Genomic DNA, 144,179 nt, shown 5'->3' on the forward strand with positions numbered 1-144,179 from the left:
GTGCAAAACTGCTACATTTCCTTTCATGAAATATCATGAAAAGTATGCAAAGTTATGTAAATTTTAGTGAAACAAAATTTTAGGGTATCTTGTGTGAAAAGTGAATATGAGGTTATACCTTGTGTTTGAAAGTCATGCGAGAAACTGACCAGTTGACAGGTTCATGAGGAAAGTGTATTGAGCCAGACATTTTCTGCCCCTACAATACATTTCAACGAAGTCTCAGTAGAGTAAAACTGGAAAACATTTGCAACTCAAAATCATGAGAATTTCATGTATGTTGCAAACTTTCTTTTTCAACCATAATACACATTTCTCACAGGCCTACGACACACCTCAGTCTAGAAAGCGAGGAGCATTGTAGATTTTCACATGAGATTCACTTTCCTCTGACCTCATAGGTACTTGTATGTCTAGGGTCAAATCAGATTTGGGCTAATCTCTGGACAAGGTCCAGCATGTCCCTGCTGCTCGCTGCTGCAGCCACAGACACGGGTCTGACCTCCTGCTGCTGGACGAAACTCCAGCAGGGGAGGCCTGGACAATAGGTTTCCTGTCACAGACAGGCTTTAGTGTATTGGGGCTGGGTGGGGGCACTCAGATAGTGCTTTTCATATAGAGTCAAGAGTCAAAAACCACTTTATTCGATTTTGATAAAAATCATAAAAGCATACTACAGCAATTAAAAATCAGTCCAAGTGCATGTTTAAAAGTATTTCATACAATACAATATAAAAACAATAAAAAGATCAGATTAAAAAGGACTCTACATGTGCAAAAAAGCTAGATATACCACGTTCGTCACACTCCACACTGTTAAGCATGTAATTTCCTCTTCCTTATTCGCACAGCAGCAACAAGGAAATTTGCTACACTAAACATTACCAAGGGCGAATCAAGCATTTGTAAAAATAGAAGAGCTGGTTTTGCTTGCATAAAGGCTTTCCCCTTTAACAAAGGTAACAGATACTTCTGCCTTGGAGCATGATAAAGGGGGCAGAACAACATAAGGTGCATATTGTCTTGAATAGAAAAATTGTCGCATTTACATACAGGTGCATCCTCAGGCTTGAACCAACCCTGTCTGTCACAGAGTACCAAATAAATCTGGTTAAATCTAAACTTAACCAGAAGCCACCTGTGAAACGGAATGGTAACTACGGCAAGATACGGTTGGATGGCTATACAGGTGATTGTCATAAAATGTGCTCTAACCATAGGTTTTAATAACTGGAGTTGTTCTCTCTCCAAAGACTTAAGCTTATAAAAGTTTTCCTTCACCCAGATTAAGTCTGCTTTTTTTAGGTCAAGCGGGGAGGAGAAAATCTCCGGGCGTCCAAGTTCTACAGAGCACTTATAAATATATGCCAACCAAGCAATATCTTTATATTTGTCAAGTTTTAAACAATCCATCAGAATTTTGTGGTTGAGACCTAGGTTATTATTAATCCAGACCCTTATCCACAAAAGAATGGGTGCCATAGAGAGGATATCAGTAATGTATCCTACTCCAAGCTCCTGGTGGACAGAAAAAGTGGGGGTTGATAAAGGAAGTCCTAATATAGAACAGAAAAACTTATTAACCTCTATTTGAATGGACGAAACTCCAGCAGGGGAGGCCTGGACAATAGGTTTCCTGTCACAGACAGGCTTTAGTGTATTGGGGCTGGGTGGGGGCACTCAGATAGTGCTTTTCATATAGCACTGGGGGCACATTTGGTGTCCCTGTGCATAGCCCAGTTCAAACCGGTTGCAGGGGTTCCAGCCCCTGCTCTGGCGCAAAACTGGACTAAGGAAATGGATGTAGCCACCCCTCTTTCCATACCCTCTCATAGGTGGGTCCCCAGAGTATGTCCAACCCCTTTTCTTAGTATAAGTAAGGGACCCATGGCAACAGGACTTTAGATTATGCCTGGACGAAACTCTGAAGCTGAATCCTGGAACTTCGACACACTACTAATGACTAGAGGACTGAAGAATCTCCCTTGGGGTCAAGGAGTGACTCCCCTGTTCAAACAGGCACCAACAAAGCATCTTGCCGTTCTGCAATTCCGAAGCTCCCACCGGACTCCGAAGTATTTGTGACACAGGACATGGACTTCCAGACTTCTCAGAGGCCCACACGAGATCCCAGCAAAGCTGAGACCCTCAACACTCACGAGTGACGTGGGACCGGAACTCCTGGACACCGTGCACATTTGCTAGTGCATCAACTTCACAAGCTTTCTTGAAGTTGTGCATTGGGTTACTTGTAGCCCAAGCCCGAGCACCATCTGCACCGAAGATGGTGGGCCTACACTCCACGAGGGTTCCTTGAGGCCGCTTCATGCATTTCAACTCGAGGCCCCTTCGCAATCCCTGGCCCGTCGACTGGTGGGTCCCCTCGGCGGTAACTCTACTTTTCCTTGGGCTTCCCCGGTTTCTCCAGACATGCCCTGACTTCCCACCCCGTGGTGAGTCCCTCAGGCCTTGCTGGTCTGCACCGAAGCCTTTCTCTGCTTTCTACATGGGTTGCTGTTGCCAAGGCTTGTTGAGTGCAATACGGAAACCGACACGTAGCATTCTACATCCTTTGTGGGACAGCTCGAATCCAGAACCTGGTTGTCGTCAACGCCTCCTGGTACTCGTGGCTGAAGAGTCAAGCTTCACCTTCTTCACTTGCAAGCACCCGACATCAGAGGGCATCCGCTCATCGCCTTCCTGGTCACTGGCAAGTGACCCAGACTCTGTCCCCTCTGCTTTCAGGTCCTTCTCATCTTTGATCCAGGCTTGGATCACAGCGGACACTTTCCACTTGGACGCCACCCGCACTTTGCAGCAGATCGCCATTGAAAACTACGACGAAACCCGAAACGAAAAGACACCTATGCACCCGGTTTCCCTGGGTGAGGTAACTCGAGTACTCCGGTGCTCCCATGGGTGTTGACTCTAGAACCTCCTAGTTCTAAAGGGGTTTGCTCCAAGTCCACTTCTAAGTGTCCTTTATCCTTAAAATTCCAACCGCGACTTTTCCCATAGAAGTTAATGGTGATTTGCGGCTGTGTTTAGACACAGCACGCATCCCCTGTGGGTCCCCTGTGTCACTACCTTGGGTGGTTCCTGGTGGCCCCTGCGGTTCTACAAGCTCTAGGCCTTGACTCTATGTCAGTCGTAGTTCTTATACCACTTTCTTAATATATGGTTTGGTGCGCCCCTAGGGCTTAACGTATATTGTGCTAATTTACTGTGTGCTATTAAGTTTACTGTGTGTACTTTTGCCTCTAGCCTCATAAAGAGACTAGAGGTATGTGTTTATAATAAATACATATATTTTATATATATATACCTGGTGTGGTTCTCCTTTCATTTGGTCATACACGAGATTATAGACTGGTAAAACAAGCTGCTTTACATTCCTTCAAGACTTAGCCTGAAGGTTGCTCTCCACAGCTACCACAAGGATAGCTTTCTATAAAGGTTGTCTTTAACCTACCATCAATAAGAGTCGTTTGGACTGGTGCAAGGTGGCCACTAGAATAGTGGACACCATATGCCAGGCCAACTTCTCACATTGGTGGCAGCATCAATAAGGGTCGTTTGGACTGGTGCAAGGTGCCCACTAGAATAGTGGACACCATATGCCAGGCCAACTTCTCACATTGGTGGCAGCATCAATAAGGGTCGTTTGGACTGGTGCAAGGTGCCCACTAGAATAGTGGACACCATATGCCAGGCCAACTTCTCACAAGTTATTCAACCGGCAATAACAGAACATTCAACCTAAAGTAGGAGCAGACAAAGGAACTGAATATGTCCCTATTCTGTTCCAGTGGCACAAGCACAAAGCTGAGATGCGCAGTGACACTTTTTGGATCTTGTCCAGTTATGTCTATGTGGCACTATAATGCAAGGAGTTGCATGCTTTTCACAATCCAGTGGTGCCTTGAACAGGGTTGGAGTTTCAGGAGCTTGATAACTATTATGTGGAGGCGTGGTTCAAGTTCCAAAATGCACAGCACCCATTCCTGAAGCAGACGGGCTCAGCGGAAGTCCAAGGGACGGGAGACACGGATCTGTAAGAGTACAAAGGAGCTTAGCAACAAGTGTCACAGTTTCAGAGCTCTGGCAGGGAGACACTTGCCATTGCCAACTAGTTAACACCTATATATTTAGCTTGGTTGAGAGTCGCGTAACTTGAATGTCTGGGGCTGAAGCAAGGGCTCTCACTGTTTGACTGCTGCAGTTGACTGACCCCGCAGCAATAGTTGTTAAGGGCTGTCCATTAAGTCTCCGAGCCTCCATAATATCAGGAAGCAGCCCCACAATTTGTAGGTTATTGATGCCAGATTGATTCAGAAAAATGTATTTATCTACCATTCATAATTTCCAAAAATGCCACAAACATGAATGAAAGATTGCGTATGATCACCCACATACCTGTTTATGAAATTACCGCAGAGACGTTTCTAGGCCCCTTTAATTTACCCAGATTGCTCTGTCTGAACAGTATGTGCAGGCGCAGACCTGATACTGCACAGGTGCAGTGGGTTCCCAGGAAAGTCATGAATTCCTCCTGTCAACATTTGTGATGTAGAAAGGAAAGGCATAGCCAAGCCTCTTCACCTTCAAGAGTGGTCTGCCACCGTTTCAAATTTCTCATAAATCTATTAGGAGTTGGGCCCAGAGGGACCCGTGAGAAATGCGTAATTTCCCCAGTAATTGCTCTTTTTGGGCCGGACATTCACATTTCATTTTCAGCTATGTTCAGCAGCCAAAAACTCCGGGTGAAGGTAAGAAAACCTATAGTTCCGATGGAGCTGGTAAGCAATGCCACTGGACCTACCAGAATTAAGAGGCCTCTCGTAATGAGGGCCTTCGGATTCCAGAACTACCACAACACTAAACGTGTACTATAATACAAGAACACTGGAGTTTAAATTGTAACCTTTATAAGCCTTTAGGAGAACAAGTGCCTGATGCCTCTAAACAAACTTTTAGGGTCATCAGTATACAAGAGTAAGTGAATGTTTATGCAAAATGTCTGGGCATCTCACAGCCATGCCATTCACTACAGGCAATAGTAAATAAGTCAGACTGAAGGGCAATATTAGTCATATTCCCAAGATACATGAATATTCAAACATACAGGACAACCGATTACATTTAAAGAATAAATGAACAGGAAACCTTGCATGTCACACAACCCAGCGTATGGTGGCCAACAGGTTCCTGAATTGAAATTATTTTCTATCTCTGCACAAAGATTACGCTGGGCAGTATAGACTCATCCATCTCAGTTATTCTAGATTCCTATTCATCAGTGTTTCTATAAAATGCACCAAAGTTCGGTGTCATCTGCGTTGCGAGAGGACTTAGGGCTGGGCGTAGTTCGCGAAGTAGCGCTACGCGTAGCTACGCGAAGTGCACTTTGCACTACGCGAGCTACGCCTAGCACTACGTGAAATGCGTAGTACCCTGTTCGCACTGTGCAAGATGCTGTTTTCAATGATTGCACAGTGTGGACAAGTATCCGGCACTGTGCAATCATTGAAAACGGCATCCTGCACAGTGCGAGCTGTAGTTTTCTTCTGCTGCTCGAGTAGATTTTTACTCTAGCGGCAGCTTTCTCAACGCGGACTGGTAGTTTCTAATCGTGAGCATACGCGACCACTCGCAATGAGAAACCTGACCTCCCTGCGTTGAGAATCTCGCCGGGAGGTTCATTTTCCACGCTCGCGATCAGAAACTTGATGTTGCTGATCGCGAACTAGGAAAAAGTCTTGCCTGGATGTCATTTTGCTTGCTCGCGGTCGCCAACTTGGCGTTGAGGACTGCGAGCAAGCAAAAAAATGACTGCTGCACTACACTACGCATGTTTGCACTGTGCTACGTGCAGTTTGCGTAGTGCGAAGTAGCGCAAACTTCGCAAACTACGCAAGCATAGCGTAGTGCTTTGCCCAGGGTACTGTTCCCCTTATGCACTCTGCCCCCTACAGGCATGTCTTGAACTCTATCCTAAGGCGGTCTAGCGTCTGAGGGGGCCCAGTAGAGCCTGCAGAATAACTCTCTAGTCCACCAAATCCTATGTCAATTTTTTGTATGTCATCACCTTTTCACATGTAGCTCCTCTGCCACCGTCCACTCCTGCATATTTGCCAACCAATGACCCACCTTGGGTTTGAAAGGTTGACGACAATGGATATCTATTTTTCGTTTTCATGGAGAATTTATGGTTAAATTTAAATTTCTTTGGTCGAAAAAGCTTACCCAGTATACATTTCTTTAAATTAAATGTGCGTATCCTGTTCATTCCTGCATCACCTTATTTTTGTGAAGGACCAGACCATATAGATGAATCCTGCTTCCGCCTCCTGGCATCTAGGGCCAAGACTGTGGCCATCGTGTTTAATTGTATTGCCATCAGCTGAGTAATGCGAAGGTAATTGAACTCTACCAATAGAAATGTGGTACTGCTGGATATTGAATTAACAAGGGGAGTCTTGTCGCATTCTTCATCTCCTAATGCTTCTGGACAGTCTGTCTTCCGCTTCTCTATAAGAATGGTTTGCATGGCCCTGAATTAGGCTGATCCCCTAAAATCAGCGCCATAACTTAGGTTTCTTTAGGTGCTGCCAGGAGTATAGTCCTAATTTCTCTGGCTGTGTTTACCAGTTTCGCATGTGGAAGACAAGGGCCCTGTCACAACCCAAAGCAGTCTTGAGATTTGTCAAATGTTATGTTTTTGTCATCATAATAAAGGTCCCTTGCTGCTGTGCAGCTAATTACAGCCATACATTGCCAAATCTTTGTGAACGACTAGAGACACCATGTTAGCATTGCTTTTTCAAATGGAGGTGTTTTTGTTACTTTCATTATGACTTGCTCCCAGACCATGCCTGGCTCTCTGAATAGGTACGACTATCAGTCAGATTCATATAACTTTTTGTTCACTCGGCCTTTTCATAATGTCCAGTTTTACTCTGCTTCATTTTCCGTCCCATTTCAATATTCTTAAGAGATGATCTGTTCATTTGAAATTCTTTGCTGGTATAGGATATGTCATATTCTTTAAGGAATAAAGGCACATAGGAAGCCCCACCATTTTTGTCATGGTAACTCTCTCCCCCACTGAGAGGGTTAGAAGACTATGGAAATCTCCATTCCCTCAATCACCCTGCCAGTGTTATATTCCACTTGTATTTGCCAGCTGTCAGCCACGTAGATAACTAGATATTGGAACCACTTCAATTCCCTCTGATGTTCTAGGGTGGGACTACATTAGTTGATCTGTAAGGCCAGTCTTCATAATGGAAAGAGTTTCAAGTTGACTCACTTAGGGCCTGATTATAAGTTTGGCGGTCTTACTGCTGTACCGCTTTGGTGGTGGTCCCAAGAAGACCGCCGGCTCAGGGGTCTCCTACCCACTGTATTACAATGTTCCCAAAGGGCTGGCAGTCTCTTGGCTGCGATGTCCCGACGGAGTGACGTTTCACAGCTACAGTGATAGGTAAGTAAAGCATGTGTATATCTGAAACACATATATATGTTGTGTATGTGTCATAATGTATATGTAGGTCATGTGTACTGTGTGTTTTGTTGCATGTTAAATATAAGGAACTGTTACAATGCACTATATAGGAGAAGTGATGGTAAAGCCTACCTTTGCATCTGGTGACAAAACGGTTACAGAGGGTCGTGATCTGGTGGCAGCATCATAGGAAGGACGTAGAAAATGGCGTCCGACAGAGATTCCGAAGTTGGACCCTAAAAATAGTGAGTTCTCATCTCTTTTTATGCCTGTCTGCTGACTTGTGCATGGCGGTGTCCCCACCAGGAAAAGCTCAAATAACAGCAGATCGTAACCTGCATGGTGAGAACCTTAGCGGGACTACCTCCTAGTCCTGCCTCCGGCTTTCCCGCTGTTGACATGGTAGCAGGAGTCTCGAAAGTGGCGGCGGTCCAGCAGTGGTCCTTAGGATGGAACAGAGTTGGCGATACAGCGGGCGCAAGGTAAATAGTTTTATTAATTTATTTACTTACTTTACTCCATTCCGCCGTAAGTCCGAGTCCATGCCCCCCAACCTGCCCCTCCCCCGCCCGCAGCACTCCCTCGGCGAGCAGCCACTGTTGGGGTCCGGTGTTGTGGAGAGATTTGTATGTGTGAGTGAGTAGCTTGAAGGTTACTCTCTTCTCAACAGGGAGCCAGTGGAGGTCTCGCAGGTGCTGGGTGATGTGCTCCTGTTGTGGGATGCCGAAGACGAGTTTGGCTGCGGAGTTCTAGATGGTCTTGAGTTTGCGGAGCAGGGATATGTTGATTCCGGCATAGAGCAAAAAACACTGGGATGCCGAAGACGAGTTTGGCTGCGGAGTTCTAGATGGTCTTGAGTTTGCGGAGCAGGGATATGTTGATTCCGGCATAGAGCAAAAAACACAGTTGATGGACAGAATGTAGAACAATGTCATACATTCATCCCAGTACAAGGATCTGGGCCTAAATCCATCGTTTTTTTGCACTCCACACCACCCTGGGTTAGACACTGGCTATATGCAAATCGGCTCTGACCCTGTGCCTCATGTGAACAGTCCAGTCCGAACTACCAAGCCATGTCTTTCCCAGACCGGAATCAAGCATCCAAGGACCGGTTTCTGGCTATCAGCCTTCATCAGCCTGGATAGCTTGACTCCAGTGGTGTGGAGAGCCTGGGACTCACGTCTGAGCATACCCAGCCCACTCGGGGTGAAAATTGCAAAAAACACAGTTGATGGACAGAATGTAGAACAATGTCATACATTCATCCCAGTACAAGGATCTGGCCCTAAATCCATCGTTTTTTTGCACTCTACACCACCCTGGGTTAGACACTGGCTATATGCAAATCAGCTCTGACCCTGTGCCTCATGGGAACAGTCCAGTCCAAACTACCTAGCCATGCCTTTCCCCGACCGGAATCAAGCATCCAAGGACCGGTTTCTGGCTATCAGCCTTCATCAGCCTGGATAGATTGACTCCAGTGGTGTGGAGAGCATGGGACTCACGTCTGAGCATACCCAGCCCACTCGGGGTGAAAATTGCAAAAAACACAGTTGATGGACAGAATGTAGAACAATGTCATACATTCATCCCAGTACAAGGATCTGGGCCTAAATCCATCGTTTTTTTGCACTCCACACCACCCTGGGTTAGACACTGGCTATATGCAAATCAGCTCAGACCCTGTGCCTCATGGGAACAGTCCAGTCCGAACTACCAAGCCATGTCTTTCCCAGACCGGAATCAAGCATCCAAGGACCGGTTTCTGGCTATCAGCCTTCATCAGCCTGGATAGCTTGACTCCAGTGGTGTGGAGAGCCTGGGACTCACGTCTGAGCATACCCAGCCCACTCGGGGTGAAAATTGCAAAAAACACAGTTGATGGACAGAATGTAGAACAATGTCATACATTCATCCCAGTACAAGGATCTGGGCCTAAATCCATCGTTTTTTTGCACTCCACACCACCCTGGGTTAGACACTGGCTATATGCAAATCAGCTCTGACCCTGTGCCTCATGGGAACAGTCCAGTCCGAACTACCAAGCCATGTCTTTCCCAGACCAGAATCAAGCATCCAAGGACCGGTTTCTGGCTACCAGCCTTCATCAGCCTGGATAGCTTGACTCCAGTGGTGTGGAGAGCCTGGGACTCACGTCTGAGCATACCCAGCCCACTCGGGGTGAAAATTGCAAAAAACACAGTTGATGGACAGAATGTAGAACAATGTCATACATTCATCCCAGTACAAGGATCTGGACCTATATCCATGGTTTTTTTGCACTCCACACCACCCTGGGTTAGACACTGGCTATATGCAAATCAGCTCTGACCCTGTGCCTCATGGGAACAGTCCAGTCCGAACTACCAAGCCATGTCTTTCCCAGACCGGAATCAAGCATCCAAGGACCGGTTTCTGGCTATCAGCCTTCATCAGCCTGGATAGCTTGACTCCAGTGGTGTGGAGAGCCTGGGACTCACGTCCGGTATAGAGGGCATTTCTGTAGTCCAGTCTGCTTGTTATGAGTGTGCGGGTGACGGTCATTCTGGATTCGGGGGATCCATTTGAAGGTCTTGCGAAGGATGTTGAAGCATGTGAAGGCGACAGCATTGATCTGTCGGGTCATGGTGAGGGAGGAGTTGAGTATGATGCCAAGGTTGCAGGTGTGGTCCGTGGGAGTGGGGGGGGTTGCCGAGGGAATGGGCCACCAGGTGTTGCCTCATGCTGAGGGGGTGGGTTTAAAGACGAGGAGTTATGTGTTCTCCATGTTGAGTTTCAGACAGCTCCTCCTCATACAGGATGCGATGTCTGTCATTCCGTCCTGGAAGCTGAGTCTGGTGGTGTGGGGATCTTTTATGGGGGAGAGGATGAGCTGGGTGTCATCAGCGTAGGATAATATGCTGAGCCCATTTTGTCTGACGATGGCGGCGAAGGGGGCTATGTAGATGTTGAAGAGCATGGGGCCGAGCGATGATCCTTGGGTTACTGCGCTGCTGGTCTCAGTGAGTTTGGAGAGGAAGGGCGGGAGCCTGATTCTTTGAGTTCGGCCGGTGAGAAGGAGCAGATCCAGTCGAGGGCGGTTCCCCCAATGCCTGCGTCGTGGAGTCTGGCGGTAACAGTGCAGTGGGAGACGGTGTAGAAGTCTGCAGAGAGGTCGAGTAGGATGAGGGCTGTGATGTGGCCCTGGTAGAGGAGAGTGCGGATGTCGTCTGTGGTGGGCGGTCTCGGTGCTGTGATTGCTGCGGAATCCGGATTGGGAAGGGTTGAGGATGGAGTTGTCTTCAATGAAGTTTGTTAGCTGGATGTTGACGATCTTCTCAGTGACTTTGGCCGCGAAGGGGAGGAGAGAGATGGGTCAGTAGTTTTTGAGGTCCGTAGGGTCTGCAGAGGGCTTCTTGAGGGGGGCTTGGCTTCTGTGCATTTCCAGTCATCGGGGAAGTGTCGGATTCGAAGGTGGCGTTGATGGTGCATCGTAATTAGGGTGCTATGGCGGCTCTGTGGAAGATGTGTGGCGGGCAGGGGTCATGGGGGCTCCTGAGTGAATGTTCTTCAAGTCCTGAGTGAATGCTCTTCATGCCTATTTTTATTAGCACTTCTTTATGCATGTATATTACCAGACAATTGTGTGGAATACTATTTCGATATCAACTGACACCAGAGTAAGGTGGCCATCCATCAGCACAGACTGATTCAATACATGTGCAAGTTGTCACTAATTAAGTGCAATATTTAATGTGTGGGATAAACCTACAATGGTCTGGATGTACAAAGACACAAATTACACTTCTGAGCCTTCTTGCAAGGACCACGATGAGTATCTTAACATCTTTACTTATGATTCTTATCGGCCTATATCATTTTGTAGGTGGGAGAGTCAATGTCTCCTGCTAGACCTCCAGTAATAGGTTGATCATTGTCTCACTGAACTGCCTGGGGTCTTAACCTTTTTGATTTCTTAAACAACTTCCAGGGGGCCATTTATTGTTATTGGGGCTTCAAGAGGGTCACAAAGTTCTTTTGCGAGTCTATGTAGTGGAATGTTAGCCAGGGCTTCTATACATATAGACGGACTCATTTGACCATAATATTGTGGTCCAAATATCATGTCTTCCAAACATATTATGGGCCAAAATATTGAGAATAAGTATGTCATTTTAAACTGTTTTACAATTACATTGAAATTTAAAATATTGTTTCCTTTAATACCATTGTCTATTATGGTGTTTTATTTTATTCTGTTATGTTTTTACTTTAATGTATATATATTTTTAATTATAATTTTTTTAATAAGTATTTTGATATGTTTTTTCAGGATGATGGGTTTACCAGGGGTTGGATAAGTAATGTTCCTTTAAATATATTTGGCAATAATTATTTTGATAATTATGTTTTATCATTTTTGTTACTTATTTCTTTAAAGGTTTAATAAACTTTGTTATTACGCATTACATTTTAATTGTGTGCTTTCTTTATTGTGGTGTCATGTGTGTAGAGCTTTCTATTAATTTGATATGAATTCATGTTAATTGATGAATTCGTTTATTATTTTATATATTTTTACAGTTCTTTATTTGTTTGTTTATTAGCTTTTGTATTTATACATTAAAGTTTAATATTGGCCTTTGGAGATTTTGAATGAATAGAGTTTATGTTACTAAGTATATATTTATTAATGTTAATTTCTTTATTAGTTGATTATTTATATAATGAATAGGTATTTATTTGTTTCATTGTTTATTAAGTGTTGTATTTTAATTTCAAATTTTAAGTTTATGTGGTTCAGTTTATTGGGTGATTGCTTAGACAACGGAAAAAGAGATGAGCAACCAGATACAAGTTTGCCAGGAGAACCATTAGGGGATCAAAAGCCTAGAGGTAATGAACTCTTCACAGACTATAGTGAACTTGTCGTTACATGTGCTTACAGATAGATGCAAGTCCTACATTTGGGCTTCTAAAATATCACAATCAAGAACTGATACTTTAAAATTTTGTAGAAAATGTATGTTACACAAGTTCTTTCCTTTCATTCCAGAGTCCACCAGAAAAGAAGAATATACCAATTTGCTAATTGGTGACACGATCATCTGACAATGTTGTATAATTTGGAACACAAATGTTTAGGTGAGACATCCACACATACAGACAGGGAGGTCCTTCCTAATTTAAGGATTGACATTAAGGTGACTAAAGGTAGCGCCTTGCTACATATGTTACTTTCTTTCATAGTATGGTGTTTGACAATGTTGATGCTATTTAATCAGTAGTGGCTAATGACTTTGGAATTTTTAGGGAACACCTTTAAATGAAAGCAATGCAGCATCAAGAGAAAGATTGGGAATAATGTAATGCATGATAAGGAAATATTGTATAGATGGACAGAGCAATGTATTTGTCAGCATCCATGTGTCAGTGAAATGATTCCAAATGTTATATAAAGATTTTGAGAAATTAGTATAGGCGAACAGTGTTCCAGCATTATACTCATCTTAAAATTTTGAGAGACAGGGGTTTGATTAAAATGCAAGAATACCAGAACTTAAGAAGTGACAATTCAATGCTTCAAACAATGTATTTATTTGCCTAAGGTACACAAGAGTCTTAGGAAGCCACTAGTCAGACCTGTTGCTTCTTCTAATAATATTTTGTTAGAATGTACTCCTAAATATATTGATTCAATTCATTGCTCCTTTTCCCAATGGTTTGCCATCATATGTTGCAATACTATCGAATTGTTTCATAAAAATGAATGATATTCCGTGGCAATACTCGATTACGTGATCACGATAGATGTTACTTCATTATGCACCTCTATCAAACACCAGCAAGGGATTGCTGCCTGGAAATACCTTTTGAATACAACGGCATTGCAGTATTTCAAACATACTAACATTCTGGTAGAAAAGCTGGAATTTTGCTTATCTGCAATATTTCTGGACTTCAGGACAGACTGTACGGGCAGTTGCAAGGCACAGCAATGGATGCCTGCTTCTCCTCCAGCTATGCACATCGTATCGTGGGCTGTTGGGGGGGAACAGGTAGTCTGTAAGAATATATTACAAAGAATACAAAACATTTGCTCTTAAAACTTAGAAACTTTGATGACCTTTTTGTGATATAGAAAGGTGATCTTAGGACTACAAAAGAATTTGTGAAAAAAAATTGAATGACAGCAATCTTAATCTAAATTTCACGTTTTAAATACACACTGAGTGAAGTATCTGAATGTTTCTGTGGAAAAATTGGTAATTGTTCATCTTTCACATTTAAGAAAACAAAATCATTGAAAGAATCATTATCACACAGCTATCTGCCACATTGAAATGAGAACATGTTTGACGAAGTTTCAGGTTACCATAGGTGCCGTGAATGCAAATAATGCAAAGATGGAGAAAATATGATGTCATATACGATGTCAGCACCTGGTGAGGTCAAAATAAGTAATGAATGTATAGTATGCACAACACCCAGTGTAGTTTATGTATTGGAATGCCCTTGTGGTAAATGGTACATAGGTAGTATTTGTATGATGTAGAAAGATATCCCTCCTGGAACCTATCAAGGTCCCTATGCGTTAAAGGGGAGTGGGGAAGCTGGGAAAACAAACGACGACTAATAATGAGGGTGGTTTCGAAACTCATAGAGCGCCCAACAGAGCTACACCTGGCTACACTTGATCGTTCAGTGATGTCCCTTAGTTAAGAAATGAGAAGGGCTAGAAGACCCTTTTGTTATTATAGCCCTCACTCACTCTAATAGTGACATGCTTCATCATTGGGCTCACCCTGGCTCCGAAAGGTCAGGGTGGACTCGACCATGTTTCAGGGAGCATTTATGAAGATATTTTGGTATGGGAGCGTAACATTAAGATAAAGTTCCTCCCCCACTCCTAAAGTATTGCTTATTATTGGAGTGGGAGGGAAGGGATACGAAGACTATGGTAGGGTGGGAGGATGCAATGGTCCTATGACCTAACTAAACACCAACATGTTTCAGCCCTAATGCTGGCCTAATGATGATCCTGGGCTTTCGTCAGGGTGGGATGCAAAGAGGTCACTTCCCCCAAAGATATGAGTGCCAAATTATCATGCAACTAACATGTGACAATTATAATATTTTATACATTGAAGGGACAAGTCTAATACCTGCATCTGTTTTCTTCGAGGTATTTCCTGAAAAAAAGGAATAAAACGTGCAGACACATAAGTAAACAATTTGTGACTTATTTGTAGGGGTGCCACAAAGTTGCCAGTTGTAATGAAGCTACATCGTTGTTGTTCCCCTGTGTGAATGCCAAGAGGTTGACTGGCATGTTATCTAAAATACCAGAAAGTGGGTTTATCTGGTGATCATTGAAAAGTAAAGGCAATACCAGTGACATTCATTCACAGATTTGTCACTTTGCCATATAGTTTATAGACAATCATGCAGGCATCACATTTATTTCATTCATGCCATACGCAATGAGTGTTACCACTACGTGTCACACACAACCTCACATATACGGAACATTACCCATATTTGTTGTTTGTTTGATTTGCAAGTCTCATAACGATTGCTAAGGGATGGTGAGTAATAGTGGGAGGAGCTAAAGTTAAGGCCCTCACCCCGGTATAACATTGCATGAGCTCCCAAAGGGGGGCTTGGAGGGGGAGGCCTTATTGTCACACTCTGCAGGCAAAAAGAAGAAAGAAGTCAGCATAGTACGTGAGTGTAACAGTTAAAAATACAGAGTACATTGGAGGGAAACCTGCGTATGTAACAATTAATTGTCATTGCATCGGTTACAAAGAATAAAGACTTAGGGGCATACTATCAAGGGGGGCGATAGGCAATTTTCACCGCTTTAGCGGCCGTTTTCGGCCGCTAAGCGGCGAAAATTCTATCGCCCTATTATCAAGCTGTCACTAACAGAAGTTAGCGACAGCTTGTAGGCGATAGCGAGCGGTTTGGGGCCCGCTTTGCATGTCAGCAATATTTATCGCTAATGACATGCAAAGTGGGCGTTCCCAACCTGTTAGTGACTGAAAGCAGTTGCTAACCTCTCTATCGCCTATTACCAACACAGGCGTAGCGTTGGAAATATTCGCGCTACGCATGAAGATCTCCAAAAACTAACACCTGCTCAGACCAGTTCTTAGCCATTATATCCAATGGGAGGTGGATATAACGGCTAAGACCCTGTTAGCGATAATGCGTGAATATCGCTGTATTCTCAGCGATATTCACGGATTTCGCCACTAACGGCAGGTATTTCATCACTTTTTAGATAAACGTTGCTAATAGCACGTTATCTCAGCGATAAAATCCGGCGATGCTTGGCGATAGAAAAATTGTCGCTAAGCCTATTTAGCGATAATTGTTGCTAGTAGTTGGTAATATGCCCCTTACTTCGTTAAAGGTCTACCCCATTAGGTGACCTACTGTGCTCCACTCCCCTGCTTGTCTCAGGAGAGAGTAAGCTGGTGTTCCTGAAATACTCGGTGAGGGGCCGAGAGCAGAGGCTGTGGTCGGCCGTGTCTACGTGTCATTAGGTGTTTGGTTAAGGAAGGGGGCTTGGCACAGTGTACACACCCACGTGGTCATGTTTACGCGCGCCTTCTTCCAAGTCCCGGTTGTCATGGTGATATTGGGGGACGCCATTCTGTTTTTTGCTACCGCAAATGCTGAGTTGAAGGTTTTGAAAGAATAAAGTTTTATTTTCCACAATGCACTAAGCAAACTGATGTGTGCATATGTGTCTATTTCTTCCTGGTGGAGAAGGTGAACTAAATATATTGTCTCTCAATAATTAAGGGAAAGTATTTATTCCAGTGTGTATGAAGAGTAGTTACCAATAAAGTTTTGTTTTTCACAGCTCGCCAGGCAATACGATGTGCGCATCTGTGTTTATTTGTACCTGGTGGAAAAGATGTAATAAAGGGGTTATCTCTCAGAAATCATTTCCTCCTGTCTATATGAGGGGCTGTTGTCAAATGAGTGGCTTCCGTCCACGATATACAGGATAGCCAAGGACGAAGTATGCTACATCTAGTTGGCTCCCAGGTCAGTGGTGGATAAAATATTATATCACAATGTTCTTCCCCATGAAAATGGTCATGTTTGTGAGTGGTAGGCATTGTTCTGGGTTGCAGAGGTGCGTTAATTGTGAGTAACCATAAAATTCTAGTGACAGAGGTAGAGGGCGGAAGGGGGTTGTGGTGTATTTTTCCACAAGTTGTGTCTCATATGATTTGTCACTGTCAAGGTGGTGTTACAATCATGGATAGTCTGACTGTGAAAGGGTAAATGTACAGACGCATTTCTGATCAGTGGAGGGGGATCAGTCATCTACCTGTTGAGGTTATTTAGATGATTCCAATGTATGTCATCGTTAAGACCTGTTTTGTATGTCTGTAAGTGGTGTACCCATGTCTGTTCTTTCAGTAGAATCGTGCTTTGGGCTCTGTTGTGTGCCGTAGTTTTTTCTATGATTGTCCATTTTAGATCATTTTCAGAGTAATTTGATTTCAAAAAGTGGGTTGTTAGTTTTGTCATTGTTTTCTTACAGCGAATAGTGCTTCTGTGTTTGCTAATCCTGGTTTATATTTTTTTCTGGGGTGCATGCCTATGTATCTAAGACCACATGGACAGGTGATCATATATGTGACATTATTGCTGTTACAGGTTGTTTGGGACTTTTGCTCCCACGGAGTTCTGAGCCCTGTGTCAATGCTGGTAGAGTGTTTTGTGAAAGGACATATAGCGCAGTTGCCACACGGGAAATGGCCCGTACCGGTGGGAGGTCCCATAGGGTGGTTTGTCTATTAGTATTGGTGGAGCAGCAATTACTGTGTACCAGTCTGTCCTGTATACTGTTGTTGTTTTTTAAGGAAAAAATAGTTTGTTCAAAATCAAGTTTGTTGGATGTGAGTATCCGCCAGTGTTTGTTGATATTTTTTTTAATCATATTCGATCCATAGTTGTAAGTTATAACACAAATGAGTTTTTGTGTTTCGGTTTTATTGGCCTTATCGAGTAGGCTCTCTCTTGAGATGTGACCTACTCTCTTCTTGGCTTTCTTTACTATTTGTGTTGGATGCATCCGGTCTTGAAGTTTCCTTGTCAATTTTGCTGCTTCTTTTGTGTAGTCTTCTTTTTTTGAACAGTTGCGCTTGATGTGCATAAATTGCCCCACTGGCCGATATTCTCTGAGGGCCCTGGGGTGTGCACTGTCAAAATGTAGGAGGCTGTTGCGGTTGGCAGGTTTAGTGTACAATGATGTCCCGAGTCTTCAGCGCTGATATTTACATCTAGGAATGACACCTGATTGTTGTTATTTGTCTTGGTGAATTTCAGGAATGGGTTCCTCTTGTTGATACAGACGTTAAATAGGTCAGTGGTGGTATAGTTACACACCATTTCCTGACCTGGTCTGCTCTTGTGTTGTGTATATGGTATTGTCATCTTGCCATATTACTGAAATATCATCTATGTATCTGATCCATAGTATTTTGTCGCCGTAGGGGTTGTTCGCCCAGATGTTATTATCCTCAAACCATCCCATGTAGAAACAGGCAATACTAGGGGCAAAGGTGCTGCCCATGGATGTTCCGTGCCATTGTAGGTAAAGGTTGTCCTCGAAGCGGAAGAAATTCTCAGTCAAGGCTATTTTAGCCAATTCCATAATCCATTTTATGGGGGCCTTCAAAGTCCACTCCTGAGTTTGTATTAGATCTTGAATCACTTTCAGGTTGTCTTCCTGGGGTATGCTTGTGTAGAGCGCCTCTTCCTCTGGACAAATGAGCATCTCATTTTGTGGGTCAAATGTTATGCCTCCAAGTATAGTAAGGAGGTGGGTGGTATCTTTGATATATGATGTTGCCCTAGTGACAAAGGGTTTTAGATACAAGTCCACAAATTGTGATAGTGGTTCCAGTACTGACCCCTATTCCTGAGACGATAGGTCTTTCTAGTAGTGGGTTGCATCCTTTATGTATTTTGGGGACCATGTAGAACCGGGGGGTTCTAGGTTCAATCGTGGTGAGGAGTTCTCTCCCTCTCTTTTGTTTATCCATTCTTTTTCATCTGCTTCCTCTAGAATTGTACATATTCGATGTTGGATCCTCGTGGTGGGGTCGAAGCCTAAAGGTTCATAATTCCTATGGTCTTGTAGCAGTGAAAGGCACGCTCTCCTATAGTCTTTCTTGTCCTGGATTACGATGGCTCTGCTCTTGTCTGCGGGTTTTATTTCAATATTCTCCTTTTTACTGAGTGAGTGGAGTGCTGTAGTTTCTCGTTTAGAGAGGCTATGGAAGGTGTTGAGTTGTGGCCTGTATAATTCGATATCTTTGATGACCGCCTCTTCGGAGGCTATTATTTCTGGAGGAACGGTGGATGGAGAAGGAGAAAATGTGGACTTTTTCATAAGGTCTATGTGGCCCTCTTCTTTTTGGGGAGGTTGGTTATTCAAGAAGAATGCTTTTATCCTGATTTTCCTAAGGAATTCTGCGAGTTCACATCGGGTTCTGAACTTGTCCATTGCGGTTGTGGGGATGAAACCTAGTCCTTTATTAAGGACTGATAGTTCATCTTAAGAGATGGGTTTGTTGGATAGGTTGACTACTATATTGTGTGGTTGCTTGGGCCTGGTTGTGTCTGCTCTCTAGTTTTTCTCCTTGTGTTGACGCCCTCCGGTATGTTGTTGTTCCATTGTACGTGTCGACCTCCTTTCCTGCCTCTGCTTCCCCGTTGGCCACCAAACCCTAAAAAATGCTGGTTAGGATGGTTAGGTTGGTAAAAAGGCATTGGTTGTGGTATGGGTGGGCCTTGGTAGGGGGCATATCCGTTTGGTCAGAACATCATTTGTTGGTGTTAGGCCGGTGGATTATTGTCGTGACTGGCAGTAGCGCAAGAACCAAGAACACCACTAACCTTTTCCTGGGGCCAAGCAGAGACGATATCTGATGCTAAATCCCTTATTTCCTCACAGCACGACCCCCAGCAGAGAATTGTAAATACTCTGCCTGACTTCGTGCCCCAAGGGAAAAAAGGGAAAGAGGATGAAGGTGTATTCACAAGACTCCTCACAGGGACGTGGTCAACACTCTGGGCTGGGTCTAGTATACCTTCAAGGCTGCAGGTAGGATGACAAAACACACAATTACTCATATAATCAAGGACCTCTGCTCACTGTATTGTGTAAGTGCCTTTCTTTCACTCACCAAGATTCCTCAATTCCCATCCTTATATAACTTCCAGAGTAGACCCAGTCTTTATATCAGTTATGCCAGAATCAGAACAAATCCCAGAATGCAGTTTCAAGAGGCTCATACAACACGAACTTCACCAGAGTACAAGTCTCAAAAAAGAAAGGAACTTCTCTTTTTCTTCTTGCTCCCTCGTGTTGTTACTGACACAACACGGGGACTTAAACATCCACAAACAGATTCCTTGCCTCCGGATAAAGAAAAGTTAAACTTAGCACTTTAACAAAAAACGTATCTCCAGGAGAAAAAGAGCAGGCGGTTTTTTCCCGTAGTTCTGTACCTGCTTGCTCTCCACAAAAACCTCTCTACAAACCATAAGCGCTTACCCTGAACACGTCCGTAACCCAGTCGCGTTACAGGATATACACGCTTTTCTTTTCTCACGGGCTGTCAGAAGCGTCTTTGTACTTCTCAACAGACGCCGCGGCTTCACTAACCAACTAGTGGAAACAAGTATTCAAATGTCAGGGATCAAGGTTCATTCAGGAAAAAGGCGAGCCCGCACTTTTCTCAAGATAATATCAGAAATAGTCACGAATACCAGCCGGTACTCCAGAACTCAAATCCAGGACAAACAGACTTCCACGAGGCTTTAATCTTCACGCTGGGATCCGGCGGGGAACACCATCCGCCCTTCCTTGATGCTCAAACAGATTAATTGACAAGCACCTTCCCCTTGCAGAGGAGGGGCTTAAGTCCAATGAGAAAACCCCAAGGCAGTCTGGGACTCGTAGTTTGAAGGACTTTTCCCGTTTTCTCTGCATAGCAGGAATTCCGTCCCCTGGATCTCAGAATCGCTACAATTATAGTAGTTTCCTCTTTCTTGTTTTCTGCATCCTCTCCTTGTTCTGTTAGATGATGATTGTCCCTGAACCATTCATCTGTGTCTGAATTAGATGTGCCTGTGTCACTCCTTCCCAATGTGTCAACATCAGATTTGTCCTTTTTTTTGTAGTCATCCCTGGTGTACGGGTAAACCTGTGTGTGGGAGAATTTCTTTAGATCCTTTTGGAGTTTGGTAATTTTCCTCAGGAGCAGGGTGTCCTTATGTTCAGGAATTTCTTTATTGCCTTCCTCCAGTTTCTTCTTGTATATGGTGATCTTGATTCATGTGCTTAGTGTATCTTCGCTGGTTTTGATTTTAATCAGCATTGTTTCCGAAATGCGTTTAGCTGTGTTAATTATAAGGATCAGCCAATCGCGGGTGCAGCGCCAGGTGATAAGCGACCATTCTTTTCTGAATAGGGAGTCCTGGAGAAAGATTTGAGGTTCATTAGTAACAATAAGTCCAGCGGGTGCTGCATTGCCCCGTAGGTACTCTGTCATGATGACACCTTGTAGTAGTGTTTTCATCTGCTCTCTTTTAAGTTCTTTCATCTCATCCCAGTTTTGTGCTTGTGCCAGACTTTGGGTGATGTTGGTGTCTGGCAACAGAGAGGGGGCCACCAGGATGAGGGAGGCCATCTCATCTGTGTATGCTACTCCATTTGTTCCACCATTCTGATATGTTTACGGGTAATAGGAAAGTATGTGGAGGCGTGCACAGAGTGTTTTTTATATATATATATATATGTGTGGGAGGACTCGCTGGTCCTGTTGATTGGGTACCCCACAGCTGTGCGCTGCACTAGTAATCCGTCTCACAAATATTGGGGCCTAGGTGGGACCTTAAAAGGGGTAGAGAGGACCTCCCTAAGGAGGTCATTCCTGTAAAGGTTATATTTTGGATCTTCGGAGTGTGATCAATAATAGAGATGGCTCCTATTCTTTAGTGAAACACTTTCATTTCATTTCAATCTTTATTCGGTTTAAAAAACCTTGTAAGATACAAACATTCAATCATAATACATCATAATATAATATAATACATAATGATACAGTAGCAGTGGGTAAAAATATCAACACATTTCCTTTGCATAAAATACCTAAAATTCAATTCATTTTTCAAGTCATCCACTTAAAATTGACTAGATCATGATTGGCCCCTCCAGTATACAGAACACTGAGTATACAAATTTGATAAAAAAATAAATTAAACATCTGTTTTTTTGTTAAAAAGAAGAATACACATCAGGACAGTGAAGCAAACAGCATTTAGCAGCTGACAATGACTCAGAAACATGGTGAAGTAGCCTATTTCATTAGGTTTTTAGGTTTTTCATCCTCCTAATCAAGGCTACACATAAGAGAAAACGACTTAGGCTGAACACAATCGGTTGTGCAGTGTCTCCCTTAAAAATTCTAAATCCAACCTTAATTTGTCTGAAGCCTAGCCTTTTACAGATTGGTTTGAGCCATTTTTTCCTGGCTCTAAGGTATGCTGGGCATATGAATAAAACATGGGACTCATCCTCTATCAGCCTCATCTCGCATAGCTCACATATATTAGAGCCGGCGGCCCCGGCCAACCCCTTATTACAGTTCCAGCTGGTTGTCCTTTCTTTTAATTGTAAATTACCATACCGGAACTTTAAGTATAGGCTTTTGGCCAGTGGAGGGTAAATTTCATCCATAAGGGGCTCTAATTGCATAGTCATTTTAATTTCGAAAAATTTCGAAGTTAGAGTCCCTGTTCTGGGGTTTGATAGCACTGAGTCTCTAATGTAATCCCAGTACCTTTGCTTCAAGATCTTTTTTGAACTATTTGTGAGGGAATCAGGATCAAACCAAAAGTCACTTAACCCTAGTTTTTCAAACCATTTTTTGACGTACTCTAACCATGGCAAATGCGTTATATTCCTTATGGCCAATATCTCTTTCAATGCTTCTCTATAATCAGTCAGCTCCTCAACGGACCATAGACGGATCCAATAAAGGAGCGGACGAAGAGAAGCATAGTCATCTGTACGTCGACGTTAAGATCCCATAATACGGGTGTCAGTGGTGTTGACCCAGGTATCCCTAAAAGTTGCCTAATGAAGGAATTTTCCCTCACTCGAAAAGTATCCTTTGAGGCATAGGCCCAAAGGTCCGCGCCATAAAGTGAAGAAGATTGTACTTTGTATTTGAATAATTCAATGGCTGGTGAGACTGCTTTAAAATGGCTATTCTTATGCCTCTTTAAAATCGGACACTGATTTTGGGTCAGCCTTAGTTTTGAGTTCTCCAATTGTGTCTTCCATGTAACGTGGCTGTCTAAAATAATGCCAAGGTATTTAAAATTGGGGACTTCTTCAATGGGTTCATTATTTATCTTAAAAACCTTATTAAAACCTTTATGAGGGTTGATTGTCATAACTTTTGTTTTTGAGGAATTAATTTCTAATTCCTTGTCGTGACAATACAAACTAAAAGTGTTTAAAAGGTTTTGGAGCCCCCTAGGTGTCTGAGAAATTAAAATCGTGTCGTCTGCAAACAACAATGCCGGAACGGCTTGCCCGCTCAATTTGGGAGAGTCATGCTCGCAGCCCAAAAGAGTATCGGGAATGTCATTGACGTACAAGGAGAATAAGGTAGGTGCCATTACACACCCCTGCCTTACCCCTTTTGCTATTTTTATTTTCTCACTGACTTCTCCATTTGGTCCCCATCTAACTCGTGCATAATTATTCTCATGGAGTCTAATTAAAATTTGAAGGATATTCACAGGGACGCCCATCTTACTTAGTGACTTCCATAGGGCTGCCCTTGGTACCATGTCAAAAGCTGCCTTCAAATCAACAAAAGCCACGTATATGTGGGAACTTCTTATAATCGTATATTTCCAGACTAAACATAAAAATCTAAAAACCTGGTCTACAGTGCTTATCTTTGATCTAAAGCCTGCCTGGTATTTTGTATAAATAGAATGTTCTTCAATCCAAGAGGAGAGCCGACCAAGAACTTGTCGGGCAAATTTTTTTTGCAACACGTCAATTAGGCTGATAGGCCGATAGTGCGAAGGATTAGACCTGTCACCCTTTTTGAACAGTGTTACAATCTCCGCCCCCTTCCAGGTTTCTGGAACAGGAGCTCCACAAGCGATTTCATTGGATAATAAATTGATATAAGGAGCCCAAATATAATTTTCATGTTTCCAAAGATCACCTGGTATTTTATCAGGGCCTGGCGCTTTCCCAGTCTTAACTGCCTTGATTGCTAGAATTGTTTCTGTCAAAGAGAAGACAAGAGGTGTATCATGGACTACGAGAGGAGCCTGCAAACTATCCCAGCTTTCAATCTCACTTGGGCTTTCGCAAGAATATAACGAGGTAAAATGCTCGACCCATGTTTTCTCCTCTAAAAATTTATCTTTGCATTCAGTCGCCCCCCTGGTGCCTCTAGCAATGAGGCTCCAGAAGGAGGTCTGGTCTTTGCACTTACATGCGTCCAGCAGATCTAACCAAACCCTTTCGTCCCACTCTTTTTTGGCCATTAGCAAGGTTCTTTTGTACTGAACTCTCTTAGTTCTCACAATATCCACTGAATCCCCCCTGACTGCTGTGATTAGGTCTGCTTTAGCTTTCCGGCATTCCTGGTTATACCAGGTAATCCCGGTTTGTTTGCTCTTTCGGGCGTTATGTGATCTTTTTACCGCCCTGGTCAGGATCTCACCAAGTTGGTTAATTAGATGTTCATGGGATTCTACCAGATGAGGATTTTGGATGACAGTACTGTTTCCTAAGAGGGCAGACATATGCCTAACAAATACATTATAGATTTGGCTAATGATTTTTGTATTGTCTAATACCACTGGCCACTTCAGGGATCTACGGTTATTTGCCACTAAAGGGTCCTGTGGCAAGGATACTGTGCTACTAACGCTTTTATCGAGGGTTTTAAAGATCTGAGTCTGGACAGATAAGATCAGGGGATAATGATCACTTTCTGTGCGGTCATCCACCATTAAGTCGATGGTCATGGGCCATAAATTCAAGGAAACCAACAAATAATCTAAATAGCTGTGGTTCACCCCTCTAGTAAATGTTGGTTTGCTGGGGGAGTCTGATGGCAACCGCCCATTGCAGGCACGTAGGCCTGATTCTAGAGTCAGATCCAATAGTTGTAAGGCACTCGCTGTACAGGGTGCTTTATAATTTGTGTCAACTAAAGGGATATTGTTGGCACTGTCCTCGTCCTTATAGATGTCTTCTAGACCTATGATAGGCTCAAAACCTCTGTTGAAGTCACCACCTATAATCATTTTTGCGTTTTGATCAAACCCTGCCACAATATTACTCAGGTGGGTTACAACTGGCGATTCTCTGCATGATCGATGTGGTCTACTATAGATATTGATCACGTATATGCTACAACCCGTAATGTTTTTTAACTCAAGTAATAACAGGTCGGGATTATTTGTATCAATTTGCTTGAAGGACAGGCCTCTTGTAATTTTTACCCAGATTGTTAGGCCCCCAGAAGGTCTTCCCCCATTTATATTTACTGCGGGGATGAAAAAGGATCTATAACCAACCTTAAAATAGTTCTCGAGCCCCCAAGTTTCCTGGAACATAATTAAATCCCCACTAGCCAGATAATCATGCCAGGCCGGATCTGAAAGGTTTTTTTTCAGACCTGCAATGTTCCAACAGATAATTGTTGTTAATTCCAAAACCCCTAGTTCCTCTGTTACCTGCTGTGGAGTCATTGATCCAATTACATCTAGATGTGGTGTTCGTGCCATTGTGTCTACAGGATGCAATAACTGTTGAGGATTTTCGACAAGTACAATCTGTTTTGGTGCAATTTTAGAAAGCAAACCAGAATATGTATGATTTGCGCCACATGACATTGTCGAAACCCCTCCATCAAGTCAATCACAATCGGCTAAACCAGCTAAGGCTTCAAATCTGTTTGAGGTGCTGACTCCCCAATTATAAGATGGGGCCCCAAAACCCCAACCATTTACAGGTACATTCCATCTAGGCGCAGGTGTGATAGGAAACAGTGGATTCAGGTGGGTACCTGGCCATCCTCCATTATAGTTGCCATTACCTATGGGTGCCGGGGTGTTAGGGTACAATAGATTCTGCTGCATACCTGGCCATCCTCCGTTATAACCAACACTACCTGAAATTCCACGGTTATTTGGTGGTATACCGAGCCCTCGTCTACCCATTACATTCAAGTTTTGTCCTGGAGTAATGTGACGAGGGGTGTTGTGTTGGTTGACTTGCCATGGGCCAGCCCTATTTTTGGAAACATGGTTCATGTCACACATTGTAGGTCCCCCACCCCATCCATTATCTCTCGCTAACCAAGCTGGTTTCGGGGGCTTATAATTATTGGCTTTTTGCAAATCATTATAAAAAAATTCCTATGTAAGGGGGATTATGGAACTACTTCTTCTTTGTGGTGGAAGGATGTTGGATAGAATATCAGGGAGAGCAGCTGGAGTAGCGAAATTTAGTATCACACAGTCGCCCTTCCATTTTTTTTGCTTATTTCCTATCCATCCGACCCTCCTTACCATTTTAATTTCATCAGCCAGACGTTGTTCTCCCCCCTGTGCTATCCGCATGTTATTTGACAGCCAGTATAATGCCTTGCTTGTTAGTGACGAGGCTGACTCAGTTTGACCCGGTGGTAGGATTGGTGTATTAGCTAGCACTAACACTAGTGGTGATGCTTCAACTACAAATTGTGTGGAATTATCTTCTAGAGTAGGGGCACTATGGCATGTGATGGATCAATTAATTGAACAATTGGAGCTTCTAATGGCAGGTCATTAATAATATGGCCAGTTTGTGGGCATTCTGGAAGAGTTGGCCCTGGTGGGGTAATGTCTGATGTTGACCCAGATTCATTGTCTTCCTTTGGGCAATCGTGGCCCTTACTGACATTACTTAAAACATTTCCTATGGCATCTGCTAATACATTTTGGGTACCTCCCAATTTCTTTATCTCTACAGAGAGTTTATCAATCTTGCTAATAAGTGGCTTGATAATTGTCTGAATTTTTATTTCTAACAGCTCCGCTATTCTTGACATTAGGTCCTCGTCCAATATTTCCCTCAGATTGTTCTCCTCATTGTTCTTGCAGGTACTTTTTGATTTTTGCGGTGATATAACCTTGCTTTTTCCTGAACGTGGCCCCCCACGTTTACTTTGTAATCTGCGGCAGGCTCTAACTGCCCTTGAAGACCGCTTTTCAGGTGCCTCATCTTCCACTTCTTCTTTATCATCATTATCAACAACCTCAATGACAACCTGTGCATCTAAGTCGTTATCCGCATGTTGCTCAATGTCCGCCACATTCGCTGTACTGGTGTCAACAATAACATTTACTGAGGGAGCTGTTTCATGGACATCGTTGTTGGAGTCTAATAGCAAAGACTCGTTTGATTGTGAGGAAGTGGGTGGGCTCAAGGAATGGAGAATAGGTGACTGGGACAGACCCAATGATTGTCTGCGCTTACTGTTTATATTATTAACCACTTGGACAAGATAGTTTTCCATGGTGTTCTTTGGTGTTTCAGATACCATATGTTGATTTCTTTTAGGCATAATTATACAAGATGTGTGATAGTCTTACACCCACAACTCAATAAAATAACAAGGTATTGTTCTCAAGAATTAAAACAAAAGTCTTACTTCAATGCCTTGTGCAGATCTCCAACGGACTTGTTTCCTGGTTCGTAGAAGTGTTTTATCTGCTATCCGCTTTACAGCAATGACCCCTTCCTTATCCGAGCTCCTGGGCGAATCGGTATCAGCTATAGGGCCGGTTTGCCGACCCCCGTCTGGATAGCTAGGATTTTGGAGGCGGTCAACCAAGAGCTTTTACACCCCCACTAGATTCAAGATTCAAAATTACTTTATTCGGTTAAAAAAGCAAGATAACCATGAAAGTAGCATGACAAATACAGTTTACAAGAGGTGAAGTAAGCTTATTTTAAGAACACAGAAAGAAAAAATCAGAATATAATTCATATATACAATAAAAAACGATCAGTCCGTTTGAATTGATTTACGGCACTTAAAAACCAGTTTTAAAAATTCTGCAATTGAAGCAACCATAAAAACAGATTCCATTTTCTGGCATTCTGTAAACGCTAGGCGGCATCTATATACATTTAGATCCTTGAGGATAGGGATGATAAGATTCTTTCGAGGAAGAGTATAAAATTTACAAAAAAATAATATGTGTATATCTGATTGATGGGATACTTCATCGCATGGACAAAGACATAAATCCTTCGACCAACAATTCATCAAGGGGAACGATAGTGTCCTAAAAACAATATTCAGTCTAAAACGGGTCAAAAGGTAACGTTCATGGTTAGGCATATACAATGAGAGATATGGCTGCAATTTTTCTCCACATAGAATGTCCTGGTGGGCAGAAACAGTCTTTTTCCTCACCTCTTCCATATATCTCATTTCCTTGAGGTGCGCCATACATAGATTTTTCAAATCCCTTCTAGATATATATTCCATGGATTGAGGGTCCTCAAAGTATTGGGGACAATTTATTTTCCCAAGAAATTCTTTGACGAAGCCTATCCATTTAAAGTTGCTAATATTGTCCAAAACCATGATGTCCTTTAAAATGGCCCGATTGACAGCACATTCCTCTTTTGTCCAGACCCTATGCCAAAGAAGGACTGGCTGAATTTTAATAGTGTCTGTAATATAAGGTATACCCAATTCAACATGGCATATCATCGTTGCAGTACTTTGGGGTACGGACAGAACGTGACATAAGAACTTGTTTTCCATAGTTTGAATCACACTAACATTTGAATACCCCCATAATCCAGCACCATAAGTGGCTACAGATATACAGGTTGCGTTATACACAGTTAAAATCTCCTTTATGGGTTTTTTTCCTATTTTTTTCATAAAGCATTTTAGGGCCATAATAGTTTTAGAGAATAGCAGAGACCTCGCATGAATTGCTGTAGTCCAAGAGCCACCTTCATGGAACAGTATCCCTAGATACGGGAAGGTAGGGGTCCTTTCTAAGGGATTAGTATTTATAAAGATTGGCTTCAAATGCTTGCTTGTTCTGGACCCACAGAACATAGATAAAGTTTTAGAACAATTAATTTTCAAATCTAAACCAAGCATAAAGGTGTTAAAGGCTGTCACCAAAGTTTGTAAAGCCATTGGTGTGCGTGCCATCAGAACGGCATCATCGGCGTACATTAATGCCGGGACAGGCCTACCTCTCACCATAGGCATGTCTCGGCCCTCCTGCACGAGATGCTTCTCCATTCCATTTATGTATAACAAAAATAAAAAGGGGGCTAAAACGCACCCTTGGCGCACACCCCGGCCAATCCCAAATTGTCTGCTACATTCACCACTATTTCCGTATCTTACACTAGCAGTGGCCCCAGAATAAAGCTCTCTCAGAAAACATATAATGGCATTGTCTACCCCCAACTCGGCCATAATTGACCATAGTTTGGTGTGTGACACACAGTCAAAGGCTGATGTTAAATCAACAAAAGTGAGGTATAGACGTTGTTTTTTAACCTTTATATATTTTTGTTGCAAGGTGAAGAGATTCAAACCTTGCTCTATGGTCCCCAGACCCTTTTGGAACCCAAATTGGAAATCACTTAGCACCCCATTATCCTCAGCCCAGCTCTGTAGTTTTGCTAAAATCACTCTCCCCAAAATTTTTATAGAGGAGTCCAATAAGGAAATTGGCCTATAGCAAGTGCAACTAAGCCTGTCCCCTTTCTTGAAAATTGGGACTATTACCGATGTAAACCAGGTAGGAATTGGGCTATTTACCAAGGCGGCATTAAAAAGCTGAACCAGCAGTGGCCCCCATAGTTCAATGTTAGCTTTATAGAGGTCAGCTGGTATGCCGTCTGGCCCTGCTGCCTTGCCCCCCTTAGTCGCCTTCAAACTGGCTATAACTTCTGGAAGGGTTATAGTCAAGGTACTGGTAGTAACTAACCTTGACAGCCCCGCATCCTGACCTATGTCAGGAGTTGGTTCCACAGCCTTATAGAGGGAAGAAAAATGATCCACCCACTCATCTTCTGTGATAGCGATTTCTAGGCGTGCTTTTTGTTCATATAAGAGGGGGGTATTAATAACCCTCCAGAAAGCTGTCGGATCATTTGATTTTGAGGCAGCGCATAGATTATCCCAGGCCTCCCTTTTTATCGAGGCCTTCCTATCCTTCAGGGCTAAGTTATAGTCCTTTATAGCAATTCTAATTGAGATTACGTCCCGTGGTCTTTTATGAATTGCAAGTCTAAGCTTTGTTAAGGCTCGAGTGCAGTTCCTATCGAACCATTTCCTATTGGACTTTAAGAAGTTTTTCCTTACAACCCACAAAGCTTCCTTTATTGTACTAGAGATGGTATTAAAATGGGTTATTATATCACCGTACTCTGCGTATTCGTCTAAACAAACCAAGAAACTACTCATGCATTTCCTCAATATTTTGTACAGAAAGTCATCCGGGACCAATCTGCTCCATTTAAGGTTATAACCATTTTGAGCACCCAACCTCACATCCTGGACCATTTGGTCCGGACCTTCTCTAGTATCAGCTGCAACAAATAAGTTCTCCATTTTTAATACCTGTGGCAGGTGATCACTCAGTGGTAAATCCATGACATTTGCTTTGATCAATCTACTCGCAGAGCTAAGTGTACATAAATTAAAATCAATAGTAGATGAGGCACCCCGCCCCACAAATGTTGGAGCAAATGGCGTTGTATAGTGTGCTAGCTCATTTGAAAACCCAAAATTGAAATTAAAAATCATCTCATTTAATGAGTCGCCTAGTAGGGTGTGTTCAAAATGCGTCAGGTTTACATCTTGTTCCAGCATTAGGCCACAGATACCCTTTTGGCCCTTTTTGCAGAGAGTACAATTAAAATCACCCCCCCATAATAACATAACTTCAGCCCTCTTGCTCTTATCGAGTTCGTGTTGCATTTCTGTAGTTAATGCATTTCTACACCCCCACTATCTATGAACTAATAGGAACTACTCCGTGGTGCACAAAGGTGGATTTTAGAGAGATGGCCTAGCCTGGCCTCCTCCAGCCGATGAGGGCCGTAGAGGGCCCGCCCTTTGCCCGGGCTTAGCCCCGGGCGTCCCGCTCGCGTCCCGCGACGCGGGTCTTTCCCCTGCTTTAATGGTCCTTCGCGCTCTCAAAGCGCGTCACGCAGCGCGCCGCCGCGAGGCCTGCCGGGTCTTGTAGTTCCCGGAGCGGCGGCGCGGGTCTCGGTGGCAGGATGACTCTTGGCGGTGGTGGCTTCTCTATCTGCTGTGCGGCGTGGCGGCGTGGCAGGTAAGTCACAAGCGGTCCCCCCGCGACGCGGGTCTTTCCCCTGCTTTAATGGTCCTTCGCGCTCTCAAAGCGCGTCAAACACTTTCAAACCATACATGACTCAAATTAGGAACAATTGAAATATTGACGAGGGCTTTGATAATCCTAGGGGTGGTAACAGAGAGATGATGGGTAGCCAGCTGAAATCAAGAAATACCATAAGCTTTGTAACACGTAGTAAATGTGGCCTGAATAATGATGAAGTGCTATTGATGCATTTAAAATAAGTAACACAAAGTGTGACAACTAAGTATAACTGTTTTCAACATGATCAGTGGTTTTAATTATAAGTATGAAGAAGAAGTTCATCAATAGTAGTAACCTTCTCCTCTTTCATTTTAGGGGGCATGTTACTTAGACAACCTCAAAAGCTTCATATACAGTCTAGAAATTTACTTTTCTTTGAAAAAGTGTTTGATTTGAGAGAGATTGATTGACAAGTATCCACTAGGGTTGCACAAATGAATAGTTTTTTTTATCACACTGGCAGATAAGAGATGCCAAAAAGAAAGAATGAGTAAAAGAAATCTGTACTGAAATGCATACGATGCATTAGCACATTGTAAAAGATGCTACATCTGAACCACAAAGAGAAGGGTTCAATACTGTATTGTGGATATTAGAAATCACATAATGTTGATGCATGGAAAGTTGCTGCCTCTTGTTTTTTGGTGTTTGTTTTAAGGAAGTGACATGATGAATGATGGAATTTCCTGGTTTTAGAAAGGCAGTGTTACCGAAACGTGTTACCATTTGCCTCAATAAAATGTACTGACAATACCCCCTTGGATTGCTGACTTTGTTTAGCTAGGGGAGCAGACGTTGGAATATTATGGGTATTCCTTGGATGCCATTGAACACTGAATGTAGGGGTCAACTCAGTGGATTTTTCAACCGATTAAGATACATTTTTTAATAATAATAATACATGTTATCTTGTTTTAATTGTATAATGATATTTATTGATATTGTTTTATGTTTAAAAATTATATTTATATATTTATTGCATGCATTTAAATGGAATTATCATCATAATAACTTTAGTTTGATCTCCAGGATAATGTAGGTTGAACATACATAAAGAGCACAAAAGCTTTCTTTCAGATTTAAAAAGGATTCGGCAGATATCAAATACAACTGTACACAGACAAGAAGTGCATAGTTGTAAGGCCCAGAATCTCAATAATCATGATATTATAGAATTATCAACAAAATAACAGCATACTTAATACAGATATAACATGCTCATTTTACACCACAATTAGTGCAAATGCTCATTTAAAACATTCTACAAAGGTAAACAATCCGATAAAACCAATAAGACAGAATGTCAGGCAAAGACAATCTAAGATTATGTGACATCGTGTTAAGAATTAGCAGCACAAACAGCCATACATGACAATCATAAATGTGCCATAATGGGATTCTAAAATATAGGCTGGATTGTGCATAAGGGTTGCTATCCCTTCTTTTTGGAGGAGTGCAATTGCGACAATAAAGTGCTATCACAAATATCCTGTATGTGTCATGAGACTTGCTAATCAAGTGCCATATGATCTCACATTTCCTCAGTCACAAAAAGATTGAAAAGGTAAAAGATTATTAGAACCATGGGAAAATTGCTTTGCATTGACCTCAGTCGCAAAACGATTAAAAAAGGTAAAAGATAATTAGAACCATGGGAACATTGTTTTGCCACTGACCTAACTATTTCTAAACAATTTCGATGTCATTTGCCCTTTGCACTTTTTAAAATTATTTTATCACCTCTAACAGAGACACCGACTCACCTCTTTAGTCGGGTGCCTTTGGGGGGAAATCTCTGCCTTTGTGTTGCCATTTCACTCGACTCTCCCCCGTCCTCCACAGCTTCCATAGCTGATTGTGGGGAGGGAGACGTCTTTGGCCAGAATACTCACTTCGGGTGGGCCGGCATTTTGAGACAGTAGCCAGTCTAGTCTCGCACACTGGCACCTCCCTGGTCAGGATTTAAGACCAGGATGGCACTGACATGCAGCGGACGCGTGCAGTGAGCATGCCGCTGGCGCACTGAAGGCGCACCGAAGGCAAGCCCGTCTGCCCCTATCCCTGCCCAGCTGGGCCCAGGGGCCAGAAACTCTGTCCGAATTACACAGGATTCCGCCAATTTGATTAAATACTCTAAGAGGGAGCTCGAAGCCCTAAGGGGGACTGTCCATCCTTCCTGTCTGCTCTCACTTATGGTTAATGAATCCCTGAGGTGCCAGAGTTGTGGCTTTGGTACAGGAACAGGGGCTCATCACAGAGATCATGCAGGTACGGGGAGAGACCAGATAGAATACTGGAAGATGGGGCTAATTAACTGAAGATCCCTCCCAAAACATTCAACAGAGATAAAGCTATTAAATGAGAAGGAGGACTTTGAGGTTTTGTTGGCCTCAAGATTGCTCCACTCCTGAGATTGTCAATACTCTCCCTCAGGGCTTTGAGATATACCGGCTAGATAGAGTCAGTAAAATAGGTGGTGGCATCGCCATCATCTGTAAAGCCCACTTGGCTTGTGCCATCATCCCCCTCAAGATTGTTGACTGTGAAGCTTTTGTATTTAGACTTTCCCTCACTCCGACCACGTCTCTTTTGGGCAGCCTTATCTACATACCTCCAGGGACCAGTACACCTTACTTAGAGGCGATTCCAAATATCCTAGCTAGTAAGATGATAGAGAAAAGTGCCTTTACCGTTTTAGGCGACTTTAATATTCATCTCGATGTTCAGAATAATCCGTTAACCAAAAGATGTGTTGCTGATCTCAAGGCCCTACAATTAACACAACTGTTGCATCAGGCTAAGCATGAAAATTGTCATACGCTTGATGCGATTTTCTCCAACGACCCTAAATTGAAGGCGCTTGCTCCCATCCGAAAGCCTTGGTCAGACCATTTTCTTCTCCCCATCCAAGACTTAAAACGATCTATAGTAAAGCCCAAGGGTAGTTGCCCAGTGCTAGGTTGTAAATTGCCAAGACTGGTCCCTGAAGCCTGGCGCACAGACCTTGAGGCAAACATCCCATCAGAAACAAGAGACAGAGAGCAAGCACAGAAAAATTGGACAATCTGGTTGAATAGAACTGTAGACAGGAATTTCAGGAAACCTAACAACTCCAACGGGTCCTCATGGTTCAACCCCCAGCTGGTTGCCCAAAGGAAAACCTCCAAAAAGCTAGAAAGGAGCTGGAGGAAGGCTTATGCCCCAGAGCTTAAAATAGGATACAAAGCAGCTATCCAGCAGTATCAGAAAAATCTTAAGAAAGCACAAGCCATCTTTCTTGATGAAAATGTAAAGAGAGCCGCCAACGCCTTAAAGGAGCTGTTTATAATGGTAAAATCACTCACAACATTTGATTCAGGCACCCATATTGCTCAACATTCAAAAGGAAGATGCGATGCGCTGGCCACATTCTACAAGAATAAGGTGGAAAAGATCTATAATTCTCTTCACCCAAATATGAGTCAGAGGCCGGCAGTAAGTGCAATGAGCTTATAGGAACTCCCCCTAGTATGGAGCAAATAACTACCCTCTCCCCCCCAGCCATGTTCTCATTCTCTAAACTAAGCGAAGAATAGGCGGGTTCCCATCTACGAAACATCAAGTCAGGATCCCCTTTGGACCCTGCACTGACCCACATTCTTGCTAATGGGGGGGAATTGTGTTTTGACGCAACTGACCAACCTCATCTCTCTATCTCTTGAAAAAGGGATAGTTCCTAAGGAGTGGAACCACGCCATTGTAAAACCTCAACTTGACCCCACGATCATGGCAAACTATTGCCCGATCTCATTACTGCTAAATTTGGGTAAGATCGCAGAGAAGCATATGAACAGTGCTATTTTGATAGATCGCGCAAGTCACCGACTAGGAATTTACCATACTCACCTGGGCCCATAATCAATTACACATTTCTTAAATCAGGTAACCTACGCTCTAACTATCAGATATTTTACCTACCAGGTCCTATACCATTGACTTATCAATCCTTGCCACTGGTACCTGTAACCCATTGGATCAGGGAGTTAGTTTAAATTAGGTAGCAAATAACATATGCACTCATATATTAACCACAGACTCGGGAAAGTTTTAAACTCTTTATCTAAACTTCATCAATGGTCATGATCCATAGATTGAACACAATAAGACTCTCAATAACGAATATCAGAAATAATGTATAGCTATGCAAAAGATATATTAGGCCAATCATTTAGAAATGTAAAGGGAAGGTAAGAACAGGGAACATGCTATTAAAATTAAAACAGACTTGCACAATTTGTCTAAGGGTGGGAAAGAGAAGGAACATGCTATATAACACCACTTTTAAGCACTTATCAAAGGGTGGGTAAGAAGAGGGAACATAATATGCAATCACGAAAATATAATTTGAGCATATAACTATAAGGAAGGTAAGAAAATGGAACACACTATTAAATCAAATGACGATTTGATCATTAAAAAGGGAAGGGTAAGAAAAGGGAACATATGCAGTCAAAGCTTTTATCAATTTAGGGAAGGTAAAGAAAAGGACACACAGAAATATAATGACGATACCAACACAGATTTATATTTACCTAGAATGGTGTGAAGACCAACCCTGGCCACGGGTCAGTTAAAGACAGAAACCCCGAAAATTGCAGTCACCAGTAGGCTTGCAGGTGCAGATCAGAATCAGCACAGGATAAACTAGATTTGGATCAGGACCGGACCACCAAAGGCTAAGACCAACACCCGCAGTTCAGTTGCAATGCCTGCTCTACTCCCTCTCTGTAGCTAACAGTCATAACCCCGATTGGGTTATCGAATTCACCAACAGAGTGCTTCGCCAGCACTTCAACTTCCTGGACCCCGATTGGGTCAGCAAATCTTCTGACAGAGTACTCCGCAGCCCTCTGCTCTAAGTCACCTATTGAGTGCGTTGGGTCAGTGACAGGTCAGCTATTCGGACAAGTCGGACAATTTCTCTAGCTAAACCTACGCTAGTTATACTATTTTCCAGGTCAGTGTACCACCCCCCAATGTTGCAAGTGTAAGGATCCCCACTTTCGATTGGACAAAAGAGGAGGAGAGGTCGTCACACCACACCAAATTTTGATACTTCAGTGTTGAATATTAATTTTATGTTCCAGCCCATTAATTTATTTTCTCATGACATCTTTATTCCACCCAACAATGGAGAATTTAACATTGAATACACTGTAATACAACGGGCACAGTTTAGCTTTCTCTAGCAAGGTGAGGATTCAGTTTCCCAGGCACATCTTGGCTGTGACTGTCTTTGGCTTGGTTTCAATGACAAATGACTTCAACTTTTCTCTGGAGCTTGTCATGCACAGAAGGACTTTCAAAATGGAGTAACAACGTTCCCCAGGCCCAAAGATTACGATATATGAAAAGTAGAAAGAAACATTATTAGAACCAGAATAAATGAATACACTGTATACCATGTATTTCTACTCTATACCCATTATTTTCGTTTTAACTATAGCATTGGGATAGGCAGAACGAACAGCTTGGCGAAAGCAGCAGTGCAAGCTTCTCGCATGTGAGAACATAGAGCAGCCATATTAACAATAGTGCGCAGAAGCGGCAACTTCCCTCCAAAATAACAAATACGTCATGTCACGTGAGTATGACAGACGCATGCGCAATGGAAACCCTCGCATAGCAGCAGCCATCTTAGATGCAAGTGTATTAGGATTAGTACACACAAAAGCAAGCTTCCCTCGGACACCCCGTGTAGATGTAAAATATGCAAAATTAGTAAAACAAACATGTTGGTTACTTTATTAACGTTATTCGAGGTTCGTGAGTACGAGCAAGTCGCTTCATGTGCAAATCCTTGCTCCATCACTATTTCACAGTTTTTGTAAGAAAATGGTATTCTACACCAGACCCAGATGGGTTTTAGACCGGAGCATAGTACGGAGTCAGCCCTACTTATGGTCACCAAAAAACGAAAAAGCATATTAGATCAGGGAAGGTCCGCGGCGTTGGTGTTATTAGATCTAAGCGCGGCCTTAGACACGGTAGACCATAAAATTCTTGCCAACAGGCTAGAAAACATTGGGATCAGAGGTACAGCCAACCAATGGGTGGCCTTGTTCCTGAATGACACATCTTTTCAATGTATGGAGGCCGGCATCCTATCAGACACTCTTTCAGCACCTGGGGGAGTGCTTCAGGGATCCTCGCTGAGTCCGACTCTTTTTAATGTCTACATGAGCCCATTAGCCCATATAGTACAGGAGTTTGGACTCTCCATTGTGTCATATGCTGATGACACCCAATTTGTGGTGTCAATAGCTGACTCTATCAATTCCAACCACAGGCAGCTAATGCCATGTCTGGAAAAAATAGGAAATTGGATGGCTGATTGTAGTCTCAAGCTGAACAGGGATAAAACCGAGCTGATGATCCTGGGAAGAAATTTAAGCCCTCAGTTAGAGATCCCCTGGCCAGATACCTGGGGTCCCCCCTCCAACTCCGAAATGTTCTATAAAAAATCTGGGCATGAGGCTCGATCAGAATCTTACTATGGAGATGAAAGCCAAAAAACTGGCGGGTAACTGTTTTGGTATACTCCGGATGATCACGAAAATCCTGAGTCTAATCCCAGAGAACTCACAAAAGACCATGGTACAAGCCTTGGTAGTCTCAAGACTCAATTATGGCAATTCACTATATCTTGGGTCACCTAAATACGTCACCAATGGACTACAAGTGGTTCAGAATGCGGCAGCTAGACTGCTTCTCAAAATACCTAGGAACCAGTCAGTCAGAGCGCCCTTAAGAGAGCTGCACTGGCTCCCTGTGGAGACCAGGATCAAATTTAAGTCACTATGCCTGGCACACAGTGCCATGGCAGAGGTCCAGCAATGTTACGAACTTTGATCTCTCCCTACTCTCCTTGTCACTGTCTCAGGTCAGGGTCAAATTTTCTGATGTCCACTACCAGAATTAAGAGATCAAGGTGGGGTGGTAGATCATTCTCTCATCTGGTGCCCAAACTCTGGAACAGTCTGGACACAGAGCTGCGACTGATTGGAAATGAACAGTCTTTTTAAAAAACTTAAGACCTGGCTGTTTCCCTAACTCCCACTTCAAATAGCTGTGGTACCTGTTATAGCACTGGGATGCCTGCGGGTAGCCATGCGCTCGATAAACCCCATAAACATAAACATTCCTTAAACAGCTCCTGCTTGTAGGTATTTGCCACGCAAGATCCAGGCTGACATCAGAAATCTGAAAATCGTGAAAACCATCAATTTGCTTGTGTCAGTACAGAGGATTCTGTATACATCCATCTAGCGACCAGTGCCCAGCTTCCTACAAATTGGGACAAACCATTTTTTCCATTGGTGGCAAAATTCAGGGCAAAAAAACTAAATATGCGTTAGTGATTCTGTAGCTTCTCCACAGACAGGACTAGGGGCATCCTCAGGTTAGGCTCTAGACCAATTACTAAAAAATTCCTGGTTGGGAGCATCCTGTACTTGAACTGAATATACAGTTTGCCTGCCGGGGGGGGAGTAATTTTATCAATGGTAGGCTCATAGCTTGGGAATGGTTTTACATCAAGGAAATCCCTCGTCAAGGTACCTCTACTGGTAGAGTTTAGTTTAAGTATGGCAAACTCCCAATACATTTCATTAACACTGGTTTTTGCCAGAAGAAGACTTGTTGGTAGCTTCCACTACTTTTAAATACCTGGGAGTATGAATATACAGAACACAACAAGACACCCTTGATGGGAATGTGCAAAGAGTGATTACCTCCCTGCGTTCACAGACTGCATTCTTGATAGCGCTCCCTTTGTCAATGGCAGGACGACTGGCTATAGCAAAAATGGTGATACTACTTTACTACTCTTCTTATTGTTGTACCGGATGCAGTGTTCAAATTATTGAATACTATGCTGACCAAATTAAAATGTGGCACAGGGAGACGCCAAGTCGGTCTGGGAAAACCTCAATTACCTGCAGATGCTGGGGAGATGGGAGCCCCTGACTTCAAGGGCTATTGTATAGCGACCCAGCTAGAGTGGCTCGCCTATTGGCTAGCAGGACGTAACCTGCAAGAGGTGGCATACACCCCATGCATGATTGTGCGCAGTATGCTGCACACCCTGCTATTCCCTGGCACGACAACTCAACCCACAGCCCCACCAATCATGAAAGTGGCGCTAACCTACTGGAACCGGCCCTTACACTACACAGAACCTACCACGCCATATGCACCTAATATTCCACTGTTAGGGATCCCTATCCCTGTTGGAGTGTTGACACACCGCCGATTTGCAAGGTGGGAACGCGACGGAGTGTCAAACGTTGGAGCACTATTTGGGGAGTGCTCCTTGTTGAGCCATACAGATTTTACACATGAGCACGGTCTTACTAGTTTCCTGTTTCTACTGCATGCTGGCATAATAGTTATAATAAACGTGTATGGGCCCCATGACAAAGTGGTTATATCTGGGTATAAGGACGCACATACCCCCAACACTAGCTACACTGCGTGCAAAGGGAGAGCCGGATATAGGTAAAGACCTCTCAGACAAACATTGGACATCCCTTCTTGCCTATCCTAAGGCAGTCTCTCGGAACTCACGCTTCAAATTCATACAATACATGGTTACACAAAGAGCATAATTCACACTACATCGATTACATACAATGTTCCCTGCGGTGACAGCAAACTGCCCCAGATGTTTAGAACAAAATGCAGACTTACTACACATGGTGAGGTTGTGCCCTGCCCTCTCCAATTACTGAACACTTATAGCATATTCCCTATGGGAAGTAGTAGGAGGACATGCATGGAGTATGATGGAGGGGTGTATATTACGCCTCTACCCACGCCCTAAGGGATACAAGGTACAAGCAAAGTTTTCTAACCTAGCACTTATACTAACAAAACACCTAATTACAAGGTGTTGGAAATCGACGAGACTGCCAACAGTAAGGGCTTGAAGAAGTGGAACACTGGGGACTGGCGGAAAGTGACGCGATACGAAGGGAGGAAATATGGAGGTTACACAAAATACCAATAGCCATGTCCAGGGATGTACTAATGGAATTGTTCAAAAATATAGATATATACAAACCCTGCAGGCAATTATATAGCATACCTGAAGGCACAATCAAGAACTAGTGCTGCCCCGAGAGAGATATACTATAATAGAAAACACATGATAAGTAAGGGAGGAAGAACCACAATACAAACCGAAAAAAAATTTGGGAAAACCAAGGGATAAAACAGAGTCATTCCTGGTATACAGAACTGATACTTACCCTATCAATATACTTATACATGAAAGACAAGCAGAAATATACATGCAATCCCTTGTACAACTGGCTATTGTTAAAACTGCACTGATGGTTACCTCAGGGGGAGGGGGGTTGTTATGTTTTGGTTAATATTCTAATCTACTGAGTTACAAGAGTCTGCCTCAGGTTTTATGATCATCATGTGAAGTCGAGACTGACTAGACTTCACAGGGATGCAACATATTTACAAATAAATGTTGTATCCCTGTACTCTTACCTGCACTGGTGCACAATTGGCTGCCATGTGCCAACGCAGACACCCTTGCAAGATCGTCAGCCGCGGTCCACGCAGGTAACAGCGGTGGGGCCGCGTGTTTTTTTTTCTTCGAGGGACGATGCAGAGGGAAAATTAAATACATAATTAATTTTCCCTCTGCATCGTCCCTCGAAATCCCCCCCGCAGCACCACCGCCCCACCGCTATTACCCGCACGGACCGCGGCTGACCATGGTGCAAGGGTGCCTGCGTTACAGGGAGATTGTGTTTGTAGAGGAAAGGATACCTTCCTTCACAAAACAATCAGGAGAGGTGTTTTCCTCTTTCTATGTGTGATGCAGAAAAAATTTCTCCTCGTTGCGCCTCCCTACATCTACCCTGCGGAGGTGCAGGTTTTTGACACATTTGCAGGTTTACGAAAAGTTGTAAAACTGGGTAGCCATGGGTGTTGCATGGGAACACCCACAGCAACTCCCATGTGACGCCCTTTTTAGGCAAAGTTCTGCATAAAAGGGGCCGTATTTACAAGGACACGAAAAGCTATGAAGGGGGTTTTACGTGTCCTTAAATATGGGGCGTAAAAAATGCGCCGCCGGTACGTCACAAAATGTGACGCACCAACAGCACAAGGGGCTTGTACATATGCCCCATATTTTTTGTTTTTGTACTATTCAATTCCAAGCCCCTCTCTGCACAAAACAAGTTAAAATGACTTAAAAGCTGCTGAAGACCCAGAGGAGAAGGAGAGTATTGTCTGCAAAGAGAAGGGCCAGCACCCTCTGTCCACCCACCCTTGGATAATCGCACCCATCCTTGTTCAGATGCCTCAGCACCTCATCAGTATACAGGAAGAAGAGTGTGGGGGCCAGCACACAACCCTGTCTAACTCCTCATTTGAGACAAAAGAGCCCTGTCAGTTGCCCATGCTCGTCCTACCTCACTTGAATGTAGTTTTCTGAGTGGAGCCAGACCAATATGTTTAAAAGGTTATTGGAATGCCATGTACATTTGATTTTGTTTATATCCTTTAATGGTTATTTTAAAGTTACATACATTTCTATGAATGTACTTTCTTGCCCTGTGTGTGGGAGAACATGTATGACACCAGGTATGTGCCACTGTGTCTTCAAATAGGTTCAAAGAAGGGGGGTATGCCCAAATCACCCTCCTATACCTGGGCATATAACATTAAAGATGTTTGTAAAATAGAAAAAGGTACAGAGGGACCAATAAATCATTTATTTTCATTCAAGGTACGATCAATTACCCTGACGTTTCAATTGTTTTTTTAGAAAATCTACATATCCATGATTTCAACAAATACACGTGTCATGTGACGGGGCTGAGTACAAACAAATCAAATCAAAATTTCCTCATATATAAACATACTATGTAAAGGACATGAACAATAACTAAAGGTCACATATAAATAACATTCATATATATGATACAATACATATACACAATTTATACAACATATACAAAAAACCCTACTGAGAACAAAACAATCGGAATGTACACTCCTTACTCCGAGTAGTACACTCAGAGAAAGTCCCTATTGTGCCAGAGGAATCACACCTCAAATCTAATTATTCTCTAGGCGCTCTCACTCTAACAAAAATCAAAATAATGGGACTCCTCATAAATATGTTGACGCAGTCGTGTTTCAGCCAATGGTTCCTTTCGGCTTCATAAGGACAAGGGTATCAACATATCTATAATTGTAATAAGAAAAACATAATTATACATACTATTCTACCGCATCTATACTATCCCATCAGTGACCATGCAGTGCTCAGAAGGTCAAGGGATTATAGGTGAAAAAAGCGTGGTATTGCCCAACAAGGAACCAAATTCGCACTCACTCACTCTAAACCAGTTAGTGCTAGAGGTGACCAAGCTATCAACTCTGAGTGCACTACACCACTACACCCGAAGAAGAGACACCCAAATACAAACTAAAGATAATAAAAAATTTAATCACTCCAATACCTAGAGTGAGAATTTCCCTCTCCAATTCACGGACTGCATGGTTATTCCGGGGAACTAATACCCGCAAAAACCCGGAATGATAGACCACTCGAATCCTAAGGAAATATTAAAATGAACAAGTCCTATAGTTAAATGCATCAAGGGCTTCATCATGTATCTCATTTCACTTATAACATGCAATGAGAGCCATCACAAGTACCTGTATTGTCACGTTGGTCTGTATTGTCACGTTGGTCCAACAGGTCAGCACACCCACAAACGCTCACTCCCACTGTAGGAAGAAATCTCGTCTCCTATAAAGAAATAGAAACCACTGTAAGTGATCTTCCCCGTATACCACAGCGTTCCCAAAATGTGCGCGTGAGTAACTCTCATGTCTTAAAGCACCCCGCTTACCTGCACCTCAGGACCCCGTCATCAGAATGAAGTTCCTTAGTCGTCAATCCTACTCGCGCAAATGAAAAACGCTCGGGATGCCTCAATCACGGTGGTTAATTACACGCACATGCGATTACGTCATTAGTTGCCTGCCATAGGCATAAAAAGCAGACTCATGACCGCAAAGTACTGCTGGAATAGAACACAAGTTTCCCGTAGAAGAAAGACCCAGTACACCAAATGGACACGCGTCTCTACAGAAGAACAACATCAAGTCGAGGCTCACCACAGTGAATAAAAAATATCTGTCATTCATTTAGCCAATATGGCTGAGCCTCACGAAATATCCATTTAATCATTGCCGGGCCAGACCAACATCGCTCACATAGATTACATGTTGAGCGTAAGTGCAATCAAGGACAGCCCATTACATAATTAGTGTCTTTATATTCCTGTGCAGCCAAACATCAAAAGTACTACATAGTCATCAAAGTGTCCATATTAATGTCTCCAATGTGCACTGCAAACCATATGATCAATAGAAACAAACCCACGAACAGTCGATCGATACGATCCTTAAGTCACCGAGCTTCCACATCAGTAACTCCACCAAAATATTGACGCCCCCTTCCCGTGGCTCGGGAGCCCAAAGGTATCAAAAACCAAATAATCAGCATGATGTTCTGCAGCACTGCATGTTCAAATCCGGATTTACATTCTCAAATCATTCAGCATATATATTTTCTATCTGTATTGTCAGTGATAAAAGGTGATACATATGCAATGCATGACAAAAACTTGCAGTCAAGCAATATATATAGAGAACAGTAATGATATATAGATTCACCATAATTATCTCTACATCTCAAACTTTTTTCAAACAAAGTATATACTGGATGTCAATATCCTAAGTGTACCTATACACAACTGTACAGCCTCACCACCTGTGTCTCCTATAGTGGGGTTCCAGTCCATATGCCAAATTCACTACTTCCAATAAGGAATGTATCTAGATTAATGCCCATAATTAATCTCTGTCATTCAAACCATCTACAGCAGTATGGTATCTCTCTATCAACCGTGCTTCCGTACCGTTCAACTTGGTCTCTAGTTCTCTCTTGTTACTTGCTTTGATCACCACCAATACAGACCAGACCAAATCATCTTCACTGTGCCCGTACTCATTGTAATGTTGCACCAACGGTACTCCTGGCGTCCTGCATCTTACACGTGATTTATGTTGGCAAATACGCATTTTTACCGCCTGGGTGGTCTGGCCGATGTAAGATTGCCCACAAGGGCAAGTCACCACATACACCACTTTTTTGGTGATACAATTCGAAAAGGACTGCATAGTGTGGATCTTGTTATTGATTACAACCGATTTGGAATCTATAGTGCTTGAGCATGCGGCACAGTTGGTACACCGGAAGTGTCCGACCAATGCCGGCAGAGCCAGCAGGCTTCTGGTGTCTTTTTTAACCAGTGGTTCCCTAGTGGCTCTGACAAGATGTTGTCTCAGATTCCTACCTTTCTTAAAGGCAAAAAGTGGTTTCGGTATGTTAAGATGTTCAATCAATCACCAATTTCTCAAGATTATTTGTTTAACTTTCTTGGATTTCGGATTAAAGGTAAGGCCACATGTCATTTGTTCTACATCCTCCTTGATTTTCGGTGTAGGCAAGCTTTCACGTGGGGTATACCAAGCTCTTTTAAGGGCAAACCTCACCAATTTCCTTGGATAACCTCTTGCACAAAGTTTCTTTAGAAGGATTTCGCATTGTCAAAATAATCGCCCTTGTTGGAACAATTACGGCGAATTCGTAAAAAGTGCCCATAGGGCAAATTTTCTTTGAGGCTCCTCGGGTGTCCACTCGTAAATTCAAGGAGGGTATTCCTATCTGTGGGTTTAGTGTAAAGACTAACCTCTAGCTAACCATTATTGTCAAAATCCATATATCCAAGAAGTTAATTCTGACATTACTACATGCTTTGGTAAACTTCAGATCTAGGGTACACGAGTTCAACCATGAATGGAACCGCTCAAGCTCTTCTTCATTTCCATTCCATATAAGAAATATATTGTCGATGAAGCATACCCACCTCAACGTATATTGTCGAAATGGGGCCGCCTCATCGAAGATATACTTTCTTTCAAAGTGGTCCATCATGAGGTTTGCTATATCTGGGGCGAAGCAACACCCCATTGTCACGCCTTTTATTTGCAAAAACAACTCAGTTCTGTAAGAAAAAAAAAAGTTACTTTTCAAACAAATTCTAGCCAATTTTATTAGAAAATTGGTGGGAACCTGATGGGGCCTAACCCTTAGTTCAAGGACCATTTCCATCACCAACAGCGCCTCGTCCTGTGGAATATTGGTGTATAAACTCTCGATGTCGAAGGAGACCAACAACTGGTGGTCTCCATCCAACACCGAGTGTTCAATCTTATGGATAAAATCCATAGTGTCTCTCACGTATGCTTGTGTGCCACTCACGAATAGCTTAAAAATAGTGTCTAGGTATTTTGCCAGAGGTTCAATTATTGAACCACATGCGGCAATAATAGGATGCCCAGGTGGTTTTTCAGCGTCTTTATGTACTTTAGAAAGTACATATATGGTGGGCACTTTTTGCATAGTGAAGTTCAGGTAGTCATATTCTTTTTTACATAAATATCCACATTCAAGTGCCTGTGTAGTCAAATACAACATTTTTGCTTTCAGCATGGCTGCAGGACTATCTTGGATGTTACGATAATGTGATGGATTTCTCAATTCTTTCAAGACCTCGTTATCATATTCATCGCTGTCCCACAGGATAATTCCCCCTTCCTTGTCGGCTGGTTTTATTACCGTTAAGGGGTTACTTGCTAGATTTTTTAAAGCAGTATGTTTTTGATTATTGAAATTGGATTTATACGAGAGGTTTTTCTTATTCAATTTGTATATTTCCCACAAAATTTGTTTTTCAAAAAGTATGACCTCATCTGGCATGCTGGCACTATCGGGGCAGAAGGGGGATTTCTTCTTCAGCCCACTCACATTCAACTCTTGAGTCTCATCTTGCTCCAAGAAAAAAGCCTTCAACCTAATCTTGTGTAGAAATTGCAACACTTCGGTTTTAGTATCAACAGGATCTTGTACCACTAGGGACACAAAAGAAAGACCCTTTAGTAAAACTTTCATTTCCCACGGTGTCAGTGAATGTTTTGACAAAGTATATACAGGCATAACTTTTTTTTTTTTTTTTTTTAAAAAGCCTTTATTCATAGAAACAGAGCAATACAAGCGCAGGCCTACAACCACAGGGGCCGGCCGCAAAATCAGGAGATCAAAAACAGAGCAGTTTAGACGTGTACGATAAAAAGTAAGTACAGTATAGCCATAAGATGTGGTCGTAACACAGGAAAGCGCAAGGATAAAAGAGGTTTCATTTTTATGATATTAAGAGGAGGCAGCGGCTATATCAACCAAGGCGTCATGCAACAAAATCAAAGAAAAGGAGACGGGAGGGGTATATCCCCCCATGCAATCAGAAAGTAATAATAAGTAACGGGGCCAAATACACCCTACGCCCACCAAAGGTGGGCCAGAAGTAAAGGTCAAACCATTCCAAGCAATTTAGCAAGACGTCGTGTAGAAAGCCCACCCGCACCAGACAGTAAGAAAAGCAAGTGCAGACACCGGATAAATAAAGGAGAGAAAAAAGAGACATAGCCAACCCCCTTGAAAAGGGAGAAAAAGGGACCATAGAACAAAACAAATTAAAATAACAAACCCCCCCCATCACCCGCCACCCTACATCACCGTAATGGCTATGGCCTACCCCACTAACAGCGTGTCTGTCGCCCCAGAGTCACCCGAAAGAAAGGAAATAAAAGAAGAAGAAGAGAAAAATAACGAAAGGGAGAAAAAGAAAAAATGAGGAGAGGAACCGGCGATGGAAACACTCGGTCCCCCCCATCCCCGCAACAAAAAGCTTACAGATCGAGGCCAGAAAGAATACAGAGAAAAGCCAACGCACAGGGTGCAATCAATAACAGTCCACAAGACGAGTCCCGGATACGCCATTAACTAAGAGAAAGTCCCGCCAGGACCTAGGCAAGGTCACCCCTGGCCACTTCTGTGAATAGTAGAACTGCCAAACATCCGTGCAGTCAGGAGACAGTACGATACAAAAAGTCCATACCAGTCAGGTGAGGCAGGCGGCATCTTCGCACAACACTGTCCCAGCCACCAAGAAGTAGCCACCGATACATGGCGGCAGCCAGAATGCAACAGCACGCCAATCACCAACACGGCCAAGTCCAAAATCAGGTCTGCCCAGCACGGATTGGAGAACACACGATGTGGGAAACATTGCAGCACCGGCGCCAGGTCCATTTGTTCCCCCAAAATCGTAGATTCATCCGGGGATCCCGGCTCAGCAACCGGAGGAGAATCAACGGGACCGACTCGGGGAGAAGGCACTACGACACAAAATGGCGGATCAACAATGGCAGCGATCCGTAACTCCAAGTCCCGGGACTTCCAGAGCAGATCGGTCCGCAGAGTAACCAGCGCAAGCAGCACATGACTTCGTGTAAGCGCCGCCCCAATTAACCGAGGTCTGGGGGGCTCAAATGCAACAGTGTCACCGTCTCCGGGAGGGATCCACTCCAAGGGGTCATCCGCCATCTTGAGCACATCGTTCGCCGCCATTATCCCCTCCACCTCCAAGTCCATCATGACCGCCAGAGGCAACAGGACCCACAGCCGATCAGCGGCGCTCGGCGCCCGGCGAAGAAAGGAGAGTCACCAGAAGGCCGGGTGTGCTCCCAGCAGCTCTCCGGGAGCCAGGCACCGGTTCCCGGACGGGACTATTAACATGAGTGGGCGTCCCACCCAAGGGGAACCGGACAACACGGCCTCTCTCCGGTTCACCCACAGCTCGGGCATCCGGGGTGACCCACTATTGGGAGTGGGTCCGCTTCATCTCTCCCGGCTCGCGGCTCTCAGGCTCCCACCAACGGGCTTCACATCCGGACCAGGGCCACCAACACTCCGAACACCGCCGGGCAGGCGCTGCACTCGAGGCCCCGGCGTCAGGGCCGGGAAGGCCAGCAAGCAGACAAGGGCAGATCGCAGGAACCACTGCACGTTGGAGCCCCAAAATCAGACGGTAAGTGAGCGATTTTCTATAGCAGTAGAAATCAGAAAGCCTCGAACAGGATTATCGACAGGATAGGTAAGCGGGGAGGAAGGGACCTCAGAGCGAAGCGTTCATGCGACTGTTCCGATCGCCATCTTGGCTCCTCCCCATACAGGCATAACTTAATTGTTACCATGGGTGGTGGTGACTCCCAAAGGAACTATCATCAATGCAGTTTCCACCCTATTGGTAACTATGGCCTGTACACTCTCTGTCGTGTTCAAAAGAGGTTCTGATCTTGTGGTGGTTGGTAGATCGGGGGCCTCCATCCTCTTCTGAATCCTCTGCCCCTGCGACCCCCTCTGTCTAAAAAAGGTGGAGGGGCGTTAGGATATTGGTAAAATGGTTGGTAGGGTTGGTAATATGCTCCTGCTCCTTGGTCCGAATCGGAGGGTGAATCAGAGAAAGTTAAGAACCTAGTACGTGCTCTACCCTTATATTGTGATTTCAAAGAACTCGAGTTGGTATTTTTAAAGAAATCTTCTTTCAGATACGGGTATACTAGATCTTGATTAAAAATGTTGATGTCTCTACTTAATTTAGATGTTTTCAAATTAACTGTATGGGTTTTGAAATCTACCAGGGTTTTATTTATACTCTCTAATAGAGCTTTGGCATCTGCAATAGTGGAGTCTCCCTCTATCTCTTCTTCCAACCTTTTAATTTCCTTCAGTTCCTCTTCACTGATTCTTAAAGCTATATTTATAGATAGGCCAATCCAGCCCCGGGAGCACTTAGGGGCACATGCATCAACCTATTTAGGAAGTGCAAACGGTGCGAATCGGTAAATTCGGCCGTTTGCACTTCCTAAATACGTTTTTGGGATGCATCAAACACTTTTTCAGAATTCGCATTTTTTTGCATTTCTTAAAAATGCAAATGCATTTAAGGAATCGATGCATAGCATTTTGCAATTCTTAATTTGCGATTCGGTAATTTTCGCAAATTAAGAATCGCTAAATCTATGAATGATGCATGTGCCCCCTAGTCTCTACTCCACTGAAATCGATCAAATAAGGTTTATCATTAAGGAAAATCACTGGAATGTTTTTGACCTGGAGTCCCACCGGTATCGTATTAGTCTTTAACCCGTTTGCTGCTTCGAACGTTCAGCGCCAGTGCTTAACGTTCGAAGAAACGGGTGCGGCCGGGTCGGCGTTGGACGTGCGCAGCACCTGGGAGGTAGCTCGCGCGACATCCAACGGCCGACGGCAGCAGCGAACGGGTTAAATATCCCAGTAGGACCTCTGCATGTAACTGGGTCCTTGTGCTTTTCTTTCTAAGTTGAATAAGTCTCTCTCCTTTATCTGAGCTGACTGTCCTCTCTCCTGCGATGTCTGCCCATAACAGAGAGGGGATCTGTTTTAGTCTATTTATCTCCTCTTCGGTATAGCTCACCATATGAGGTTCTGACATGTTCCTTTATCATATAAACTCCTAAATCTCTACTACTCCACCCTGAGCACAGAGGGACTGGTAGAATAATAGAAAAATGTGTGTAATTATTCAACCAAATTCAAATCACAACAATACTAAACTACCCCCACTCCCCTATCAAAAGGCACGAGTATATATGTACATCAATTTACAATCCTACAGAACCTAATTATATTAGATTAAACACTGGTAACTACCCTCACACTTGACAAAGTGTAAAGAAACAGGTTCAAACAAGGGGGGTATGCCCAAATCACCTTCCTATACCTGGGCATATAACATCAACGATGTGTGTAAAATAGAAAAAGGTACAGAGGGACCAATCAATCATTTATTTTCATTCAAGGTACCATCAATTACCCAGACGTTTCAATTGTTTTTTTTTTTTAAATATACATATCCATGATTTCAACAAATACACGTGTCATGTGACGGGGCTGAGTACAAATAAATCAAATAAAAATGTCCTCATATATAAACATAATATGAAAAGGACATGAACAATAACTAAAGGTCACATATAAATAACATTCATATATATGATACAATACATATACACAATATATACAACATATACAACATATACAAAAAACTCTACTGAGAACAAAACAATCGGAATGTACACTCCTTACTCCGAGTAGTACACTCAGAGGAAGTCCCTATTGCGCCAGAGGTATCACACCTCTAATCTAATTTTTTTCTAGGCACTCTCACTCTAATCAAAAATAAAAATAATGGGACTCCTCATAAATATGTCGACGCAGTCGCGGTCGCTTTTCAGCCAATGATTCCTTTCGGCTTCATCAGGACAAGGGTATCAACATATCTATAATTGAAATCAGAAAAACATAATTATACGTTTTGAGAATACCTTCTTGAGAAGCTTGATGTCCCTCGGTCCATCTGTTCCCATTCTGTCACTGCAATTGGACATGGGTTGTCGGGCGATCGAAGATCAAGCAAAGTTACGCCCTTTGCTTCTGTGGGCCCGCATCTGGAGAGTTCCTGAGCTCTCAAGTTATGCGGATGGCCTGCGGGAGATAATCAGATCTACAGGTTGGGCAAAAATAAAGTGGTTAACGAATATCAAAGCACTACTTATCAATCTGGGGCTGGAAGAAGCATGGTACCAACAGACAGCCCCGCCCAAATCAGTACTAAAACAATTTTACTGGAATTGGGTGGCAAACAGAAGAAACTCTTCTGCCTCGATTTGTAAATCAACTAGAAACTTTATGGAGTCCAAAGATGTCCCTATTAGAGAACTGTATTTGGACATTATCTCAGCCCCTTGGGAAAGATCCCTGTATTTTAAATTTAGAATAGGTCTTCTCCCTGTAATGGAACTCACAAGCCATTGGAAAATTCCTTACCAGACTGCTCCGTGGTGCCCCTTTTGCCCACAGCGCCATGAATCTGTCCCTCACTTTTTATTCGAGTGTCCTGCCTATAAAGTCCCACGGATGAAATGGCTAATACCCATGTGTCTTACACTGGGAACAAGACATTGTATTGTGGCACTAAGGATACTGCTTTCAGACACTCGCACATTTTACGCATGCGCCACCTCGAAGTACCTTGGGTGGGCATGGCGGATTCGGTCAAAAAGACTTAGACAAATTGTTTAATCATGCTTTTATCTCTGTGGTCTGTTTTATAAACATACCTTTTTTAGGTAATTTATACATTCTTCCCCTAAAAAATTATAGTACAAATTGCAGATTTACATCATGCAAGGGGTTTTTTTTATATACGTTTTTATACACGTTTTATCCTCAATGCTTTGAAGTGAATTTTACATGTATGTATGCTTTTTAAGATATTTTTATGTCGAAATAAAGCCCTTTTTGACTTGACTTGACTTGACTTGATAATTATACATACTATTCAACCGCATCTATACTATTCCATCAGTTACCATGCAGTGCTCAGAAAGTCAAGAGATTATAGGTAAAAAAAGCGTGGTATTGCCAAACAAGGAACCAAGTTCGCACTTACCCACTCTAAACCAGTTAGTGCGAGAGGTGACTAAGCTATCAACTCTGAGTGCACTACACCCGGAGAAGAGACACCCAAATACAAACTAAAGAAAATAAAAATTGTAATCACTCCAATATCTAGAGTGAGAATTTCACTCTCCAACTCACGGACTGTTTGGTTATTCCGGGGAACTAATACCCGCAAACACCCGGATTGATAGACCACTTGAATCCTAAGGAAATATTAAAATGAACAAGTCCTATAGTTAAATGCATCAAGGGCTTCATCATGTATCTCATTTCACTTATAACATGCAATGACAGCCATCACATGTACCTGTATTGTCACGTTGGTCTGTATTGTCACGCTGGTCCAACGGGTCAGCACACCCACAAACGCTCACTCCCACTGTAGGAAGAAATCTCGCCTCCTATAAAGAAATAGAAACCACTCTAAGTGATCTTCCCTTTATACCACAGCGTTCCCAAAATGTGCACGTGAGCAACTCTCATGTCTAAGAGCACCCCGCTTTCCTGCACCTCGGGTCCCCGTCATCAGAATGAAGTTCCTTAGTCGTCAATCCTACTCGCGCAAATGAAAAACGCTCGGGATGCCTCAATCACGGTGGTTAATTACACGCACATGCGATTACGTCATTAGTTGCCTGCCATAGGCATAAAAACAGACTCATGACCGCAAAGTCCTGCTGGAATAGAACACGAGTTTCCCGTAGAAGAAAGACCCTGTACACCAAATGGACACACGTCTCTACAGAAGAACAACATCAAGTCGAGGCTCACCACAGTGAATAAAAAATATCTGTGAATCATTCAGCCAATATGGCTGAGCCTCACGAAATATCCATTTAATCATTGCCGGGCCAGACCAACATCGCTCACATAGATTACATGTTGAGCGTAAGTGCAATCAAGGACACCCAATTACATAATTAGTGTCTTTATATTCCTGTGCAGCCAAACATCAAAAGTACTACATAGTCATCAAAGTGTCCATATTAATATCTCCATTGTGCACTGCAAACCATATGATCAATCGAAACAAATCCACGAACAGTCGATCGATACGATCCTTAAGTCACCGAGCTTCCACATCAGTAACTCCACCAAAATATTGAAGCCCCCCTCCCGTGGCTCAGGAGCCCAAAGGTATCAAAAACCAAATAATCAGCATGATGTTCTGCAGCACTGCATGTTCAAATCCGGATTTACTTTCTTTTAAGTTCAAAAATTAAGTTTATTAAAAGAAGTGCATGGTAAAAGTACAAAATATGAACAAGTACTATGGGGAAAATAATAAGGGGGTAAGAGGGAAGGAGAAATATACGATGATGGAGTTATATTAAGAAAGAGGAACAATACATTGTGAAATAAACAATTCAAAATATAGAAACAAATCCTGGAAAATCAAGTAAATAAAATACAGTAAATATGCAATAGATTAAAATGCAAATATAGCTACGCAATAAAATGTAATAATTGAACATGAAGAAATGTGAAGGGCACTAAGGGGGCTTAGGGACTTCCTGCTGCGCAGGTCTAGGACGAAAGGAACGGGTTGTACAATTATCTAAATATAATGTGATAGGAAGCCATAACTCAGCACGTTTAGTCGCCATCTGTGGAGGAAAAACAAAAGCAGTATCTAGTCTATGATTGTGACACACATTATACCACCAAGCTTTAAACGTAATACTTGACGTAGACTTCCAGTTGACCGTGAGTTGTTGAAAGGCAACCGCTAATAGTAAATCAACAATTCGAACATTAAGATCAGTAGCGTCCCAACAAGGAGAAAGGCTACCTAGGAAAATATGAGCATGTGAAAATGGAATATTAGTTGAAAAAATGACGTTAATTTGAGCCCAGACTTGTAACCAGAAGGCATGAACGTTCTTACAAAGGAACAACATATGAAACAAAGTAGCATTCGGGGAGGCACATGACCAACAGGTATCTGGTGTGGTGGGAAAACGTTTATGAAGTGTGGAAGGAGTATGAAGTAAACGGTTATAAATAAAAAAAAGGGATTGCGTGAGGGAGGCAGCTCTGGAGGATTTACGAATCTTTAACCAGATCTTATCCCAAGTGGAAGTAGGCCAAGATAAGGAAAGGTCAGTTTCCCATTGCTCCTCTACTTTGCTTTTGAGTCTAGGAAGAATGCGTGTGTGAACATGTTTATATAGAAGTGCAGCTTTTGGAAAAGTAAGTAAAGTAGAATGGAGGTGAGTAATAGGATCAGGAGTGGAAGTGGGAGGACGAGAGGGAGGAAGTGTTTTATAAGTGTCCATAACTGATGCTCTAAGTAGAAGATATTGGGGAAGAGAAGAGAGGGGTAAGTTAAAGGTGAGGCGAAGAGTGTGAAAAGGTAGGAAGACGGATTGTGAAAACAATTGTGAGATCCAAAGCAGTCCTTTGGTTCTCCAAGACTTCCATAGAATGGGCCTACCTCGAATCAAAAGGTACTTATTATGCCAAATAGTGGAGGAAAGGAAATCAGCAATGCAAGTAGGGGGTGGAGGATTGGAAGAAAGGAGGAGTTTAAGGGTGAACTTATGTATAGGAGTAAGAATTGAGGCAGGCTTGCGGGAAAAGGAGATACATTCGGCAAAGGAGAAAGGTGAGAGAAAAAGACGCTCTACCTTGGTCCACAAAGGGCAGGGAGAATCAGGATCCTGTAACCAGAAAGAGGATTGACGTAACAGAAAAGCCTTGTGATAAGCAGAAAAATCCGGAAAATTAACACCACCTTCAGAAGTAGGACGAGTGAGCCTAGCCAGAGACATTCTAGGTTTACTCTTATGCCATAGAAAGGAAGATAAAATTGAATTGATTTTTTTAATGAATTTAGCTGGAATAGCAAAGGGAATATTAGATAGGGTATAAAGAATAACAGGGGAAAGCATCATTTTGATAGTATCTAGGCGACCCCACCAGGACAGGTAAAGAGGATGCCACCTAGCAGTGAGATCAGATATTTTCTGGATGCACTTGGTTAAGCAAAGGGAGACAGTATCATGGATCGAGGGGGTAATATGCAAACCTAAATATTTAATATTGGAAGGACTCCAGGTAAAGTTTGAGGCAATAAAATCATTCTTAAAAGTGAACTTTGTCAAAGGTAAAATTTCGCACTTATCGTTATTAAGTTTGTATCCAGAGATTGAGGAGTAATGTTGAACTTCCGCTAAAAAAGCGGGAATAGAGACAGTAGGGTTAGAGATGAATAGTAAAATGTCATCTGCGTAAGCAGCCAGTTTTATGGAAAGGTCATTAGTGTGAAAGCCATGAATATCAGGGTTTTGACGGAGTTTAGACAAAAAAGGTTCTAGGGCCAGGTTGAAGAGGAAGGGCGAAAGAGGACATCCTTGACGGACACCTCTACCAAGATCAAAATAAGGAGAGATTTGGCCATTTGCGAAAACTGCAGCACGTGGGTGAGAGTATAACAACGAAACTAGAGAAATAAATTTAGGGCCAAATCCAAACCAGTTAAGGGTGTGAAAGAGGTAAGGCCACTCTACCCTGTCGAATGCCTTTTCAGCGTCTAAGGCAATGGCTGCAAGAGGAGTTTGAAGATGTGAGGATTTTGTCAAGATGTTGAATAAGAGTCTTGTATTATCTGTAATGTAACGGCCTTTGACAAAACCTGATTGTTCATCTCCGAGGAGATCAGGGAGCAGGTGGTCCAATCTAATTGCTAATAATTTGGCAAAAATTTTGTAATCTATGTTAACTAGGCAAATGGGCCTATAATTTTTACAATATTGGATATCCTTCCCTGGTTTGGGAATTAAACAAATAAGAGCATCAGAAAAGGTGCCAGAAGAAGTGCCTAATTCAGCAAAAGAGTGTATAAGGGAGTGAAGTTTTGGAATAAGAAGCTTCGAAAAATGAAGATAAAACTCAACAGTGAACCCGTCAGGGCCAGGAGCTTTGTTCAGTTTTAAACGGTTAAGGGCGCTAAGCAGTTCTGTCTGTGAGGCGTCAGATTCTAAGGAGGAGAGGTCGAGAGGGAAAGAAGGAGGGGTTTGAATGGTAGAGAAAAAGTGAGCAAGAGTCTGGGGGGAAGAAGGTGTGTCAGAGGTGTATAAGGACTCATAGAAATGTGAAAAAGTAGCAAGAATGTCAGCATCTTTGTGATGTAAATGGGCATCATCATCATATATCGATTCAATGGTTATTTTATTTTGTTTGACCTTTAAGTAATTAGCAAGAATCTTCCCGGCCTTGTTCCGACCACCATAAAATTTGGCACTAGATTTAAGCAAATATAAAGAAGCATCTTCAGTAGACTTTTCGTTAAATTTAAGTTTAGCAGTAACCAGAGATGTCAGACTATCTGAGGAATGTGAGGTAAAATAGGCGTGTTCCAATCTCTTAATATCCTGAAGGAGGGTTTTGGTAAAGTTACGAGCGGATCTACGTTTTTTAGCGACAAAGTTAATAATGAAATCATGGGCAGCTGCCTTAAAGGCATCCCAGAGAGTATGTTTCGAAATAGGTGGGACATCATTAAAAAGGAAAAATTCATCAAAGAAGGCAGAAAAAGAAGTAGAAAAATTGGGGTCTAGAAAGAGAGCATTGTTGAAACGCCATCTCTTAGGACCCTCAGTTTTGGGTAAAACTTCCAGACTAACCAAAACAGGGGCATGATCTGAAAGTAAAATTGGACCAATTTCTGCTGCCTGGAGAGTTTGAGAAAGAGCGTGTGAGACAAAAATATAATCAAGCCGTGATTGGGAACGATGGTGGGGGGAATAAAAAGTAAATTCTTGCAAAGTCGGATTGCATAAACGCCAGGAGTCAACAAGCTTATGTTGTGAAATAGCTTGGGTAAACAATTTGTGTGGCTTTGTGGGAATATAAGTAGCATCAGATTTTCTATCCAAAAAAGGATCAAAAGGGTGATTGCAATCTCCCGCAAGGATGAAGTTATCATCCATGAATTGAGTGATACGGGGAGAAAGGTCAGCCCAAAAAAGGGGGTCACCCGTCGTGGGACCATAGACATTGAGGAGAGAGATTGGAACACCTCTAAGTGATAGTCTGACATGGTTCCATCTGCCATTGGTATCAGAGTCCTGAGAAATGACCGTCAGAGGAAGCGACTTGCGGCATAGAATGGCAACACCATTACGTTTCCCATCGCCCTGTGAGAAAAAGACTTCGCCCACCCAACCTCTCTTGAGTTTACCAGATTCTGTGTCCGAGAGGTGAGTTTCTTGAAGAAATGCAATATCAGTATTTAATTTGGCTAGGTGAGATAAAATGCGCTGTCTTTTAACAGGTGAGTTAATACCCTTAACATTCCATGAAACCATATTTAAAGACATAGGTTACAAATAAAATTCAAAAATCGATTGAGCAATGCATCCAAGAAATAATGAGGAATAGGAGAAGAAGCAATTAGAGATATAAGAATGAATGATCATAAGGATATGTAGAAAAATAGAAGTAAAATGAAGAAGAAGGAAGAGATGTACAAGAAGAGTGAGATCAGAAATAGGAAAGAGGTCCAGGAGTAACGAGTGAAGAGTGAGAGATAGAAAGGGAGTGCAGATGGATGGAGAAAGGAGTAAGAAATAGAAATGAATGAAAGTAGGGAAAGAGGAGATATAACCTGAAGAGAAAAGAACATCATCGTAAAGCAAAACAGGAGGTCCTTTGAGGAAGGAAGGGGAAGTGAAGAGGGACAAAAAACAAAAAAGGTACAAAAAACATGAGGAAAACATACCTACTGAGGGAAATGACGAGAAGAAGATGAGGGGGGAAGGAGCCAGGTAGGGAAGGCAACACAACTGAGGACAACCGAGCAAGGAACCAGGGAGATGTCATCATGGATCAAAGGGTTCCTGTGAAAACAAAGACGGGGTAAAGCTGAAAAAACAATACACAACAAAGAGCAGTGACAAAAAATGAAGATGAGGGAATGAAACTTAATGTAAAACGTCAGAATATGGAAAAGGAGGAAAACAAACAAGCAAGCATGGAACTTTAAAAAGGGGAAAACCAGAACAACAGAACAGATAAGTAATACATGAACTAGCTAACAGGACCGAAAAATCAGCCTAAAACATGAGGCGAACAACAACACAGCACTAAAAGAGCGTGAGTCACCAAACAAGTATGCAGTGTGAACAGTCAACCAGGAGAGGAAGATGAAGGACCAGAGGTATCCATAGTAGAGGTACGATGGGCATTGATGAAACTCTGCAATCTCACTGGATCTTCATAGGTGGTGGTCTTGTTATTATAGGTGACCTTAAACAGACACGGATGGTACAAGCCATATCGGGCACCCATAGCGCGAAGGACCTCTCTCATGCTGAGGAAAGCTTTCCTACGGTTGGCAGTAGCTTTGGCATAGTCCTGAGCGAAGAATAGTGGAGAGTCAAGCCAAGTCAGTTTGGGATGAGCCTTGGCGGCTGCTAGGACTTTCAAGAGGTCGGTGTACTCCAGGAAGTAGAGGATAACACCCCTTGGTCTTTGTGACATGGAGAGGGACGTAGGTAAACGGACCAGACGATGCGCACGTTGGATGTTGAGAGATGTATCCTGCGGTAGATGGAGCAGTTTAGGAAGGAAGGATTTAAAAAAGGCAATCGGGTCGGAACCTTCAAGATGTTCTGCAAGACCGTAAATGTGAAGATTGTTACGCCTGCCTCTATTTTCCAACTCCTCCACCTGCTTTTGAAGAGCTCCTACCTGTGAAGACAAATGTGTGACCTTGGCTTGTGATTCTTGAAAAGATGCAACAGAGTGTTCCACCGAAGAGACTCTCGTTTCAATTTGAGACCAATTGTCCGTGAGAACTTGAAGTTTGGCATTAGTCTCCTCCATAAAAGGACGTAGTGTTCCAATTTCCTCGAGAAAAGGACGAAATGAGCGGATTTCCTCCAATAGCAGCTCCATGGATACAGGAGATGATGGCTTAGGTGGAGAGAGAGGATGTTTTTTTAGCCGCTTGACAGTTGTTTTCCCTGATGCTGTGGGAGAGGGTGTTTCCATGAGTTCCTCCGAGCCCGAGGGCGAAAGAGAGTCCTCAAGTTGGGAGAGAGCTGAGGAGACTTTAGAGTTCTTAATAAAAGCCACCCTTGTAGATGCTTTGGAAGAGAAGCGAGACATGTGTTGTTGTTTTCCCATGTAAATGAGCAAAGAAACGAAGAGTAAATGACAATTGGTGGTAGCGAGGAAATGCGCTGGAAACAACCCCAATGATGAGGAGGTAGTCAAAGAGACCAAAAGGCAAGAGGGCGGACACGTGCAGACAAGTACATCACAGAAGAAATCCACCAAACTGCGCTGAAAGTCGTGAAATTCTGAATTGTAAATGGAAATCAGCAGGAGTGAGGGGCATCCCCAACTGTCAAAACCTGTAGGAAGGACAAATCACCAAGTTGTCGTTGAGCTGAAGAGTAGATATGAAGAAGGCGGCTGCATCATGGAGGCAATTCTCAAAAGAAGATATCGACTGGTGGGGATAGTACGCAATCTACCATCCCTGCTGGCATGAGAACGGTAATGGAGACATGAAAGCCGTTCCAGAAGACAACCAGAAGATATAATACTTGGGGAAAGTCAAGCTTTGAGGCAGAAGGAGAGCGAAAGAAATAATCCAACATGTAGGCAAATATACTCCAAATCTTGTAAAATGGCGGCCGCGCTGTGTGAGGAAGAATTTAACCTCAGGTGTGTGGCGCTGAATAAAGACGGCAACAAGTCTGGACCCTGAGGGGGTGCATAGGCGGGCCGTAGATAAAGCAACTTACATTTGAAGGCTGAACAGAGAAACCGCAATTGCCGCTGCGGGGGAGCCGCTCCGTGACTGGAATCACAAAATGGCGGCTGCGAACAACGAAGCGTCCGTGAATGCGGAGCGGCGAATACCTTCGTCTCCTAAGCCGGGAAGAAGTCTTCAGGAGCGCCACTGCATGGCAGAGATGTTCCGACGTCCGGACAGAGCCTCAAAACAGGAACATCGCGGGAAAGAAGGTGAGACTCCCGGCACCTCGGCGGAGCTTCACTCAGGCGCCGCCATCACCTACGGCGCCAAGCCACGCCCCCCGGATTTACATTCTAACGTCATTCAACATGTATATTCTCTATCTGTATTGTCAGTGATACAAGGTGATACATATGTAATGCATGACAAAAACTTGCAGTCAAGCAATATATATAGAGAACAGTAATCTACTCTGGGTTCATATTGATATAAGTGCCTTTTAATTATGTCCCTGCAGAAGTATCTACAGAGCACAGATGTGATGAAGATATGTCACATATGCATGGATAGTCATCAGTGCCAGTTATGGTCTTGTTCGTTTTAGGGTGCAGACTCATTTCAGGTCTGGCATATGTCTTGCTGCGGGCCACAACTGTAGGTGATGCCCACCAAGACCCTCTGACGGGCATCGTCTGCAGTCAGCTTCTCATTAGAAGGAGTGGGGGCAGTTACCCCACATTCAACATGGGCCGTACATGTGGGATTGTTTTCCAAGTTAGATTTTAGTGCACCAACAATAACGTATAATATGTAATTTTACACATAAATCTACACGCTCAGAATGAATGTATATTATTGAAATTGAACTAATTCCATATGATGTATATAAGTGAAGTTAATATTGTGTTTTAGTAAGGCCACATGTCCGAATAAATCTCCATTTTAACCAAGATGGATGCCCTGTCATTCCCTCTTGCCTTCCCCCGCACACATCCTAGCCCCTCAGGCTTCGCACAGCACGAAGTTAAACTATTGACAAAATGATTTATTTCCACCTCAGTAGTTGTCTTGCTAGTATTGAACTTGTTATGGTACAAATGTAAGTCTGCAAAAAGTATCTATCTCATTGCACTTCTTTGCTGGGTCCATTTACTGGGAGAAAGTCTTATTGTCTAAATGCTTCATATTTGCTTGAGCAGCTACGGGTGACATGAGAATAGAGGGCGTTGAAGAAGCTGTTTAGAATTGGGATGGTACTTATTTGTTAAGGTAATGACGTGTATTATTCTTGTGTCCTGATTTTGCTAAAGAACTGATACTTTTTCTCACACCATGGTGATTTTCCAGTTTTTCTAATTTACTATGCAAGAATTATGTATATAAACCCCTCGATTTGGGGGTGAGCCAGAAGACTTTCCTATCCAACTAGGGATGCTGCCCAATTTTCTCATGATGTTGCTGGCCATTGAGACCTAGAATAATGTTTGATGTTACATACTCAGTATAACCTTTCATCACAGAGCCTTCATGACATTGACTTTCTACCGCTTATTTGAATTTTTATATTAAAGCCCTTAAACTTTTAATTGTTGCAACTTAATTACTGAGTCGGCCCATTACTTGATGAACTATTTACTCAGCTAATTAATGTTCTGGGAAGTGCCTTAATGCGGGGACACACTGCATTATAAAATTGCGATTTAACACTATCTCCGATGTAGTATACTGTGGGAGAACTGAAAGAGGTAAATATTGAAGTGCCCAGATTTTGGGCTACGTTTTTGCTTTCACTCATTTCAGGTCTGTCATATATCTTTCTGTGGGCCATGTCTGTAGATGATGCCCACCAACATCCTCTGACAGACATTGTCAGCAGTCTACTTGTCAGTAGAAGGAGCGGGGCAGGAGAAGAGCAAGTGCCCAAATTCAAAATGGGCCGTGCAATCCCTCGGTTGGTGGTGTTTCTTGCAGTCCACTTTTATTTATTTTCCCTTTGCCAGAGCATTATGCTGTCTGTGAGATTTTATGGCTGAGAGGAAAGCTAGAATGGGGCACAGCCATGCACTCCGCTGATATTGTGGACGCTATGAATTATCTGCTCCGGTACATGGCACCACTGAGGACCCAAAGACCACAGCGGTCCTTGTGTATCCTTCCTCATAGATATGAGGAAGGATAGACGAGTCTTCCCTTTCTCTCACCGGTGTCTACCTCAAGTATGTGCTATAATTACACAAACAGCAGTTGTTAATAAGACGTATAAGCAGTAAGTCAGGATAAAATAATACAAAAGCAAGGAGAATGTGTGCTGCATAGACTTTTATGCTTACACCTCCAATTCCATTCTTGCAAGACCCAGGTGAGCCATGCATGAACTAGCAAGAGTGGAAGGATTACTTTATAAATTACATGGCCACTATTAACAATGAAAGCCTAACACCAGAAATTAAAAAAGGAATTTTATTACATTCTTTAGGACCAGAAGGTATTAAACAATACAACCAAATGGAAAAGAAAGAAATGGGTGAGGAAGAAACAGACGTATATGTGAATGCTTTAGAAGATTTAGAAAAGTTCTATGCACCAACTGTTTGTATTGATATTGATAGATATAAATTCTTTTGAAGGAAACAAGAACAGAACGAAAAAATTGACGACTATTTAGCTAATCTGAAGAAAATGGCAGAATGTTGTAGATTTGGACAGATAGAAGAAGAATTAATAAAAGATCAGATTGTTATGCTCACTAACAATAAAAGGGTGCAAGAAAGATTATGGACCATGGGGGATGGTACATTAAGTAAAGTACTTGCTGTCGTGGGGAAAGCAGAAGTTTCTATTACATCAGCTAAAGCAGCCTCAGAGGAAGGCAAAGAAAAAGAGGAAGTTTGTGCAGTGAAGAAAAAGAAAATGAGTAAAGTGAGTAATAAAAAGCCAGAGAAGGAGAGAGTAAATGAGTTCAAGGATCAAAGGAGGACAACCAATCCTGCTAGAGTAGAATTTAGAAGGGAAACTCAAGGTATTCTAACCGGCTACAGATGTGGAGGTTATGATCATCTGGCAAACAGTAGGGCTTGTAGGGCAAGAGATCAAAAATGTGCAGTTTGCGGATTAATTGGACATTATGCACGAGCTTGTAGAAGAAAGAATAACAAAACAAAGATTAAATGTGTGACTGAAAAACAAAAAGAAAGCAAGACGGATGAGGAATGTTCTGAGGAAGATGATGTAGTCATTATGGTAAATTATGCTGTTTTAGATGTGAAGAGCAAGGGAAGAAGTAAACCATTGTGTGAAATTATGGTGGCTGGGGTGCAGGTTGTGTTAGTGGTGGACTCAGGGTCCCCTTACACAATTATAAATTCAGATATGTGGAAGGAAAAATTTGTGAGTGCTATTGGAAAATAACTCAGTGTGTGTGATTTTAAACCGGAGAGTTTCACAGGCGAGAGTATTCCTATGGTGGGATACAGGGATGTTGCATTTGTATTCAAAGGGCGTAAGGCTGAAGGTAGGATGTATGTTGCAGAATATGGTCCATGCGTTTTGGGTTGGAAAGATCAGAGAAGTTTGAAGATCATTCTCAACCCAAACAGTAAAGAACAAGTTCTAGTGTGAAGGAAGGAGATGACTTCAGTAGGAAAATGTGCGAGGACTACAAGGAAGTGTTCTCAGGGAAAATTGGCCTGCTTAAGGGGTTTCAGCATAAAATAATACTCAAAGAGAATGCAGTACCAGTATATTATAAAGATAGGAGTGTTCCATTTATAGTCAGGAGTGATTTGGAGAAAGGCACAAAGATACCTAGAAGAGATGACAAATCAAAAAAAGGAAGAAAAAAGAGAAGACTTATGCGTTAGATGTATAATGGCAAAAGTGTCTATTTAGCCTTTGCACATCACATGAAGTACCATCCACGACAGCATAACTAGACAAATGTGCATTTGAACAATGTCACTGAAATTTATTCAGAGTGCTTCAACACTAAGTTGCAGTCAATCACCTGGTGGAGCATGCAGAGGTACCACAGGAACGCAATGCCATAGGGGGTAGTCATGCAGTATGGCTGTAGTGCCTGAGGTACCACGCCCATCCCCCGGCGGTCACAGCTGTAATAATTGTCTGTGCAAGCAGAAAGGAAACCAACGAAACAACCAGGTGTCCTGCCTGGGACGCTTCAACCCCGGGGGGAATCAAAAATATGAAGCCCCTCCATCGGTGTGGCACGTAACCAGTGCTGGAACAACCTTCAATCGTTCAGTCTAAAATGATTACCAGTGATGGTAATGGCCAGACATGATAGAAGCATACTCCAGGTTGCATATCAAGTATGGAGTGGAGGGCAATGCCCTGCTTGCCCTCACGCGTATGGGAGAGGTCTCCCAAGGCTATTGTGTGCTGGATGCCCCCAGGTAGTTTTATTTACCTACTCCTGCACGCAATTCACCACCGTCCCATTGGATCCACCTCACATACCCACACTCACCCAACGGCATTTCCCTTAAAATGGCCGTCAGGCATTGCAGCGCCGGCCCGACGAGGAGCAAAAGCCCGATGATGAAGCATGACATCTTTCAGGGTGTGTGAGGGCAACTAAGAGGCAAGATTTGGCCCTCCCCTTCAGGATCCTTGATACTGGGGATGAACCTCTGCCTCTCTCTTTTTCCCTCTTCTCTCACTTTCTATTCTATTCTCAATCTTTCTATCTCTATTTGTTGAGAAGGTGAGACTATGCACCCTCAACTCAGAACAGTGTCCCCTATGATTTATCGGTATCTTGTGGAGCACGGACACTGGACCTGAACAGGCTCCAGGTCCCCCCCTCTTCTTTGTTGACTTAGAGAGAAGAAACCTGACATAGCTGAAGAAAGGAGTTTTTGGGAGGTAAGAAATGAGTTGAGTGTAGAATCAGGATTTGTAGTTAGAGGTGGAAAAATTGTACCTCCACTTGGATTGAGAAAAAGATTGTTAGATCTATGCCATGAAGGGCATTTAGGAATTGTAAGGACAAAAAAAAGAGTGAAATGTTCTTATTCGTGGCCGGGAGTTGATCTCGGAGTGGAGAGGGCAGTAAGGGAGTGCAGAAAGTGTGAAGATTCTGATAAGAGATTAAAGACAATGAGACCACAATTGTTACCCATGGAGTGTCCTGAAATGGTTTGGGATTTATTGGCTGTAGATTTTGTCGTTCCTGTGCAGTCAAAGAATGGTGAAGGCAAATTTATTATAGTTCTAATAGACTATTTTAGTAAATCGGAAGAGTTAGAGGTTGTAGAAAAAGCAGACGCACATACCGAAGTTAAATTCCTAAGCGATGTGTTTTTGACGGAAGGTTTGCCTAAAAAACTTTTAAGTGATAATGGTACACATTTTACAGCATCAAAAATTGAGCAGTTTTTGAGTAGGAATGGCGTACAACATGTCAAAACGTCAGTGCATCATCCCTCTGGAAATGGTGCTGTGGAGCGATTTAATCGTGTGATCAAAGGGACTATTCAAATTGCTTGTGAAAATAGGAAGAGTTGGGAAGTATAAATTAAGAAAATGCTGTGGGGTTAATTAACACCAACTCTCACAGGATTCAGCCCTTTTCTTCTCGTGCGAGGAAGAGAACAATTCACAAAAGAAAACATTGGATGGATGGACAGTGCTAGGCATGTGGAATGGTCAGCCAAAGTTGTCAAGGAAAACATTACTAAAGCACAAAAAGTGTATAAAAGGAACTTTGACAAAAAGAATGGCACTAGGGTGGAGGATTTAAAAGTGGGGGACTGGGTAAAAACAAAAAAAAATTGGGAAAGGTACCTAAAGAGTTATAGAATGTTTTAGGAACTTAGCCAGGTTGAGTGACAATCGTGTCTGGCACGTGAGATATATTGCAAAACGCAAAAACATTGAAAAGGCACAAGGGGAAGATGTTGGTGGATCATCTCCTGTTTTTGATGATTGTTTGTGGGAGGATGACGTCGAATATGGAATGGAGCAGGGAGAGACAGTGGATGTGCAGGAAGCTTTTAACACATCTGTAGAAATACAGAAGCATGTGGTAACTGGCACAAGGAGATTGGGTAGAATGGGAAGAGTAATTCACACCCCTTACAAACTCAGGAATTTTGTGTTGTGTTAACTTTTTCTTGTTATTCATTTTTGTAGGATATATACTGTATATAGTTGTTTCTCTCTCACTGTTGTTCAATATATACAGGAGGGGGATGTATGGTGTTGATGCATTCCACGTCTGGAATGTGTCTTACATCCACGTGAGGTAAGATAGAACTAAGGGTAGTTCTTGGGGATGACAGTTACCTTTGAATGTTGCCATGATAAGATGTACCCTACCCCCCCCGACACGGTACCACTGAAAAAAATGCACTGCCCTTGGAGCATTAGTGTCTGAATGTATGCTGTTATCTGGTAAACAGTTACACAAACATTTGTACAAAGCTCCTCAAGAACCCTCACCTCTTTGTGTCCCAGTTCTTCCTGATAAGGACATAATATTATCAGAGCATAGAGAAGGAAGAACGTTAGCTGTGCTCACTAATATCGGCTACAGCCAGCAGGACTGAATCAGTGTGTTCGGGCAGGGCCGTCTGGAGCCAGGTGTATTTGTTCTGTGTTCCTACTTCCCTCACCTGAGCTCACTGGTGGTCATTGCCCTGTGATGCAGCGTGGGATATTTAAGAGGAGAGGTGGTGGTTAATGAGGAGTAGTGTGTAATAAAAAAGTAATGCACCCAACATTCTATACGTGCTGCACGTCATTGGTCGTCACCGAGGACTGCTCTGGCCACACGTCTCAGCTACTGGTGACAAGGACAGGGCCCGGCATGCTGCTCACAGAAGAGGTCGTCTGTGCTGCCATCAAAGGAGGCAGAGTGTCACTGCACGGAAAGGCGAAACAGCGTGGCAGATAAAGAGGGTGCCCAGTTAGGCGAGTGCTTCTGCTGTAGGCATCAAAGTAAGAGGCCACCTGCTCACTTGTACACCGCCACCGCAGGCAGTGAAGAGTGGAGGCCTGCACGCGGTGTGAACGCGGGGCAGGCAGGAGCTAGAAGCATCATTCCCACCGGCAGCTGGGAGAACTCCCAGCACCTGACTTTGCCATCAAGGGAGTAGAGTAAGGCAGGCCTGAGGTCACACGCTGGCAGTGAGGAGCACAGTGAACCCCAAGCAACTACCAGAGACAAACGGATCCCTCGACCCCTCGCAGTCCGGTTTCCGCGCCAACCACAGCACCGAGACCGCCCTCATCGCAGCAACCGACGACATCAGAACCCTGCTCGACAATGGGGAAACAGCGGCCCTCATCCTCCTGGACCTCTCTGCAGCGTTCAACACCGTCTGCCACCGCACTCTAGTCCAATGCCTCAACAACATCGGGATCCAAGAGAAGGCACTGGAGTGGATCATCTCGTTCCTTGCCGGAAGAACACAGAGAGTCCGACTCCCACCGTTCCGATCCGAGGCCACAGAAGTCATCTGCGGCGTACCGCAAGGATCATCACTCAGCCCCACCCTCTTCAACGTCTACATGAGACCCCTTGCAACCATCGCACGCCAGCACAACCTCAACATCATCTCCTACGCCGATGACACCCAACTAATCCTCTCCCTCACCACAGACCCCGCCACCGCCAGAACGAGCCTGCACGAAGGGATGAAAGACGTCGCCGAGTGGATGAAGAACAGCCGCCTGAAACTGAACTCAGACCAGACGGAAGTCCTCATCCTGGGACCATCGCTCTCCGCCTGGGACAACTTCTGGTGGCCCCATGCCCTGGGCACCGCACCCAAGCCAACCGACCACGCACGCAACCTGGGCTTCATCCTGGACTCTTCCCTCTCGATGACCAGACAAGTCAACGCCGTCTCCTCATCGTGCTTCAACACCCTGCGTATGCTCCGTAAGATCTTCCGATGGATCCCAACCGAAACCAGGAAGACGGTCACCCAGGCACTCGTCACCAGCCGACTGGACTACGGGAACACCCTCTATGCGGGAACCACAGCCAAATTACAGAAAAGGCTCCAGCGCATACAGAACGCCTCCGCCCGACTCATCCTGGACATCCCCCGACGCAGCCACATCTCTGGCCACCTGAGAGACCTGCACTGGCTCCCCGTCAGCAAAAGGATCACGTTCAGGCTCCTTACCCACGCACACAAGTCTCTCCAAGTACCTCAACGACCGCCTAACCTTCTACACGCCCACCCGCCAGCTACGTTCTACAAGCCTCGCCCTCGCCGCCGTACCACGCATCCGAAGAGCCACCGCCGGAGGAAGATCCTTCTCCTACCTGGCAGCCAAGACTTGGAACTCCCTCCCCATCCACCTCCGGCTGACACAGGACCATCTCGCCTTCAGGAAACAACTCAAGACCTGGCTGTTCGAGCAGTAGCAAACCCCTCCCCAAAGCACCTTGAGACCCTTCCGGGTGAGTAGCGCGCTATACAAATGGTTATGATTGATTGATTGATTGATCAGTGGGCGGCGGGCGCTCATTGATGAAGCGCTATAAAAGGACCAAAATAAAGGCAGCTCCAAAACTCAGGCTGTACATCACAGGTTCAATTACACCATGAGTGTGCTCAAAACCTACAGATGACTGCCAGAATGGTGAGCAACCACAAGGGCCAATAGCGAACATCCCAGCCATAGAGTCATTTATTTTTGCAGGCCTGCCATCAGTGCAAGCCTCCAAATAGAAGTTGTGGGTCAAGTGCCTATACCTATACTTTGTGGAAACTGGCATAGACGATAACAGGAAATGCCCACTCCTACTAGTGTGGGGCGGCGCAAGTTCAGAACTCGATGACCAACCACCAGATATAATAACGTCAATGTCCTATCAACTGCTTGTCTTTAAAAAAATAGAAAGTACTTTTAATCACACAGCAGTACTAAATACTAGCTATCCTGGCTGAAGACGGCTGATAGCCAGAAACAGGTCCTAGGATGCTTGATTCCGGTCCAGGGAAGATATGGCTTGGTAGTTCGGGCTGGACTGTTCCCATGAGGCACAGGGTCAAGACTGATTTGTATATGGCCATGTCTGAACTGGGGTGGCTTGGTGAGCAAAATAACGATGGATTAAACCCAGATCTGTGACCGAGGGTGAATGTTTTGCCATTGTGCAACATTCCGTCCATCATCTTGTGTATTTTGTTAATTCCAAAGTGCTCTTTTCTAATAATTCTGTAATAGAAGAGGGAAGGGGTCGAAGGATAGCCAGAGAGAACAAAACAGGACCGTAAGTATGTCTGTTTATCAAACTTGTCCAAGTTTGTACAATCCTTAACTTCTATTACTCTAAAGCTTACCTATTCATATTCCACAGTGTCCGTCTCTAGATGGCTTCCTTTTGTTGGAGAAGCGTTGAGGCCACAAGGAAGGGGGGGCAGCAGCGCCATGTTGAACAAATGAAAACACCACAAATGGTAGCCTCTTCAAGAAAGCGGATAGATTTACAAAGCCTTAATCTTTACTAATGGCAGAGTGAAATTGACAAACATCTTACCTCCGGACGCCCGCTGGCGTGGAGAGGTCTTTCTTTCTTTTGTTTATCCTCTGTTTCTTTTTAACGTTTTCGTGTTGTTAAACAAGTAACAGCAAAACATGAGGACCTATTTCTTTGTACGTATTGCAAGTAACCGGCAGCAAAAAGAATTCTGCTTACCGCTTAGCATTTTTCTTTCCAGCGCGGAAAATTGGGACCGCCGTGTTTGTTTAGACACGAGCCTTGATGTCAAACAATGGCAACTGTAACCTCTGCAAGGTTCTTGGGAAATGTAGGTTTTTTTTAGATGATTTTGCGCATGCGTAATGGTGTTTTGGGCATACTTTAGTCGCGGAATTGACCGTGACTGCCAATCCTTTATGTATTATATCCTTTTTACTTAGAAGTTGCATATAATCCTCGCAAAAAATCATCACGATTAAATTGTGATCGCCGCGGATTTCAACTATACAAAGTCTCATGGATTCCTGCCCTAAGGAATTCTTGGTACTGAAGTCCATCCATTGAAATTGCCTCTTGAAGTGAAAAATAAATCCCGGGCGGATTGTAGAGGAGTGGAGTTGTACTCGAATGTCCGCAACCTGTACTCCGTTATAGTCAAGTCATACATTCTCCAACAATAAAGGCAATAAGAGTAAATATTAATATGAACTTGCGATAGTCAACCATTGTCTTTCTTATATAAAGGCATTTGCAATATATTGTTCAATGCCACTCAAGGAAGTGTTGATGCTGTCAACCTGGCCATCAAAACCATGTCACACCTCCCGATGCAATGGAGGAGCGCATTTAAAGGCTGGATGACCGTTTTTTAACTGCTAAGGTCCAAATTTGCAAACTTAGTGTGGAAAAACAAGCTTAAAAAGAAGAGCTTACAAAGAATCGGTTGATGGGCGTTCAAAAGATGCGTATACCTATTCAAAGGCTTCATTTTCATAGTCACAGTTTATATATTTCTGAAATTTCATTAAGTCCAGACATGGGAGTGTCGAATTTTACAATAAAAAGTGCCTCCCTCTGTGCCAATTTCAGTTCTATGTCACCTCCACGAGGGTCTCTTTCAACCTTGGAGATGACTGTCCATCTCAAGTCACTTACAGAGTGACCCTTCTTTCTCCAGTGATTTACAAGTGGAGCTGTCTCAACGTTGGTTTTGATTCTTGATTTGTGTTGAGAGATTCTTTGGCGGACTTCTTGGTTTGTTTTACCAATGTAGAGCATTCCACATGGGCACGTTATACCATAGATTACGTTTTTAGTTTTACAATTACTGAACGTCTCATGTTTCCAAAAAATTCCATGGTGTTTGAACAAGGAGCCTTCTATTGTGAGTTCACAACAAACACATATTCCACATTTGTGGAGACCTAAAATGGGTGCCAGGCCCATTAGTTGTCTTATTGTCGGTTTTGGATCCTTTTGAATGGCCGCCCTTACAATGTGACAGTCTGCCACATGATGGTGCTGCTCATCTAATTTAGAGATGAGCAGAACAACTGTTGTTTATGAATACAATATATATTAAAATAAATAACATCTACCTCCCCAGCCATTCCTTTAGCTTTGGGGATCAGGAATAATCTTAACTGTTGCACTTGCTTTTGAGAGATATGGTTAGTAGTTGTTTTGGTATCATCATTGTCAGTGATGACAGGGGCAATGGGCGTTGTAAGCTGTAGTGGCCCTCAGGTCAGGGCCCTGTCACTTAATATTTTACAAGCTAAGCACTGCCCCTACCATCCTAAACATGGCAGGGCTCTGGAAGAACATATCAGCAATCCTTTGCTGACAAAGGCCTTTTGAATTTCAAAATGTATTTTGATTCTCCATCTTCTTCACTTACATGCCTAGCAACAGGAATGCAGGTAATACAGTTCCAATATCTGGGTAATCAGCCTTCTTCCTCCATCTTGTAGCATGCCAAACTAGAAGTATCCCAAAAAATACCACAGGCCTCAGTGCTCAGGCTCACTCACACACATAGCCCTACTAATGGATATGTGCTACTCTCACACACACATATGTACTCAACATACACACAGGATGCCAGCGTAAAGTTCAGGAAAAGCACATAACTAAATCATGTTTGTTTCAGAAAGCTCCTTAAAACTTGGCTGTTTAAATTTTAGATGTAATTTCTGCTATCTTTCACTTATTCCACAGGCATAATGAAACGCCGTTTTTTAGGGCAGCCATGTGCAGTATAAATGGGTTTGACATAACGGAACTTTACACGCGGGGCTTAGAGGTAATACTCTCAACAACATTGGTCAACAGGTCTGCTCACACTATCAGTTTCCAAAAACATGGCATGATGTCGCCACAGATTTATGTGCTATACCCTGCATAGGTACAGTAGCCCTGTCTCCACTATCAGGAGAGGCTTGGTGCAGCCATACAGGTCCTGGGACAGATCCAGGGTGCCTGGAAGTTAGGGACAGACCTAGGCCTCTACTTACATGCATAGAAGCTCTCTTATACTCTACAGTGTAAGGTTGTGAGATCTGCGCCTTGCTTTCGCTTCTGCCCACCAACGCATCTATGCAGTGCACAGAAGAGCAGTGTTTTCCCCGTCGATTCCAGTATGCTTGTTTGACCCCACAATTGAATAAAAGGGAGTTATCTCCATGAATTCACAACTCTTTCTCTGGGATATACTCACAAATCTCTCTTGTGATTTCCTCTTGATTTTCATTCCTACAATCTTCTGCTCCAGATTTCTCTTTGTGTCTTCCTTTCTGCCTAGCTCCAGTCTCATCTCTTAGATCCTGAACGTCCTTGCTCCTTCTGTTGGTTTCAGTACCTCTCTCTTGCTCTAGTTGTGCACCTTCCTTGAGCTTGGCCTTCTGTCCCCGGTACCTGCTTCTGTCCTAATTTCTTACTTGTTGTTGTGACTGCCTCCTTTGTTAGATTGGAATCTAGCAAGATATTGTGCTTGCTGCATTTAAGAATTTATACCTGAAATCAATATTTTCTCTCAAGCGTAAGACTATCAATATTGTCAAGACTTTCCTGGGTAGCATTCATATTTTGACATTGAGCTATCTGTTGCATTCCTTTGGAGGTGCTCATAGTCTCACAGTGGAGGTTACAGCTTCACACCATTATCAGTGTCACAGCTACCATGTCAACACCTCTGAGCTGTTGGTAACCTTCTGATGTCCCCTCTCTGGCCCAGGAAACCGAGCAGCACCAGCACCGTGCCACAGGTAAACGCAGGGAGTGGTGGGGATAGCTATTGGGTACTCCCCTGGGCACTGGGCTCCAACTGCACTCATTTTGCTCTCCTGACTTAGCACCCACTTATGGCAAAGATAATCTTCTGGAAAGTAGATCACACCCCTGAGGGCCTCCATTGTGACCTACAAATTTAATAATGCTAGATAACTAACCATGGTTTGGGGGCTGATAGCTTTCATGTAAGCCTTAATGGAGGTGGAACTTCCACCAAGTGTCTAGAAAGAACACATTCACTTTGCCAGCTTTAGGGTGGTGCATCTGGTGCTGAGCTCGGAGAAGCACTGTGTTTTGTAATATCTTTTTAGTTTAAAAAGCAACTAGCCAGAGTTCCTTCTGTGTCCAGCAATTTTCAGGCAATAATACAACTATAAAAAAAACTGGTTATTAATCTGAATATAACACAGTGACCTATGACCTGTCACCAAAGAGCTGCATGCAAACTGCAAATTATTGGTTGTTTTTCACCCAGTCTGTCACGTGGCCGATAGGGACATTGTCGTTTTTCACTAACTTAGCATGAGCACGTTGCAGCTTGTCTGCTGCTTTGCGCATGTTACTACACGTCCTTATTTTGTGCAATATTTTCTATGCTGCTTTCACATGAGAACTCATCGCTGTGTTCACTCTGCGTATTGCTGGGATTTTGACTGAACATTATGTGCAAGGTCGAACAACAATGTCCCTTGTTATTTTTTTCTGGCCAGGGCTTAGCCCTTAGACAAAACATACCAATGTAGCTGTTGTTTGGACAACGTATTTTGGTCTTATTAGAATTTATGAATAGGTGGCACACACTTGGAGAGGGAACTTTCCAGGGAGAAGAGTAAGACGTACCTATGATGTAGATCTACCATCTTTAAGCTAAGGGATGGGGTCTGCTAACAAACCCCAGAGATCTTCTATTATATAATAATACTTCTTCTCAGCCAGGGGAGGGAGGTTAGGCATTATAGTCTTTTCTCCATTGACTTTCTATGATGACATCTCCCATCATGATATATGGACTAGCTGCTATGCTGACTATATTTGTACTATACAATTTCCTGCTTGTTGTGGCACGTATACTGCATGTTAGGGCCGTTAGTTAAAATAAATATTTTAAACTGTTTCGTGTCTCTGTCAGATCTAATTGTGGACAAGTACAAGAGTGCAAGCGAAAGGGTGTGTCTTGTTACTGCGATTCCTGAGAGATCTGGGAGTGTTGTGTTCTGGGGTGTCTAATCAGTTGTTTCTCTGTGTGTCAGTAGGAGAGCAAGTGAGACACTATAGCTAGTCGACCCTGGGCTCGGGTAGTAAGGTGGTAGGAAGACTCAGTTCCTATAGACCAAGGTTCCATATTCCTGTGCATAGTTCTGTATTGGTGCAGAATCCCTGCAACATGGCGCCACCAACGTTTGGTCTGGTACTTAATCACGAGACCCCTAAGTAGCGCTTGTTCTTGTCCATAATACCCTCTCACTGGTTTCCGGAGACGTTTGTGGTGTAAGGTCGGGTGGCCGGAATTTGCGTAATCGCGCTATGCAAATCTCCGCATAACGGTAAAAAAATCTATGCAAACACCCAGAAATTCCACGAACAAGCAGAATTGCTTGTTCAAGATGCTTTTTTCCTGTTCGCTATTGCTGTTTGCGTGCTCGGGGGGGAATATCTCATGAACACGCATTTTGAGAACGCGAACAAGCAAAATATTTCGCGGTCGCGGAACGCAGAATTCTGGGCAATTTTGCACTCTCCGTGGAACGCTAAATTGCTCGAATTCCACACATTCCGCGAGCAGAACGGAATTTACCGCCCAGGCCTAGTGTGAGCGCTAAGCCTGCTATATTTGTGTTTTATTGGTTTTTCAAGCTTGAAGTTTAAAAGGTTGTGCTTCTCTCTCTCAACCTGGTTTTGTGCTTGCGTTCTTTTGGTTTATCTTTTTCTATATTTATTATGGCAGTTGCTATTACGGCACCTAACCGCACGGATTCTTGACTCAACGTGGAGTCCCCAATGCTGGGGCTAACATTATTTTTGTTGTCGAGGCGGACGCGGCTTACCGCTTCGAGGTTTTTTACTCTTGGCTTACATTTCCAGCAGTGGATGGGAATGATAATTTGTTTCATGAATATACAGCAGCTGCAGTGCCAAGGGCTTATCACCCATATGCATTGCTGGAAGTTCTGCTGATGGCCTGGGAGCATACCATGAGGTTTAATGGTGCCCTTCCTCACCCTGTTTCTGTGGTCTGTATAGGCCCTTTATTGGTTGATGGGGCCACTTGGCCCATTTTGGCAGGTTTAACACTGCATCCAAATTTTCTAAATGTTACATACGCAGAGCTACGTCACTTACATACAACGCTGATTTATATACACAGAAGTGTCATTCAATTTATGCCACATGCGATTCAGCCACCAGTCCAGGGTGGTGGTCTTGTTATTAGTCCTGTCATGATTAACTCAGTGATGGGCAAACGTTCTCAAAATCGTGATGACTTGCCATTTTGGCTGGGACAGAAATTTGAACAACTTGAAGCTGTCTTTTCACATACTACTCCTATAGAAAAACACAGGATCCTTTAATTGAGTTTGCTGAGTGGTTTAATCCCGCTTTAGGTGACTGCACCACCTGGGGGACGGTGTTTCTTCGGTGTATACACTGTGCTTTGGCTCCCTTCCCATGAGCATTCTACCGAGTGTTCTGAAAAAGATACAAGATGAGCATGGGGCTGGTCCATCCCTGGATTTGGGGATGAAATTAGTGAGAATGTTCCCTATTGTCTCCGATACGATTTTGGTCAACATTAAAGGTGAAGCAGTTTGCTTACAAGTATGTCAACGCCTAGCAGCAGTGCCGGACGTGGACTATTGCGACCCAAAGATCTATACATATCCACATTTATAATGGGCAACTATCGCTGCTGATTATAATTGTGGATGTGTATACATCTTTGGGTCGCAATAGTTTGGGTATTCAACCATTTGCTCAGCCACAGTCTAAACCCTCTCCTGAGAAGGATGGTTCTCCAGTCTTTCCTAAAAAGACTTGGAACAAGAATCAGTGGCAGCAACAACAGAAGCCTGGTTCACGTGTTGGTACACCACCACCTGATGCTTCTGACCATAGATATGATTTGTGCGACCCCCTACAAAATTAAGACACCTAAGGGGTTCCAGGTTCCGGATCCTCGTTCTCCTCATTCCTTTCAGGAATCGTCGGATCAACAGTTTGGCGAAGGAGGATAACAGGACCGCAGAGAAGGCAAGTCTGCGCAAGCAAGACGTGACCCGCAGCGCCAGTGTGATGTTAAAGTCAAGCAGAGGGAACCACCTCAAATTAGTGCCCCATTTCAGGAGAAAAAAGTTGCTGCTTTGACTGCAAAGTATGCCTCAGACAGTGAGAACCCTGTTCCTGGACAGGAGTTAGGTGGTAACCCTCCTCAACAGCACAGCGGAGCCTACCATACTGCGGCAGACACCCCGCCACGTCGGAGGCGAAAGCAACTGATTCTCTTATTTCAGTAGGAATAGTAGACACTCAAGTTGCCCCTCCTGATAGGCTTATGAAGTAATTCAGCAAATTGAAGGTAATATTAGAAATCCGACTAAAGCAGTCTTTTGGGAAAATCTCACTTCTTATGATATTTTGTTGATGGAGATTGATTGGCCTCTCCCTTTTGTCCTAGCTTCCTTTAGCGGGGAAGATATTATTCTACCCAGCTTTTCACAATATGTATGCCTCCAAGTAGGCTTTAGCCTTAGCCGCTGCATTATATCGCAATCAGGCAGGTTGGGATGAGGGTTCTCCTATTCATGTGATTGCTGTGTGCTCCACGCCTCAGCCCCAACCTCAGTATCAAACGAGACGATAAGGCATCTCAAAGTGAAATCTTGACCCAACTGTAATACCAGGGTGTGAATGAATAATCATCTTTTCCGATTTTGAAACCGGATGGTTCATATCGCATAGTTGTAGATTACAGACATTTAAACAGTCACCTTTGAACCTTTGCGGTGCAGAACACGCATAGCTCTGCATTATAAATATAAAACTCCCTTGGGTATTTCTGTTGGATTTTTTAGTTACTCTTTGGAATCTGAGAGCAGTGATTTGACAGCATTCAGTGCGATGGGCAATCAGCGCCGATATGCGAGATTGCCTATGGAATATAAGAATAGCCGTGGTGTGTTTGCAGCACGCATTGTGTCCCTTTTGCATGAGAACCACCCTGATACCTTCTCATACGTCGATGACATATACTTGACGAATGATGAATTACAGCTGCATCTCTTGCGTGTGAACAGCATTATCACACATTTGAAAACTTTGGTTACAAATTCAATTTTGTTAAATCTCATTTTGCCTTCTTAGCTGTTCTTTTTATTGGTTACAAACTCAACAATGAAGGCAGGGGTTTGGCCCCCACTTTTTGGAGAAATTTGCTCAATTACAACCTCCACCTACACTTACAAAATTGCAATCTTTGCCCTGTTTTTTTAATTTCAGGAGGACATACATTCCTGATTATGCCCAGTATATCAAACCTCTGTACTCATTAATATAACCTTCTTTTTCAGCTTCCAGTTGGCTTCTGGAACATACCATAATTCTTCAGTCTCTGCAGTCTGATCTGCTTGTGACCAACTTCTTGTTAACACAAGACAACTCTACAAGTTTGGTCATAAGAATTGTAGCAGGCACATTAGGTTTCACTTACTTGAAGTTTAATGAGGGGCACACTGTCCCCATTGCATATAAATTGCATTTGTAAACTCCAGCTAAGATGTGTTTCTCTTCTACAGAAAAGATTTTGATGGTAGTCCAGATGGTGATTCTTAAGGAACACTCTCTAGTTCAGGGAAACCGCATTTTCATGGTCTCGCCGGTACCTGCTTCAGAAGCAGTTACAAAGGCAAGTGTCCTGAGTTCTAAAGCCTTGCATCCATGTTGGACACAATGGGCCAGTTCTTTGACGTCTGCTGATGTCAACTTTATCTGTGATAATTCTTTACAGACGCCAGAGTTTTTACAATATGAACATGTTTGTTCTCCTCCTTTATCATTCCTGCCGCTTGATCAGTACAAATGCATTATTTACACTGATCGATCTGCACAGCCAGCCATTGATTCTAAACACGCCTACTCAGCAGCTTGCGCAATTGTGTCAGGGAAGATTGTTGAGGGGGATTGTAAATCCTTCTTTGTGCACACAGTCTCTTGGAGATTGCACGGCTCAATTGGCAGAGCTATGTGCTTTGGTTTTAGCTCTTGAATTGGCTGGCCCCGAGGTTCCAACACTTGTAGTGTGCGATTCGTTTTACTGTGCACAATCCTTCAATGACAACTTGATCTTCTGGACACAGAATGATTTTCTTGATTCTAAAGGTAGTGCAATTAAGCATAAAATGCTTTGGGTTCAAGGGGCCACTCCTAAGGTATGTTTGCCACTTACACTTGCTATCCATACTTTGGGCCATCAACGTGTAGGAGCACACACTGATGGAAATTTACTGGCTGATGAGGCAGCCGAATCTGCACTAGCCACTTGTTCAGTAGCAGCAGTCACTAGGTCCATGACTAAAATTGATGAGGATCTTTGGCAGCTATAGCTGAGACGAACAAGAGAACAGAGTTTCCCCAGGGTTTTCCTTCACGTTATACATATCACTTGTCTTCCAATCAAGTCCCATTTGCAACTATTCCGTCTATTGGGGATTGGCTGATTGCCAACGAGGACCGCAGAATTTATTTGATCATTGCCACTCATGTTGCCACTCATGAAGGCGTGGCTTCTGCCCATGCCTGAGCAACTGCGACAATTTCACTTTTACAGCAATGTTTCTGGTGGCATGGTTTATATCAACAGGCATGTAAATATGTTCTGTCTTGTGACATTTGTCAACAAAGTAAGCCTTCTACTGTTGCCCGTCTACCACACACTGAAGTTTACATCTCTAATCAACCATTTGGCTGCATTTATTCTTGATCACTGCGGTCCTTTGACGTCTGATACTGCTTTTAAAAACATCTTGGTTGCAGTGGAATTGTGCACTAGATTCCTTTGGGTTTGGTGGCAAAGCATTGCTGACACTCAAACTGTTATAAAAGATTTGCGTCTCTTTGTCTGTACATTTGCCTGTGGCACCTTCCATTCTGCCTCTAAGACTTACCAAGATGCGATTAAGTCTCGGGGGTGCAGGTGCAATTCTCGTCTCCATATCGGCCTGAGGGTAATTCTCTTGTAGTACAGATGAAATGTGACTTAAAGCAATCTTTAACAGCTAGAGTTTTAGGTACTGGCAGGGGCTGGCTGACTCATCTTCACATAGTCCAACGTTCACTGAATAATCTCCCAAGGAAAAATCCTGGGTGGGTGGACCCCATACGAAATGCTCTTTGCATTAATATGTTTGTGTCAGACCTTGATGGTCTAGATGTTGTGGCGGCTGCCACATCCTTTGATGTAGATAACCATTGTGCTGTGTTACAGAATCTACAAAAAGCATGTGATTCACAAGCGAAAGCCCATTTGCCCTCTTCCACGGATGAAGCAGTTCTGATTTCTGTTTCTTGCTGGCTTCCTAAAGTTGGAGATCTGGTCCGAGAAAAGGTGGAGAACAAAAAGGAATTTGGTCCATCCTACTGTGGACAGGTCAGAGTCCTTGGTTTGAAAGACCCATTTACTGTGATCCTCCCTCCTCTGCCTGGTTGAAGGGAGAATCATTACATTTCCATCAAACATGTCAAGCTGCACTATATGCCTGAAACTGAATAGTATGCCTCCCGGCATTCCTCAACGAGATATTCCACTGAATCCGATGGCTTCTGTTTCTTTAACTACTCCCGAACAAATGGGGGGGAGATGGAAACTGCAATTGATTTATTGCCTGTTTTACCTTCTATATCCACGACTGTGGATATTGAGTATGCTTCTCTTCATGTTGAGGTTATAATCGACATTCCTGAAAGTACAGTCCATTCCCCTTCTACTGAATCACAACCACTGTTGTTTCAGCTGGGGTCCAGCGGTTACAATATGGACCGCACTAGCTTTTCTTTTGAATCATCTTCATCTTCATCATCCGTAGCAAAACCCCCTACACGTGCCACTCTTTTCATCTCCTGATTCTAAAAGACTTACCAAGTCCCTCCATGGACATACGCCTGGATGGTGCTGACAATGTTGTTCCTTTTTATGTGGATTGGGTCCGTCACTGTGATTTTCCTCTTGATTAAGGGCCATTACTTACCTGACGCTCTGCTGTGAACGAGATTGACAGTGTTCTGCCCCACACAGCTCATCTCACAAAATGAAATGAGATCAAGCCCTTGTTAATATTTAAGCATTACCAGTTGTTGATGGCATTGGTTGGGATAAAGTACCTTACTATTTCCATGCCCCGACGGAACTTTTGAACATTCTATATGTTTTACGCTTTTCCTTAGGTGATGTGGTTTTACCTGACATACACTCTGATGAGTGGGATATTCATGCTGTCTATTCATTGTTCTCTGACTTGAAATAATATACTGCTTTTGACAGTGAAGATTTGTATTTAGATTCTGCAAACTAGGCCGATTTGTTCCGTTATTAACTTTATGGCAATCATTTTTTACATAAGAACAATATTCTGCGACAATTTCTTAATTTTACCCAATGGCAGCATTGCCCAACCCCTTTGCAGGGGAGTTTGAGGACCCAACAGAGTACATTTATGTATTTTTCTGGTTACAATCTTTCTGACCCTCAGTCCCCTTATTACAAACTAAAAATACAGTCTCACACCAAATGTATGTTGACCCACACAAAATTGGTTTATTCCTCGTCCTTCATCAATGATTTTCCCATGAAGGGATATGAATTTTAGAAGGACACGATTGATTTGAAATCCATTTAGGGTACCAAAAATTGGCAAGTGCAGGGCACAGTATCATTGCATCGCGCATGTCTGATACCATCTCAACTCATATTTTTAAATGCGCAGGTACAACAGATGACTTGTTTTGGTTTAGTCACGGCCAAAAACCTAAATATTCCCTCAATTCCTTCATTAGCACATTATGACACATGGCAAACACATACCAACTATACAATTGAAGACTTAGCTGTAACGTTTCAAAATGGCACTAGTCTTCCACAATTGACCTCCTGGGATGGTTATTGTGGCCAACGAACCCCAATGCATGTCAATTAGGCTTTCTGAATACTACACAGGGATTTACACAAAGTAGATATGATCCACGTTTCCCACATTCCCATACAGTTACCACCTATTCCATGGGTAAATTGTGTCAGCAATGGTTGGAACATTCTACACTGTCATCTGTAAAACAACACCTTTCTCTTTTGTCAGGTGACATTGATCTTGCTGATTTCCTTTCAGGTCCCAAATCCCCTCGCACAAAATGTTATATTTATTCAGCATATAATGAATTTTGGAAGCTGTCGCAGATGGAAGCTGCGGTGCGTCTGCGCCAAATTGACCAAGCTAATCTAGAAAAAGTTCTTGCAGTAGTAGATAACATTAATAGTCTGTCTTTCCGTATATATACTTTGGATAACATTGTATCTTCCGTCATTGATATTGTTCAACATCAAGTGTCTGTTTTGTATCATGGTCAAAATCAGTTATGTTCTGTAATGCTATTTGCATGGACCTTACAAAAAGCTCAAAAGTGGTAATGTACTGTGGGATTTCCTGAATGCTTGAGCACTGTTTTTGCCATTTAATTTGACTGATAAACAGAAATGAATGTCAATGAAGAATGCCACATATACATTGCTACATATTGAACAGTTAGAGCAGTTACCCTTTTCTGTAGCAGAGACTGATTCAGCTGTATGGTTAATACATGGGGTAATTTCACTGCCTATCTCACTCTTTCCGTTTATAGCCTGTATGAAACACTATCCAGTTGGTAGATATGAGCCCGTGGGCAGTAATTATATACATGAATTTTGATTGTTACCTTTCAGGTTCATGTCAACCCGCAGCTAAGGACGTTTTCCTTACAGGGGAAGATTGCGATTCCACAATAGGACATTCCCTAGTCTGTGAACAAGTTAAACTTCACGGTGCCTGTAACATTTCGGCCCCTAATCTGGCTTGTTTTTATAAAGGTACCCCTGTCCCCACTATTATTTCTGTATGAACCTTGCTTTCTGATGGAAGTTATCTTATTTTGAATAACAATGACTGCTGTAGCTTGCGGGCTGGCATCCCATTTATAGTAATAGTCTCCCAACGAGTTCCATGTTGCAGCAATGTCCTGTTTCCACCCCCACAAGGGATTGTAGATACTTCGCTTTGGCCTTCCATTCCAACTTTGAAAACATATTTCAATAAGCTAAGCAGACTCAAAGCGCTATTGTTTAAACAAGAAGTGGCTCTTACATCAGCTCGTGAGACCTTCGAATTGCAGGTGGCAAGAACCTCAAGTGAGATACACTCACTGCTAAACACAAATCTCCCACTGCACTTTGGAGAATTAATACACCAAATATTTAATGCGTCTGATACAGAGGGCCTTGCCCACTTTTTTAAACTTGTGGGATCCGGCCTTGTTTCTTCCTTTCAGACTATTTTTGGAGTAATACCAGCCTTTATCCAATCTATTTTTTCCAGCGCCTACAGATGGTTTCTCCTGGGGCTCCTGTTGATTTGCAGTGCCCTTGTTCTCCTATTATTGCTTCGCAATGGATGCTTGATCTGTGGAGCTGCCAAACCCGGTCCAGTTGCAACTGTACCATGATCGAATGCAGCAGCTTTTTGGTTCTATGCAAGTGCAGTTTTTGACAGCGACTATTGGCGGACCTTCCGTTATGCCTACTTCACCTGTGTGTAACCTGTGTTCCACATCCTCCGGTGACCTTTTCAATGGGCCCTGGATATCTGCCTCTCCAATACCACACATGCTGCCCTGGATTACGATCTAATAAAGTATTTGTTAAAGGCCCATGACCAGGAATGTTCCATGGGTAGGCGCCTGATGTGCAATCTGCTACTTGGACCAATGCGGTACAAAAGGGGGGTGGCCTTTGTCGCCCCGAGTGGGATGGGTATGCTCAGACGTGAGTCCCATGCTCTCCACACCACTGGAGTCAAGCTATCCAGGCTGATGACGGCTGATAGCCAGAAACCGGTCCTTGGATGCTTGATTCCGGTCCAGGAAAGACATGGCTTGGCAGTTCGGGCTGGACTGTTCCCATGAGGCACAGGGTCAAGGCTGATTTGCATATGGCCATGTCTGACCTGGGGTGGTGTGGAGTGCAAAAAAACGATGGATTTAGGCCCAGATCTCTGTACTGGGGTGAATGTATGACAATGTTCTGCATTCTGTCCATCACCTGTTGTTTTTGCCTTTGTCGCCCCGAGTGGGATGGGTATGCTTAGACGTGAGTCCCATGCTCTCCACACCACTGGAGTAAAGCTATCCAGGCTGATGACGGCTGAATATCCAGAAACCGGTCCTTGGATGCTTGATTCCGGTCCAGGAAAGACATGGCTTGGCAGTTCGGGCTGGACTGTTCCCATGAGGCACAGGGTCAAGGCTGATTTGCATATGGCCATGTCTGACCTGGGGTGGTGTGGAGTGCAAAAAAACGATGGATTTAGGCCCAGATCTCTGTACTGGGGTGAATGTATGACAATGTTCTGCATTCTGTCCATCACCTGTTGTTTTTGCCTTTGTCACCCCGAGTGGGATGGGTATGCTTAGACGTGAGTCCCATGCTCTCCACACCACTGGAGTCAAGCTATCCAGGCTGATGACGGCTGATAGCCAGAAACCGGTCCTTGGATGCTTGATTCCGGTCCAGGAAAGACATGGCTTGGCAGTTCGGGCTGGACTGTTCCCATGAGGCACAGGGTCAAGGCTGATTTGCATATGGCCATGTCTGACCTGGGGTGGTGTGGAGTGCAAAAAAACGATGGATTTAGGCCCAGATCTCTGTACTGGGGTGAATGTATGACAATATTCTGCATTCTGTCCATCACCTGTTGTTTTTGCCTTTGTCGCCCCGAGTGGGATGGGTATGCTTAGACGTGAGTCCCATGCTCTCCACACCACTGGAGTAAAGCTATCCAGGCTGATGACGGCTGAATATCCAGAAACCGGTCCTTGGATGCTTGATTCCGGTCCAGGAAAGACATGGCTTGGCAGTTCGGGCTGGACTGTTCCCATGAGGCACAGGGTCAAGGCTGATTTGCATATGGCCATGTCTGACCTGGGGTGGTGTGGAGTGCAAAAAAACGATGGATTTAGGCCCAGATCTCTGTACTGGGGTGAATGTATGACAATGTTCTGCATTCTGTCCATCACCTGTTGTTTTTGCCTTTGTCACCCCGAGTGGGATGGGTATGCTTAGACGTGAGTCCCATGCTCTCCACACCACTGGAGTCAAGCTATCCAGGCTGATGACGGCTGATAGCCAGAAACCGGTCCTTGGATGCTTGATTCCGGTCCAGGAAAGACATGGCTTGGCAGTTCGGGCTGGACTGTTCCCATGAGGCACAGGGTCAAGGCTGATTTGCATATGGCCATGTCTGACCTGGGGTGGTGTGGAGTGCAAAAAAACGATGGATTTAGGCCCAGATCTCTGTACTGGGGTGAATGTATGACAATATTCTGCATTCTGTCCATCACCTGTTGTTTTTGACTTGGACCAATGGCAGACTTGAGTACCTGTGCTCGTGCACAGCGCCTCATATAGACCAGAGTTTCATTGAAGTTAATGCTGGTTGCCCTGAGATGCTCCTAACGGCCTCTGGATATGAGGAGCATTTGTGCTTGTTCGACCTACTGAACTGGATGGCATACCTTTTTACAATGGAAGTACCCAAATGGCAAAACATTTCCAATAAAGATTTTTGGGCATTAATGCCTATCCTTGGAGTACAACTAAGGCACTTTGCCTCTGCTTACCTCTGATTTTGGGATTTGCATGGGCTAACAACCTGGCCAAGAATGAGTGGACTCTGGAAAATGGCAAATACTGGGGCTACACTTCGAAAAGGACTGGTGTGTTCACTTTTCATCGATGAACCCCCTGGGAAAGGATTTATGTGTACTATTAAAGTGTAGCTATACTGCAAATGTTTATGCTATCGAGCCAGCGACACCTTTCATTATGCATAAACTTAGTAACGATGCTCCTAATTGCCCTTCTCGTTATTCAAATTTTCAGAAAAATTCGCAAATTAGTTTGCAGCCTTATCGAAGATTAAAGAAATATATTTAACATGAAAGCTCAGGACAAACATCGTATAGCACCAGAGGGTAGTGCTTGTTGCATATTTATTGTATCCGAGAAAAAGTGGACAAAAGGAGTCATCCATACAACTCTGCCATTTAGGAATTTTGGATAAGCCACACACATTGAATATTTAGGAGCAATGCACACCCATTAAAAATATGCGCACTGAGCACATGTCCTAAAATACATATCTCAACAACAGCGCTATTAAATAATTTAAATATGAGTACATAAAAATATGAAATATTTTGCATTTTCAAGGGGCAAGAAAGGGTAAGATTGACTGTCGTGTCTTTTTCTCCAGAGAACAAGAGCTGCAAAGCATAGGGTGCACCGATATTTGTACTAACATTTTAGACCGATCAACCATAGCAAAATATTTGCAATGTTCTTTGAGATAGCTGTCCGTTTTCTACGTGCTGAAAAGAAATCAGTGCCAAAATGAACTGCAGCTTTTACAATCTTGGTAATTCAGCATGTCCTTAGAGTAGGGGGGGGTAATTACCTCCCTCACGCTCATTATAGCCATTGTTGCCTATCCTGGACTTTTGTGTAATAGCCTAGTGCATTCTGGGTGTTGTAGTCTTTTTTTTTCTTCCATTGAAATAACTAGACGATTACACCTGAAATTAACGATTTTTAGGTGAAAGGTGATGGACTGGAGAGAGTGGTCACTCTTTGACAGAGCCCTGAACAACACATCCTTGCACGAGCAGCCCAGGGCCAGCTTCAGATCTGTGCGCAGCTTCCAAGAGGTGACTTTGAGACTGGTTCCTCGTGTAACTGGAAATCATTCTAAGGCTTATAATAATTCATAGCCACCCTTCCCGGTAATAATAATGTCTGTTTAAGACATCAGCTACATGTCGGTGCTATTAACGTTACGGGGACAATCTAATAGAGCTTTATTGCCTTTCATCCGATAAATCCATGCTGTAGACTCATAAAAGACCTTTTAAACAGACATCATCGGAGCGGCGCATACTGTACTGCATGTGAATATAGACAGTGATGAGATCAGTGCAAGACTTTCGGCCCTGCTTGCAGTTCATGCTGCGTCAGCACGTCAGACGTCGCTTTCCAATCAAAAGCCAATCAACTTTACAAATGGGCCACTTGAGTGAAGTGAAAATGTTGGCAGAGGCACCAGAGTGAAGCTGTACAGTTAATTAGAGTCTAGCCAGTCTTTTAGTGAAGCCAGCATCACTGATCTACTCGATGAACTTTACAGTCACAAGGAACCCCTAGTGCACAGGTGAGCGCTGATGAAGAGACTGACTCACTGTAAACAACGGAACTGTGTGAGTGTTCTGGAAAACAACACTCCCCGCACACCAAAGAGGTACATAGGAATGATATAACAAATATGAAAATAGACATATACCAGAAATCCTCCTTTCATCTTTATCTCATCCAAAGCCTTTCCACGACCGTCTAAGAATCTGCCATATCACCTCTCCCTTCATTGGAATAGGAGGCAATTAACCACATCTCTGGTATTGTTACATCTTGTGAAGTTCATGAACATAGGTTTCTGATTCCTTGTCTTGAGATGGCAGTAAAGCTGGACACTAGATAGACGAGATATGTAGATAAGGCCCCAGAGGCACAACTGAAAAGGGGGGGCCCTCGGCCCCCCCGCACGCATGGCGGCGCGGCGACCGCCTCACCCCCTCTCCCCTCGGGTCCTTCGACGGTGGGGGCGTGCCCTGGGGGCGCGGCCCACCGCCGATTGGCCGGCGCCCCTCCTGACCCGGAATCAATGGACTGGTTCCGGGTCGGGGGGGGCGGGCGTTAGGAGGGGCCACCCGGCCCCTCGGGAATAAGAGGTAGGGAGCGCCCAGGAGACCCCCTTGTCCCTGGACGCTCCCTCGCTGAACGTTGTGCCCCGCGTTCGGGGCTTCTTTGTTTTAGTGATATTTCTCGTTTCTTTTTCAGGAGTGCGGTGAAGAGGTGGAGCAGAGCGGGATTGCCGAGCACTGATCTCCGGAGCCGCCGCGTTGGGCCAGCCGCGTCATTCGGGCGGAGGACGCAGTGGTTAATTATTGTCGCTTCTCTTTAGCGTGGTGGAGCGGGGGACGAGACGAGGAACATCGCTTCGCGGGTTGCGGAAGCGGGTTGCTGAAGCGGGTGAGGATCCACGCCGCAGGCACCGGGAGCGGCAGAGGAAGCGTGGTGCGGCCCGTGGTAGAGGCCTGTAAGGTATCGTGTGGGGACGGGGGGTAGCAGGGACCGAGGCGCTGACTTCACTAGCGCCGGTTGGTAAAGGGGGGTCGGGCGATTGCTGTCGCATTCTGTGGCCAGTGTAACAAAGAACTTCCTTCCTTAACTATTTGGCGCGCATTCACGCGCATCCCCGCATTCGGTGGCACTACGTGTAGCGGGAGGAAACAGTGTTGTATTGTGATTAGACAACTGTTTGGGCGCGCAGTCTCGCGCATTCTCACTCGCGCCTAAACGAAGAATAACTTGCATCCCCGCATTCGGTGGCATTACGTATAGCGAGAGAAAGCTGTGTTTTGTTTGGCTTAGACAATTGTTTGGGCGCGCATTCTCACTCGCGCCTAAACGAAGTAAAGCAGGGTCCACCAGGGTAGCACCTGGAAGGGAGACCCTATGTAAAGATTACACATTGGTTAAGAAGATACGATCACCACGGCTGCACGCCATTTATTAATAAGTAATTGAGGTTCATGTTGGGAACAAAGTGTTTATTGTACAAAAGATGGGGGATGTCAGTAACTGAGTGATTGGTTTGTTCATATCATTACACAAAGTGTATAGTACAGTGCAGTTACAGGTGCAGTATTTGCCTGGTCTTGTTTAGGTGGGATATTGTGAATTGTGCTGATATAATTGCTGTGTGGTACGAATTATTAAGCGACTGGTTCAAACTAGTGCCCAACAGCAACAGCAAAGGTGAGGTTAACAGGGAAGGCTCAACGGTCCCCTCTATTGAAGTCGGGTTTTCTGAAACGCTTTCCTGCTTTATTACACGGTATTAATTCTGGTTTTCAATTCCAGGCAACCTTAACTACATTATTGGCAGATTTCACTCGCAGATTGCAGGCCGTGACCGCGGATCATCACCACCGGCGAGTGCACGGGACTGGTCGGTAAGAGGGGTACGGGGGGCTAGCACTCATCGCTCCTGGTGACCGCCGGGTGGGTCTACATTAGGTTTACTCACCCCTTACATAAGCGGACAAGCCGCTAGTGTTGCGGTCGCCGTTGCATGGTGCTGAAAGCCCCCTGGTGACCCTCCATCTGAAAGGTACACACAGTTGAACTGTTGGGAACTACGTAGGCAGCGGGTAAGCATCATGCCAGGTCCAAGGGGTGGAAAGCGGGGGTCCAACATGGAGGCTATGATGCGGGCTATGATGCGGGAGATGAGCGACATTAGGCAACAGCTAGGACAAATTAGGGAGCGGGAAGCTCTGTTGGAGGGCGGAGAGGGCGAGGCACCGGGCCCCTCCGGGAGACCGATCCGCAAGAGGGTGGCACCAGTGCCAAGAGGGGAATTTGTCACCCCGCAAGGGAAACCTAGATCCAAAAGACCCAAGGAGGCGGTCCCCACCCCAGGCTCAGGGGATCCGTTACCCGCCGCACCGCCCGCGGTGGTTCCACCCCCGCATATGCCTACACCCATTGCCCCTGTGGTGCCGGTGCCGGCAGGTCAACCAGTAGACGCTGGGGCTGCTTCCGCACCGGTGCCCACAATCCCGGGTACAGGCGGGCCACACCCGGCGCCCGCTCTGCCAGCTGTGCCAGGACCACTGGGCATAACCCCAGTGGTACCTGTCGTCCCGGGGGGTAACGTAGATTCAATGCCACCCGAATTGGTATCTCAGTTAACGGCCATGATGCCATGGCTCCAAAAAGGAGGAGCCTTCCCGAATTCTGCAGACCATGCGGCAGAGGCGGCAAGGTTCGTAGAAAAAATCAGAGCGGCACCGATCGCCGACAGTGTTGCACTGCCAATTTCTTCTCCCCTTGCAGGTCCAAGTGTTCCCCAGCTGGACGGAGTACAAGGGCAGCCGCCCCCGGTGCCCGCACTTGGTAAGGAAGTGGCATTGCCGCTCTTGGGGGACGGTGTAGTACCTTCCAGGAGCGAAAATCTAGCTCAACATGTGTCTTTAGCTGTTAAAGAAATGATTTGGGCTGATAAATACGTGTACATTTATTCTTTATTATTGGATAATAGGGAAATGGAGCAGGCAAAAGCACTGAAAGAGTGGATGCTCCCAAGTGAATGGAGGGCGCAGTGTACTAGATTCAGGGTTGAGGAAAATCTCAATAATTGGATGCAAGCATGGGCCGTTTTCACTGCAGTTAAGGCTGAGCGTCCTCCAGATCTGCAGGCTGCATTGGCTTGCTACTCGAGCAGGATTGTGGGGTGGAGTCAACAGTATTCTGGGGAAGCATGGAAGGGTTATGATGTAAATTTTAGGAAGGCATTGGAATTCAATAGATCATTACCATGGGACTCGGTAGATTCCATGGCCTGGCACAAACAGTTCTCTGACACTGCACCTCCCCCTCAGTTCGGTGCGGGCAAGGTGTTCACTAGACCGCAGCAGCCCTTTCGGCCCTCCCAAACGAGTGAGGTACCTGGGAAATTTAGGGCAGGTGGGCCAGAGAAGAAAGGGGTGTGCTGGGATTTTAATAAGCGTACCTGCACAAGGGCCGCGTGTAAGTTTAGGCATGCATGTGCCTCCTGTGGGCACCCCTCTCATCCAGAATCTACCTGTAGGTCCAAGCAAGGGAACACGGGACAGAGGGGTAGGGGAAAGCCACTATAAGTCAGACAGGTCACGCCCCCCCACTCCAGTGGATGTGGTGGCAATGATACCATTGTTGAACAGATACCCTGACCACAAAGCGGCCACCCTACTCCAGGAAGGTTTTTCTAAAGGTTTTAGGATCCCGGCCGGGGGATACACAGGCACTGCGCACTGTAGAAATCAATTATCAGTCACACACAATCCGGCTGTTGTGGCCGCCAAAATTGACAAGGAGCTTTCCTTAGGCAGGATATCTGGCCCTTTTTCTGCAGTGCCAGTACACAATTTTGTGTGTTCCCCACTGGGAGTTGTCCCCAAGAAAGAGAAGGGGCAATTCAGATTGATTCATAACCTATCAGCGCCAAAGGGGGCCTCACTGAATGATGCCATTGACGAAGGTATCTGTAGTGTTAAGTACGCCTCTTTTGATCAGGCTGTGACCTTATTACAGGCCACTGGACCCGGGGCGCTGATGGCGAAATCAGACATAGAGTCCGCCTTCCGCCTCCTCCCAGTCCACCCGGCGGACCAACATCTTTTAGGTTTCACCTTTAGGGATAGGTTCTACATGGACAAATGCATGCCTATGGGTTGTTCTATTTCTTGCGCCTACTTTGAGATGTTTAGTTCATTTCTTGAATGGGCCATGAGACAGGTGACAGGCCATCAAAGGGTCATGCATTACTTAGATGATTTCCTCTTCCTCGGTACAGCGGGTTCTCAGGAGTGCGCACTGGCATTGCAGGAATTTTGCGTGCTCATGCGGGCTTTTGGGGTCCCGCTCGCGCCTGGGAAGACGGTGGGCCCGACCACCTGCTTGGAATTTCTGGGCATCGAGATTGACTCAATGGAGAAATGTTTTAGACTACCTAAGGACAAGGTGCGCAAATTCAAGACGTCGCTACAGTTATGCCTCCGGAAGGAGAAGGTCACTTTGCAGCAATTACAGGAGGTGGTAGGGCAACTGAATTTCGCACTAAGAATCATCCCAATGGCTCGCCCCTTCTCTCGCTCCATCGCGCACGCGATGAAGGGGCTGAGGGAAAAGCACCACCGCACGCGCCTATCGTCTGAAATTCGCCAGGATATGCTTATTTGGATGGCATTCCTGGAGGATTTTAACGGTAGGGTGGTCTGGCCCGGCCCGCTCACTACATCAGCGGAGTTAGGACTATGGACTGATGCGGCCGGTAGTGTGGGCTTTGGTGCCATCCTAGGGAATAGGTGGGTCGCTCAACAATGGCCAGAAGAATGGAACACATGGGGTTTGCTCGGCAACATTGGCTTCCTGGAACTGTTTCCAATATGGGTGGCACTGATGGTTTGGCCCGAACACCTATGTAACCAATCAGTGGTGTTTTGGTCAGATAACATGACAGTGGTGGAATGTATCAATCAACAGGGGGCGCGGTGTCCTTTCATACTTCGTCTGATCAAAGAGATTGTTCTGCGGTGCCTTAAACTGAATGCTAATTTTAGAGCCAAACATGTCCCTGGTGTTTTAAACAATGCTGCTGACTCCCTTTCTCGCTTCAAAATGCAGGTTTTCAGGGAACATCTCCCCACAGCAGACCCCTCGCCAGCACACTTCCCAGCGGTACTTTGGCAGATTGGTGCCCCAGATTACAAGACCTCGTGGTCGCTAGCTTAGCCCCCAGGACCAAGACGGCGTACGAAGGGGCGTTTCTGTCTTATTGTTCTTTTTTGGGGCCGCAGTGGGGAGTGCTTTGGGCGAAGGAGGATGGGTTTGCAGCCTATTTAGAATGGATGCACAAAGAGGGGCGCTCAGTGGCAGCGGCAACCAGACATAGGGCAGCAGTGTCATTCTTCGCCCAAGCTAGGGGCTTCCGGGATCCCACCAATACCTTTATGATACGCAAGGCTTTAAGGGGATGGCGCCGTATTCAGGGACACCAGAAGGATAAGAGGAAGCCCATGGGGTTGGCCCGGCTAACAGCCTTACTGGGCACGCTGGAGATTGTTTGTAACTCAGAGTGGGAAGTGCTTCTTTTTAGGGCGGCATTCTCCCTGGCATTTTATGGGGCAATGAGAATTAGTGAACTGGTGGCAGGATCTAAGGCTGACATACTAGGTGGCTTGCAGAAGGCTGGGGTGACGATAAGGGGTGACACCATGTGGGTGATTATCCAGAAATCAAAGACCGATCAAGAAGCTAGGGGTCACACCATAGTTCTGCAACGGGCCCCCGCCAACCCGTGCTGCCCGGTGAGGCACGTGGAATCACTCATGGGACTATTGGTCGGTTCAGCAAGCAGGGCGTTGCTCTGTCACGCCGACGGGAGCCCCTTGACCAGGTATCAATTCAGGAGAGTGTTCGAAATAGGGGTCACAAAAGCTGGTCTTGATCCTAGAGATTTTGGATCTCATTCCTTCAGGATTGGGGCAGCAACTGAGGCGGTGGCGGGGGGCCTCCCAGTGGAAAGAGTGAAGACAATTGGGAGGTGGTCGTCAGACTGCTATAAACGTTATGTTCGGATTGACATGCTATGATTACCTGTCACTCACGCTTGGTCTCTTTTCCGCTCTCTTACAGTTTCTCAGACCTGTTACGCAGGGGAGGAATTTGTCGTCGGGCACCGCCAATATTCATCGGCACGGAGCGGCGACCAGGAAACAACAAAGAACAATGTCTGGATTGTTGGTCATTCATATGTGAAGCGAGCGGAATGTGTCTTCCTGTCAGGTGACAAGAAGGAAAGGGCGGCACAACTAGGGTTGAATATCACGTTCTTTGGCAGAGGAGGGTTGTGTCTTCACGAGTTTAGGGGATTCTTCCAAGGGCTGTTAGCACGCCAGCGGGCTCCACCGTCAGTGGTGATACTTCACCTTGGGGAGAACGATTTGGCAACATTGGGCAGGCGCATCTTGATTGAGGAGATTATCTCAACAGCGGGTTGGATAGCTAGGACCTGCCCCGGGTGCACACTAGTATGGTCACAACTAATACCTCGACTTCAGTGGCGGGGGGGCGATTCAGTCAGGGCGTTGAATCACTCGGTAAAGAGGATCAACACACGGTTGGATAGGTTGTTCCGAACTCCCGTGTTACAGTCAATACCTCATGGGTGCATCTGGGGTCAAAAGTATTACTTGAAGGACGGGGTTCACCTGACAGACGAGGGTAATGTCCTATGGGCTGACAATATCTGGGCTTGGCTAGAGGGCTGGGGTAGGAGGATGTGTCCTTAGATAGGGGCTAGAGGGGGAGGCCAGATCGTCGGTTAACAATACTGGCCTGTGGCGGTAAGGTCATTATCGGTGAGCACATATTTGAGGTCTGAGGGGGCGGGCATCATCCTATGGAGGTTCCCGCCCAGGGGGAGGGGCCTGCGGGCCACTCCCAGTACTCCAGGGGCAAGGTAATATGCAAAGGAGCGCGGGTAGGAGTAGTTCACGCTTTCCTTAGGCTGGTAGCCACCCCGCGCGCGTGGACTCATGACGCCACCGGCGCAGAGTAAGGGCCCTCCTTTAGTGGGTAAATGGAGTTTGGGGCGTAGACCGGGCAATTCCCGGGGTAACACTGCGCATGCGCACTTCTAAGGGGAAGGCGCAGCTTGTAGGACCTGACACCGGTAGTGACCCTGCCATATGGCCAGAAATGTACAAAAATCAAGATAGGATGTTTAGTTAAGCTAGGAACTACTTGTATTAGAGTTTTGTTAAGGTCAGGCTCTCAAACTTGTTGATAACGATTGTATAACTGAATGTCCTGCTGATTTTTGTATTTCATTGTTGATTATGCAATTAAAACCCTTTTTTAATTTCATACTTTAATAAATACGGCCGGGCGACTAGCGCCCGCCTTCCAAAAAGTAAACACGTCTCGTGTCCACGTTCCTTGGTGTTGGGTGCCGGATTGGGGGGGAGGCGGCAGCTAGTCGCTGACCATGTGAAAAGGGGGGGCCCTCGGCCCCCCCGCACGCATGGCGGCGCGGCGACCGCCTCACCCCCTCTCCCCTCGGGTCCTTCGACGGTGGGGGCGTGCCCTGGGGGCGCGGCCCACCGCCGATTGGCCGGCGCCCCTCCTGACCCGGAATCAATGGACTGGTTCCGGGTCGGGGGGGGCGGGCGTTAGGAGGGGCCACCCGGCCCCTCGGGAATAAGAGGTAGGGAGCGCCCAGGAGACCCCCTTGTCCCTGGACGCTCCCTCGCTGAACGTTGTGCCCCGCGTTCGGGGCTTCTTTGTTTCCCACCCACCATCCCTTGGTACAAAGTTTAAGCAGCGTTATGTCCGGTCTAATGGTAAGTTTCATAGGTATAGACCGCGGGAGAGAGTAGGCGGTTGTTGTATTCTGTGATCTGTTGTCAGGACTTTTTTCCCTTTGTAGAAAAGTGATGTGTGAAGTGAACTATATTTGAAGATATGTGTCTTTAGGCCTTTTTTCCCTTTGTAGATATACGTAGATATTGTGATTATGAGCAACATGCGTGAACCGAATGGTAATTTTATGCCATGTGTCGTTAGGCCTTTTTCCCCTTTTAGCTATGCGTGGATACTGTTATTTATTAGCCAGTGTAGTTGTCCTTTAGACTTTTTTCCATAGGTCGTCGTATTTATTAGGTATGGGGCATGCGGTAAGGTCATTATCGGTGAGCACATATTTGAGGTCTGAGGGGGCGGGCATCATCCTATGGAGGTTCCCGCCCAGGGGGAGGGGCCTGCGGGCCACTCCCAGTACTCCAGGGGCAAGGTAATATGCAAAGGAGCGCGGGTAGGAGTAGTTCACGCTTTCCTTAGGCTGGTAGCCACCCCGCGCGCGTGGACTCATGACGCCACCGGCGCAGAGTAAGGGCCCTCCTTTAGTGGGTAAATGGAGTTTGGGGCGTAGACCGGGCAATTCCCGGGGTAACACTGCGCATGCGCACTTCTAAGGGGAAGGCGCAGCTTGTAGGACCTGACACCGGTAGTGACCCTGCCATATGGCCAGAAATGTACAAAAATCAAGATAGGATGTTTAGTTAAGCTAGGAACTACTTGTATTAGAGTTTTGTTAAGGTCAGGCTCTCAAACTTGTTGATAACGATTGTATAACTGAATGTCCTGCTGATTTTTGTATTTCATTGTTGATTATGCAATTAAAACCCTTTTTTAATTTCATACTTTAATAAATACGGCCGGGCGACTAGCGCCCGCCTTCCAAAAAGTAAACACGTCTCGTGTCCACGTTCCTTGGTGTTGGGTGCCGGATTGGGGGGGAGGCGGCAGCTAGTCGCTGACCATGTTGAGCCAAAATTCTAAGAAAGAATTTCGGCGCTGGGGGGGGGGGTGGGGGGGTAAATTCTTTCAGCCATAGGCCGAGTGGAGATGCAGGAGCTCTAAGAAGGGGTGAAAAACAACAAAGCCTTGTTAACAAGTGAATGGTCTTTTAAAGACCTGTGAAGTAATCTGATGCGGCTACAATAAGACGGACGCCAACACAGGAAGCTGTCTCAACCGGGCAGACACATACGACAGGCAGGGCTGAAGCCCTTTGAGCCCAATGGGCCTTGCGCATCTCTAAGGCCCTCTTCTCTATCTAGTCAGCACAAAGTAGTGTGATAAGATAGATGAGGAGTTTATCACAGTGAGTGTACGCCTTATACAGCAGCTTCTTAACTCTTGTGGTGCTCATGACGAGCTCAGGTCGTCATGAGGCACAGTGGCGTTGTGCTCATGACGAGCTGAGCTCGTCATAACCGCCATGGAACGCCCACGCAGGGATAATTCCCCTGCTGTGCTGGGTGTTCCATTAGGTGGGCGTGGTCATGACGAGCTAAGCTCGTCATGAGTACAGCACCACCGTGCAGCGTGACGAGCTCGTCAAAAGCACCGCGGCGCAGCGCGCGTCCCCCCCTGCGCCACGGGGGAATTAGCCCTGTGGCGAAAGTGTGATATAGTTGTGGAAATGCGGGTGTTGGATGAGATAACAAGGGAAGGGGGAGTGCTTCTTTGCATGGAGCCATAACGGACTGTGAAGTATATTGGTATTTGCAATAGATAGATGTTAAATGTCTGATCTCCCAATATTGAGGTTTATTGATTGGCCTTTTTTTCCTTTTATAGGAGGGATTGATAAGACAATAGGAAAGGAGATCACATTAGCACGCTCTTACAAAAGCAGTGCAATATGACTCCCAATAAACATTGACTTTGGGAGCTTTGAGTTTTTCGAGGCTGGGAATTCTTTTTTTTTTAAAATGTTTTTATTAACATTAAAAACAACGAAAACTTTGATATACAAGATATTCAGGGTAGAAAGCACATCAAATTACCTAATATATACAGTGTGGTGATGATTTCTCCAACGGAGATTTCGGCACAAATGGCCATAAAAGCACAATTTAAAAGCAGTGGTTTAAAATAGTTAAAATTCAATTACATAGACGATAAAAAGAGAGTCAACAATCCATGCTCTGTAGCAGCATTTCCAGCATCAGCCATCTTAAAAAACAGGACATAAGGTGATTATGGAAAGTATATTAGGTGGCTATTTCCCATAAATGCATCTACTTGTGATGTATTCCTATAGGTTCTGTATCGATCCCCCTATTCCTGACCCTGTTCTGGTTAACAAGTTAACTAGCAGCCATCCCATGATGCAGAAACCGTTATCTGATAAGCCACACCACGGCACAGGAACGTGTTATCTGATTAGGTCATAACGCTTGCCATCTAATTAGACAAGCAATATTCCTCCAGCTCCTGATAAGGCATACGGAGTTCTCAAAACAAATCAAACCTATGACAACCTGGGAAAAACCCTGCGGCCATTGTTTTGATTTCACCGAGAACTTCAGCAAAAGAATGTGCTAACGACCAGCTCGTATGACATCTTTATTGACGTATCTATGTCCATCCTTACGTCAATCTCGGCACCTTACAGGTATAAATATTACCGGTATTGCCCTAAGTAAACACACGCGGTGGTGACGAGATCGGAGCAGCCAGACTTGCCGAAGCCCAGAGCAGAGCAGACCCCGCTGGCGCAGCCCCGCCTTCCTGACGCGCTGAGAACGAGACGCTGCTTTCTCCTGCCGAGAAATCCAGCTCCGGCGCTTCCGAGCAGCCCTCGCAGGCAGCTTGGAATATCGAGACCAGAGACGAGAGATACCATCCCTCATTCATCCTAAATTCCAGGTACAGAACTGAATAACCCCTTGCAGAGAATTCTTTAGTCAGTCACTTGGCAAAACAAACTTAACTTAAACTGTAACTTTCTATTCCCGCCCACGTATTAGGCTTAGGTCAGGTACACGGGGTAGTCGTAGTTAGAAACACCAGTTGAGTACGATTAGTCAAATGTATATGTGTATGTAATTCATTTTATTCATTTTAAACCTTCATATGGCTTAGAAACCATATCAATGTTTTTACAGTATTATTTTATACTTCTGCTTTTAATGTATGCACTTTACTTAACCATAAGTATTGCAATAATATCGATCCATTTCTCTTGTATGAGAAAAGAGACTGATCAATAAATAACATCTTTTATTGAACACGCCCGTCTCTTCCTTTTCTCTACAATCTGGTGAGACTAAGAATGCACGTACTGACTGAGTAAAATAAATTGCCTTTTGTTCACACGACTCTAGAGATACACTCTTGATTAGGGGAGAGCAAAGTTGTCATGTTCTATGGTTGTCAGAAACTAAATCCCTTCTTGTCTATCCAGGGAGGTTCAACTCCTCCTTGCCTATTCGAGAAAGTTTCTAGTGAACTCTGAGCTAGCTGGCAAACCCAAAACTTTAAGTCTAATATCGACAATAGAAGACCTAGTTAACGTCTGGTCTAGGCCTATATTATTGAAGGTATTATTCCAATGCGCAGAGCCTATTGGGATAATAGGAACTACACTACATACTCAGCCAGCATATTTGCCTCCAATTGTTAGTATGGTTAAGTAAAATAGAATATAAACCATGTACATTGAGGGACCATATTCTAAATACATTCTGTTTCAAGAAGTGAAGGACCTTAAAATAGATTGATTGTCTCTAAAAGCACTAAATAGTACAGTTTATGAGAAATTCATCATTAAAAAACATGTCATGTACAATTATCAATCCTATTTACAACTTGTTTAGGATGGCTTTACATGTGTACCACATGGTGAATAAAAAGCGTGAGATTGGAAAAATAATAGGCATACGCATGTCAAATTTTAAAATCCTGTACATGTCTCGGCAGTGTCTGGACCCCAAATTCCTACAGAGCTTAATAAGCCATCGCGACCTTGCCTTTTTGTGCCCCTGATAGAAAAATATCACATGGAGATCAGTCTCTTCTACATTGGAACACACAGGGCACTCTGCATTTATATGACCCTCACACTTTTTTGTAAATGAACGCAGTGGTAGGACTCCATACCTAAATTGCAAATAGAGCTTTTTTGCCAAAAGCGGCTGTATGTTGTCCAAGACTGGTTGTAGAAAATAGATCCAGAAACTCGGCCGTCAGTCTCCCTAGTGAGGGTCTTCTCTCTAGCTGGGAGAGTTTATGATCTCTATAGCTCTCTACCAAGGCTTTCCTGGAAGTTATTTGGGAGGTTACTACAGCATTGTACCACAGGCTGCCCCTGCCCAGGTCCTCACATGTTTTCTTAATGTACAATAACCAGGGCAACTTCCCTGCGCCTCGTAACCCCATAATATCAGTCAGTTCTTCTCTATAGGAGACTAATTCAGGGGTAGACCACAGGCGCCGCCAGTATAATATAGGTCTATGGGCAGCATCTTCCTCAATGGGTCTGATCCCTAGATCCATACGTAAAGGTGTTAAAGGTGTACTAGGTGGCAGACCCATAAGTTGTCTGGCAAATAAGTTCTCAGTACGGGCTAAATGTCCGGATGGACAGTACCCTCATAGTTCTGCTACATAAAGTGCAGCCGTCCTGGCCTGGGCATTGTAAATTTCCACCGCCAAACTCACCAGTTTTGCAGAGCAGGTCCTATAAAGTTTTAAAATGCCACCCGTGGTCTAGGATAGTTTTAGACCTCTTTTGCTAATTTGCGCCTCCCAGTCCATTCTTTCTGTCAAAGTGATTCCCAAATAGTCAAAAATGGATACCCTCTCTAGGGGACTACCATCCAGACAGGGGTGTGGGCAGGTGGAATTGCCTACATTGAAAGCCATGTACATTGTTTTTTGCGCATTAATTTCTAGTCCCCGTCATGGACAGAAGCCGCTAAAACTATTCAGGGTCCTCTGGATTCCAATAGGGGATTTGGCAAGCAGGAGCGTATCATCTGCAAACATGAGGGCAGTTATTGTGTTTTTCGCCAACCTGGGAGTGTCAATGTTTATCCCAGCGTTCAGTGATTCAATCAAGTCATTAACAAAAAGGCAAAAGAGAGTTGGGGCCAGGACACAGCCTTGCAGGACCCCTCTCTCGACAGGCAAGGGAGGTAAAGTTTGCCATTTTTGCGAAATCTGATTTGAGCAAAGTTGCCCTTGTGTAAACCTTTTAACTGGTGACAGAGATGGTCTGGGACTTCCATATCTAATCGAGTTACCCAGAGTTTGTCCCTTGGTACTAAGTCGAAGGCTGATTTAAGGTCTAAAAAAATGCGATAGAGGCTGCCACCCTCTATACGCACAGTTTTCCAGTAAATCATCTGAAGCCTTAAAATCTGGTCAGTTGTTGATATCCTTGCTCGAATCCTGGCTTGGAGGGGGGTAAGGATGTTATGTTCCTGCATCCAGTTGTGCAGGCGCCCCAAAAGGACCTGTGCAAATATTTTTTGACTTACGTCTATCAAACTAATCAGACGGTAGTTGACAGGTAAGAGCGGGAGCCCTTTTTGTAGATTGGTATTATTTCGGCGCCTGCCCAAGTGGAGGAGGTTGCCATACCCTGGAGAATTGCATTAAACAGGGAAGATAAGTAGGAGGCCCATATAGTCGGCTCAGAGAGGAAAAGATCTCCAGGGATCTCTTGTCCAGCCTTGCGGCTTTTGCTGGTTTAATCATGCCCAGGGCCTCGTGTACTTCTCTCAGTGAAATCGGTGGACATTCTATGAATGTCATGCACGGAGATGGTGGGGTTCTGTTAACTAGCCCTTCCCCAAATTCAGCCCTTGAATAAAGTGATTCAGTGGGCCTTCCACATTTCCTCACTGATGTTGGGTTCTATAGCTGATTTGCCCTCCTGAGACCCTGAATTGATGATATTCCAAAAGGACCTCAAATCATGATTAGATAGGGCACTTCTAAGCTCAACCCATTTTTGCGATCCCCAGCTTTTTTTGGCCTTGGCAATGTCTTTGTTATATTTTGCCCTCACATCTTTAATGGCTGGCCTAACATTACTTTTGATAGCAGTGACAAGCTCCAGTTTAGCCCTACAGCTTTCAGAGTTAAACCATGGATATTGAGACTTTTTAGTTGCCCTAGGTTTTTTATTTTGATAAAAGAAAGCGGCCATAGAAGTGCAAACCTATTGATTGTTTTTTAAAATGATTGAATTATAATTATAAGTGCCCTCCATCTCTACAGCTTCGTATGCAGCCTTAAGATATGGAAGTATATGTTGGTAGAGCATGTCCAAGTTTTCTTCGGACTGGGGGAGTTCGCTCCAGCGCACTCTCCTTCCACCATTAGACTGGATCAAAAGTGTATCTGCGGGTGTCAAGTTATCAGATGGTTTCTTAACATGAGGTTTTGTTAATGTTAGAATGAGGGCATTATGGTCGCTGTCTACGAGGGGACGAATTTTAAAATCTAGCACTCTGTACCATGATTTTGTGTCTACCATAATATAGTCAATAATAGAGGTATGCCCCTGTCTTTTAAAAGTTTGGTGCCCAGGCATGTCGGATAAAGTGTGTCCATTGCAAGCTCTCAGTGAGAAGTTTAATTTGAGGGTACTTATCTGTAGTGCTAGTGGAACCATGGCCTTATATGGGGTATGTTGGGCTCTGGGATGGACCAGTAGCTGTCCTCTTCACAGAGAGTGCCCGATACCAACCCAGTCAGCGGTTCTAATTGGCAATTGAAATCTCCACCGATGATTACCCCGAAATTTGCAGGAATGGTTGTGAGACTAGTAGTTAGTTGTTCAAGTGTGGTGGACTCTTTTCCTTTGGGTACTGGTGGAGAATATACATTAATTAATGCTATGTCTCCAGCTGTTTTGCCTCACAACCCATATGAACTGTGACCCAGGTACACAAGCCTCCAGAGGGTCTACCCTTCCCCCGTGAGTAGCTGGAATATTAAATGATGCATAGCCCGTTCTATGTATGTCATCTTTGGCCCATGTTTCTTGGAACATGCATATTTCGTGCTGCTCTATAAAGCAACCCCATTGCGGACAGTCCATTTTAGAGGGTAGTCCAGCTATGTTCCAGGATGGGATTTGCAGGGAAGCAGGGCCTGTTTTGTCTATTAGGGAGGGGAGAATTTTTATTTCACTATCTTGACTACCCAATGGAAGTTGGCAGTGCTCCTTTCGCTATGCTGATCCAGATACTTTTAGCTAGGTCGTGGGCGCCTTTTGGGGTATGTGTGGTGTTTGCTACATCCCTCCGAACTATAATCGTGGTCTGCGATTCCTGATGAAAGGGATCAAGGATTGGCAGATTCGTGGTTGCTGTCATATGTGTGCTCCTAGATGGCCTAGACGTTCCGGTCTCACCATCCAATTCTAGCCCCAAACTCTGCATTGGGAGTTTTCTCCTCTGTACCCTTGTCTTTTGCTGTGTCCCAGTCTTTTCTAGTTGATTAGGGAACTCTTATGGCAGTGTTCTTCAATCTGTGGGGCGCGCCCCCTGGGGGGCGCGACACCTTCCCAGGGGGGGGGCGCGCACTCCACACTGACCTTTGTTCCCTGCGTTCCCTGTCTTCTTGGCGGACTCCGGTATTTGAAAAGGGGAGGGAGGGGAGATTGATGGCATCTTTTGTGTTGTTAAGTCTTCCAGGAGGGGGTTAATTTGTAGGTGACATGCTCGAGCTGCGGTGGGAGGCAAGGAGTCTCCTCTGCTAAAACCGAAAGAAAACAAACAGACACGCTTTCAGTTTTAGCAGAGGAGACCCCTTGCCTCCCACTGCAGCTGAAGCATTTCAGCTCTATGAATTAACCCCCTCCTGGGAGAGTTAGCTCTTCGCAGAATGGAGACAAAGTTTCCAGATAAGTTTAAGTCATGGGCCCCAGCCTTTCAAAGGGTGTGAGGGGGGGCGTGTTTGAAAGAGCCAGCTCTATTCTACAGTCTTGCCCTCATGACCTTGAATCCTTTTTAAACGCAATGTTGTAAATAGGGTTTTTCAATCATTCATTTTTAATGTGTAAAAGTCTATTACAGACATTTTGCAGACAAAATGTGTTTATGCGTCATGCGACATCCATATAAAAAGTTTATTTTGGATCAATACATTACCTCACATATGAGAAATGGGAGGGTGTGACAGATTATTTGCAGTAATATTAGTGAACTGCTGTTGTGTTACATAGTGAAAACGCACATCACTATCCCTGAATATCAAATGTGCACACATTTAGTATTTGACCAAAGAAGGCATGAAAGAGCTGAGACTGGATCATAAAATCAAGGTTGGTCTGAGCAGGGGCCCCAAGAATACATTTGGCCCACAGGCCCCAAAATCCTTAAAACGTCCCTGAAAGTTTCTTTTAAAATTACACAAACAGGCACACAAAATACCAGTCCGCCATGTGTTGTTTAAACAGCTTGCAAGTTGCTAAATATGGTTATAAATAAGAAGTATGTATTCATTTGTAATGTTAACGAGCTCCCGGTACCCCCTTCTTTTTGTTGATTCATTTGTAATGTGACTTTTCTATATGTGTTCCCTTTTATTATCAGTCATGGATCATTCATGCAGCTCTAGAAAACAAAAGTTCTTTCTATTTATGTTTGCTGTTCAAAGTATGCACAGACAAGTGCTGAAAATACATCTTTAGGTGACTGATTATTTTTATACCATCTGTGACATCAAAATAATGAGCTGGCAACCCTAATCATAACCTGATCCAGGAAAAACGGCGGAAGGGTGACACGCTTGGAACTAACGTGCATAGAAATCCGAATATCTGCAAATATTGAAAACGGGACGAAGGAACGTCTCCACATAAATAGTAGAAGTATATCCCAATGATATCACCATATTGTGATTGGTGTATCCAACAATATAGCAACCGTCCTGAGAGAAGCATTTGAAGCTCTGTCAGCCCCGCCTATTCCACAGTACCCGACTACAACTAAAACAGATATTTGAATAATCGGAACCTCACCATAGGAAAAGAGGACCCCAAGATCTATCTGAAGTACATGGTCTGGTATTCTTTGGTGATAAACCAGAAGATAACTTGAAATGTTATTCAAAATTTAAAAGGATACATATGCTGCTGTGAGAAGAGAGCTATTTTATACATACATTGTCCTGAAGAAGGTGGCATAGAGAAACATATGAGCCACCGAAACGCGTCGACGCATCATTGAATGTTACATCCCAGGAACTATACATGTGTTTATGTTGATGAAATGATTAACAAACACCTGGATAAAAATATACATTGAGTTCAATGGGGAGTAACAGAATTTGAGATGCTTTTATTTTTTGCACTTTACTTGGTTGTCAGCTCTCTAATTTTTAGTCTTACATATTGCTTTCTTACATAACTTGTATTTTAATTCTATGTTCAGCCAAAACTGATGGTCAATAGGAATTTTATCTGTCATTTATATTGATTGGTTGTTGTATTATATGTCATTATTAATTTTATTAAAGATAAATTGTGGTTTTCCCAACTAGTTCTGTTGTTTAATTGATGTCACTAAATTACCTTTGAGGAACTGTATGTGTGAGAAATGGAAGATTGACATAAAGAAATGAGTGATTTTATGGAATTATTACCCAGGACTAATATTGATTAGCGGGTTTCTAAATAGACCCAGGAGAAACCTTCTCTTTTTACTTACCAGTGGTACCCCTTCTCTTGGGTGTGGGGTCGCTCCCAGTTCATATTTTCAACCCTAATCATAAGACTGGAAGTTTGTTGAGGGCTCAGCACATTATTTATTTGCTCCACCCTGATCCCTGGTTACTGCCATAATAGCAATAGTTTAACACATTTGAAACCCTACGCTGCCGTTAATACCATGTTGAGTTACTTTAAGTGTTTGGGAATGCGCCCTGCATTCAGACCATTCTCGCCCTTCACTTTCACTCTCATCCAGCACTCACACTGATCCTGATGCACTCACACCATTCCCCCACTTACCCTCCACTCACAGTGATCACAATGCGCTCACATTGATCACCATGCACACACACTATTCACCCACTCACCTTCTCACCTTGCACTAACACTGATCCCCATGTTTTCACACCGTTCACCCACCTACCCTCCACTCACAGTGATCACTCTGCACTCACAATGCACTTGCTCTGTTCACCCTGTACCTCACCCTGCAGTCACACGAGCACACTACTCAACCTGCACTCGGGACACTTCACTCACCTGTCCCCCTCACTGTTCAATCTGCAATCTCACTTGAATAAGCCCACCACTAACCATACATTCATTCATCCCACTCTGCACTAACATGCGCACCCAAATTCATATGGTCGCCTCACTCACCCCTGTACACAAGTATGGGTATGTCGTGCCCCATTAAGGTTTTCGTCCTAAATTACAAAAGGAGACATCTAAATGCACTACAATCCAGCCTTCCAGGGGCCCCTTGATAGAGACAGTTCTGTTTTTCCCCCGATGGACTGGAATAATTCCTAAACAAATTCTTGTAAATACCGCTTTGTTTAATTTCTTTTTAATGTAATTGATTTGAGGGAGTCTATTACTATTTGTAGAGAAACGTTTGCTTCATGCAACAACCATAAAAAACTTATTGTATTGAATGTTATTCGCTGAATATGCCCGGAATGTGCGCGTGGCGGTCGAGTCCAAAAATTTCTGTCAGGTGGTGTGGGGGCCCAACATCTAAATAAATTCAGCTGGGGGGGCTCAACCTACAAAAGTTTGAAGACCTCTGTCTTATGGGGAGACCTCACTCAAGGGTCAGTCTAGTGATTCCAGGGGGTTGAATCTGTTTTGCACTGGAATATTAAAGAGTAAGGGAGATGGTTGGCCCTGGCCTAGTGTGGAAATGAAATTTCCCTGTGGCCATTCCTCCCTCCAATGACCATGTCTTCCTCTTGCCTGTCGGATATGTGCAGGGGGTAAAAATGGCCTAATGGTAGACAACTAATGCCCCCCTATCCCTCTGGTAGAAGCGATCTAAGAGGGTTTCCACAAGCACTGGATTTTTGAAGTTGATCACAACACAATCACTGGAAGTGTTTTTTGGTCTCCATCCCACCCTGCTCACCCTATGGGCCATGATGATTTCATTAATGTCTCTGTAGGATAATTGTTTGTTGTTAACTAGCCAATGCAAGCATTTGTTTTTTAGATCGAGATATGACTCTCTGTCCTCTTTTTTCAACTCGGGACGCCTGCTAATATGACTGCATTAGGGGTTGACTCCGGGGGAAGATTTATTGCTGGAAGAGTTGGCCCTAGATCTTGTCTGCCCTTATGTGGGACGTTTTTGTTCTCTGGCCTCTCACTACAAGCATTGCTTACCTGAGGTCTAGTTACAGATTGGACATTTTCCTTCCCTGGCTGCGTCCCTTATTTGGGCTCCTGGTGGAGTGAACTAGTTCCTTTTCCTATCCCCACTGTGTTTTTCAGACGCTTTCCCCCACCCTCCTGGTTGGGGTGCTTTGCTAAAATGAGTATTGGTATGCTATTGGTCGGTAGGGATTTGGGGTTAGTACCTTGGGGGGACTGATTTGTGTTTTCGGGGTTCACTGGTTCCTTTGCCTTTGGTACTGCGTCATACTTGTCCACCCATTGCTCAACCAATTTAGTAAGTTTCTTGATACTCCTTAGCACACGTTTTTATATTGTACTTCAAGTTATATACATGTGTTTCCACCATACATCAGTCATACAGTCATTAATAATTAAGATCCTTGTTATTCAGGGTTGTCGATTGGTGTTGTTTTATTTCTGGAGACGTCACAGCCAACACGTGTTTCGCCGTTAGGGAATGTAACCCTCGACTTTCTCAAGGCTGTTAGATAAAAAAAAGTGACGTTGTAACATTTAGTTTGATGGTCATTTCATGGCGTTTCAGTACATTAAAATGCAGTCACATGTGTTGGTTATATAACCGTGATCAGGTGGTGATTCAGGTCATACATATTGTGCATAGGTACATTGGTTATTGCCAGTATAAGTATATATTCAGTTGCTGTTTAACCATTAGGCATACATAGCTTACTTCCGAAAGTTCAGAAGGTATATGGACCCATTAGGAAAAGATGGAGAAACCAGTGGTTCCATTTGTCACCGTGCTGCCAGGTTAATGTTGTGCAAAGTGAAATTTTTTTGAAAAACCGTGCCGTAATGATCTATTTAGGCCCGTGATAGCATGCATAAACGTAAGTTGTGCTTGGGGTACCTATTCTCCGATATGTCGCTCTTTCTATGAAGAAAAACGGAAGGAAATTTTAGGTCAAGCCCCATCTCTCATTGGTTACAGGTGTTTTCACATTTTTAATTCTCTTTTTAGCGTTAGCATAACGTTTACTCACATTTGTTGAGGTGATAATTCCAACCCTCAAAGGGGTTCCGTTAGGGGACTTTTGCTCGTGATGTTCAGTTCATCAAGTTGTAACCGGAGTATCGGTTTTCAGTTGGGCAGCTGCAAGTTAATTTCAACATTCGTTAAACGTCTGCTAATTCTTAGGTTTATAATTTTACGAACAAAAAACGGTTCCAGTGCCTTACCAGAGAATTGGGGATTTCCCACATCATATAATCAGAGTTATCTTGTTTATATATTCTTGTCCCAATTTTTTGGTTATTAAAAAGTAATGGTCGCCAGTTCAGTACTGTTTGTAAACGGGAGTCACTATCTACTTATTGTTGGTCATTATTCCAACCCCGTCTTTGAATTTTCGGTATGTGTGCAAAATATCCGTCGCTGTAGTGCTCCGGATTGAGGGCGATAATAGTTTTATGTTTATCCCAAGTGCCCTTACGGTCTAGGTTAACATATAGATTCTAATTCGCAATAGCGTTATTAGACTACGGGTGATTCACGTATTGTTATGTTACCGGCATTTGAAACCCTATCTTACCTTTCGCTGTGGCCCTCGTGCTTCTAATGCAGTCCCCGCTGCCGTTCCTTTGGTGCAGTGTTAGCTTCCCCGGTTTGAAGCCAAGTATTTACAACAGGAATAGTTCAGTGTCACATGACCCTGTTCACTTCCGGTTTGCCGGTAATAGTGTGTACAGGGTTTTAGTGGTAGTCTTTCTGTAATGACGGCAGCCATCTTAGCCTCCCTTGAGTATTTTTTGTTATAATGGCCCTACGCGTAGAAGTCTCTTCAGATTCATATATATTATTTTAGGATCATAGTATCATTTATTTGTGGAAACGTTATATCATTTATATCACCAGTTTCAAAAGTTACTGTTTGTTATTCTGTCTTATTTAAAATGACACTAAATTATCTATATGAATCTGAAAGCAGACCTGCTTTCATCTTACTATGGTCTCTGGAGATTCATAATTCTAACACTGGCGACGGACTGCGCAGGGGGCAGTAGTTAATCATCTCCCCTTTGAGTACTCTCTCCACACACTCACAAGAGAAAAAGGAAGTCTTGTGTGGTAAGAACGAGTTATATTTGGACTCTTTGGAAGTGTCAGCGATCCAGGGGTCTACGCTGGATGAATAGGATCTCTGAATTCATGGAGGAAGCGGTCGGATAAAGTGACAGGGAAGTACGTGTACGGGAGGTGAGAGCCAACCTACTTCTGTGGTGTGGCGCTAGACTCTGTGGTGCGACGTTTCCCAGCTGTCATCCGTCCCTGTGCGAACCTGTGTATGCAGTGGATGATTGGAGTAAGGAACTGACGCGCGGTTAGCCCTGTGACTACTTACGGGCTGAGCGTGTGAGGTTGCTGCTAAAGGTTTCGTTTCTGTAGTGATCCTGTGAAGGATAAGACTGTCCTAGAAGTTCTCCCGTTTGCCATCGCGCATTTGTGGCTGCTGGGAATTTAAGATCGTAAATGCACTTTTGTCTGCCTGTCAGGTTTGGCGTGTGTAAGGGCTGACCGAGCACTCTGCTTCGTGTTCTTTTGATGAAGTAAGGAAATAAATCCTGAGCTTACCTGCGCTTCTGTCCGACAAAGTAATTGACGCCTGCGGTCACATCGGAGCCTGTACCCTTTCCAGTGTGACGCCGTTCCGGGCCCTGCTGTCCCTGAGTGCCTGCGGTTGCTGGCGTTTCAGCTGACGCTATCCGGTGCCAGCTGTAGTGTGGATCTGGACAGCCTGTCGTCTCTGCGCAGCATTGTGGAGAGCCGGAGGGCCGGGCACACGAAGATTCCTGTCAGCGTCTCGGAGCTTTCTCAAGCGGATATTTGGGACGTTCCCCGGCGCACCAACAGCTGAGGGCCGGTAGTTTTGCGAAATCATTAAATCTTTACAAACAAGGAATGCTGCCTTCTGCCTGGTACTGTTGCTTTGCGGGCACATTATAAGTTACAAAAGTGATGTACTAACTCTTGACATTGTGTAGGGAGGGGAAAACCAGTATTCTTTGGATTATCACATTTGTCAAGGAATTTTACCTTGTGATAGATTTTTCCTATAGTTTTTCTGTTTGCTAATGTGAAAATGTATAAGTGTCCTCCAGGTTATTCAATTGTCTACTCTGGGGTGTCACCTAGGAGATTGTTTTTTTTAATTTGTTTTCCTCTTGGTGAAAATAGTCAGCCATGGCAGCAGCTAGTATGAGCCAACCCCCACCCTTTTTGAATGAGATAGGAGAACCAGAAATCAGCTGGAAGGAGTGGGTGAAGCTATTTGAATCATATTTGATAGATGTGGGTGGTGAAAAGTACAAGCCAGAAAGGAAAAAACACATACTACTACACAACTTGGGTAGGCAAGGGCGAAAAGTATACGAATCTCTTCCTATGTTAGAACAGGAGGGTGAGGATGAAACAGGTGTATATGTATATGAGCAAACAATGGAGAAATTAGAAAAACATTTTGGGGACAAGATAAATGTAGTGTTGGAGCGACATAAGTTTTTCAAAAGATGTCAGGGTGAGCAAGAATCCGTGCAAAATTTCATTGCTGCATTGTGGGGTTTAACAGAGCAATGCGAGTTTGGTAACTTAACTGATTCCCTTATAAGGGATCAACTTGTAAGGTGTGCCAATAATCCACGCATTCAAGAAAAATTACTAACTAAAAACCCAGGGTTGAGAGAAGCCATTGAAATAGCCAAATCTGTAGAACATACAGCTAGATGTATCAAGGAGATGAAAACCAATGGGGAAGAAGTAGCCTCTGTAAAGGATGAAGAGGATTTTAATGAAGTATGTAAGGTCAGGTCAAAAGAAAATTACGGAGTGAGAGGAGATCAAAAGGAGAAGGGTCCTAAGTGCTACAGGTGTGGTAGCAACAATCATTTTGCGACCTTTTACCAGTGCCCTGCCAGGTTTGTTACGTGTAAAAAATGTAATAGGAGAGGGCATTTCGTGAGAGTATGTAGAGATGGTGAACAACACACAAGAATTGATGGTAAGAGTACGGAAAAAAATGCAACCAGGGAAGTAAAGTGCATAGAACCTAGAAGTGAGAAAATAATTTTGCAGGTAAAAGACATTGATGGTACTGTAAATGCAATTTACCCTAAATGTGATGTTTTCCTAGATGGCCAATGTGTAGAAATGTATGCAGATTCATGCTCGCCTTATACCTTACTGAACCAAGGTGATTTTGTGTCCATGAGAAATTGTAATGTAAAACAGTTAAAAATGCCTGACATTTCTCCCACAGGGTATAACAAGGGTAAAATACCGTTAGTGGGCATGAAGAATGTTCATCTACGCTTTAAAGACAGGGAGACTTTTGGTCCAGTGTATGTAGTGGAATCAGGATCCAACTTACTGGGATGGGTTCACCAAAAAGAGCTGGGAATCATCCTAGATCCCAATAGTGCTGAGCAGGTTTTACTCACTGACAGGTCCAAGGGGGGTGAAAACATTTGTGATGAATTTGGGCAACTATTCAGGGACGAGCTTGGTTGTCTACACATGTTCCAACACAGAATCAAGTTGAAACATAACGCAATACCAGTTGTACATAGACTATGCCCCGTACCCCTCAAGTTGAAGGTACCTCTAGAAGAGGAGTTGCGAAAACTTTGCGAGTTGGATATAATTCAACCTGTAACTTGCACTGAATGGTTGGCTCCGATTGTCATCGCAGCCAAGGCCAGTGGGGAAGGCATTCGTCTGTGTGTGGACCTGCGCAGCCTCAACGACAATATATGGGTGGAGAGACATCCCTTGCCTATAATTAACGAGATGCTGAGCACCATGGGTCCAGCTAAATACTTCAGTGTGATCGATCTGTCCATGGCATATCACCAAATTTAACTCCATCCAGAATCAAGGCACCTCGCGGCATTCATAACCCCTTTAGGAGTATTCATGTTCAAACGGATTCCCTTTGGCTTGGCGTCGGAAGCAGCCATTTTCCAGAAAGCGATGCAGAAAATACTGGAAGGAATAAAGAACACCATGTGTTTCCAGGACGACATCCTCGTGTACGGGCAAACCGAGGAAGAACACGATGGGGTCGCAAGACAAGTGTTCGGCAGACTACTGGAGGCCGGACTGACTGTGAAGAAGGAAAAATGTAAAATAAAAGTGAAGGAAGTAGAGTACTTAGGCCACAAGATTACAGAAGATGGTTTCAGGCCGAAGGGCAGCTTAATTCAAGCTGTGATGGAAGCACCGAGTCCCAAGAACAAAGAAGAACTAAGGTCCTTCTTAGGACTTTTAGAGTATATGTCAAAATATGTGGACAATGTTGCGGCAAAATGTGAGCCCATGAGGGAATTAATGAAGAAAAACAAGGATTTCCAATGGAACAAGGAGCATGATGCTGTGGTTAAATCACTTAAAGAGGAATTGGTAACCTCCCCAGCATTAGGAACATTTGATGCATCTAAGAAAACCATCCAAGCCACAGACGCTTCTAACACGGGCCTGGGTGCAACACTCATACAAAAAGACGGTAAAGAGGAGAAAATCATTGCGTTTGCATCCCGGAGTCTCACCAACCCACAACGGAACTACTCCGTCATTGAAAGGGAGGCCCTGGCCTGTTTCTGGGCTGTCAGACATTTCAAGTTTTTCTTGTGGGGTTTAAGGTTCTCCATCCGAACCAATCATAAACCCCTCACCTTCATCTTTTCCGTGAAGGGATTAGAGAATTGTACACCTCGCATCAGCAGGTGGATCTTAGGGCTGGAACACTATAATTTCAAAGTGGAGTATGTGCCAGGAAAGGAAAATAAGATCGCGGATTTCCTGTCAAGGTCACCATTACCAGAAATGGAAGAAAAAGAAGAAGCCCTAGACAGTCCTATCCTAATGACAGAAACACCTGCAATCACGGAAGAGGAATGGGAAAAAGAGACAAAAGAGGACAAAGAAATAAATGTGCTGAAAAAGTGCATGGAAAATGGATGGCCAAGCAAAAAGAGTGAACTCGAAGCTTGCATTGAAGAGTTTTGGGAGCTAAGAAATGAGCTAAGTTGCATAAAAAGCAGAATCTATCGCAATCACAGAGCGATTCCTCCCAAAGGCCTCAGGAAGAAGGTCATCGACTTGGCTCATGAAGGTCACGTAGGGCGCAGCCTCACTAAAGCCAGAGTCCGTTCCAGTTTCTGGTTTCCCAGGATGGATGCCATGGCTGAACAAGCCACCAAGGATTGCGGGGCGTGCGCTAAAAGTGACAAGTCTAAAGCAGTACAGAAAGCACCATTATCTCCAGTGGAAGTGCCAACCAAACCATGGAGCAAGCTGGCCATGGACATTATCGGGCCTATGCAAGAACTAGGAGAGAAGAGAAGATTTATGTTGGTGTTAATCGATTACACAACCCATTGGATCAAACAGAAGTTTGTCCACTCCGTCACCACAAGGACTGTGATTGAGGTTTTGAATGGAGTATTTGTTGAAGAGGGCATTCCAGTGACTTTGGTAACAGATAATGGAGTGCAATTTTGCTCGGAAGAGATGCATGCATTTCTCCAGGGGTTGAACATCAAACATGAGACCACTGCCCTGTATTGCCCTAAAGCCAATGGGTTAGGCGAACGAGCAAACAGAATCATAAAGGAACACATCCAATTGGCTGCAACCAACGGGCATGATATAGAGGTGTCCCTTAGAAGGTGCCTGTGGGCGTATCACACCTCCCCAAATAAGGTCACAGGCATCTCACCCTTCGTGGCACTACGTGGGCGCGAACCCTGCACCAAGTTAAATCCTAGTTGGCTGAGTGGGGGTGAGCCCAGAGTAGCGGACCAAGAGGCAAGAGCAGAGAAAGTCCAACTCCACCAAGATAGGTACAAATTGTGGTATGACACTAAGCACGGGGTGAAGGATTCTAAGTGGGAGGTAGGAGATAGGGTACAAGCCAGAAAGAACATCAAAGTGGGAGCTACCCAAAGTAAATTTTACAAGCCTTCTAAAAATTTTAAAGTGCTTAAGAATGTGGTCCAACTTGAGAATGGCCTAAGGTGGAGCTTTGACAAGATTGTAAGTGCACATGATTAATGTTCTGTGTTCTATTTGTCTCCTTTTTATGGTGCTATGGTACAGCCCTATCTCCAAGGGGGGAAAATCATGTTCCCTGTTCTGTATCACCCTATGGGAAGGAGACGTGTTGTAATTAATCTCCCGAATGGTATGTTCCATCCCCCCCCCTCCCCTAGGACCCTGTTGGTATGCCCTACCATGAAGCTTGCCATGGAATGTTGAGACACTCTCCAGTGAGGAGAGTGGATGGTTAATAAACAGACCTGCTTTCATCTTACTATGGTCTCTGGAGATTCATAATTCTAACAGTTGTCCCTTCCGGTGTGACTCTATTCATTAATTACAACCAAGTGAGCCGCTCCATAGTAGGCTCTAATGTCTGGTAGGGCAAGACCCCTGTTATATGGATTGCGTTTAATTGTTTGCAGCACCACTCTTCGGTTTGCCCCATCCCACAGGAGTATCTGAAGCTCGTTATTTAGTGTAGTAAATATACTCTTTGGTATCTTGTTATAAGTGTTCTGTAGTATGTAGAGTAACTTGGAGAGAGTAATCATCTTGTACATTGCTACCCTGCCCATAATCGTCAGAGGGAGTCTTCTCCATCTCTTGACCTCCTCTTGGAATTCTACAAGGGCTCGCTTAATGTTTTGGAATCTGACTGTACTCATCAAGTATTTGCAGTATCTTCGGGAGCGTCAGAGCCGGTACAGCGACATACAGCAGAATATCATCCGCGTAGAGCAAAATGCATGCTTCTTCTAGTACTTGGCCTTCATTCATGAAGCAACTCAGCACTGGGTGGGATCTGATTACGCATGCCAAAGGCTTCAGGACTGGGGCAACAATAGAGGGGATAAGGAACATTCTTGTCTGGTGCCTCGTTGAACAGGCCAGATTGCTGAAGTCACTACATTTAAAGGAACTTTAGCGGCTGGCTCCGTGTAGAGAAGTTCCAGCCATTTCATAAAAACCGGTCTAAAACCAAATTTCTTTAGGGCTTGTCTCATGAACGGCTAGTGGACCGCGTTAAATGCCTTTTCGGCGTTGAGGGAAAGAAGCACATGCGGTTTGTCTCTATGCTTAACCGTATCCATCCAGTTGGCCAACTGGCGCAAATTGAAGCAAGTGGCTCATTTGGGCAAAAATCCTGATTGATCTCTATGTATAAGGGGAGTGATCACTGCTAATAAGCGTGTCTCCAGTATAGTTGCAAGTATTCTGGTCTCCAGATTGAGCAGTGATATTGGCTGGTAGGACCCGAAGTCCTCTGGGGGCTTCCCTGTTTTATGAACTAGTACCACTGTGACTGTTTGTAGGTCAAGTGGGAGTATTCTTTGTTTTTTTGCTACTAGGAACATGTTTATTAGATGTGGGCCTAGTAAATTTGTATTTTGTTTAAAGAATTCTGTGGGTAACCCATTCGGGCCCAGGGTTTTCCCTGACTTCTGTCTCCCGATTGCCTCTGTCACTTCTTCTAGGGTTAGCTCTTTATCCAACATATCTTGGTCTTCCAGTTGTTAACGAGTGCTTGATTATAGCCTTGGCCAGAATGGCTGCCGGATTTCAAGATATGTATGGGCTGGGTATGTGTCCACTGGTGATCCAGACGAAGACATGAATTTATTGTCTTGGTAAATTCTTCCAGTATAAGAGGGCTGGATCATAGTAGTGCGGTTCCTTAAGAAAGCAGAATTCACTCTGCATGTTACCACACATGTACCCTAGCTCTTTTTTGAATTGATATTTGTTGAACTGCATGTAGTATGTTTTGGGGAAAAACTACTAGCTCTAAGTTGTGAAATTTGATTTTGCACTACAGATTCCACTTGTATACTGCATATTTGCAACTACCCTCTTTCCCATGATGGAACACTAGACCAATAATTTAACCATTTTGGGGGAGCAGGTAAAGCTCTGATAGTGCATTTTAAAGAATAAACTACTCTCTGAAGTATGTTAAAAGGATACTACAAGTTACCTTGTACTTCGATGACCTAATAGAGCACTTGGTCTTCGACATCCTTCCTCTGTATGCTCGCCCAGTTCTTTGGTAACTTGCAGTACCTTCTATAATGTTCAGCAAATGGGCCTTTATCCTGTACATTTCTATATAAAAATATGGTTATAAATAAAATGTTGATTTAAAGTATAATAGTGTACATAGCTTGGAAGGCAGATACGATTAGTAATACAAACCAGATTGGGTAATGGGGGTATTGTAAAATTATGCTGGTTTGCAAAGGAAGTCAGCAAATGATAGAAAAAAACATTTATTAATGTTATAGGTACAATGTCACAAAATACTTATTTGCAGTTTGATATAGTAAACATCATGAGTTCTTCTGACGTTCCAACACCGCATGAGGTAATACTGGTGGGAAGTTTTAAACTTATTGAGTGAGGTGCATGCTCGGATCTCAGAAGGCAGAGTTCCAGTAGTGTGGAACTAGAAGGTAGACAGATCAAAATCAGTATACTGAACATGGTTGTTTGGCTGTGACACCAGCAAGTTCTGAATGGCAGATTGTAAATTCCTTAAGGCTTTATAACACTTGCGTATGTTGGCAAGGTAGCGCATGGAGAAGCCAAGCAAGGCTTTGAATACAATTGTTTACTTGTCGATGGCCGTGTTTGTGGTTGAGAGCCAGCCAGCCATGTGGCAAAAGAAAGTAGTGGGAATGTGTCTATGTGAAACAAAAGTTGTGCTGTCCATTTAGGGTTTAAGCCATTTTCCATTGGAGATAAACATTACTGTGAGACTTATAAAGTAGGCTGGTGCGATAATCTAGTTTGCTAAGTACTAGGGAATTGAATAGTAACTTACCTACATGAAATGGGAGGCATGGGTGTTCTTTTCATATATATAGTACTTGGGACCATCTTGCAGTGGTGAGGTAGTGATCAGTGATTCCACATGCATTGAAAGGTTGATAATCACTCAGGATTTTTGCGGAGGAGAAAGTAATGATATCAAGGGGGAAGTGGGTACCATTAGGTGAAGAAATAGGAGTAGGAGAGGCGGGGGTGTGAAGTAACTCAGCTTTAAAAGAGTTCAAAATGTTTTAGCTGATGACCATCCAAGTTGCTCGGCACTGAAGTGGTCAGGGATGCATGATTGAAGGGCGGAGATCGAACAGATACGTTTTGTATGTTATTAGTGTAAATAGAAAGCCCTCCACTGTGATTCGGGAGAGGGTTTCACACCTTTGCCTACTTCAGAGGCTATATGCAATTCAAGAAAATATCTTCACTTTGAGGTTTGTCTATGATTGTTGTCATCCCTATTTTGACTTTTGTGACTACCCTTTTCTTTTCCCTATTACATAGAATGGCAGAGGGCTTTTTTACGCTAGACTCTCATCTGTACATTTTATATCTGATATTTCCAGTTCCCTCCAGCGGAAACCTCATCTAAATGGAACTGCTATAATTTAATCTGCATGCGTATGCTTACTTTGAAAGCAGGATTTCATGATATCTGTCTTGCGTATTGGTTATTGAATCTATAACTTTTAGAGTGGTTTCACGGAAGCACTTTCCAATAAATCAATGAAATAGTGGATAATATGTTCAAAATAGACAGTTACTCGGAAAAAGAACAAAAGGATAGAGGAACATCATGAAACCATGGTAACAAGAAAAAAGAACACATGCCATACTTAAAATAATAAAGATCAGGCATAAAATGATGATGAACTCATAGCCCCTACTCCCACATCTCCACCTGAAATGAAGATGGAAGACAAAAGAAACAATGGCAGAGAGAAACACTCAGAAAAAAATATGAGTGTTTCAGTACCACGGAATAACCGCCTTTGTAAAATCTGCATAATTTGCTTCGAGGAAATTATGCAAAATACTACAACAAATTACCTTATATTCTGAGTTTGTGTGTGAAATGCTGGTCCAGCATTTTGTGCTATTTTATATTTTGAAATAGACCATAACATCTATTTTGGATTTGAGAGGTTTTGCTAAAACAAATAGTGCAAAATTGCACTTGAAGCAAACCACAGCAGCCTGTGTTTTGTTTGTTCCCAACACGATAGGACTTTTATCCAAAAGAAATCCTATTTACATGATATGGCATAATGGCGTAATCTCAAGCATTTCTTATAAAAAGCATAATGCAAAATGCCTGAACTCACACAAGATTAAACAAACGTTCGCCAGTTGTTATTATGTTCTATGTTTTTTTAAACATATTTTTATTGGCATTTAACATAATCACAAATTAGCAGATACAGTCATTACTATCTTTCTTTTGTCCATTTTGCTGTAGAATATCACACCAGCAGTGTACCCAGTTCCATCCCACCATAGGCAGTCCCATCAACCACTATACTCGGCTGAGGTTAACAACTCACCTATCATAAACAGTCCTGCTAAACTTTTACTGTACACTGATAAAATTCTATTTGCTACAGCATAGTCTCCAAACTTCATGTACCTATAAGTGCCTGATGGTCCGACCCAACTCGAATAGGAGCTCCAACGGGGAGATCTCCCTTATGATGCCTTTCAAGCATAACAATCAAGGAACGTATGGAGGGTGGCATGCTATCTTTCAGGATCTGTGAAAAACTAATCTGGATGTGCGTAATGCTTGTTAGAACATTGGAATGTTGGGAGCTCCATTGAAAACAATGGAGTGCTCCGGGCTTATAATGGATGGTATAAGCCTGGAGCTCCAACATTCCAATGTTTCTATGTTCACAGCTGTGACTGTGAACAAAGGCTTCAGGGAGCCTGAGTGGATTCCAATCCACTCGTGCTCCCATAAGGCTTTGCTCTATTTTGTTAGAACATTCTGCCACTAGAGGGCAGAATGTTTTATTAGCCTTATAGCCCTTCGTAGCTGGGCTATACCGGCTATTAAAGTCCCTCTCCCTTGTTAAAGGCCCTCGCCTTTGGCTCGGGCCTTTAACGCTGGAGAGGGCCTTTAACCCCTTCCACGCTCATGACGAGCTGGGCTCGTCATGAGGTAGCCTCCTCGCACGCTCATGACGAGCCCAGCTCGTCACGTAACATGCGGTTCCGCAAATCTCAGCGTGCGAGCGGAATTCCGCCCGCACGTATGCGGTTAATAGCCGGTATAGCCCTCTACGGCGGGCTATAAGGCTATATTAGGCGAGGATCGGGGGAGCAGTCCAATCATCAATTTACTACCCCGCTCACTAAGAGCACTACTACATGTGGAGAGGCCACCGAGAGTACCCACTGTCCATTTCCCCCATCTTATTTCTAACCCACCATTCCTGCTCCCAGGTGTCTATTACTTTTGCCACTTATTATTGTCACTTGTTAAGGGCCGGCTCAGTTGCTCTTATGTTCTAACAATGCATGAAGTAACACTTGAGTGAAGTTTTAAACTCAATGAGTAAGGGGTAAACTCGGATCTCAGGAGGAAATGATTTCCAGCAATGGGGACCTAGAAGGTAGAAAGATCAAAATCTGGATGCTACATATTGTTGTTTTACTGTGACCATGTAGTTCCGGGTGGCAGATGGTAAATTCCTGATGACCATATAACACTTCAGTATGTTGGCAAGGCAGTCCAGGGAGATGCCAAGTAGAACTATAAATACAATTATTAACTAGTAGACGGGTCTGTTTGTAACTGGGAGCCAGCTAGTAATGTGGCAAAATGAAGTGATGGGAATGTGCATGTGTGAATCAAGGGTTGGGTTGATAATTTAAGGATTTAAGAACATTTTCCTGTGGAGAGGGCATGTTTTGTGAGAGATACAAAGTAGGTTGACGTAATAATCTAGTTTACTAAGTACTAGGGTATTGAATAGCAGCTTAGCTGCTTGGAATGGGAGACATAGATGCTCTTTTCGTATATTTAGTACATGGTACCATCTCGCGTTGGCGTGGTAGTGATCAATGATTCCACATGCAATGAAAGGTTGATAGGAATTCTTGCTGAGGAGAACATAAAAATATCAGGGGGCAGACGTTACCATGCGACAGAGGAATAAGTACAGGGGAAGACTGCATGGGGAGGACCTCAGGTTTAGAGGAGTCCACCATTATATGGCTGCCAGCCGTCCCGTGTTGATTGGAACTGTGGGAGTCAGAGTGGCGTGATTGGAGGGAAGCTGGTAAGGGGGTAGAACAGGAGGGGATGATTTGTATATTTTTGCTGTAAAGATGGTAGGATGTCCTCCATCGTGATTCAGAAGGGGGTTTCACATCTTATACTGAATCTTTGGTTATATCTCATCCAAGACACTCTCTTCAGTTTGAAGTTTGTCTATGGTAATTAATATCCGGTTTTTTGTGTGACTACTCATTTGTTTTCCCTCTTACCTCCTCTTTTTACACTAGACTTTCACCTAACAGAATTAAACCAGGGTAATACGAAATAAAGAAAGCACGCCATCTTTAAGATAATGAACATAAGGCATAAAATAAGGAAATCATATTCTCGACGATGGGAGACAACAAAGAATGGCAGACAGAGCCGTCCAATAATATGCCAGTATCTCGGTTCCATGGAATAACTGCAGGCCAAGTCGATCCGGAAAGGAAAGACAAGGCAATGCGCCTGGGTGAAATCTGCAAAATTTAATTTGAGTAAATTATGCACAATTACCTCGAAATTACCCAAATTTACACAATATTATGCAAAATCTTGGTCCAGCATTTTACACTAACAAAATAGTGCAAAATGCAACGTGAAAAAAACAGCCACTCACATTTTGTTCATTTACATTACTCCATTTCTCCCATAGTAGGAATTTTTCCCAAACGAAATCTTTATTCTGTGAAATGTCATAGTGATTTAAACGCGGGCATATTGCACAACATACGTAATGAAATGCCGGAAATGTCACAAGATTACGCCAGCATAAACACAGTTTCACCAAGGCAAAATTAAATTAGTCCCCAAAGAGTCCTAATGATACTCCCCGATCCCAGAGAGAGGAGCATGCAGAAACATTCTCACTTTGCCTCCTACCAGAGGCCCACAGAGAACAGCAACTGCAGGCTCTCACTTCACAGGAAGAAATGAGCCGGATACGTGAGGTGTAGAATAGGTGGGATAGGGCGTGCAGGCGTTACTTGTAATAGAACAAGCCACAGCAACATAAGAACATAGGATTCGAGCAGATGCCTGCATCGCTCAGTTGCCTGTAACCAATAACATCACTGGTTGTACTCACACTGTACGGCTAGAGGCCTTGTGTCGCTAGTGATTAAGTCTGAAGCCACATAGGAAAGAGCATATAACTTCTTTATTCAGATCAAGCTCTACAGACAGCCTCAGCTCCCTAGCTCCTGTCGAGTCTCCACCCTTACTTCAGTCATAAGAAACAGCCAGGCGTGGCCGAGCACACACACCAGCATTTCATTAAATCACAACGTTCTCTGAGCCATACATACATTTCCATTCACCAGCTCACACGTGCAACACATACCTGGCTGGGAAGGGGACCCATGACACACAGCAACTGCCCTTTCCACCCAAACAAACGAATAATTAGGAATAGAAAATAAATATGGCACCGTGGTGAACCAGGAACACAACCCTATGAAAGTAGAAAGCCGGGGAATCACACAAACTCCTCGCAGATTCACACACTAGCAGGCCAGTCCATAAGAATACAAACCACTCTCCATGAACAACCACACAACTCAACATGACAAACACGAATCATGGTAGATTAGAATTTGGAAAAGTTGAGGCCAGACCCCGCTCCCTCACTATCACAATGAGGCTTCCCATAACTATATATCAGAACATAAACAAGAAGACAGCTATGTCGAAGTCAATTTCGACACCTCAATGGATCTAGACATATATTTGATATCACCTCAAACACAAGACACTAATTGCCTCACGGTTGGTTACATACCATCCGGCCATGATATATAAACGTGTAGCAATTGTCAGACAGGACACAGGACCCCCCCCCCCCCCACGGTTAGGGTTACACATAGATAGGACACTGCATTTATTTAAATAGAGAGGAAAACTCCAACTCACACAAAAACATGTATGGAACCCAGTCCCTTGTCAATAGATGACACACACCTGCAATCACACTTTAAAACACATATTCGAATCACCCGCGCACACAAGGTAGCTAATCACTGCTCAACATCAAATCATGCTGGTTGTCCAAACTGAAATGATACACAGTCAGGTACTATGAAGTACCAGCATGTATAAATTGTGAGCAGTTGCCAACGCATTAGTTCTCACTACCAAATAGTATGCACTATATGGAACCTTGCTACGGGTATTTCTGGCTTAAGTAATGCATTAAGGGATAGCACTGCACTTTACTCTGTGAATCACTGACTCTTGTCAAGGGTCACACCGACAATTTTAACCACTGTATAGCATTTTTAGCATGCGTTGTATTAGTTTTAGTGGGGTACCATATCAGTTCTATTGCCTATTTTAAAAGGTTGCAATGGTTTTTTAGTAACTATGCAAATAAAAATAAACTTGAAACTGAAGTACCAGCATTAGCACCATACATCCATGTCTACTGAAATTCACTTAATGGATAATCTTCCATACATGAAGTCATTTATATCTGTGAACACTAAGACAGACATACCGTTCAAGCAAAACTTGACAACACTGACAGCACTTGACTGCAATTTGAAAAGGAGGCATATTAACCATTTCACACCCTCGAGTTGCATGCATGATCATGCCGAAATAACGCTCATTTGACTTTGATATACATGATCACTACTGCATGCAACAATGACACACCCCAAGAAGATACACGCTCATCTCAATTACAAAATAAACACCGATGCCTATAGGGTGTTCACTCCTCTACTGTGCTAAAACCAGAAATGCAAAGACCCCAGCTAAAATACCCGAATCTGCCACTCATGCAGAGCACTCCTAAGAAAGGATATAAAGTAGAAGGATACTGCGAGAGTAAATGTAGTGGGTAAGTCCTGCTCAGATGCATCCACTATAGTCACTGAGAGAAGTGCAGCCAGCAGCGCGGACACCACCTTCCCGGATAAATGCATGATTTAACACAATTGGTCCTACTTCTTCTCATGGGGTGAACCGGCACTGAAACTCTGGGAGATCACAGGGGCACCAACATTGGCTGCACCTTTTGCAGTGTCTACACTTGTTGTCCTTGTCCTGGTGTTTGTGGTTCTGGTGCTTTCAGTCAATTTGGTTCTGGATGCTGTAGGCACTTTACTTACACCTGGAGGTCCTATGGCTCCATAAAACGTGAAGAAGCCTTGTGCGGGCTATTGGATATATAAAGGACATGGCATGAAGGTAACCGAGTGGGACACAACAAGGTGCTTCCATTGACCATGTTTCGAAGGAGGCTCATGCGCCTTTCCAATTTATAAATAGGTAAATTGTTTTTTCCCTTTACAAGAACTTCTTGAAGCCTTCATGACAGGTCTCAAGTGACCCTATTCAACAAGGCAGGTATTGTTGCGATATTCCTTATCAGGAGCGCAGTTATCATACGTTTCGTTCATTCAACAATCAACTCAGGAATCTAGCAGAATCTAGCGCTCCCAGTTAACTAGAAAGACAGGTTAGTTCTGGAATCACAGGACTCTCTCCAAGCAGCATCTATGTGGAGGAAAAGTCGATGGCAGGTGAACAGAATGGTCACAACAGGCACATACTTCAATATCTTTGGAGGCCCAGTATAGGTGGTAAGAAAATATAGCTCTGAAGCAAGTATTCTCCCTTTGAATGCAGGAGGGGGGCTTGTGCAGCTTTTCAGATAGTTCCTCGGCAGGTCCCAAATGAACTGTGTTCTCCTCTTCAAGGTGTGAAATACTAGCAATTTGGTTGAGCAGAACTAAATAAAGAGAAATCCAACTTTACAATCAAACCTCTGACGAAATATATTCCAATTATAACACCTCCCCTTTCGCAGCAAAATAATAGAACTTATCATTAGAAGATCAGAGAAAATAATTATTTGAAATGTAGTATTTTTAGAAATGGAGGTTCAATTCATGTTAATTGGTTGCTGAATGTGACTTTGTACGCAGCACAGAAGAAGGATATTGTAATTTATCAGTTGAACTCCATAGTACCATAATTGATCATATTTGGAGCTGCTCTAGATCCCAGGAACAATTGCCATTGGCTTACAATATGCTAGTTAGAAGTTCTAATTCACATCTCGGTGGCATGTGGCTGACTCAGGTTAAGGAAGTTTTAGCTGAGTCTTGCTTCAGCACGCAATTAATTATTAGTAAGTCATACTGTGTGACTCTACATACAAATTAATCACTGAAACATCCATGGTGCTGTACTGTGACGTTTTTGGTGTTTTATGGGTAAGAAAAATTGGAGTCTGACATCCACCAAAATATCTATATCTAGTATGTGTGCCCAGGCAAAGAGACAGGAAGAGATAGAAATTGCTTTCCACATTATACTAATGAATGCCGGTCAATCCGCGACCCTTCCTCATTAGTGACCCACTTGGCCTAACCTGATGCCATTCTATACCCAATTTTTCATTACTGAATTGAGTTGCACGCAAACGTTAATACTTCACAGGTGTAGAGTCCTGCTGGACACGTTCTAGTGTTCTGCCTGTTTGTACACTCACACCAACACCCACCCATCACAAGCGTCACCAGTCAGGTAACCCTGCTAATAAGAGGGGCCGAGCGCACATGCTCTGGACCAGTTGCCAGTACCCCAACTATGTCTGTGTCACTAATTTGCCTGCATGTGGGCCTAGGGCCAAGACACAACGACAGGCAAACAAGAATAAATTAGCTAAACGTTCCTCGCTTAACACATGGAAGTATAACTCCATGCAGCCACAGAGTGAGCTAATTTCCAACAATAGGATGTCCCATCCATAAAGGTTGGGATGTACATGAGAAGGTTGGACTGAGGTTTGGGGACAAGCTGAAGCAATTCTGGAGGATCTGGGTCCATGGGGATGGTGCATGTGGGAGCTGGGCTTGGACAAGGGACAGTGTAAGAGCTGGGTGATGAAACAGATACCAGCAGGGAATGAAGCACAACTGCAGAGCACCCGCAGTTTACCTACCGCCCCGTGGTTTCCTAGATGGTTGCAGACACTGAAACGTAAAAAATAATTCACAACATTAAAAATGACCATATGATGTAAATTGTGTGACGTGCAAATTTGCACACCGCGAACTAAAACCTGTCACTTGAAAACTACAGACATTTGACTACCTTGCTTTATGGCAGACATTTATTGCTGCAAGTGCACAAATCAGGTGAAAAGAAAGTAAATACCCATTTAAAAAAGACTGAATTTTTTAGTTCGATCATATTTGCCTCAGTCAGCCTGGTCCTGAGGTCTACTCGTTTTTACATGCAGCTGTACATTGATCCGTGAACAAGAAAAAGGATCTTCAACTGATCTACTAGTCATGATCAAGTCACAGATATGTCGCACAGTTGAGAACTAATTCTACTCTTACCCTTGGAGTATGACCACTAAATTGGCTTGGGATATCCAGTCATGTTAAGGTTGCACGGCCAATTCTATGATGAGAGACTTAGGCCAGTGTAGAGTCTTTGGGCTGTGACTGTCCTCATTTGGTTTATGTCCTACACAAACTCACAGGCACACGCTCAAGCGGATCTTCTTGCACCATGCTTCTGTTGCTATCTGGGCTTTTTATTTCCCTTCTCAACAGATCATGGCTTGATCCAGTATAATATAAGGCACAGTCTGACTTATTTACTCCCTACACTTACTGAAGTCTATATATTGACCGGAAAACAGGGAAGAATTAACTTATATGATGTGGCCGACCACCATGCAATGTTTTTTTTTAAACCCAATACCAACGAGGTTAAAATAGTGGAACGGGAATGATAATAATAAGATGACTGCCACCATTTTCAAGCATGATATTATTAACAACTCTGCTGGTAAATATAATGCTTTAATAAATGGGGGTCTGCAATCTCTGTTTAAAACCCGATCTCCAATTTCCTTAGTACCTGGGATTTGTGGCGCCTCTATTCGCCTGTAATAAAGAGCTGATGTAGCTGCTCAGCTATGACAGTTTATTATAGATGAGTCTTACATCATATTGTCTGCTGCCAGAGCCAGCAGACAGGATGGATGGCAAGTCAAACAGCATCATTAAAGCTGCAGTTTAAACATCGAAAATGAAACCTGACTTTTCTTGCTTCTGATTAACAGTGATCAGCAGAAAGAAGACATGAATACTAACATGTTTATTTTTTTGCATACTTTAGTTAATTATAGGGAATATAGAATTGCTCTGTGTTTCTACATGGTCGGAGCTACAGTTAAAAAAACCTGACTTCTATTAAACTGATTCTAATATATTTTGGAACTAATATCTGCTTTTTGGAGAGGTGTGGCGCTGCGGCCAGAGCGACTGACTCCAGAGCTCTGGGGTCATAGTTCCATTCCCAGCAGCAGCTCAGCATCATGTGACTCAGGGATATAGCTCACTTAATCTCCCCAACAGCCCCTGGTGCTTTGAAACCTTAAGGGGTGATATGTTCGCGATTTATAAATGTGGATTATTATTATCATTATTATGAATAATATTCTGGTGGGCTTACTTTGCATTATAAATTCTACCTTTATTCTTCATATCTGCAAACATTGTGTCTCTTTCATATGAAATTGCACACCAAGGATTTAAGTGCTTTATGGAAAGGGTGATGGCGTGACCATTTACTATAAGGAATAAAGTACCCCCTGCCACAAATTATAAGGATCTTGCAATTCACCTTGGCGTTCCATGACCTTATAATGGAACTCAGCCTTTAGCTTTGTTTCTCTGTATGGTCATGGAACTGCTTGGTGACTAGCAGTATCTTTATAATGTTCGGTAGGGAGTACCTTATCCCATATATATTTTTTCTAGTTCTCAGTATTATTTCACTGTGTCAGCACTTTCCAGCTGAAATGCTACAAACTCTCACTGTTATTGCTGTGCCTTGTCAAACTTTCAAATAGGAATATACACCGGTGCAGTCAGAAATTTAGTTAATTTTGGAGGGGGGTGGTAGGTCAAAGCACAGTTATGAGAGAATCTTTGCTCATCCCTTGATATGTGTTACGCAAGCACCAGACATCAATCCCCTTACAAGTGTGGGCTAAGTTCAAGCAATGCCAACAAGTTTAAAGTAAAGAACAAAGCAAAATAAAATTCTTAAAATAATTTTGGAAAATGGAGAAAATGTTATGAACAAAAAGGCACCAGTAGCATCAAAATTGGTTAAGGGGAACCGGACATGTGAATTTACATTTTTTTTAAGGCAAACAGCATCTGGAAAAAGTAAAACACTATGGAAAAACAACAGATTGCAGTGGAATGGGACCTAGGTGAAATTTCGGGCTAACTGCAATGCAGAAGAGCTCAGATACACCAAGCAGGTTGTCCGAGTTGAAGATTTTGCCTTCAGAATTAGGGTCTGATTTAGAGTTTGGCAGAACGGGCACTATGTCACAAATGCCCTTTCCATCTTACTAGAGGTACCAGAAGGTATAATGCACTTATAATAAGGCAGACAGGATATCAATCACATTTGTGATGGAGTAACACAACCACCAAACTCTAAATCAGGCTCCTACAGACTCAAACCATTGGTAAAGCTTATTCTGGTCAACCCCTAATAATTCAGAGCAGGCTCCTGGGTGCCAGGTCTCTCTCCACCCAGGTCTTCTGCAGGGTATAGACCTCTTTAGACAGCTTGGCCCTTTTAGAATCAGTAGGATTTCTGCTTTTTGTGTCACTGAAGCAGGTAAACAGGAGACAAAACACTTGACCCTTGGAGAGCAGCTCCAGGCTCCGTGTACCAGAAGAGCTAAGTGGTCCTTAAGTCCTTGTATGAAAACTCCTATTACAGCAGAAGTCTGGATTCTTCTTCCATCAGGCCCTTCGTATTGAGATGGAGTCTTGCCAGGTCAAGGTATGCTCTGAGGAGGGATGGTTTAGGTGCTAGATTTATCTTGTGCACTAGCCAGTGACTAGGGAAATTCCACCACCCAATTCTTAAATCTTTTCTCAGTCCCACCACCTCCTTATGTATAACTTCCCCTTTGCCTTATGTAAAGTTGCCCAAAAGCCCCGGTTTTAAGTTGGCGGGACCCAGGTACCACCAGGAAGGCATGTCTTCAGCTTCATAGCTGCTTCCATACCTGACAGGGTCAAAACGGGTGGTCCCTCGACTGTGGCTGTAGTTGGACTGTCTACTATGGATGAATAGGAGAATCCATCTCTGGTTTGTTTTGTTAAATCATGTTATACTCAAGTCAGCAGCACACCTGGAATCTTATTTATCTTCAATGACCAATGTTATTGAACATTATTATTTAAAATCCTTTAGGGTAGGTATTGTTAATTACCCTTTATCTTTTCTGAAGCAGTAGGGTGAAGTTGACACTAAAATTCTGTCCATGTGATTATTTTTCTTTACCGACTGCTATGCAGTTTATGTTTGTGTGAAAATATTATCAGATTGATAGGTTAGTTGTTCGGACTGGTTTTACTAGGCGTAGACCTGTGAACCTCATTTTGCAGTTGCTCCCCAAGTCTTTCATTTATTTCGCTGTTATTATATTTTTATGCAATGCAGTCAACAGCAGGTAAAGATATTGATCTAGTCTGTTCATTTTTTAAGATGTATTTGTCCTTGTCCATTTCCATCAAAGATGACATTATATGTACCTCTTAGGATTCTGTATTAACCAAGAAAAGATTTATGTTAATGATGATGTGGCATGAGGGCTGTTGCATGGACATGTGATGGTAGTTACATCTGAGTGTACATTGTATACAGAAGATTTTATACTGACCATTTTGTATATGCTATTATGTCAGAATATCAGAGACGAGTGGTGCCCACTACCTACGATCTGTGCCTGAGAGAATTAAGCATGGGAAAATGTCCTATGTGCATTTAGCATACAGTGCCACAGTATGGAAATGTGGACCTATGATAATGGTGACATGAGCATTCTTCATAAAGGTACAACTAATAATTTTTCATGGCAAACTGACTGTGTGTCAATTTATGATATAACTGCAGTTAATATATGAATTTTATAAACACTGAGAAATTCACACTATATTCATGTTGCCAAAGTGCTCTCAATTACTGTCAGAGCTCAAGATACTCACTTCAGATTCCGACTCTCTCTCAGGAGCAAATTGCAGTGCTTTCCTAATTCCCTCTGTCGACCTTCCCACGACCCCTTAGTACAGGTGGTCCCGTGAACCTGCCGGGGGAAAGGGGATGGGGACAGATAAGAGACTGCCAACACTTGTTATAATTCTCCTCACATGCTCAACTCTTCTCGCTCTTGTTGCCTTCTGCCTTTTACTAGTCTCACTCTCTCTCTCATGTGGGTAAAACTGTAATTAGAAAATACAACATTAATATCTTTTACTGGTCCATCCCTAGACATCTCTTATTGCCTTCTCTGCACTGCCCTTTCTTACCCCTAAAGCTTTGCCTTAGCTTCTCTTCTTATTTCTCTCTTCTATTATTTTTTTCCCAAAGACTAATCTTGAACCCTATTAATAGAGAATTGATTGCACTGTAATATATTCACTTCTTTACACCAATTTCTAATTACTCTTAACTCTCATTCTCTCATGCTCTCACTTGTCATGTATTTAATAACTTCTCACTCTCTCTTCTTCCAGATTATACTTGCTGTTCGATTGCAGAAGAATTCGCTGGGCTTCTGCCAAGAATCAGGTAAGTATCTAAAGCTTCTGGAACTAAGTTCTAGTGGTCTTTACTCCCGGACACAGAGACTAAATGTAATTTTCTTAATTAACCTTAACGCCTAACTAACTATCCGATGAGAACGATAAGCACGTTACCTTGTGCCTAAAGCTAGCACAATAAACTTCTCTAGCCCCTAATTCTGACGAACTCTGCGTGCTAACATCTACTCAGAACCAATCCGTTAGTGAAGTGCGTGGTTTGTAATTCAACCGACGCGCTTCACAGCTGGCTCAGACCTCGCACCCGGGTCCAAGCGCGAGAAACTAGACCGGCAATTTCCTTGGCATTCAGCCATTGTAGGCGGGCATGACCCATCACTTTATTACGGGCCACAATCATCCGCAATCCTTTGTATGCGGAGTGTTGCTTCAAAATCGGACCATCAGAGATTAAGGCTGCGCACTGGAGGTTGCGGGACCCGGGTTTCCGAGATTGGGTTTCCAGAGCCCTGACAACTAAACATTTTAGATGACAACATGGAATACCATTGTTAATGGCATGAGAAGCCACATTATACCGGAGATGTGACACAACAACACTTGCAATCTACAGATGAAGAAGTACACTTCTGGACAGAATGACTTACCTTTGTGCTTTTGTCATGGGCCTCCAGAGGACCCTGCTGTGCAGAGGGGCACCACAAATGGGGCTGAGAGAATATCCACAGCACATCCTGTGCCTTCAGACATACCCAGTACCTTAGGCTTCGCAGCATTTGAGGAACTCCCTGGCTTGACCTTGTGAACACTCACTGCACATCAGCTTTTGGTCATTCAAGCCCAGATTTCTATGATAAGCTGCATTGAGAAGCTGGGTGCCCGTCCCCAATACAGCTAAGGAAATGTTTGGAGATCTCATCCCCCAAGACATCTAAGTTAATTTCTACTCCTCGCCCAGTTTGAAGGGTTCTAGAGTGGAGGAGGATTGAGATTTAGTTCCAGGATACAACTTCCTGTTTTTTGAGATGTGTGGAAAACACAACTTCTGCTATATAGCCCTTGAACGCCATTATTTAGTTCCCCGCCTTTTTTAACTGACACATTTGTGGAGAGCTCAAAAGTGATGGTTCTATGTAAAAGTTATACGGAAATATGTAAAGTAGGTTATGTGTGTAGGTGAGCTTGACGAAGTCATGACTATTGATTCGCCCATTCCCTTGCAATATGAGATGTGTTGTATGGGAAAACAACATTTTAGACATGTGTATTTTCCACCTACTTATTACTGTTTGCTTGTGTGAGCTTTATTTTTTATAATCTATATATATAAAAAAATTAATGTAAGTCTGTCTGTCTGTTTCTCCTTTATGCATTACTACACCATTCATCCGATCGCCTTGAAACTTTGGAAGTTGTTGAGTAGACTCCCGCGAAGGTTTCTGGCATAATTTTTTTTTAAATATCAGCCCCCCTGGGGCCCTCATAATCTTTCGAATACTGATGTACGCACCAGACGGAAAAACAACAAATCATGTATCCACAAGCACTCGAATAAATAAATAGAATTAAAACACCATTCATCCGATCGCCATGAAACTTTGGGAAGTTGTTGAGTACACTCCCGCGAAGGTTTCTGGCATAACATTCGTTTAAATATCGGCCCCCCAGGGCCCTCATAATCTGTCGAATACTGATGTAAGCACAAGACGGAAAAACAAAAAATCGTGTATCCACCAGCACTCGATTAAATAAATAAAATTAAAACAGCATTCATCCGATCGCCATGAAACTTTGGGAAGTTGTTTAGTACACTCCCGCGAAGGTTTCTGGCATAACATTCTTTTAAATATCGGCCCCCCCCAGGGCCCTGATAATCTGTTGAATACTGATGTAAGCACAAGACGGAAAAACAAAAAATCGTGTATCCACAAGCACTCGAATAAATAAATAAAATTAAAACAGCATTCATCCGATCGTCAGGAAGCTTTGGAAAGTTGTTGAGTACACTCCCGCGAAGGTTTCTGGCATAACATTTTTTAAAATATCGGCCCCCCAGGGCCCTCATAATCTGTCGAATACTGATGTAAGCACAAGACGGAAAAACAAAAAATCGTGTATCCACCAGCACTCGATTAAATAAATAAATAAAATTAAAACAGCATTCATCCGATCGCCATGAAACTTTGGGAAGTTGTTTAGTACACTCCCGCGAAGGTTTCTGGCATTACATTCTTTTAAATATCGGCCCCCCCCAGGGCCCTGATAATCTGTTGAATACTGATGTAAGCACAAGACGGAAAAACAAAAAATCATGTATCCACAAGCACTCGAATAAATAAATAAAATTAAAACAGCATTCATCCGATCGCCAGGAAGCTTTGGAAAGTTGTTGAGTACACTCCCGCGAAGGTTTCTGGCATAACATTTTTTAAAATATCGGCCCCCCAGGGCCCTCATAATCTTTCGAATACTGATGTACGCACCAGATGGAAAAACAAAAAATCATGTATCAACAAGCACTCGAATAAATAAATAGAATTAAAACGACACTTTGAAATGTTTTCCATATTAAAATGAATACGTTTCAATACAAATGACACAATGTAAATTGAATGTTATCATAATGAGTTTCCTTGAATTTCCTTTCTTCGGAGATCGCAGCAACGCGCGATGGGTAAGCTAGTATAATATAATATAATGACAATTACATTTTTTTAAATGTTCACTTTTTATTCATAGATTTTTTTAAATAAATTTTTTTTGTATTTTATCTATGTCCTAGTAGAGTCATCCCTTGTATCTATTAATTTCTATGCCATTCCTTATCAGTATCTGTGGGTGGCCATGTGCAGTGTGTGGCTTACTCCAAAACTTGGCTTTTCTACCACTAAAGTAGATAAGGGTGCACAACTGGTGAATCGCAACTCTTACTTATTTATAGGTGTGTATTGTATTTGCATTGCTCCTCCTTGATTTTCTGGGAGCTACAGATCTTCAAACTACAGATATTTTAGTATCGTCATAAGATATACCCAGTTGACCTGAACGAAGGCCTTGTCTGCATCTAAAGTAAGAATAGCTAGAGGAAGAGAATGCATAGTTGCTAAGTCAATAGTGCTGTTGCAGGGATTCTGCACATATTCAGAGCTATGCGCAGGATTATAGGACTTCAGTGTATAGGGGCTAAGCCTTCCCACCAACTTAGTGCCCACGACCCCAGGACCGACTAGCTATAGTGTCTCACTCACTCTCCTTCACACTCATGAAGAAGCAAATGATTAGACCCCCCCAGAACTCAACACTCCCGATCTCTCAGGAATCGTGGTAACAAGACACACCTTTTTGCTCACACTCTCGTACCTGTCCACAATAAGATCTGACAGAGACACAAATATAGTTTAAAATGTTTACTTTAACTATTGTGCTCTAACATGCAGTATACGAGCCACAACAAGCAGAAAAATTCATAACACTAATATAGTTAGCATTGCAGTTAGGCCATACATCATAAAGGGAGATGTCATCAATAAAGACAATAAAGAAAGGACTATAATGCCTAACCTCCCTCCCCTTGGTAAGAAGAAGTATTATTATATAATAGAAGATATCTGGGCTTTGTCAGCAGACCCCATACTTTTGTGCCTAGATGGTAGTCTACATTATTGGACCCATCTTGCTCCTATCCCTGGAAAGCTCCCTCTCCATGTGTGTGTTACCTAAACATGCATCCCCAAAATATCCAAGTAGTTTCCAGCAGCAGCTGCATTAGTATGTTTAGTCTAGGTGCTAGGGCCGGACCAGAACAGAATAACAAGGGTCATTCTTTCTCGATCTTGCTCGCAATGTTCAGACTAAACTTCAGGAACAGGCAGAGAACAAACACAGCCGACAGTTTCATGTGATAGGCATAAACAGGGACTTGCAAAAATAAAGCCATGTAGTAACATGCACAAAAGCTGCATCATGGCTGCAGGAATCTTGTTAACTTAGTGATGTCGACAATGTCCCTATCGGCCATGTGACACCCTCCCCTTGGGCAGGGTGTAGCATATAGAAAAACAGAATGCGTAGGAAAGAGAGTCAAAAAATGCTTGTAAAAAGGCTAAATCATAAAAATGCAAAAATTCTAGTTTAAAGGCAAGTGGAATGCAAGCTGTTCCAAAAGGTCATCTCTGTCTTTCATAGCAAAGAGGGATGCCATCCAGTTGAGCAATTTGAATTAACATACATGCTTTTCATAATCCAATGCCTACAGGAGCATATCCAGGCAACTTGTGTGATATTTGATGAAACTCCGTTGCAAGAGGCGCTGTGCAGCCTCACAGGTATTCCAGCCTGCCAATACTCCAAGTGCAGCTGCACACATCAAACAGCCGTCCCCATAACAGGCCTGGTCATTGGCCAGTAATGGACCCTTTAACAGATCATAATCCAGGTCAGCGCATGATGTATTGGAGAGGCAGGTATCCAAGGCCCAACAGAAAGGGCACCGTCGGCAATTGAACACAGGTTGCACGCAAGTGAAGTAGGCGAAGTGAAAGGTAAGTCCATATCTCACACCAAGCGTCGCCAGTGGCAAGCATCCAAAAAGTTGTTGCATTCGGTCAGGGTACAGTTGCAATTGGCCGGAGCTATGCAGACGACACATGATAGGCAGCCAAAGCGTAACAGGAGCAGAAGTACCAGCATACCGCACACCAGCAAGAGGATAAATGGAAACCCTCCAAAGGCGCTGGAAAAATAGAATGAATAAAGGCTGGTATTACTCCAAATATCGCCTGAAAAGAAGACACAAGGCCGGATCCCACAAGTTAAAAAAAATGTGCAAGGCCTTCAGTATAAGACGCATTAAATATTTGGTGTATTAATTATCCAAAATGGAGTGGGAGGAATGTGTGATTTTACAACGCATACATTTACAATGCATACCTTTACAATGCAATTTTTACATCGCAACATCATTTACAACGCATTATTTTACATAGCATGCCATTACATCGCATTTTCAGAAACTACCTTTACAACGCATTCCATTACATCGCATTATACCTTTACAATGCATACCATTACAATGACTACCATTACATTGCATGTAAGGTAAGTGTTGGATAGTATAGGGGTAATAATTACTATTCTAACTCCGGTGAGTGCAACAGTAGGGTAAGTGTTGGATAGTGTAGGGGTAAAAATTACTATTCTAACTCCAGTGAGTGCCAGCAGTAGGGTAAGTGTTAGATAGTGTAGGGGTAAAATTTACTATTCTAACTCCAGTGAGTGCAACAGTAGGGTAAATGTCAGATAGTGTAAGGGTACTAGGCGTTGTAGAAGTATGCATTGTAATGACTTGCGATGTAACGCCTGCATTGTAGTGACATGCATTGTAATGGCTGCGTTGTAATGACATGCAATGTAAAGGATGTTGCGATGTAATGACTGCTATGTAAAGGTAGTGCGATGTAATGACTGCGTTGTAAAGGTTGTTTCCTGAGTGGGAGATTTGTGTTTAGTAGCGAATGTATCTCACTTGTGGTTCTCGCCACCTGCAATTCGAAGGTCTCTCGCGCTGATGTGAGAGCCACTTCTTGTTGAAACAATAGCGTTTTGAGTCTGCTTAGTTTATTGAAATCTGTGCTCAAAGTTGGAATGGAAGGCCAAAGTGAACTATCTACAATCCCATACGGGGGTGGAAAAAGGACATTCCTGCAACAAGTAACACATTGCGAATCTGTTACTATATATAGGATGCCAGCCCATAAGCCGCAGCAGTCGTGGTTTTTCAAAATAAGATAACTGCCATTCGAAAGCAAAGTTAGCACAGGAATAATGGCTGGAACAGGCCTACATTTTAAAAAACAAGCCGGATTAGTGGCTGACACGTTACAGCCGCTGTGCAATTTAACTTGTTTGCAGACTAGGGAATGTCCTACTATGGATTCGCAATCATCCCCTGTTAGGAAAACTTCTTTTATCTGCACGCTGAGATCTGTAGGTGAAATGTAATGACCACAATTCATGAATAAATGCACTTCCTAGGGGCTCAAAGCATCCCACAGGAAGGTGTTTCATGCAAGATGTAAACTGAAATAGTGAGAAGGGCAGTGAAATAACACCATGTATTAACCACACAGCTGAATCTCTTCTACAGAAAAAGGTAACTGTTCTAATTGTTCTGTATGTAATTATTATTATTATTATTAAATTCATGTGTCAGCGCAACAGCTACCCAAAAACGGCTTCCCGGCGCCCTGAGGGAACAGCAAAGAGACAGGAGAGAACTACTGGCCAAAAAGCCAGGTCTTCAGAGACTTGCGGAACAAGAGAAGGTTGGATTGTGTACGGAGAAACAGAGGCAGAGCATTCCATAGGACAGGACCCAAGTATGAGAAGGACCGCCCTCCCATACGAGAAAGTCTGATCTTAGGGACTTGAGGGCAGATTTATGATGCCCTTGCGCCTCCTTGCGCCGCAATTGCGTCACTATATGTGACGCAACGGCGGCGCAAACAATGCGCCCTATTTACAACGTGACGCATCTAAGAGATGCGTCACATTGGAAAGCCCTGCGCCATAAGGAGGCGTTCCTGCGCAGGGGGGGGCGTTCCTGCGCAGGAACGTCTCCTAAAAGTGGCTGAGTGATATCTATGAGATTTCACTCAGTCACTTTCTACGTCAATTCCTTACGCCTGCTTGAAGCAGGCGTAAGGGTGACGCAACATGCATTGAATAGGAGGCTCCTGTGCATTGCAGGAGTCATGTCGCACTTGCGACATGACTCCTGCATTGCGCCGCCCGTACGCCGAGAGATGCGTCACGCATCCTCACTGCCTTGCACCATGGTGCGCCGCATCATAAATGCGGCGCACCATGGGTGGCGGAGCAGTGGCGCACTGTGGCGCATGTTAACTGGCGCATCCCTGGGGATGCGCCAGTTAACATAAATCTGCCCCTTGGAATTTTGCTAGTGTAGAAGACCGGAGAGTGTGCGAAGGGACGTAAAGATAGGCTAGGTGTTGTAAGTAGAGGGGAGACGTAGCATGCTTAATGCAGAACATGTAAGTAAGGGCCTTAAATACCACCCTTTTCTCCACCGAAAGCCAGTGGAGGCTCCCCAGCAGCCTGGAGGCCGAAGCGGTTTTGGAAGCTCTGCAAAGTAATCTGGCAGCAGAGTTCTGAAGTCGCTGCAACTTACGCGTTACATCTTTATTGACGCCCAAATAAAGGATGTTCCCGTAGTCCAGCCTTGATGTAACGAGGGCCTGGACTACGGTACGCTGGGAATGAGCAGGTAGCATCCACACAATCTTCCTCAACCATTTTAAGATGGTTAAACAGGTAGCGGCAACTTTGGTAACTTGCTGACTCATGGATAGTGAATTGTCGATGATAAAACCAAGGCTGCGTACCTGGGTTAAGGGTTGTGGGAGCACACCCATTTCTGGGGCCCAATGTTGGGGGGCCCAGAGATCTTTATCTTTGCCCAGGACTAGGACCTCTGTTTTCTCGCCATATCTTTGCTGAGGCCTGTTTTGAGGATAGACGGCTCGTAGGTCTTACCCGCTGAAAGGGAGAAGATGATCTGGGTGTCGTCAGCATATGAGAATAGCGACAACCCAGAATCCTCTACCAACACTGCCAGGGGTCTAACATATATGTTAAAGAGCAGGGGCCTAAGGATTGAGCCCTGTGGAACCCTGTAAGGTGAAGAGTATGGCTTAGATTTAGCAGTAGATGAAAAAACCTGGAAGGTACGATTGGAAAGGAAAGACGAAAGCCCTTTCAGGGCCGTCCCAGTGACCCCAGAGGATTGGAGGGCCTTTCTAAGTACGGTATGGGAGACCGTATTGTAGGCTGCGCTGAGATCCAGCAATACCAGGGCCATAGTCCACCTGCATCCAGGTTCTGTCGGAGCATTTCATTCACACCTAAAAGTGTGGACTCCGTAGAATAACCGGTCCTAAAGCCGGAAACGGGAAGGATGAAGAAACTCATTGGTTTAGATGAACCTGGATAGATGCCCATTTATGTGTCTCTCCAAAATTTTTGAGAGAGTGGGGAGTAGTGAAATTGGACGGTAATTTGAGGGAAGCGCAGGGTCCGAATTGTTTTAAATAATGGGACGACCATCGCATGTTTCCAATCTGGGGGAACAAAGGTCTCCCTAAGAGAGGCATTAAGAAGATCGAGGATGTGACACAGTGCTGGTTGTTCAATTTGCTGAAGTACCATGATGGGAAGTAAATTGCAAGTAGATCCCGATTTGATTTTACTAATGAGTTGTGTAAGTGTCACCATGTCCAGAAGTGGCCATGCATCAAGTGTATTTTTACGTATGAGATCAGAAGCAAGGGTAGTGCAATATTCAGGTATAGGGCCAGATCGGACAGAGATTGCAATAGGCACAGGTGTGGAAGGAGGGATAGAACTGGCCAATGCAGAGTATATTGTTTCCACTTTGTTTAAAAAGAATTGTGCCAGTTCCTCACATTGAGTTATGTTTAAGCTAGGGGGTGCCTGACTGGTTGCTGAGCCCGATAATTCTTTAACCATCTTGAATAAGGTTTTTGGGCCGCTTTTAGCCTGGGTGATGGTTGATGAAACACAATTAGCTCGAGCAGACTTACAGTGGGAATGGTAGGCACATCTGGCGGTGAGATAGACAGTTTTAGCTTCGGACGCATAAATCCTTCACCACTGCCGTTCCAGATTTTTACATTTGGTCTTCTCCTTTTTTAGTTCTTCGGAAAACCAAGGTGCCGGGGGGTGATGACAGTTTAGCTTCTTAACTGTAGTGGGAAGGCAGGTGTCTTGTCTCGACTGAATCCAGTCGTGGAAAGCCACAAGGTCTAGAACGAAATTATTTTCAAAAATAGGGGCATTAGTGGAGAGAAACCGGTTAAAATTAACAATATCAAGATTTCTCCAGTTTCTGGACGGTTTAACAATGTCATCGCGCATGATGTGGGAGAGACAAGGTGCCTCGATGGTGTTGTTGCTGGACAGTGTAGGGCAGATAGGCTCGAGAAAATGGGATCGAAGAGGTGGCCTGCTTTGTGAGTGGGTCCGCTTTTGTAAAGTAGAATGTTCACAGCACCCAGATCAGAGATAAAAGTATTACTGGTAGTACAGGTGGGGTCCTCTAGATGAAGATTGAGGTCTCCTACAATAGTAAAATTAGCTGAGCTGAACAAAAAAGGGGTGATGAGATCGGGGAAATTAGTAGTCCATGCGCCAGCAGGCCCGGGGGGAGATACACCAGCATCCCAGAAAGGGTGAATTGGGGAGCCAGTAACTCCTCAAATTTACAACTAAAGATTTTTTTTTTAAATAATGGTGATCCCTCCACCCAGCCTGTCTTCCCTATCTTTCCTGACAATGGCATAGTTGTGTGGAAGGGCTCTAGCTACGTCCGGACCAGAGCCGCCATTAAGCCTTGTCTCGGTGAGGGAGATGGTGTCTGGATGTGGGTTTACTAAGAGGTCAAAGATGTCCGCATGGTGTTTTAGGAGAGAGCGACAATTGATGTTATAGAAGGAAAAGTTGCTAGAGGTGGTTAGCTTGGGTTTAATGTGGCTTTGTGTATGCTGAGGGACAGTAATGACATTACCTAGTCCTTCTAAATGCTTATTGACTGAGAAATTACAGCTAGAGCAAATAGCAATGGTTCCTTCCATATTAAGGCGAATGCAGTTAGGCTGGGGATTCATATGGAGCTGCAACAATTGACTAGGGTTGAACTTTTTTAGATCGCTGTGCAAAGGTGCAGGGGTTAGGGCCCCGGGTCCCAGCCTGGCACGGATGGGCACAGACGGGCTTGCCTTTGGCGCGCCCGCGGCGTGCCCACTGCGCGTGTCCGCTGCGCTTCAGCGCCATGTTGTGTTTATGTTGTGTTTATGTAGCCTGCTGCTGATGAAGCACTAGAGCGTCGCCCTGCCACAATGGCCGCTCTGCAAGTGCTCCCCAGGAAGTGAGTGATATCGTGGCTCCCTCCACTCAAACAGCCCGAGATTGCTGCGGTGGACCGGGGAGTGCCGAGTGAGAAAGCACAATGCAGGTAGGAGATGAAGAAGACTAGCATCAGTGCAGTTTTATCACTAAAAATATAAAAACTATTTACAATGCGGCGCTAGCACAGTTTTAGACCTCAGCCTTCGCTTGCTGTCCTCTGTGCATTGGCGCCGTACTGAATTTATGTAGCCTCCTGCTGGTGGAGCACTAGAGCGTCACCCTGCCACAATGGCCGCTCTGCAAGTGCTCACCAGGAAGTGAGTGATATTGTGGCTCCCTCCACTCAAACAGCACGAGATTGCTGTGGTGGACCGGGGAGTGCTGAGTGAGAAAGCACGATGCAGGTAGGAGATGAAGAAGACTAGCAACAGTGCAGTTTTATCAATTAAAAATATAAAAACCAATTACAATGCGGCGCTAGTGCAGTTTTAGACCTCAGCCTTCGCTTGCTGTCCTCTGCACATCGGCGCCGTACTGAATTTATGTAGCCTGCTGCTGGTGGAGCACTACAGATTCACGCTGCCACAATGGCCGCTCTACAAGTGCTCACCAGGAAGTGAGTGATATCATGGCTCCCTCCACTCAAACAGCACAAGATTGCTGCGGTGGACCAGGGAGTGCCGAGCGAGAAAGCAAAATGCAGGTAGGAGATGGAGAAGACTAGCAACAGTGCAGTTTTATCAATTACAAATTTAAAAAACAATTACAATGTGGCGCTAGCGCAGTTTTAGACCTCAGCCTACGCTTGCTGTCCTCCAGAACGTGTAAGTTGTGTCTTTCATAGAAATACATTTTTGTTTATCAGTCAAATTAAATGGTAAGAACAGTGCAGAAGCATTCAAATAATCCCATGGAACTTTTCAGTTTTTGAGCGTTTGTAACATCCAGGCAAATTGCATTACAGAGCGCAATTGATTTTGACCATGATACAACACAGATACATCGTTCTATACAATATCAATACCAGGGGAAACAATATTATCCAAGGTGTAAATATGGGAAGAAAATGTATTAATGCTATTATCTACCACTGCAAGAACTTTTTCCAAATTAGCTTGGTCAATTTGGCGCAGACGCACCGCAGCTTCCATCTGCGATAGTTTCCACAATTCATTATATACCTTATAAATAAATCGTTTTGATCTAGGTGATTTTAGACCTAAAATAAAATCCGCCAAATCGATGTCACTCGACAAAAGGGACAAGTGTTGTTTCACTGACGAGAGTGTGGCGTGTCCCAGCCATTGCTGACACAGTACCCCCACCGAATACTTGGCGACTGAATGAGAATGTGGGAAATGTGGATTTGGTCTGCTTTGCGTGAAACCTGTTGTTGCCGTAAGAAAATGCAGTTGACACGCATTGGAACTTATTGGCCACAATAACTACCCTGACGGGTCAACATCAGAAGAATTTATACTACCATTTTGGAACAGGGCAATTAATACATCAATCGTACAAGTATCTTACTCGGCCAATGAGGGAATAGAAGGAACATTCGATTTTTTGGCAGTCGCCAAACCAAAACAAGTAGTTTGTTGCACCGTGTCATTTAAAAACAAAAACGGAGTCGGAATTAGACATGCACGGTGCAGAACTTCAGTGCCTTGCAGCTGCCAATCTTTAGTACCCACATGGATTTCAAATCAATGGTGTCTTTCCAATGTTAGTAACCATGTAAGGCCAAATCAGTCCTAAAAGAATTAGAATAAATCAATTTAGTGTGTGTCAATATGAATTTAGATTGAGATGGCAATTTTAACTTATAGAATAGGACTCGGCTGAGTATTAGTACTCCCCTGTAAAGTAGTCGGACAATGTTCCCACTGTGTAAAATTAAAAATTGGTCTTAACGTGTTTGTTTTTTGCAAGAAATGATGGCCATAATGTTGGTAGCAGAATAAATCTGTATAATTGGCAGAATTCAAATATAAATCTTCAGCATCAAATGCAGCATAACATTGTAAATCAGAAAATAATGAATGAATGACCTGAACACCTTAAGTTCTCTGAGTGTATGTCCGGTGATACCACATCTCCTAATGAAACACGGAACACATAAGGAATGTTCATGACCTCCGTCGGACCATGAATATCGAATGCAACTTTATCCCAAACAATGCCAACAGCAACAGGGAAGGCCAAAATGTTCACGAGGGCCTGATCTCTTTTCATTATATGCGATGATGTATGGGGAGCCAGAACTCTATCAACAAATTTTACAGCAGAGCGTTCAGGCAAATAATGAACATTGAAGAGCAAGAAGAACACTGTCACAAACCCAATCCACATGAAAAGGAAGATAAGCGTGAGTACCATCCAGATGTATCTCCAGGGTGGGACTAGGTAAGTCTTTTTGAACCAGGCAATGAAAAGACGTGTATGTGTCAGAGGGGTTGTCACAGATAAGGACGAAGAAGAGGAGTCTGATGAAATACGGGTACGATCCATATAATAACCACTCGCTCCCAAACGGAACATTGGAGGCTGTCCAGCATCAGATGAATTAAGTATGGTACTTTCAGGAATGTCAATTACATCCTCAACTGGAGGAGAATCATACTCGATGTCTGCATTAGTGGAAGTAGAAGTTACAACAGGCAAGAAATCAATAGAAGTCTCCAACTCCCCCTCCATTACACGAGGAGTAATCGAGGAAGTTGAAGCCATCGGATTCATTGAAAGATCTCGGCTTGGAACCCTTGGAGTCAGTATTGGCCCTATGTTGTAGCTTGACATTGTCAAGTGAAGTAAATCTGTTTTCCTTGCGGCCAGATAAAGGAGGCAAAATCACTGTATGAGTACCCTTTAATCCAAGAACTGGGACAGGTGCACGATAAGAGGGACCAAATTATCTTTCGTTCTCCAGCTTTTCTCGTACCAGATCACCAACTTTAGGAAGCCAGCCAATAACAGGAATTAGCACCTCTGCTTCAGTGGACGAAGGTGAATGATCTTTAGCCAGTGTATCACTGGTCTTTTGTAGTTCCTGTATCATAGTAGAATGATGATCTACGTCAAATGTTGCAGCAGCCACAACAACGTCTGCATCATTAATGTCTGGCACAAATATTTTAATGCCAAAGAGCATTTAGTTTGGGGTCCGCCCACCCAGAGATCTTCTTGGGAGATTATTAAGTGCATGTTAAACCCCATACAAATGAGTCAGCTAAACCCTGCCAGTATCTAAGACTCTAGCTGTTAAACATTGCTTTAAGTCACGGTTCATTTGCTCCATTATAGAAATGCCATCAGGCCTGTATGGAGACAAAAACTGTACCAGCAAGCCGAGGGACCTCATTGTATCCTTGTAAGCCTTAGAGGCAAATGCAGGACCTTGGTCAGAATGGAAGGTGCCACAGGCAAAAGTGCAGACAAAGACACACATATCTCTAATGACATTTCCAGCGACAGCACTGCGTTGTGGCCAAACCCAAAGGAATCGAGTGCACAAATCCACTGCAACAAAAATATATTTATATGCAGTGTCAAATATCAAAGGACAGCAGTGATCAAGATCAGTACAACCAAACTGTTGATTAGAAATGTATAGCTGTGTATGTGGTGGACGTGGAACCGTCTAGTGTTTAATATGTTGACAAATGTCACAAGACAATACATAATAATGGGTTTGTTTGTATAAACCATGCCACCAATAATGTTGCTGTAAAATGGAAACAGTCGCAAAAACTCCGGCATGTGCAGAAGCCAGCTATGATCAATCAGACTATGTTTTAATTCCCTCAGATATTATCCAGGTAGAAGCCGCTCTGGTCCTGCTGTACCATGCTCCTGCTGCTTTGCTCAGTCAGATTTCTAGAATGCTTGTAAAAATCTTTTAATCACAAATTAATAATGAGATAGGACGGTATGACTGGCATGCACAAGGATCTTTGCTTTGCTTGAAAATGAGATAGGACGGTATGACTGGCATGCACAAGGATCTTTGCTTTGCTTGAAAATCAGGGAAATAGCTGCCTAACTCCAGGATGGTGGTAGTGGAGAGCCCCCCATCAGTATTGAGTTAAACAGTGTTAGACAAAAAAGGATCACACTATTGGCTATGGGCCTCATGTAGGTAAATAGTATTTACCGATTCGTAAATACCGAATTTTACCGATTCGGTATTTACGAATCGGTAAATGCTATGTAGCTAAAAAATCTGTAAAAATTACCGAATCGTTAAGATTCGGTATTTACCGAATCGGTATTTACCGATTCGGTAATTACCATTCATTCCTATGGGCCTGAAGGCCCATAGGAATGAATGTAAAAAAAAAATGTAAATTGATACTTGTATAGCACACTACTCACCCGCAAGGGTCTCAACGCGCTTGTACGAATACCGCTGTGGAACCCATCCTGGCTTTCCCTGTGAGGTGTCCACTCCTGGGCACCCCCAAGGTGGAGGCCAGGCATCCTTAGCGTTGTGGGGGCCGTTGTGGAGATTAAGCAAGCTATTGCCCAGAGTTGCAGAGTGGGACTCCATGATTGGAATAGGCACCGAGGCGAGAATTATCAGATCCGTGGAATTTTGAGCCCAAGACCCGCTGAGGCCGGGAATTGAACCCTGGTCTTGGGTTAGACCTCTGCATCAGGGTCTGCCGCTCTAACCATTGAGCCACACTTCTCCACTTCTCAATTACCGAATTGGTAAATACCGATTCGGTAAAAGGGGGAAAACATTGAAGGGTGGCAGGGTGTCACTTTGACACCCTGTTGCACCCCTCAATTGTTTATGGGTGCACATGTTGCAGACATACATGCCCTAAGGGCATGTATATCTGCAACATGGCACTGAAGCAATTTGCATTAAATTGCTTTTTGTTTTTTTTCTCGTTATTTACCACCAACTTGTAGTTGGTGGTAAATAACGAATCCTAACATGGGCTAAGCACTTATTTAAGTGCTCCCTACATTAAGAATTCGGTAATTTACCGAATCAGTATTTAAGAAACCGGTAATTTACCGATTCCTTAAATTACCGATTCGGTAAATTACAGAATCCTTAATTGCGGCCCCCTACATAAGAAAAGCCCATTACCGTTCGATAACGGCAGAAATTCGTTAATTTCGGCCGTTACCAACCGGTAATGAGCCACCTACATGTGGCCCTATATATGGCATATATTTCATTAGGGATCTCAGCTGGCCCTGCCACTTTCCCTTTCTTTGATTTCTTAATTACCTACTTCCGACCCACTTATTTCCTGATTTAACAACGTCTACTGCTCCGACAAAAGAGAGGGCAACCCAGTTTCCTCCAGCCAATTTCCTAATTGTGCTATATCTAGGGTAGATGTTTCTGTATATAATTTTTGAAAGAAATGCACAACTGCTTCTTCAATACCCCCATTCTCCTCAATTAGTGTCTTCAATATCCCATCGATTACGCCTTTGATATCATTCCTGATTCTATCTGTTTTAGTCTGCCAGGCTAATAGTTTCCACATCTTTCTCCATACTCACAATTCTTAACTTTGCTCACTTCCCACTGCTATGTTCCATCTTTGCCCTGAATTCTATATGTCTTTGGTGAAGCAATTATTCAACCTCACTTCTATCCTTTTCCTCTCTTGTTGCAGACTTTAACTCTTACTCCAACTCAACAATCGCTTGTTTCAACCCGACCATCTCCTGCCTCTCTCTTCTGTTCATGAAACCCACTAAATTCCCTAATGTCCCACTCAGGTGGGCCATATATGCATGTCACACCAATTCAAATTGGGCACTTCCTATGTCCCATTTAAAATACTTTTCAGTACTCCTCTGAATCTCCAGAATCCTCTCAGGTTGAAGAAGGAGGTTCTTATCTGGAGTCCACCTTATATAAGCAGGGCACTGTGGTCAGACAAGTGAATTGGGAGGTGTTCTATAGTCAAAACTAGAATAATGGCCATACTTCTTACTAAAGAACATATAGTCTCTGCATATCCCATTCCTCTTTTGTCAAGCATCACATAAGTTTAGATCCTTCATTATAGATAGGAGGTAGGTTCTCATCTTCTGTGAGATCACCTGGCATTGCACTGATGAACTATCCAAGCGGTTATTCAATAGTATATTAAAATACCCAGCTATTAAAACAGACAATTGAAATTCCAGCAAGGCTAAAAAGAGTTGCACTAAAGGTGCGTCATCATCAATTTTTGGTCCATAGTAACTTACATTAGTTTAAAAAAAATATTGCACCTTAATCTTAGCAATCACCCAGCACCCACAACTGTCTATCTTAGTCTTCACTATTTTGATACCTACATTTGCCCTAACAATAATTGCTACCCCTTTGGTACAATGCACTTGATACGTTGCAACAAAATGATCAACCCATCATTGCCTTAACATCAACTCTCTGCACTCTTTCCTTAGCAGGTGAGTCTCCTGCAGCAAAATAATATGTGCACCAGTTTCCTTTAAGTATTTCAGAATCTGGTGTTGCTTACTTCAACCCCTAAGACCATCAACGTTCCAACATAATATGTGCAGAACTAACCCAGACTGCTTTCCTAATCCCTCACCTGGTCCCATCATAATAGTCCAGATCTTAAGCTAGTCCTAGGAACACTGTGCAATTTGCAGACTTTGATAGAGAACTTACATTTTTCCTGAATTTCCTCCCTTTGCTCCCAAACTTGTGCACTCCCCCTTCACCCACCTGAGGAAATGCCATTTGACTTCTAGACATAAACGATGCCTCTATTTTAAGCTACCCCTCCAGCAAGTCATTTCTGTAAATTATTAAACTGCA

The sequence above is a fragment of the Lissotriton helveticus genome, chromosome 2_1 (assembly GCF_964261635.1).
Source record: "Lissotriton helveticus chromosome 2_1, aLisHel1.1, whole genome shotgun sequence".
Lineage (NCBI taxonomy): Eukaryota > Metazoa > Chordata > Amphibia > Caudata > Salamandridae > Lissotriton > Lissotriton helveticus.